Below are 143502 nucleotides of genomic sequence, written 5' to 3'. Positions count from 1 at the left end.
GAGCTGCCGTCAATCACTCCCTGGGCATTGTGACTGGAGCATGCGCAGTGCCGATGCTGGACTCGGCCGGGCGGTTTCACTGAAACCCGGTGGAGGCTTCAAACCCCAATAAGAAGTTTCCGGGCCCGGGTTTGCATCGAGCGGCGGGACAGCTGCGGCCTGCTCCCGGTGACAGGCCTGAGTTAACGGCCGCCGTCTTAATAGCAGCTCCAAACCCGCAGGGGGCAAAACATCAGAGATAGAGTTTGTTGTGAAACCAATGGGATGTAAAACAGGAGGTCAGGGTTACAGTCAACAACAACCTCTACTTATATAACACCTTTAACATCATAAATCATCCCAGTCAACCTCACAGGAACATTATAAAACAAAGTGAGACACCCAGACACAAAAGGAGGTCAAAGAGGTGAGTTTTACAAAGAGCCTGAAAGGAGGTAAGGGGAGGTGGAGATGGGGAGGTTTAGGGAGGGAATTCAGTGCTTGGGGCCGAGGGAACTTAAAACCATGGCGGAGTAATTAGAATCGGGGGTGTACAAGAGTCCAGGATCAGAGCTGTGCAGATATCTCAGGGGGTTGTGGAGCTGGAGGAGATGACAAGACACAGGGAGAGATGAGGCCATGGAGGGATTTGAAAACAGGCTGAGAATTGACTGGGAGCAAATGCAAGTTCGGAGCACAGGGATCATAGGGGAAAGGAACTTGCTGTGAATTAAGACATGTGTAGCAGACTTTTGGATGGCTTTACTTTTACAAAGGTAGAATGTGGGAGAGCAGCCAGGTGTGTAATGGAATTGTCGAATCGGGAGGTGACGAAGGCTTGGCCGAGGTTTCAGCCCCAGGCGCACAAACACAGGAGAGAGGCTGGATAATGTAACGCAGGTGGTAACGGGCAGTCTTAGTGATAGCACAGACAGGAGTCCAAAGATGTGCAGGTTCGGTGGATTGGCCAATCTAAATTGCCTCAGTGTCCAACAAGGTTAGGTGGGGTTACTGGGTTATGGGATAGGGTGGATGTGTGGGCTCAGGTAGGCAGCCTTCAGGACATGCGACAATGCAGTATCGCCAAGCAGAAACTGATAGCCAAGTTCCGCACGCATGGGTACAGCCTCAACCGGGATCTTGGATTCATTCACCCCCCCCCACCATCTGGCCTGGGCTTGCGAAATCCTACCAACTGTTCACGCTTGAGACAATTCACATATCTTTAATCTGTGATTATCCCTCTCTCCAGTTGCACCGTCTGAGCCTGTAAACATTTAATTACCTACAAAGACTCGCATTCAAAGTATCATCTTGCATCATTGAATTTGTCTATATATGTGTTTGCGGAACCCACCTCTTCATTCACCCGAGGAAGGAGCTGCGCTCTGAAAGCTAGTGATTCAACACAAACCTGTTGGACTTTAACCTGGTGTTGTAAGACTTCTTACTGTGCCCACCCCAGTCCAATGCCGGCATCTCCACATCTAGACTAGTAAAGCAGAGAATCAGGCTGAAGCTCTGTGGACCGGAGTTCCACATGGCAAATCAACTCAGCAACCCAATTCAAGGGCAATTCAGGATGGGTGTAAATGAATAATGAAAATGTCAATCATGTAACTTTTCCACACACGGAAATGAATGGGGTTTGATAATGTTTCTGTGCGGTTTTAAACCGAGGGCCTTTAAGCAAACATGATAATCACTACACTACAGAAACAGGGAACAGCGCTTAGTGCACTGAATAGTAAACAGTGCGTCCTTATTGCACTGAAGAACCTTCTATTGTGGGAGTACAATTTGACTGAAAATTAGGCAATTGGCGGAGAAATTGATCTGACATTAGAATCATAAAATGCCACAGCACATTAGAAAACCATTCACAACTAACACGTGTCAACGTTGACTGTGATTCCTGCCATTCTCCATCACAGTATTTTGCAGGGTATCATTTGGAACTTGGCGGGTGTAAGGTAATGCATTTGTTTAATTATTGAACAATAAATAACAATGATACAACTTATCTGCAAATTTAGATGAGTAACATCAATAATGTTTTGAATAATAATAATATGGGACATTTGGTGCGTGAGGGGAACGTGTTAACCAGTACACTAAAAAAACAGCTGATTGGCAATGAGCCTATTGTACTGGTGTTTTGACAATATGTTGTGTTATCTGTAAAAATGATAAAAGTCGAATAAAAATATAGATTGAAAAAGAGCAAATCGATTAGTCTCAATGTCCTCTCTTTCTGTGATCTTGAAGTTTTACCTATTCCAATTATTCTTCCAATTTGCTTTTGAAAAAGGAGTTTCTGCAGAATTCTTGCTCAGTTTGATTTAATGAGAACGTTCCCTTGGTCCAATGACCAGAAGATTTGGACATGAAGATGGAGTCGGTTATAAACAACAACAAAGACAAAGAAAATTACAGCACAGGAACAGGCCCTTCGTCCCTCCCAGCCTGCGCCGATCCAGATCCTTTATCTTAACCGGTCTTCTATTTTCCAAGGATCTACTTACCTCTGTTCCCCGCCCGTTCATAAAGCTGTCTAGATGCATCTTAAATGATACTATCGTGCCCGCCTCTACCACCTCCGCTGGCAAGGCATTCCAGGCACCAGGCACCCACCACCCTCTGCGTAAAAAACTTTCCACGCAAATCTCCCTTAAACTTTCCCCCTCTCACCTTGAAATCGTGACCCCTTGTAATTGACTCAATCAGGTCCCCCCTCAACCTCCATTTTCCAACAAAAACAATCCTAATCTACTCAACCTTTCTTCATAGCTAGCACCCTCCATACCAGACAACATCCTGGTGAACCTCCTCTGCACCCTCTCTAAAACATCCACACCCTTCTGGTAATGTGGCGACTATAACTGCACGCAGTATTCCAAATGTGGCCTAACCAAAGTCCTATACAACTGTAACATGACCTGCCGACTCTTGTACTCAATACCCCGTCCGATGAAGGCAAGCATGCTGTATGCCTTCTTGACCACTCTATCGACCTGTGTTGCCACCTTCAGGGTACAATGGATCTGAACTCCCAGATCTCTCTGTACATCAATTTTCCCCAGGACTCTTCCATTGACCGTATAGTCCGCTCTTGAATTAGATCTTCCAAAATGCATCACCTCACATTTGCCTGGATTGAACTCCATCTGCCATTTCTCTGCCCAACTCTCCAATCTATCTATATTTTGCTGTATTCTCTGACAGTCCTCCTTGCTTTCTGCAACTCCACCAATCTTAGTATCATCTGCAAACTTGCTAATCAGACCACTATACCTTTGTCCAGATAATTTATGTATGTCACAAACAACAGTGGTCCGAGCACGGATCCCTGTGGAACACCACTAGTCACCTTTCTCCATTTTGAGACACTCCCTTCCACCACTACTCTCTGACTCCTGTTGCCCAGCCAGTTCTTTATCCACCTAGCTAGTACACCCTGAATCCCATACGACTTCACTTTTTCCATCAACCTGCCATGGGAAACTTTATCAAACGCTTTACTGAAGTCCATGTATATGACATCGACAGCCCTTCCCTCATCAATTAACTTTGTCACTTCCTCAAAGAATTCTATTAGGTTTGTAAGACATGACCTTCCCTGCACAAAACCATGCTGCCTATCACCGAAAAGTCTATTTTCTTCCAAATGTGAACAGATCCTATCTCTCAGTATTTTCTCCAACAGTTTGCCTACCACTGACGTCAAGCTCACAGGTCTATAATTCCCTGGATTATCCCTGCTACCCTTCTTAAACAAAGGGACAACATTAGCAATTCTCCAGTCCTCCAGGACATCACCCATTCTCAAGGATGCTGCAGAGATATCTGTTAAGGCCCCAGCTATTTCGTCCCTCGCTTCCTTCAGTAACATGGGATAGATCCTATCTGGACCTGGGGACTTGTCCGCCTTAATGCCTTTTAGAATACCCCAAACTTCCCCCTTCCTTATGCTGACTTGATCTAGAGTATTTAAACATCCATCCCTAGCCTCAACATCCGCCATGTCCCTCTCCTTGGGAAATATCGATGCAAAGTACTCATTTAGAATCTCTCCCATTTCCTCTGACTCCACGCATAAATTCCCTCTTTTGTCTTTGAGTGGGCCAATCCTTTCTCTAGTTACCCTCTTGCTCCTTATATACAAATAAAAGGCTTTGGGATTTTCCTTAACCCTGTTAGCCAAAGATATTTCATGATCCTTTTAGCCCTCTTTATTGCGCGTTTGAGATTTGTCCTACTTTCCCGATATTCCTCCAAAGCTTCATCAGTTTTAAGTCACCTAGATCTTATGTATGCTTCCTTTTTCATCTTAGCTAGTCTCACAATTCCACCCATCATCCATGGTTCCCTAATCTTGCCATTTCTATCCCTCATTTTCACAGGGACATGTCTGTCCTGCACTCTAATCAACCTTTCCTTATAAGATCTCCCACATTTCAAATGTGGATTTACCCTTAAACAGCTGCTCCCAATCCACATTCCCTAGCTCCTGCCGAATTTTGTTATACTTGGCCTTTCCCCAATTTAGCACTCTTCCTTTAGGACCACTCTCGTCTTTCTCCATGAGTATTCTAAAACTTACGGAATTGTGATCGCTAATCCCAAAGTAATCACCGACTGAAACTTCAACCACCTGTCCGGGATCATTCCCCAATACCAGGTCCAGTATGGCCCCTTTCCGAGTTGGACTATTTACATACTGCTCTAAAAAACTCTCCTGGATGCTCCTTACAAAGTCTGCTCCATCTACGCCTCCAACACTACATGAGTCCCATTCAATGTTGGGGAAGTTAAAATCTCCCATCACGACCACCCTATTGCTCCTACATTTTTCTATAATCGGACTACATATTTGTACCTCTACTTCACGCTCGCTTTTGGGAGGCCTGTAGTAAAGTCCCAACAATGTTACTGCACCCTTCCTATTTCTTAGCTCTACCCATATTGCCTCAGTGCTCGAATCCTCCAACGTGCCCTCCTTAATCACAGCTGTGATATCATCTCTGACCAGTAATGCAACTCCACCCCTTTTACCTCCCTCTCTATCCCTCCTGAAGCATCTATACCCTGGGATATTTAGTTGCCAGTCTTGCCCTTCCCTCAACCAAGTCTCAGTAATACCAATAACATTTACGATATAAACATTATGTAATCATGCAATTGGTTTCATATTGCATTTACAAAAGTGGATTTTTCTGCTAAAGCATCTTGTTATTATTTCTGAGTTGATAACAGAATCTAATTACATTTCATCTACATCCTGTTTACAGAGTCTGTCTATTAGAGAGGGATTTGTGAAGCTTAGCAAAGCCCTCTCGAGATCACTTTGCTGAAGTAGTTTACTTTATTAGATTTCAAATGAATTATGAAATGTAGAAATGTCCGTCCAGCAAATATTTCCTCTCATTCTTATGTTCTTTCAAAAACATCAAACAATTTTACTCAGTATTTGTTCCATTACTCAAAACTTGATATTATTTGATATTTATGTCCTCATCTGAAATTGAGACTCTCTGAAATATACAACCTTGAATTGCAAACATGACTGACAAAGAAAATAAATCGAGTCACTGGGTAATATAAGTTCTGTTGAGTTCATTTGAGATTGGCCACGTCAGTTTTTAAACACAATCAAATATCTTCACAGGTAGGAGATTAAAGAATGATAAGTTTATGATATTTGACCCTCTTTGTTCTGGGTATGAAACATTCCGCAGCCTAAATCCCGTTCATGTTCATGAAAGGAGGGGTGACAGCAAATCCACACTGAGCCTGGATTTCCTCATTTCCCTGAGTGGCTTTTCCTGTTTCTCTACCACAAAGCCCGATTTTCAAAAAGGTGTTTTAGTTAAATCTCTATTTCCTCTAATTCAGTTAGAGTATCATTTGTCTCTGTCTGTATGAGTACACATTATTAGATATGTTTCAGATGGTGATTAAAAATGTTAATCTACATCCATAAATCCATTAAATTCTCTAGTGGACTGAACAAACTGAGAATATCCGAACTGTGTCAAAATGGGATCATCTTTTTCTGATCTTTGCTTCTTCAATATTCACTACCTCCGACATCTCTGAATGATGTTTTACGCCGAGGAGGCCAAATATATATCTAATATATGGGATTCAGATGACATGCAGAAACAAACACGTTATCCAAACTTCCTCAAACTAAGCGAGAAGTATTCAATGTTCCTGCCCAGTTTTGAACAGAGGACCTTTCACGAGTTAGACGAACATGATAACACTACACTACAGAAACAGGCAGCAGCGGAGCAGCCAATGGACCTGTGCTATGTTCAACTGCAGGGTCTTGCTGCAGCTTCTGATGGTTGGGCTGAGAGGCCATGTCACTTATTACTCTCCTCTACCTTCCCCACATGTTTATTTCTGGCAACTTATTTTCATTTCTTCCATCGATCTGTTTTTCCCCCACCATTGTCCCCCCTTCGACAATCTGCCCCCTGTTCCTAGTCTTCCTTTCACTCACTGCTTACTTTTATTCTGACGTTAAGATCCTAATCTCTTAACGTGCCACTATCAGCACTGTTCTTCGCCGTTATTACCCCCATTTACATTCCCTTTTTCTTTCTGTCCAAGTCATGTTAGTCATTCTCCACCTATCGCTGGCGCTCTATCCAGCCCCACATCTCCATGAACCCCCTGCCCTCCCGCCCCATCCACTGTCCACCCACAATAGTCTAAATCTGACCCTATTTGCAGTTCTCCAGCTTTGACAAAGAGTCATCCAGACTCAAAACGTCAGCTGCCATCAGACCTGCTGAGATTGTCCAGTATTTTCTGTTTTCGTTTCCGATTGAAGCATCCGCAGTAAGTTGCATTTGTTACAATTAGACATGATAGAGACAGTTATTATGTTCATCTGCATCTGTAAAGACATTAAATTCTGTTGTAGTTGAACAAACTGCTAATATTGGAACTGTGTCAAAGCAGGAAAATCTATCATCTCACTGCTTCTTGAAAATACAGCACTTCAGACTTTGCTGAAGCAACTTTTGTGGCTGATGTGAGACTAAATCTCCTATTCCTCTCACATACGAGATTCAGGTAATATTCAGGGACAAACGGATGTTGTGGAAAGTTTTCCTCAGACTAAATGAGAAGCATTTAATGCTTCTGCCAGTTTCAAACCGGGGATCTTTCACGTGTTAGGTGATTGTGATAACCCCTACTCTACAGAGCTGGCTGCACAGGACCCAATGGACCTGTGCAACGTTCAACTGCACAGTCTTGCTGCAGCTTTCAATGGGCAGCACATGTGGCTAGCACTGTGGCTTCACAGCACCAGAGTCCCAGGTTCGATTCCCTGCTGGGTCACTATCTGTGCGGAGTATGCACGTTTTCCCCGTGTGTGCGTGGGTTTGCTCCCGGTGCTCCGGATTCCTCCCACAGTCCAAAGATGTGCAGGTTAGGTGGATTGGCCATGATAAATTGCCCTTAATGTCCACAAAGGTTAGGAGGGGTTATTGGGTTATGGGATAGGGTGGAAGTGAGGGCTTAACTGGGTCGGTGCAGCCTCGATGGGTCGAATGGCCTCCTTCTGCACTGTATGTTCTATGTTCTAATGGTTCAGCTGAGAGGCCGTGTCACTGATTACATGAAGACAACTGTTTCTTTAACACAGATGTCTCAACTTGTAAGACCGTAAGATATAAAACTGATATTGAACTTCAGCATTTGTTCAGTAAATATCTAATGGAATAATGCTCTCTGTTCAATCATTAATGCATCATTCTTATGTTCCTACAGAAACGTTCCCCCAATTTTACTCAATATTTGTTTCATTATTCAATGTTGAACCTCAGATATTTATTTGTTATATGACTTCATTTTGAATTGAATAGCTCTCGAGTCTTCACCCTAAATAACTCTGAAATATACACCATTGAATTGAACACATTACTGACCAAGAAAAGAAAGTGCGTCACTGGGTAAAAGAAATCCCATGAATCTTTGTTAAGATTGACCCCAGGCAGCTTTTAAACAAAGTCAAATATCGTTAAATGGAAGAGAATTGAAAATTATGTGTTGCATATATTTGACCCCCCTGTGTTTTGCTGTGAAACATTCTGCAGCCTAAATACCGTTCATGTATAAGAAAGGAGGGGTGACAGCAAATCCGCACTGAGCCTGGATTTCCTCATCTCCCTGAGTGGCTTTTCCTGTCTATCATTAAAGGCCGAATTTTTCAAAAATGTGGTTCAGTTAAATCTCTGTCATTTCCTCGAATTAAGTTACAGTATCGTTTGTGTCTGTCTACATGAGCATACATTACAAGTAGATATGTTTTGTACAGTGATTAAAATATTAATCTACGTCTACAAAGCCGTTAAATTCTTTTGTGAACTGAACAAACTGCCAAGATCCGCACTTTGTTTTTTCATGTATGGAACGATCTGTCTGGACTGTACGCAGAACAATACTTTTCACTTTACCTCGGTACACGTGACAATAAATCAAACCAATCAAAGAGACAGTTTGTTACTCGTCTTCAAATTGAACAATGAGTCTTCTTAAAAATTATTAATTCATGGGAGGTGGGCGTCACTGGCTGGGCCAGCATTTACTGCTCATTCCAATTGCCCTTGAACTGCGTGTCTTGTGAGGCTATTTCAGAGGGCACTTACAAATCAACCACAACATTGCTGTGGATCTGGAGTCATGTGTAGGCCAGGCCACAAAAGGAGAGCAGATTTCTTGAAGGATATTAGTGAACCAGATGAGTTTTCACAACAATCAAGAGTGTTATCATTAGACTTTTGATTTGAGACTTTTAATCAATTTCAGCATCTGTCATAGGCAGATTCGATCCCAGAACCCTAGAGCATTAACCAGAGTCTCTGGATTATTCACCCAGTAACAATACCATTACTCCAATGCCTAGCCCACATATTCTTGGCAGAATATGATGTCTCGTGTTGTGTTCTGTGATCTTGTCTTGCAATGATTCTACAGAACTGCTGGTGAATTAGCCAGAACGATGATTTATTGATGTACACGTGGTAAGGTAACGATCAGAATGCTATACAGACTAAGTTATCACAGAGTTACATTAGACTCTCTTGGAACTACCCTGATGTGCGACTGGCCTCGTGTATGCCTGACAACCTTCTGCTGGTAGCCGGATGTCACCTGACTGATGCCCGACGCCAACTACTGGTGGGAGGTCACACTGCTGAGTACATGTAATATTATATACAGGCTTATCACCACACCTCGTAACTTCTCAAAATTATAGAGTAATTAATTTTTTCAAACAAATTCTGATAGCTCTGCAGTTTCTGGAAACATTTTGGTTGATCGTGTTATTTTTTAAAATAAAGATCTAGTCTTTGCAATATAATTACCTAATACACCAATTCACGAATCATAATCAATGTTCACTACTGAATAAACTTCAATTTAATTGTTGTTTTTTGCGATGAAATCAATACATAGTTAATATAGAAAAGGTACAGAAGGTGAAATGGCTGCAGAAAGGCATATGTTAGAGGTATAAAAGGGCTTCCTTGACCTTATTACTAAGACCAGTGAATACACAATGAAAATAACAATTTACGGGCAGCAAAGCTGCGCAATGGTTAGCACTGCTGCCTCATGGCGCAGATGTTCTAGGTTCGATCCCGACCTTGGGTCACTGCCATGTGGAGTTTGCACATTCTTCCCGTGGTTTTGTTGGTTTCACCCCCACAACCCAAAGATGTGCAGGGTAGGTGGATTGGCCACGCTAAATTGTTCCTTAATGTGAAAAAATCAATTGGGTACTCTTTAAAAAAAAAAATTAATAATGAAAATAACAATTTCAAAACTAAATGTGATTACACAAGTACGTGCTTAGTTTCCTACATTACAACAGTGAATATATTTCAAAAGTACTCCATTGGCTTTAAAACACTTTAGGAGGTCCAGTGGTAGTGAGAGGTTTTATAGAAATGTACTTTTGTTCTAATTGTCTGCAAACAAGGATATATTACACTTGGTGTCCTCACCAACTATTGATAAAGTCTTAATTTTATGCAATAACCACGTCATTGACACCATTTTGAATACTCTGTGAACCTCCAGATACACCATATGCATAATTATTAGTTGTAAAACACAGCGGGTTGTTGTGATTTGGAATGCACTGTCTATAAACGGTGCCAGAATTTCATTGGACCGTAACTTCCAAAAGGGAATTTGGTACATTCTGAAAAAGAAAACAAAACAGTTGAACTCTGGGATTAAATGGGTCGCTGTCCAAAGAGCTGGCACAGGAGAAATGGGCCAAATTGACTCCTCTGTGCTCCAGGAGCCTTGTGTACATGTAAAGGGAGTGGGAACAACCTGGAACCTACTGCCTATGAGGGTAGGAGATGCAGAAATGAGGGAAGGATTTCAATAGGAAATTGGACAGGCACTGAGAGAAATAAACCCACAGGGATTTAGGGAACGAACGGGGCAATGGACAGACTGGCTTCCTCCACAGGGAGCCGACAGGGTCCCAAAGGGCTGAATGGCCCCATTCCCCACCCTCCAGATGCTGTGATCTCAGGAGAGAAATTCAGCTGCTCCAGTCACTCCAACTCACTGGAGTCCCTCATCTCTGGTGCCATTCTCGTAAATGTTCTCGACACTGTCTCTAAGAACTTCACATCTTTCCTAAAGTGTGAGGCCCATATATAGGGTTCCATTCCAGAGGGATAGAATTGAAAAGTACGGAGGAAATGTTCAACTTGTTTAAAATGATGGTTCGACTACACTAGGAGCTCTGTCAACATTGATGATCTCCATTTAGAAAAAGGAAATAGAGGCACTGGATAAGGTGCAACAAAGATTCATAATATACAGAACTGAGAGCATTTAACACTCAGGAAAGGCTGGGGCTGCTTTTCTCTGGAAAAGAGAAGACTGATGGGTGACCTGATGGAAGTCTTTCAGATTATGAAGGGATTCAATAATCCAATAGGAATTTCAATAGACACCGCCTTACCCAGCGAGCGGTGAGAATGTGGAACTCACTCCCACAGCGAGTGGTTGAGATGAACAGCATGAATCCATTGAATGTGAAGCTAGATACATACATGAGGGAGAAAGGAACAGAAGGAGATGCTGATGGGTGGGGGGGGGGGGGGGGGGGGGGGAAAGAGAGAGAGAGAGAGAGAGAGAGAGAGAGAGAGAGAGAGAGAATTATAGAGGGGTGGGTGGAGGATCATGTGGAGCATAAATACTGACACAGACCATGGCTACCCTCAGCCGGTATGGGAATTTAACCTGTGCCGTTTGTGTCACTCAGCACGAACCAGCCATCCAGCCAACTGAGCTAACCGATCCCCGTATAAATCTGTAATAATTCCATAAATATTAATGACATTTCTGTCTCACACCATACTATTTAATGTAGTTTCCCAGTGCACCTCAGACAACTTGCCCCTCATACCCTAATAATTTTCTTCTGTGAGAAGCACCAAGATAAATTAAACAAAAGAACCATGTAAGCACCACAGCCCATCTTCATGGCAATGTGGCATGATTTTGGGGGTTTCCAAACAGAAATGGTAATGAAACATCTTCTAACCTCCAAACACCTTTTCACTCTTTGATCCTTGTGAAATGTGAAACCAGATATTCGCAAGAAGGCTCAGAGTGAATCAGACCACTGGAAACGAAGCCATGAGACCAGCCAGTTCAGCAGAAAGAAACTCTCTGACCATCCCCATTGACCAACAGAATGAACAAATGCAGTCCTGGATGTAATTGAGAACAGAAACAATAACAGCAGAATCCAATCCCTGTAATCAGACAGGGCGTTGGAGGGATACAAGATAGCCAGGAGGGAACTGAAGAAAGGGATTAGGAGAGCTAAGAGGGCATGAACAATCTTTGGCGGGTCGGATCAAGGAAAAACCCAAGGCCTTATACGCATATATGAGAAATATGAGAATGACTAGAGCGAGGGTATGTCCGATCAAGGACAGTAGCGGGAGATTGTGTATTGAATCTGAAGAGATAGGAGAGGTCTCGAACAAGTACTTTTCTTATGTATTTACAAATGAGAGGGGCCATTTTGTTGGAGAGGACAGTGTGAAACAGACTGGTAAGCTCGAGGAAATACTTGTTAGGAAGGAAGATGTGTTGGGCATTTTGAAAAACTTGAGGATAGACAAGTCCCCCTGGGGGGCCTGACGGGATATATCCAAGGATTCTATGGGAAGCAAGAGATGAAATTGCAGAGCCGTTGGCAATGATCTTTTCGTCCTCACTGTCAACAGGGGTGGTACCAGGGGATTGGAGAGTGGCGAATGTCGTGCCCCTGTTCAAAAAAGGGACTAGGGATAACCCTGGGAATTACAGGCCAGTTAGTCTTACTTCGGTGGTAGGCAAAGTAATGGAAAGGGTACTGAAGAACAGGATTTCTGAGCATCTGGAAAGACACTTCTTGATTAGGGATCGTCAGCACGGATTTGTGAGGGGTAAGTCTTGCCTTACTAGTCTTATTGAATTCTTTGAGGAGGTGACCAAGCATATGGATGAAGGTAAAGCAGTGGGTGTAGTGTACATGGATTTTAGTAAGGCATTTGATAAGGTTCCCTATGGTAAGCTTCTGCAGAAAGTAAGGAAGCATGGGATAGTGGGAAATTTGGCCAGTTGGACAACGAACTGGCTAACCGATAGAAGTCAGAGAGTGGTGGCGGATGGCAAATATTCAGCCTGGATCCCAGTTACCAGTGGCGTACCGCAGGGATCAGTTCTGGGTCCTCTGCTGTTTGTGATTTTCATTAATGACTTGGACGAGGGAGTTGAAGGGTGGGTCAGTAAATTTGCAGACGATACGAAGATTGGTGGAGTTGTGGATAGTGAGGAGGGCTGTTGTCGGCTGCAAAAGACATAGATAGGATGCAGAGCTGTGCTGAGAAGTGGCAGGTGAAGTTTAACCCTGAAAAGTGTGATTTTGGAAGGACAAATATGAATGCGGAATACAGGGTTAACGGTAGAGTTCTTGGCAATGTGGAGGAGCAGAGAGATCTTGGGGTCGATGTTCATACATCTTTGAAAGTTGCCACTCAAGTGGATAGAGCTGTGAAGAAGGCCTATGGGGTGCTCGCGTTCATTAACAGAGGGATTGAATTTAAGAGCCGTGAGGTGATGATGCAGCTGTACAAAACTTTGATAAGGCCACATTTGGAGTACGGTGTACAGTTCTGGTTGCCTCCTTTTAGGAAGGATGTGGAAGCTTTGGAAAAGGTGCAAAGGAGATTTACCAGGATGTTGCCTGGAATGGAGAGTAGGTCTTACGAGGAAAGGTTGAGGGTGCCAGGGCGTTTCTCATTAGAATGGAGAAGGATGAGGGGCGACTTGATTGAGGTTTATAAGATGATCAGGGGAATAGATAGAGTAGAGTCAGAGACTTTTTCCCCGGGTGGAACAAACCATTACAAAGGGACATAATTTAAGATGAATGGTGGAAAAATAGGAGGGATGTCAGAGGTAGGTTCTTTACCCAGAGAGTAGTGGGGGCATGGAATGCACTGCCTGTGGAAGTAGTTGAGTCGGAAACATTAGGGACCTTCAAGCAGCTATTGGATAGGTACATGGATTACGGTAAAATGATAGTGTAGATTTTTTTTGTTCTTAAGGGCAGCACGGTAGCATTGTGGATAGCACAATTGCTTCACAGCTCCAGGGTCCCAGGTTCGATTCCGGCTTGGGTCACTGTCTGTGTGAGTCTGCACATCCTCCCCGTGTGTGCGCGGGTTTCCTCCGGGTGCTCCGGTTTCCTCCCACAGTCCAAAGATGTGCAGGTTAGGTGGATTGGCCATGATAAATTACCCTTAGTGTCCAAAATCGCCCTTAGTGTTGGGTGGAGGTGTTGACCTTGGGTGCGGGCTCTTTCCAAGAGCCGGTGCAGACTCAATAGGCCGAGTGGCCTCCTTCTGCACTGTAAATTCAATGATAATCTAGGATTAATCTAGGACACAGGTTCGGCACAACATCGTGGGCCGAAGGGCCTGTTCGGTGCTGTATTTTTCTATGTTCTAATCAGTCGTGAACTTGCTGGTGTCTCAGGAAGTGCGATGAATTACAAAATCCCTTCGCACATTGAGAGCAGGTGAACGGCCTCTCCCCAGTATGAACTCCCTGGTGTGATTGCAGACGGCATAACCGAGTGAATCACGCAAATAGAGGTAAACATCTTTGAGTTATGGGGGTGACACCCACGCAGACACTTGGAGAACGTGTCTCCACACGGACAGTGACCTGGGGCCAGGATTGAACACTGGTCCTCAGCTCTGTGGGACCGCAGTGCTACCCACTGCGTCACCTTACGATTTAGATGAGGGAACAATATGCAATATCTCCAAATTTGCAGATGACACAAGTTGCTTGAGCTGTGAGGAGGTTGCAGAGATCCTTCAGTGTGATTTGCACAAGTTGAGTGAGTGGGAAAGTGAATGGCAGATACAGTATAATTTGGAGAAATGTGAGGTTATCCAGTTTTGTAGCAAAACGAGAAGGCAGGCTATTATCTGAATTGTCATAAATTAGGAGAGGGCAATGTGCAACGAGTCCTGGGTATGTTGGTACCCAGTCACTGAAGGACAGCGTGCAGCTACAGCAGGCGGTAAAGAAGGCAAATGATGTGTGAGCCTTCATTGCGAGCGGATTATCTTGCTGTCATTATACAGGGCCTTGGCGAGGCCATACCTTGAATATTGTATGCAGTTTTGATCTCCTTATCTTGAAGAAGGATGTTCTTGCTCTAGAGGGAGTGCAGCGAAGGTTTACCAGACTGATTCCTGGGATGGTGGGACTGACGTATGAGAGATTGACTCAGTTAGGATTGTATTCGCTGGAGTTCAGAATAACGGGGGGGACCTCATAGAAACCTATAATATTCTAACAGGACTTGACAGGGTAGCTGCAGGAAAGATTTTCCCGATGGTGGGAGTGTACAGAACCAGAGGTCGCAGTCTGAGGATACGGGGTAGACCATTTAGGCAGAGATGAGTAATTTCTTCATCAGAGAGTGGTGAGCCTGTGGAATTTGTTACCACAGAAAATAGTTGAGGCCAATACATTGTATGTTTTCAGGAATCAGGAAACAGTTAGATATGGCACTTAGAGCGAAGGGAATCAAAGGATATGGAGGGGAAAGCGGGATTAGGCTACTGAGTTGGATGATAAGCCATGATCATAATGAATGGCGGAGCAGGCGCGAAGGGCCAAATGGTCTCTTCCTGCTCCTATTTTCTATGTTTCTATGTAATCCCTTCCCACACTAAGAGCAGGTGAATGGCTTCTCCCCAGTGTGAACTCGCTGGTGTGTATGCAGGTTAAGTTGGCACCCCTGATGATGGAGATATTTGAGGTGGCGAGAGGGAAGGGGATGTTACCACAAACCTTGGGGCAGGCATCGGTTTCCCTGTTGCTTAAAAATGATAAGGATCCGATGGAATGTGGGTTGTTTAGGCCCATATCACTTTTAAACGTGAACGCAAAGGTATTAGCGAAGGTACTGGCAGGTAGGCAGGAGGAGTGCCTCCTGAAGGTGATAGGTGAAGATCAGACGGGGTTTGTGAGAGGGAAGCAGCTCTTTTCAAAAGTTAAGAGGGTATTCAACGTGGTTAGGGCACTGGTGGAGGGGAAGGAAACAGGTGGTTGTGGCAGTGGACGCCGAGAAAGCATTTGACCGAGTAGAACGGGGGCACTTGTTAGCAGTTCTGGAGCAGTTTGGGATTGGTCCACGATTTGTGGACTGGGTAAAGCTACTGTATAAGGAGCCGGAGCCAGTGTCCGCACAAAAAACATCAGCTCGAGAGATGTTTCTCTCCATTGTGGGACTAGGCAGGGATGTCCTATGTCCCCTCCTGCTGTTTGCACTTGCGATTGAAATGAAATGAAAATCGCTTGTCACAAGTAGACTTCAATGAAGTTACTGTGAAAAGCCCCTAGTCGCCACATTCCGGCGCCTGTTCGGGGAGGCTGGTACGGGCAAATCACCATTGGCCATCGCGTTAAGAGGTTTGGGGGTATGGAAAGGGATAGTGCGGGGGGAGTGAATAGAGCACAGGGTGCCCTTGTATGCTGATGACTTATTATATGTGTCGGAACCGAGTGTGTCAAGAGGGGGAATATAGGAGCTGCTTCAGTGTTTGGGTCTTTCTCGGGGTACAAATTAGATCTAGACAAGAGTGAGTATTTTGTGGTGTTTCGGCCAGGGGTGTGGGGCTGCCATTCCGTAGGGCAGGGGTTCACTATAGATATCAGGGTGTGTAGGTTGCTCGGGATTGGAGGGAGGGGGGGGGGGGGGTCACTGGAGGGTTGGTTAAAATGAACATGTTGCCGCGATTTCGGTTTATTTTCCAATGCCTGCTGATTTTCCTGCCAAAAGTGTTTTTGGAGAATTTTAAGGAATAATTTCCTACAAGTGGAAACATCTTCTCCATGTCCACTCTACCCAGGCCTCGCAGTATCCTGTAGGTTTTAATAAGATACCCCCATATCGTTCTAAACTCCAACGAGTACAGACCCAGAGTCCTCAACCGTTCCTCATACAACAAGCTCTTCATTCCAGGGATCATTCTTGTAAACCTCCTCTGGACCCTTTCCAAGGCCAACACATCCTTCCTTAGATACGGGGCCCAAAACTGCTCTCAATACTCCAAATGGGGTCTGATCAGAGCGTGATATAGCCTCAGAAGTACATCCCTGCTCTTGTATTCTAGCTCACTCGACCTGAATACATTGCATTTGCCTTCCTAACTGCCGACTGAACCTGCACATTAAACTTTTTTTAAAATTTGGAGTACCCAATTAATTTTTTCCAATTAAGGGGAAGTTTAGCGTGGCCAATCCACCTACCCTGCACATTTTTGGGTTGTGGGGGCGAAACCCACGCAAACACGGGCAGAATGTGCAAACTCCACACGGACAGTGACCCAGAGCCGGGATCGAACCTGGGACCTCGGCGCTGTGAGGCTACAGTGCACCTGCACGTTAACCTGAAGAAAGTCTTGAACAAGGACTCCCAAGTCCCTTTGTGCTTGTGATTTCCTCAGCATTTTCCCATTTAGAAAACAGTCTATGCCTCCATTTCGCCTTCCAAAGTCCATTACCTCACATTTTTCCACATTGTATTCCATCTGCCACTTCTTTGCCCACTCTCCTAGCCTTGCTCAGCATTGCCTCTTTTTCTAATCACATTAAATGAATGACCTCGGTTTATAATCTTGCCCTAAATATGACTTGCTAGATCAAACATTTATTGCAGATCCTTAGTTATAATGTGGTCAAGTGTCTTTCCATTTGAGAACTGCTCAATAAAGTTATTAGAATTATTTGTAGCTAGGGCAGCACGTGGAGCAGTGGTTAGCAGTGGGACTACAGTGCTGAGGACCCAGGTTGGAATCCTGCCCCTGGGTCACTGTCTGTGTGGAGTTTGCACATTCTCCCCATGTCTGCATGGGTTTCACCCCCACATCAAAGATGTGCAGGTTAGGTGGATTGGCCAGGCTAAATTGCCCCTTAATTGGAAAACATAATAATATTAATTGGGTATTCTGAATTTATTTTTTAAAAAAGGATTATTTGTAGCTTCCCCACCAATCAGTTTTTTCCATTATCCTGAAGTGACCGTATTTTTATCAGGAGTTAACTGAAGTGTGTTCCTAACCTCTCATTATCTAAATTTCCATTTACCATTTTTCTGTCCATCTGACCCAGTCGATGGCTTTCTCCCTCATTGTCTAAAACACATGAGAACATTTTGTATAATCGTGGTGCATACATTTAAGTCTAAATGATTGATATATACCGGAAACTGTGGAGCCCCACTGGAACAGACGTCCAGGCATCATTCAATCCTCGATGTGACTAACAGCAGCAACAACAGCTGAATTCAAACCCTGCTCTTGTCTGTGAACTTGCTGATGTCTGAGCAGGTTGTTTGACTGAGCGAATCTCCTCCCACGCACGGAGCTGTTAAAAAGCCTCTGCCCAGTATCGCTCCCATGTTTGGGCCACACGGTAGCAGTCATTAGCACTGTTGCTTAACAGCTCCAGGGTCCCAGGATTGATTCCCGGCTTGGTTCACTGTCTATGCGGAGTTTGCACATTCTCCCCGTGTCTGCGTGGGTTTCCTCCAGGTGCTCCGGTTTCCTCCCACAGGCCAAAAATGTGTAGATTAGGTGGATTGGCCATGCTAAATTGCCCTTAGTGTCCAAAAAGGTTAGGTGGGGTTATGGGTTAGGTTGGAGGTATGGGCTTAAGTAAGGTGCTCTTTCCAAGGGCCGGTGCACTCGATGGGCCGAATGCCCTCCTTCTGCACTGTAAATTCTATGATTCTGTTTCCGTGTGAACTTGCTGGTGTTTCAGCAGATTCGGTTTACTTTTAAATCTCTTTTCACAGTCGGAACATTTAAAAGGTCTCTGATCAGTGTGAACAACTTGGTGTCTAATAAGGTGGGATGACTGAGTGAATTTCACGTTACACACAGTACAAGTGTACGGTCTCTGTCCAGTGTGAACTCGCTGGTGGATCAGAAGGTTGGATGAACATGTGAATCTCTTCTCACACATGGAGCAGGTGAACGGCCTTTCCCCAGTGTGAGTGCGTTGATGTATCAGTAAATCCTTTCTGCTTTTAAAGCTCTTCTGACAGTCAGCACATTTAAAAGGTCTCTGGTCAGAGTGGACCTGATGGTGATACCGGAGGTTTGATAAAGCATTAAATCCCTTCCCACACATGGAACAGGTGAATGGCCTCTCCCCAGTGTGAGTGCGTTGATGTGTCAATAAATCCTTTCTGCTTTTAAAGCTCTTTTCACAGTCAGCACATTTAAACGGTCTCTGGTCAGTATGAACAAGTTGGTGTGCCAGGAGGTGTGATGACAGAGTGAATCCCTTCCCACACATGGAGCAGGTGAACGGCCTCTCCCCAGTGTGAATATGTCGATGTCTCAGTAAATCCTTTCTGCTTTTAAAGTTCTTCTCACAGTCAGAACATTTAAACGGTCTCTGATCAGAGTGGACCTGATGGTGAGTCCGGAGGTATGATAAAGCATTAAATCCCTTCCCACACACGGAGCAGGTGAACAGCCATTCCCCAGTGTGAGTGCGTTTGTGTGTCAGTAAATTACTTCTGCTTTTAAAGCTCTTCTCACAATCTGCACATTTAAACGGTCTCTGGTCACTGTGAACATGCTGGTGTGTGATGAGGTGTGATAACTGAGTGAATCCCTTCCGACACACGGAGCAGGTGAATGGCCTTTCCCCAGTGTGAATACGTCGATGAGTTTCCAATTCAGATGGGTAATTGAATCCCATCCCACAGTCCCCACATTTCCACGGTTTCTCCATGGTTATCGACAAGTTATCAGGTGCAGGTGGGATGCAGATTTGGGGTCACTATCTGATCAGCCGTGATGTTATTAAATGGCTAAATGTCCAATTGCTGCTTCTTGATTCCTTTGGTGCGAATGTTCTTATGTCTCTCCAAGTTGGATCATCAGTTGAAGCCCGAGTCCGGTGTCTCCCTCATGTAAATGCTGACATTTCTTTTCATGCTGTGTGATTGGTTGAAACTCAGTTCCAGCTAATTGTGGAAAATTACATAGATGTCTGTGTCTTGGTGCTTTTCCAATCAGTGATTTTTAAATTTTTTCCCGAAAGACAAAACAGACAAACATTTCTCCTTCCACGTTGAAAGGCCGGTCCTGGTGAATCAAGTGACTCTGTCAGATCTCAACATGATGTTTGCACCTGTATTATTCTGTAAAAGGAGGTTACGTTGAATTATTGTGAATATGTAAGACACAAACAGGCCATTCTGTCACAGATTCTGCTGCTGTCCATACTCTGCACACATCTGTCACACCTATCAAATCTCAGCCTTTCAGCTGATTTTCGATTCCATTTTCTCTCATGTGCTTGTCCCGTTTCCTTTTGAAAACATCTCAGCATTTTCCTCAACTCCTTTCCATGGTAATGAGTTGCACATTCTGAACTTGTGATAAATAATTTTGTCCGTATTGTCCCCTTGGATTTATTCGTAACTATCTTGTATTTATGACTTGTTGTGTATTGATGGTCCCTGGTTTTGGACTCTCTCACATCGCCCCTCTCTAAACTACTGATAATTGAAAAAATTTCTATCAGGTCACTGCTTAATTTGTTGTTTTTGATAGAAAAAATGCCCCACTCCATTTAATCTTTCCTGAGAGCTGCAATCTCTCATTTTACAAAAGTCATCACTGTCAATGCAGGATAGAAATTGCAAAGAAACAAACCTTTCTGTTGGGTTGAGTTTGTTGTGTGCATACTCTCCAATTCTAACCCCCTGTAAAAGTTTACAAAAGCCATCACTGCCAGTCAAGGATAGAACGGGCAGCACGGTAGCACAGTTGCTTCACAGCTACAGGGTCCCAGGTTCGATTCCCCACTGGGTCACTGTCTGTGCAGAGCTTGCACGTTCTCCCTGTGTCTGCATGGGTTTCCTCTGGGTGCTCCGGTTTCCTCCCACAGTCCAAAGATGTGTGGGTTAGGTGGATTGGCCATGATAAATTGCCCTTAGTGTCCAAGAAATGTTAAGTGGGGTTACTGGGATAGGGTAGATACGTGGGCTTCAGTAGGAAGCTCTGTGTAAGTGCCGGTGCAGACTTGATGGGCCGAATGGCCACCTTCTGCACTGTAAATGCTGTTAAATTCTGAAGAGACAATTCTAGTTTATTTGGTACATTTTTTCCTCAAAGCTGTCTTCCTCCCCATCCCACACATTCCCTCCTCCCTGGGCTGAAAACCAAACCCATCTCACCACTTCTTTCCTCCACTCCCAGTTTTCTCCCTCCCTCTCCTCTGCCTGGGTTCAGTTCTCCAGCTCCTGTCTGCAGACTGACAATAAAATCAATGGGTTCTTATTGGGGGTTTGGGGCCTCCAGCGGGTGTTTGTGAATCCTCCCCGCCCACCTGCCAGGGTTTCCTTCCTTGCCAGAGATCAGAGTCCTCATTGATTTGAGTGCGAAGTGGAAGCTCTTATTTATTATCCCCCCCTCCTCTGATGTGAGCCATCCTCCAGTGTCTGAAGCAGGATGGTGCCCGTTAACCTGGGCCTGTTCCCGGGAGGGAGGGAGAAGCCCCGCAACTGCAAACCAGGGAGCTGACAATGATTGTGAAGGAGTTGCTCCAGCTCACAATGCCCGGGGATTGACGGCAGGTTCGGGCCAATAGGAAGAAGGGGCGGGGCTGGAGGACGAACGAGAGCGGCTGGTCCTCCAACCAAACATAGTGAATGGGAGGCGGAGCAAACGCCGGGTCTCTCGCCCTCCGCATGCGTCCGGCCGCACACTTCGCCCACTCGGGCCTGTCTCCGGGAAAAGCCCGAGCAGCTTTCGCCGGCTGAACTGCCGTATCCGACCTTCGTATTTGGGGCCAACATGGAGTGTTTATGAAGTTTCCCCATCCGTTCATCGCCTCCATTCCTCCCTCATGACTTACCGGGCGCGATGTGAGGAGTTCCACCCAACCGCTTCAGTCCTGAGCTATAATCGGCACTGCGCATGCTCCAGATCACGTGGGAGACCGGGCTCAGCCCCGCCCCTCATTCACTCCGATTGGTTGGACCAGCTGCACCGATCGGTCCTTCAGACCCGCCCCCCTTGTCCTATTGGACCAGAGCTGCCGTCAATCATTCCCAGGGCCTGGTGAGTTGGAGCATGCGCAGTGCCGATGCTGGACTCGGTGGGAGGTTTCACTGAAACCCGGTGGAGGCTCCAAACCGCAATAAGAAGTTTCCGGGCCCGGGTTTGCATCGAGCGGGGGGGACAGCTGTGGCCGGCTCCCGGTGACAGGCCTGAGTTAACGGCCGCCGTCTTTATAGAGGCTGCAAACACACAGGGGGCAAAACATCAGAGATAGAGTTTGATGTGAAACCAATGGGATGTAAAACAGGAGGTCAGGGTTACAGTCAACAACAACAACTTCTATTTATATAACACCTTTAACATCATAAATCATCCCAGTCAACTTCACAGGAACATTATAAAACAAAGTGAGGCACCCAGACACAAAAGGAGATATTAGGGCAGGTGACCAAAAACTTGGTCAAAGAGATGAGTTTTAAAGAGTCTGAAAGGAGGTAAGTGAGGTGGAGACGGAGAGGTTTAGGGAGGGAATTCAGTGCTTGGGGCCGAGGGAACTTAAAACCATGGCGGAGTAATTAGAATCGGGGGGGGGGGGGGGGGGGTGCAAGAGTCCAGGATCAGAGCTGTGCAGATATCTCAGGGGGTTGTGGGGCTGGAGGAGATGACAGACACGGAGAGAGACAATGAAATGAAAAATGACATGAAAATCGCTTATTGTCGCAAGTAGGCTTCAAATGAAGTTACTGTGAAAAGCCCCTAGTCGCCACATTCCGGCGCCTGTTCGGGGAGGCTGTTACGGGAATCGAACCGTGCTGCTGGCCTGTCTTGGTCTGCTTTCAAAGCCAGCGATTTAGCCCTGTGCTAAACAGCCCCGATTTGAAAACAAGGGTGAGAATTGACTGGGAGCGAATGCAAGTCTCGGAGCACAGGGATCATAGGGGAAAGGAACTTGCTGTGAATTAAGACATGGTTAGCTGACTTTTGAATCGCTTGAAGTTTCCAGAGGCAGAATGTGGGAGAGCAGCCAGGTGTGTAATGGAATTGTCGAATCGGGAGGTGACGATGGTAAATAGGTGGAGGTGTGGGCTTAGTTAGGGTGCTCTTTCCAAGAGCCAGTGACGATTAGATGGGCCGAATGGCTTCCTTCTGCACTGTAAGTTCTATGAGGTCAGAAGCTCATATTGGATCAAGTATGAAACCAGATTTACAAAGAGACTGGCTAAGTCTCAGACTGTTGCCAGGGAGAGGGATAGAGTCGGTATGTCACGAATGGAGATTGGAACAGGGGCCGAACAGTGGATTCAGTCTTCTCCATATTTGATTGAAGTTATTTAGTCAGCAGGAAGAGAACCAGAATTGGCCCTGAGTCTGATATCCGGTATAACTTAGTTCGAGAGGGAGAGGAAGAACAAAGGAAACCCTGGAAGATTTGGAGAAACGACCTTCACAATTGCTCATCAAATCTTCACGTGGTCAGTTCTGGACACAAGGTTCACCTCTGTTATTTTGTCTGCTCAGTCAGGGTGATTCAGATTAATGTCTGTCACAAGTCATGGATGAAGTGATTTATAAAGCATATTCTTACCTCTAATTATATAACTTTGGTAAAAGGATACAGAAATAATGATCAAATACTTTATTTGGATTTCAGCCCCAGGGAGGAGGGAGAGTGTGTGGGACGGGGATTTACAGCTTTGGGGACAGAAGAGAGAAAAAAAATGTTCCGCAGAAACTGGAATTGTCTGTTCTGAATTTCTATCCTGTACTGACAGTGTGACCTTTGTAAACTCCTTTTCCAGGGCATGAGGGAGGATTTTCAGATAGGAAACACAAACCAAATATCACATTAAAATCCGACAGTGTCACTCGGTTGGTGTGGACCTGAATATCCTCAGACTATAAACTGGAATGAAAAATGTTTGACTGTTTATGGGAAAATATTTCAAACAGCAGTGTGACTGGAAAAGCAACGAGACACAAACGCACCAGAGTGAGTGTGTTCCAGTGAACTGACTGTGGAAAGAGCTTTAACCAGTTATAGCCTGAAAAAACACCACACTATTCACTAAGGGGAGAAACCAGACACGTGTTCTGCGTGAGGACCAAGCTTCACTTGATTATCTAAAGAGGAAACGGACAAAGACACTGACTCCATGGAGACACCATGGAAACCCTGGGGTATGATTTTCGCTTAGGGGGTTTCCAAAATGCGAGTTCATATCCCGGACGAGCTCTGCAAAGCGCTTGACTGGAGAGGTGATGGTGTACTGGTATTGTCACTGGATGAGTAATCCCGAGACCCAGCACAATTCTCTGAGAATGCGGGTTCAAACCCCACCACGGCAGATGCTTCATTGTGGCTTGTATTTGAACTTGAATCCAATAAATCAGGGGAAGCACAGTGGTTTCACAGCTCCACTGTCCCAGGTTCGATTCCCAGCTTGGGTCACTGTCTCTGCGGAGTCTGCACGTTCTCCTCGTGTCTGCGTGGGTTTATTCCGGGTGCTCCGGTTTTCTCCCACAGTCCAAAGATGTGCAGGTTTGGTGGAGTGGCCATGCTAAATTGCTCTTAGTGGCCAAAAGGGTTAAGTGGGGTTACAGGGTTATGGGGATAGGGTGGAGGTGTGGGCTTGAGAAGGGTGCTCTTTCCAAGGGCCAGTGCAGACTCGATGTGCCGAATGGCCTGTTCTGCACTGTAAATTCTATGATTGTGGACGTTGGATGTTAAACAGTTTAGTGAGAATCGGTGCAAAGGACCAAAGGGTAAGTCTCTCAGACAAGAGGAGCACCGATAGAGCATGATGGGAAACAGCAGGAAAAGAGGAGAAAGATGTGAGTTCAGAATTTGGACGAGAAAGGTCTTTGAGGCAATTTTACTGAGTGGGTTCGTGGAAGAGGAGCTGTAGAATCAGCTGATCAGATTGGTTCAATGGGTGGGGTTTTCCAGGCCTTCCTGCTGGCTGGATTTTCCAGTCCCACAGATCTCTCGGTCTGCTGTTCTGATTCATTGGTTGTCTCATTGGGTTCGCTGTATGCTTCCTGGTGTCTGTGGAAGAACTCCCGGAGCCTCATTCGCCTGATGAATTCCCTGGAGCGGAGAAACTACGACATCTTTGCAGCTTTCAACAAGTCATCGGTGAAGAAGAACATCTTGCCAAGGCCATCCCCACTACTTTCCTTCAAACAACCGCGCAACATCAAACAGACCATTGATTGCAGCAAACTACCCAGCGTTCAGGAGAACAGCGATCATGACACCAAACAACCCTGCCATGGCAACGTCTGCAAGACGTGTCAGATCATCACCATGGGTACCACCATTACAGGTGAGAACACCACCCAACCAAGTATGCGGTATATTCCTGCGCGACTCGGCCAACGTTATCTACCTCATACACTGCAGCAAAGGATGTTCCAAGGCGTGGTACATTGGCGAGGCCATGCAAACGCTGCGACAACAGACATCGCGCAACAATCGCCAGGCAGGAATGTTCCCTTCCAGTCGTGGAACACTTCAGCAGTCAAGGGCATTCAGCCTCTGATCTTCGGGTAAGCGTTCTCCAAGGCGGCCTTCAGGACTCGCGACAACGCAGAATCGCCAAGCAGAAACCGCTAGCCAGATTCCGCACACGAGTACGGCCTGGATTCATGTCACATTACATGCGCTTGCAAAACCCTACCAACTGTCCTGGCTTCAGACAATTCACACCCCTTTAACCTGTGATTATCCCTCTCTCCAGTCGCACCGTTTTGACCTGTGAAGACTTAATTACTTGCAAAGACTCGCATTCAAAGTACGATTTTGCATCATTGAATTCTTCTACATATAGGACATAGAACAGACAGTGCAGAAGGAGGCCATTCGATCCATCGAGTCTGATTCGAAATTGGCAGAAGCATTAAATGCTTCTAATTTATGATGTGGAGATGTCGGTGTTGGACTGGGATGGGCACAGTAAGAAGTCTTACATCACCAGGTTAAAGTCCAACAGGTTTGTTCAGAATCACTGGCTTCCAGAGCACCTTTCGCACGTTAGGTGAATGTGATAATCTCTATGCTACAGAAACAGCTGGCAGCACAGTACCCAATGGCCCTGTGCAACGTTCAACTGCACAGTCTTGCTGCAGCTTTCAATGGTTCAGCTGGGAGGCCAGGTCACTTATTACATGAAGACAGCTGTTCCTTTAAAACAGATGTCTCAACTTGTAAGGCCAGAAGATATAGAACTTACATTGAACTTCAGCATTTGTTCAGTAAATATCTAACGGCATAATGCTCTCTGTTCAATCATTAATGCATCATTCTTATCTTCCTACAGAAGATTTCCACCAATTTTACTCAATATTTGTTTCATTCTTCAATGTTGAACATCAGTATATTTATTTGTTATATATGACTTCATTTTGAATTGAATAGCTCTCGAGTCTTCACCCTGAATAACTCTGAAATATACACCATTGAATTGCAAACATGACTGACCAAGAAAAGAAAGTGTTTCACTGGGTAACAGAAATCCCATGAATCTTTGTTCAGTTTGACCACACTCAGCCTTTGAACAAAGTCAAATATAGTTAAATGGAAGTGAATTGAGAATTATGTGTTGCTTATATTTGACCCCTCTGTGTTTTGGTGTGAAACATTCTGCAGCCTAAATACAGTTCATGTATAAGAAAGGAGGGGTGACAGCAAATCCGCACTGAGCCTGGATTTCCTCATCTCCCTGAGTGGCTTTTCCTGTTTCTCTGTCATTCAGGCCGAATCTTTCAAAAAGATGGTTCAGTTAAATCTCTGCTATTTCCTTGAATTCAGTTACAGTATCGTTTGTGTCTGTCTATATGAGCATACATTACCATTCGGTATGTTTTGGATGGTGATTAAAATATTAATCTGCGTCTACAAAGCCATTAAATTCTTTTGTGAACTAAGCAAACTGCCAAGATCCGCACTTTGTTTTTTCATGTCTGGAACGATCTGTCTGGACTGTACGCAGAACAATACTTTTCACTGTACCTCGGTACACGTGACAATGAATCAAATCCAATCAAAGAGACAGTTTCTTACTCGTCTTCAGATTGAACAATGAGCCGCCTTAAAAATTATTCATTCATGGGAGGTGGGCGTCACTGGCTGGGCCAGCATTTACTGCTCATTCCAATTGCCCTTGAACTGCGTGTCTTGTGAGGCTATTTCAGGGGGCACTTACAAATCAACCACAACATTGCTGTGGATCTGGGGTCACGTGTAGGCCAGGCCACATAAGGAGAGCAGATTTCCTGAAGGACATTAGTGAACCAGATGAGTTTTTACAACAATCAAGAATGTTATCATCAGACTTTTAATTCGATACTGTTATTCAATTTCACCATCTGTCACAGGCAGATTCGATCCCAGATCCCCAGAGCATTAACCTGGGTCTCTGGATTACTCGCCCAGTAACAATACCATTCCTCCAATGCCTAGCTCACATAGTCTTGGCAGAATATGATGTTTAGTGTTGTGTTCTTTGATCTATTCTTTCAATGACACTACAGAATTGCTGGTGACTTAGCCAGAACGATGATTTATTAATGTACACGTGGTACGGTAATGATCAGAATGCTATACAGACCAAGTTATCACAGAGTTAGATTCAACACTCTTGGAACTACCCTTATGTGCAACTGGCCTCGTGCACGCTTTACAACCTTCTGCTGGTAGCTGGATGTCACCCGACTGATGCCTGACGCCATCTACTGGTGGGAGGTCACACTGCTGAGTACATGTAGTATTATATACACGCTTCTCACATCATCTTGTAACTTCTCAAAATTATTGAGCAATTTATTTTTTCAAACAAATTCTGATAGCTCTGCAGTTTCTGGAAACATTTTGGTTGATTGTTTATTTTTTAAAACAAAGATCTAGTCTTTGCAATATAATTACCCAATACACCAATTCACTAATGATGATCAATGTTCACTACTGAATAATCATGAATAGAATTGTGTTCTTTTGCTATGAAATGAATACATAGTTAATATAGAAAAGGTACAGAAGGTGAAATGGCTGCAGGAAGCCACATGCTAGAGGTATAAAAGGGCTTCCTTGACCTTGTGAATACACTGTGAAAATGACAATTTTATAACTAAATGTGATTACACATGGTACTTACAGCTTCCTACATTACAACAGTGAATATGTTTCAAAAGTACTCCATTGGCTTTAAAACACTTTAGGAGGTCCAGTGGTAGTGAGAGGTTTTATAGAAATGTTCATTTATTCTAATTGTCTGCAAACTAAGATTTTTTACACTCGATGTCCTCACCAGAATCATTGATGAAGACTGAGTCTTAATTTTGTGTAATAACCATGGCGTTGACACAGTTTGAATACTTTGAATACTCTGTGAACCTCTAGACACACCATAAGCACAATTATTTGTTGTAAAACACAGCTAGTTGTTGTGATTTGGAATACAGTTTGTAAATGGTGGTCAAGCCTCTTTAGACTGTCATTTGATATATTCCAAAAAAGAAAACAAAATAGTTGAACTCTGGGATTAAATGGGTCGCTGTACAGAGAGCTGGGATGGGAAAATGGGCCACATAGACTCCTCTGTGCTCTCAGAGCCTTATGTCCCATGTAAAATGAGCGGTAACAACCTCGAACCTACTGCCTATGAGTGTAGGAGATGCAGAGACGACGGAAGAATTTCAATCGGAAATTGGACAGGTACTGAGAGAAATAAACCTACAGGGATTCGGGGATAGAACAGGGCAATGGACAGCCTGGCTTCCTCCACAGGGAGCCGACACAGTCTCAGAGGGCTGAATGGCCCTATTCTCCACCCTCCAGATGCTGTGATCTCAGGAGAGAAATTCAGCTGCTCCAGCCACTCCAACTAACTGGAGTCCCTTCTCCCTGGTGCCATTCTAGCACAATGGTTAGCACTGTTGCTTCACAGCACAGATCCGCAGATTCGATTCCTGGTTTGGGTCACTGTCTGTGCGGAGACTGCACGTTTTCCCTGTGTTTGCATGGGTTTCCTCCGGGTGCTCCAGTTTCCTACTACAAGTCCCTAAGATGTGCTTGTTAGGTGAATTGGAGATTCTGAATTCTCCCTCGGTGTAACCGAACAGGCGCCGGAGTGCGGCGACTAGGGGATTTTCACAGTAACTTCATTGCAGTGTTAATGTAAGCCCACTTGTGACAATAATAAAGATTATTATTATTGTAAATGTCCTCTGCACCCTCTCTAAGAACTTCACATGTTAAAGTGTGGGGCCCTATCTAGGGTTCCAGTCCAGAGGGATAGAATTGAAAAGCACGGAGGAAATGTTCAACTTGTTTAGAACCAGGGTTAGACTACACTGGGAGCACTGACAACATTGGTGATCTCCATTTAGAAAAAGGAAATAGAGGCACTGGATAAGGTGCAACAAAGATTCATAATAGACAGAACTGAGAGCATTTAATACTCATGATGTGGAGATGCCGACCATCAGGAGCAGAGAGACGCAGAGAGATCTGGGCGTGCAGGTCCACAGGTACTTAAAAGTGGCAGCACAGGTGGAAATGGTGGTGAAGCATATGGCATGCTTGCCTTCATAGGACGGGGTATCGAGTATAAAAGCTCAAACATTATGTAACAATTACATAGAATGTTGGTTAGGCCACATTTGGAATACTGTGTCCCAATTCTGGTCACTGCGCTACCAGAAGGACGTGGAGGCTTTGGAGAGAGAGTACAGAAAAGGTTTACCAGGATGTTGCCTGGTATGGAGGGTATTAGCTATGAGGAGAGATTGAATAAACGGGATTGTTCTCCCGAGAGAGACGGAGGCTGAGGGACGACCTGATAGAAGTTTATAAAATTATTAAGGATACAGATAGGGTGAACAGTTGGAGGCTTTTTCCCAGGGCGGAAATGACAATTACAAGGGGGCACAAGTTCAAGGTGAGGGTGGAAAGGTTCAGTGGAGATGTGCGGGGGAAGTTTTTTTACACAGTGGGTGCTGGTGGAGTGGAATGCTCTGCCAAGTGAGGTGGTTGAGGCAGATATGTTAGCGACCTTTAAGACTTATCTGGATAGGCACATAGACAGACAGGGTATAGAAGGATACAGGTGGTTGGTCTAGATAGGACACGTGACTGGTAGGGGCTTGGAGGGCCGATGGACCTGTTCCTGTGCTGTATTGTTATTTGTTCTATACAGGGCCTTGGCAAGGCCGAACCAGGAATATTGTGTGCAGTTTTGGTCTCATTATCTAAGGAAGGATGTTCTTGCTCTAGAGGGAGTGCAGAGCAGGTTTACCAGACTGATTCCTGGGATGGTGCGACTGACGTATGAGAAATTGAATCAGTTAGGATTGTATTCGCTGGAGTTCAGAAGAATGGGGGATCTCAGAGAAACCTATAATATTCTAACAGGACTTGACAGGGTAGATGCAGGAAAGATTTTCCCAATGGTGGGAGTGTACAGAACCAGAGGTCGCAGTCTGAGGATACGGGCTAGACCATTTAGGACAGAGATTTCTTCAACCAGAGAGTGGTGAGTCAGTGGAATTTGTTACCACAGGAAATAGTTGAGGCCAATACATTGCATGTTTTCAAGAAGCAGTTAGATATAGCACTTTGGGCGAAGGGAATCAAAGGATATGGAGGGGAAAGCGGGATTAAGCTATTGAGTTGAATGACAAGCCATGATCATAATGAATGGCAGAGTGGGCGGGAAGGGGCAAATGGCCTCTTTCAGCTCCTATTTTCTATGTTTCTTTGTAATCCCTTCCCACACTAAGAGGAGGTGAATGGCTTCTCCCTAGTGTGAATTCGCTGATGTTTCCGCAGGACGGATGAATCACTGAATCCCTTCCCACACTGAGAGCAGGTGAACGGCCTCTCCCCAGTGTGAACTCGCTGATGTTTCCGCAGGACGGATGAATCAATGAATCCCTTCCCACACTGAGAGCAGGTGAATGGCCTTTCCCCAGTGTGAATTCGCTGATGTTTCTGCAAGGCGGGTGAATCAATGAATCCCTTTCCGCACTGAGAGCAGATGAATGGCCTCTCCCCAGTGTGAATTCGCTGATGTTTCAGCAGAGCGGATGAAGCTCTGAATCTGTGCCCACACTGAGAGCAGGTGAATGGCTTCTCCCCTGTGTGAACTCGCTGGTGTGTCTGCAGACTGGATGACTGAGTGAATCCCTGCCCACAGTGAGAGCAGGTGAAAGGACGCTCACCAGTGTGAACTCGCTGATGCTTCCGCAGGTTGGATAAATCATGGAATCCCTTCCCACACGGAGAGCAGGTGAATGGCTTCTCCCCAGTGTGAATTCGCTGGTGTTTCCGCAGGGCGGATGAAGAAAGGAATCCCTTCCCACACTGAGAGCAGATGAATGGCCTCTCCCCAGTGTGAATTCGCTGATGTTTCTGCAGGGCAGATGAATCAATGAATCCTTTCCCACACTGAGGGCAGGTGAATGGCCTCTCCCCAGTGTGACTGCGTTGATGAATCTTCAGCTCATATGGGGATCTGTATCCCTTCCCACAGTCCCCACATTTCCACGGTTTCTCCATGTTTTGGGTCTCCTCGTGTCTATCCAGATTGGACAGTCACTGGAAGCCTTGTCCATACACAGAACACGTGCAGTCTCTCCTCACTGAATGGTGTGATGTTTTTTCAGGCTGTGTAATAGTTGATGCTCTTTTCAGTAATTTCACTGGAAATCTCTCACTCGGGTGTGTTTTGTGTGGGTCTTGGTGCTTTTCCAGTCACACTAATGTTTCCTCAGTTAGTTCACTGGAACACTCTCACTCGGGTGTGTGTTGTTTGGGTCTCGGTGCTTTTCCAATCACATGCACGTTTAAAATCTTTTGAAGCCGACAGATCGGACAAACATTTCTCCTTCTTGCCGATGATATCCAGAGCCCGATGATATTCAAATCAGAAGGAATCGAGTGAGTTTGTCACATCGAGACGTGATGTTTGAGATTTCTGTCTATAATTCTTCCTCTTCCAATATCCTTCAAAAACAATTTACAAAAGTCATCATTGTTAGTACAGGATAGAAATTCAGATCGGACAATTCTATTTCAATGGACATTATTTACTCTATTGTTCTCAAAAAGCTATGAATCTCCATCCCACACAATCTCCCTCCATTCTCACTCTGCTGTGTCTAATATTCAGCCTCCCAATTCTCCTGAAGGTGCTGATTCATGTTGATTGATAGATCAGCTCATTGCTTCCTGTCCAAGACACAGAGATTATAACAGGAGCAAGAGTAGACCATTCGGCCCACTGAGTCTGCTCAACCATTCAATGAGATCCTTGGCCGATCTACCTCAGCACCATTTTCCCCACACGGTCCCCATATCCCTCGATATCTTCAATATCTAGAAACCTGTTAATATTTGTCTTGAACATACCTGATGACTGAGGCTCCACATTCCTCTGGGGTAGAGAATTCCAAAGCTTCACCACATCCACGAGTGAAGAAATCCCTCCTCATCTCAGCTTTCTCTCTATTTTCGCCTGTTCCCCATAACCCTTAACTCCATTGTCAATAAAATATCTGTCAAACTTGTGCTTCAATATATTCAATGACTCCCAGATACAACTGGTCCCTGTGGAAGAGAAATCCAAAGACTAACAACCCTCTGAGGGAAGAGATGACTGGAAATCTATAACGTAGCTACAGTCTTACATTACAAGACAAGAAATAATAATACATTTACTTTATTACAAACTAAATAATATATCTAATCTGGACCATGCAACAACACTCGCGATATCTCTGTCCATTATTAATTTAATTGCCCTGAAAAGTCAGCCATCTCCTGGGGAACCCACCCCTTTAATTGTGAACATTAGGAAAGAGACAATCTTTTTTGAAATAGATTTAGAGTAACCAATTATTTATTTTTTTTGCAATTAAGGTGCAATTTAGCGTGGCCAATCCACCTACTCTGCACATCTTTGGGTTGTGGAGCTGAGACCCATGCAGACACAGGGAGAATATGCAAACTCCACACGGACAGTGACCCAGGGCCGGGATCGAAGCCGGTAAGGCCCTGTGAGGCAGCAGTGCTCTGCTTTTAGTCAGTCAAATAAATGCGTCAACCGGTTAAGGCAATGTTTTTCAAACTTTTTTTCCGGGGACCCATTTTTGTCAACCGGCCAATCTTCGCCGGCCGACCTTCGCGACCCACCATTTTCTCTTACCTTGTTTGCTGCTGACAAAATGAAGGATTCGCAATCGTGTCCAAAGCCCGTGATGTCAATGTTCAGGGGGCAAGACCTGCTCTCTGCCTCCGTTCTAGAATACATCAAATTTTGTTTTCAATCTTCTGCGTCTCTGATTGTGCAAATTCGCTGGCAACAGCTGGCTCTTTGTTTTTTTTTGGGGGGGGAGGGGTTTATTTGATAAAGTTTAACAGGAGAAAAATGCAGAAACTGAAAATGTTTTCATCCTCTAGAAATTGGAGTTTCACCACATTGTTTTTTGAAGACTAAAGGGATTAAGGGTTATGGTGTTCGGGCCGGAAAGTGGAGCCGAGTCCACAAAAGATCAGCCATGATCTCATTGAATGGTGGAGCAGGCTCGAGGGGCCAGATGGCCTACTCCTGCTTCTAGTTCTTATGTTCTTATTTCACTTAAACATTACAATTAAAAAAGTTAAAAAATAAAAGATACTTAAAAATCAATCAATTAATTGATAAAACTTCCAAATATGACCTGCAGGCACTTTGTTTTGGAATGTTTAAAAATCAAGATTAAAAACGCTGACATTCTTTGTTGAAGTTACAGCTGCGGTGAAACCATCGTTGGATCACTCACCATTCTTGAGTAAGAGACTTCCACTTCATCAGCATCAAAGTTCAGAAAGCAACCAATCACATCATTCTCCCCAAACTTTTTGCAGCCGGCTTTTAACAATGCCGGCTGCGAACGGCCTTCAAAAAGGCTGCGACTAGACTTTTAAAAATGCGGCCGCACTGCGCCTGCGTGCCCCGCTCATCGGTGCGCATGCGCAAAACTCATGTGCAAGACGCTGAGCATGCGCACCGGTGAGCGAGCACGCATGCGCAGTGCGGCCACATGGTTTTTATATGTTTGTGGCCATTTTGAAGGCCGCTTGCAGCCGACATTATTAAAAGTCAGCTGCTGCGGCTGTTGCGCATGGATTTGCGCGTTCGGGAGCGCCGCGATGGACGGCTCCGCGACCCTCCCGATACCTGCCCACAACCCACCCGCGGGTCGCGCCCCCGACTTTGACAATGCCTGTGTTAAGGAGATGGGTGGGAGGAGTTGGAAACACTTTGTGGAGCCGTGAACCTTCACGTAAATATTTTTTCTCCCAATTAAGGGGCGATTTAGTGTGGCTCCAGTTTGGGCTCAAATCATCAATGAGGACTCTGATCTCTGGGAAGGAAGGAAACCCTGGCAGGTGGGCGGGGAGGATTCACAAACACCCGCTGGAGACCCCAAGCTCCCAATAAGACCCATTGATTTTATTGTCAGTCTGCAGATGGGGGCTGGAGAACTGCACCCAGGCAGAGGAGAGGGAGGGAGAAAACTGGAAGTGGAGGAAAGAAATGGTGCAGATGGTGAGATGGGTTTGCATTTCAGTCCAGGGAGGAGGGAGAGTGTGTGGGACTGGGATTTCCAGCTTTGGGGGAACAAGAGAGGAAAAAATGTTCCAGAGGAACTAGAATTGTCTGTTCAGAATTTCTATCCTGGACTGACAGTGATGACTTCATTTTTTTTTAAGATTTGAAAAAAATTACATTTAGAGGACCCAATTATTTTTTTCCCCAATTAAAGAGTAACTTTAGCGTGGCCAATTCACCTACCTGGCAGAAATTTTTGGATTGTGGGGGACAGACCCACGCAGACATGGGGAGAATGTGCAAACTCCATACGGACAGTGACCCAGAACCGGGATCAAACCCGGGTTCTCGGTTAACCACTGAGCCACCGTGCCTGCCCCTAATGAAAGCTTTTGTAAACTCCTTTTACAGGATATTACAAAGGGAGAAGTTACAGATGGAAACTCAAATCAAACTTCACAAAGGGCAGCACGGTAGCATTGTGGATAGCACAATTGCTTCACAGCTCCAGGGTCCCAGGTTCGATTCCGGCTCGGGTCACTGTCTGTGCGGAGTCCGCACATCCTCCCCGTGTGTGCGTGGGTTTCCTCCGGGTGCTCCGGTTTCCTCCCACAGTCCAAAGATGTGCAGGTTAGGTGGATTGGCAGTGTCCAAAATTGCCCTTAGTGTTGGGTTGGGTTACTGGGTTATGAGGATAGGGTGGAGGTGTTGACCTTGGGTAGGGTGCTCTTTCCAACAGCCGGTGCAGACTCGACGGGCCGAATGGCCTCCTTCTGCACTGTAAATTCTATGATAATCTATGATAATCAAGATTTAACAGAGTCACTCCATTCATCAGGACCTGAATATCATTGGCCCGTGAATGTGGAAGAAGAAATGTTTGTCTGTTCTGTCTGTAGGAAAAGGTATCAAGAACAGTGTGACTGAAAAAACCCCGAAACACACACGACTCGCATGAGAGTGATCCAGTGAACTGACTGTGGAAAGAGCTTTAACCAGTTACTCAGTCTGAAAAAATATCACACCATTCACAGCTGGGAGAGACCGTACACATGTTCTCTGTGGGGACAAGACATAAACTGATCGTCAAACGTGGAAAGGGACAAGGACACCAGCAGCTTGCTGAAACCATGGAAATGTGGGGACTGTGGGAAGGGATTCAGATCCCCATGTGAGCTGGAGATTCATCACCGTAGTCACACCGGCGACAGAGCACTCACCTGTTCTGAGTGTGGGAAGGGAGTCCCTCAGTGAGGATTTAACAGGATGTAGGAGCCGAGCTGGTGAGGAAGCGAGTGGCTTTTAATAAGGTTCAGACTGCTCTATGTGAGAAAGGAGTTTGATTCGGGGGGTATACCCGGCATAGCTGCGGCTACATAGGAGTCTAAAGACTTCCATTTTGAGACACTGGAGGAGGTGAATGCCTTCATTGTAAAGCATGAACTGGGGTCCAGTTATCTGTATTGGACAAGATCTACCTTTCCTGTGGGGTGGGATGGGTGTTGTGATATCCTCTATATAGTTTTTGGTATTTTCTGATAATATCTGTTTAAGGATGAAGTGAGATTTTCTTTATGAAGCACAATGTAGATATATAGGGGGTGAGGAGGGAGACGGGTGAGCTGACAGATGACTAAAGAACTGTTTTTGTTTTACTCTGAGTGTATGGATACGTCTGTGGCAGCCATCTTGGGTGGACTCTTGGCCTGTACATTTTGAAGATTCACTGGATAGTCCCTCATGGCGGATTCCGTGATGGGGGGATGGGGAGAACCCTGATTCAGCTGGTCACCTGGAACGTAAGGGGATTGGGTGGACCTGTGAAGAGGTGGAGGGTGTTCACACACCGAAAGAATCTAAATGCTGCTGTGGTGTTCTTTCAGGAGACTCACTTGCGGGTTGGAGATCAGACCAGACTGTGGAGGGGTGAGCCAAGTGTTTCACTCGGGCTTTGACGAAAGGCTCAAGGTGCTGCAATTATTTTGTTTCATAAATTTAGAGTACCCAATTCATTTTTTCAAATTAAGGGGCAATTTAGAGTGGCCAATTCACATACCCCTGCACATTTTTGGGTTGTGGGGGTGAAACCCACACAAACACGGGGAGAATGTGCAAACTCCACAGGCAGTGACCCAGGGCCTGGATCGAACCTGGGACCTCGGCTCCGTGATGCAGCAGTGCTAACCACTGCACCACCGTGCTGCCCGTGAGGTGCTGCAATTCTATTCGATAAACAGGTCCCATTTTCGGTCACTAAGATCATTGCGGACAGTAATGGGAGATACGTGGTGGTCAGTGGGTCATTGCCCCTAACTGGGACAATGTGTCATTTGCAAAATAATTGTTGGGACACATCCCAGACCTGGATACACATCAATTGATTCTTGGAGCAAATCTCCATTGCGTACTGGATCCTAAAATGGACTGGTCCAAGCCCATTCAACTGCTACAAAAACAGGAAAAGGGAATGAAACCAGACGGACCACCCGGCAGTGACCCAGGCACCGGAAACGACAACAGCGAACCCGGCAAAAGATAAAGGAAAGCTGTTCATTAGCAGATTGTAAAGGGATTATGGGACACAGATTTATGATTGTGAGCAAGATCTAAAGGGAAGATTTTACGCAGTGAGTGGTAATGACCTGAACTCAATGCTTACACACAAAGGTCGATAATCTCCAGGTCCTGGCAACTCGAACAGTGGTGCTAAAATTTCATGTGAGGATTGGTTGTGAGTTTTCTGTCTGCGAATCCCTTTCTAAGCCCCTGTGAAAGAAGTTTACAAAGGCATTACTGTCAGTCTAGAAATGAACTTCAGGAAAGATAAACATTTCTCCTGGTTTGAATTTGCTGTATGTAAATCCTCCCCTACTAATCCCCTGTAAAAGGAGTTTCCAAAATTAATCACCATCAGTCCAGGATAGAAATTCACCATATTCTCCCCTCCTGCTCCCTGGTCCAGGATGACCACTAATGCCCCCCCGCTGCACACTGACCCTCTTGTCATCAGCAGTCCCTCGATTTGAGGGTGTTGTCTACTCAGGGTTGGGAGTTTCTGCCCTGGGTCTTCATGTGACTGAACAGAGCTGCAGAGCTTTGGACACATGGGACAGGATGTCCAATGAATCATAGAATCTACAGTGCAGAAAGAAACCATTCGGACCATCGAGTCTGCACCGGCATTACCTGATCTGGCCAACTCACTGAAATGTGGTTTATTCTGAATTGCCCAGCAAGCCACTCAGTTTAAGAACAATTAGGAATGGGCAACCCAGCTGGTTTGCCCGTGACACTCACACCCCAGAAAGAATAGAGAAAATCAAAGGGCTGTTTCCAGTGCTGGTTTCCAAGGAATCAGTACTGGGCCCTTCACTCCTGGTGACATCATTGATTTGAAAGTAAATGTAGGAACATGAATAAGAAGTTTACCTGTGACACAAACATGATTAAACACTTGATAGTGAGGAAGAAAGCTGGAGGGATTACATGATAAATGGCAGGACAGGACTAGTTAGGCCAGAGCTAGTTTCCTGTGTACAGGAAGATTGCACTAGAGAAAGTACAGAGGGGATTTAACAACATCAGCCAGAAATTGACAATGTTTGCTCTGAGGAAAGTTTGGACAAACTGGGGCTGTTTTCTTTGGAACAGAAAAGACTGAACGGAAACCAAAATGAAATTTTGAAAAGCAGCCTGGCTAGCTCAGTCGGTAGAGCATGGGAGTCTTAATCCCAGGGCCGTGTGTTCAAGACCCACGTTGGGCGCTTCAGCTTCTTTAATCTGAGAACATTGAGCTGAACTGATTTATGGGCAGCACGGTAGCGCAGTGGTTAGCACTGTTGCTTCACAGCACCAGGGTCCCGGAATCAATTCCCACTTGGGACACAGTCTGTGCGGAGTGTGCACGTTCTCCAGTGTCTGCATGGGTTTCCTCCCACAAGTCCCGAAAGACATGCTTGTTAGGTGAATTGGACATTCTGAATACTCTCTCTGTGCCCAAATAGGTGCCAGAGTGTTACGACTGGGGGATTTTCACAGTAACTTCATTGCAGTTTTAATGTAAGCCTACTTGTGACAACGATAAAGATTATTCTAAATGTATACAATTCTGGGGGATCATGGTGGCACAGTGGTTGTGTGCCTGCGTGCTGGGGACCCGGGTTCGATCCTGGCCCCGGGTCACAGTCTGTAAGGAGTTTGCACATTCTCCCATTGTGTGGGTTTCAACCCCACAACCCAAATATGTGGAGGGTAGGTGGCTTGGCCAAATTAAATTGCCCCTTGATTGGAAAAATATATAACGTTACATTTTTTTAAATTTCTGAGGGATCTAAATAGATTGGATAGGAAGGTCCTATTCCCTTTGGTTGAGGGATGCATATAAAAGGGGGCAGAGATTTAAGGAAGGACTAGGAGGTTTAGAGGGTGGTGAGGATCTGTGACATGCTGTCTGAAATGATGGCAGAAACCCTCATAACATTTAAAAAGTATTTAGATAGACATTTGAATTGATGTAATTTAAAAAGCTACAGACCATGATCTGGAAATTGGGATGAGACTGAATACCTCCTTTGTAGCCACGGTGAGCTGAATGAAATGCAACAGGAACAACAAACTTTAATAAAATCCGGGATAGTAAATCTCACTACTAACAAGATCAGCAGTTTGCCCAGTTTAGCTGCCAAGTATGCTAATGTGGTAATTTTAAAATTTACCTGCATACATAAGAGTACAACAGCAAATTATTTAACTTCCCCAATGTGATCGGCGTAATTAGTCTCAAATTTAACCTGGAATGGTCATTTAAATTTTCCCAGTCACTCTGATATCTGAAATCTTTATCCACGGACAGAACAGACAAACCATTTTACCTCCCAATGATATTCAGGTCCTGGTGAATGGAGTAAGTCTGTCAGATGATGATGTGATGTTTGGTCTGAAATTCCCGTTAGTAAATCCTCCTCTTTCTAAAGGAGTTTCCAAAGGAATTTCACTCTCAGTCCAGGAGAGAAATTCACAAGAGTCTCTCTTCGGGCTTCCGGGTCGAGAACGGCCGCGCATGCGCCCTGCTGCACCTGAGAAAGATGGCGGCCGCGCATGCGACCTGCTGCACCTGAGAAAGATGGCGGCCGCGCAGGCGCCCTGCAGCATATCAACACCAAAACAGATGACAGCCGTTTACAGGGGCCGATCAGACAGAAAAACACCTATGCGGCCGCCCCATTCGGTACAAACACCGAACTGTATCAAAAGTGCTGGAACCAATTTATCACTCTAAGGAACGTAATGGAACAATGGCGGATTAGTCCACCCGGAATGCCGGGCGCGGATGAATACGCCCCATCTCCATCACAGGAGCCAGAACGAGTAGGAATGTCCCGCCCCCGGAAGTCGCCTCTCTGTGCGGAGCATGCGCGGTGCTGCTCCGGGCTGAGCGCAGCTGCAGTGATAGTGAGTCCAGCTCCCAAACGCTGAATGAGATCCGCCGCCAGCCCATGATGTGGAGATGCCGGCGTTGGACTGGGGTGAGCACAGTAAGAAGTCTTACAACACCAGGTTAAAGTCCAACAGGTTTGTTTTGATATCACTCCTTGGAAGGAGCAGCGCTCCGAAAGCTAGTGATATCGAAAAAACCTGTTGGACTTTAACCTGGTGTTGTAAGACTTCTTACCAACTCCCCCCCCCCCCCCCCCAATAAGACCCATTGGTTTTATTGTCAGTCTGCAGACAGGAGCTGGAGAACTGAACCCAGGCAGAGGAAAGGGAGGGAGAAAACTGGGAGTGGAGGAAAGAAATGATGCAGATGGTGAGATGGGTTTGGATTGCAGCCCAGGGAGGAAGGAGAGTGTGTGGGACGGGGATTTACAGCTTTGGGGGAACAAGAGAGGGAAAAATGTTCCAGCGAAACTAGAATTGTCTGTTCAGAATTTCTACTCTGGATTGACAGTGATGACTTTTGTAAACTCCTTTTACAGGATATTGGAAGTGGAGGATTGGATGACAGAAAACTCAAACCAAACATCACATCGAAATTTGACAGTCACTCAATTCATTAAGAGCTCAATATCTTCATTCTTTGAATTTGGAAGGAGAAGTGTTTGTTCTGTTTCAGCAAGGTGACTGCAAAAGCACCGAGACTCACCCCAATGAGAGTTTTCCAATCCACTGACTGTGGGGAGAGTTTTAACCAGTTACACAGCCTCAAAAAAATGTATCACATCATTCACTGCAGGGAGAAATTAAATGCTTGTTTGTGAAAAAATGAAATGAAAGTCGCTTATTGTCCCAAGTAGGCTTCAAATGAAGTTACTGTGAAACGCCCCTAGTCGCCACATTCCGGCGCCTGTTCGGGGAGGCTGGTACGGGAATTAAACTGTGCTGCTCGCCTGCCTTGGTCTGCTTTAAAAGCCAGCGATTTAGCCCAGTGTCCTAAACCAGCCCCAGGCTAAACCAGTGTGGACAAAGCTTCATCCGGGAGAGACATAAAGACCCCTCACCATGGAGAAACTGTGGAAATGTGTGGACTGTGGGAAGGGATTCAGTTACCCATCACAACTGGAAGTTCATCGTCGCAGTCACACTGGGGCGAGACCATTCACCTGCTCTGTGTGGGAAAGGATTCAGCTGTCCATCTGCCCTACTGAACCACCAGAGAATTCACACTGGGGAGAGGCCATTCACCTGCTCTGACTGTGGGAAAGGATTCATTAATTCATCCAACATTCTGATACACCAGCAACTTCATACAGGGGATAGACCGTTCACCTGCTCTGAATGTGGGAAGGGATTCACACGTTCATACAACCTTCTGACACATCAGCAGGTTCACAGTGAGGAGAAGCCGTTCACTTGCTCAGTATGTGGGAAGGGATTCACTCGTTCATCCAACCTATTGAATCACCAGCGAGTTCACACTGGGGAAAGGCCATTCAGCTGCTCTGTGTGTGGGAAGAGATTCAGTCAGTCATCCAACCTGCTCACACACCAGAGAGTTCACAGTGGGGAGAGGCCATTCACTTGCTCCATATGTGGGAAGGAATTTTCTCATTTATCTTATCTTCTGGAACATCATTGAGTTCACACTGGGAGCGGCCATTCAACTGCAATGTCTGAGGAAAGGGGTTTACTCACTCATCCCACCTGTTAACACACCAGCGAGTTCACAAGCGACTACAAGGTTTAGATTATACCTTCATTGATGTTGTTAATCATGTCCAGGACTGAATAATGTTCACTCTGGTATGTGGGCTGATGCCCTAAGCAGGGTAAATTCCTCTTCCTCATGCGCCAGGCTTAGCCTGATTCAATTTAAGGTGCTACATAGAGCACACATAACGGGAGCAAGATTGAGCAGGTTCTTTGGAGTGGAGGACAAATGTGGGAGGTGTGGCGGGAGCCCGGCAAACCACGCACATATGTTTTGGGCATGCCCGGCACTGGAAGGGTATTGGAAGGGAGTGACGGGAGTGATTTCGCGGGTGGTGAAGGCCCGGGTCAAACCAGGCTGGGGGTTAGCTCTATTTGGAGTTGCGGAAGAGCCGGGAGTGCAGGAGGCGAAAGAGGCCGACGTTGTGGCCTTTGCGTCCCTAGTAGCCCGGCGCAGGATCCTACTCATGTGGAAGGAGGCGAAACCCCCCGGACTGGAGGCCTGGGTAAATGATATGGCGGGGTTCATTAAACTGGAGCAGATAAAGTTTGCCCTGAGAGGATCGGCTCAAGGGTTCACCAGGCGGTGGCAGCCATTTCTCGACTACCTAGGGGAACGTTAGAGGGAAGACAGATGACCAGCAGCAGCAACCCAGGGGGAGGGGGGGGGGGGGAGGGGGGGTTTAGTTTAGGTCAAAGATAAAGGGGTTTTGTTACTTGTGTATTGTTTAAAATTTCTGTATTGTTATTGTTGCGTTTGCTTTGTAAGAGGGGAAAAATTGTTGTTTGGGAAAAAAATTTCAATAAAACATTTATAAAAAAAAAAAAAAAAAAAAAATGTTCACTCTGACTGCCTTAATCTACTGATGAGGTTTATTATTCTGAATAAATGTGAAATAATTCAGCTTTGTTTGAAACGTTGTTGCAGATTTTTGTCTTTCCCACCTGAGTGTTGAACATCACCTGTCTGGAGCTGAGAAATGACAATCTGGGGGAGGATCATATGGCAGGAACAGAACTTCAGCCTGGACACAGTCCTTCAGGGTCACACTGAGAGAGACAAATGACACTTTGGTCTTTCTCATCACTCTTCACTGTCAGCAAAGTCCCCGTGTGGGTTAATCCTGAGATGTGTAAGAAATATGTTCCACCCGCTCTCCGCCAAATCTCAGAACCCCTAGACATGGAACAGAAGTCTTCTTTACAACTGTGTTCAGAGTCGGGAAGAACAATGGTGAATGCTGGAAATGTAATAATAATAATTGCTTATACATGTAGGCTTCAATGAAGTTCCTGTGAAAAGCCCCTAGTCGCCACATTCCAGCACCTATTCGGGGAGGCCGGTACGGGAATTACACCCGCGCTGCTAGCCTTGATCTGCATTACACGCTTGCTGTTTAGCCCACTGTGCTGTCAAATCAGCAATTGGTGTAAAACTGTGATGTTCCTGATTGAATGTAAAGCAGCTGGTTTGTTTCCAGGCTGAAAATGCATCGGAATCCGTCTAAAACATTTTAATGTGTTTGTGTGACAGTCACAATGAATTCATTGAATTGAAACCTACTTAAAATAGATTGCTGGAAGTTTGCATTAAAAACCAGCAGGAGGTCATCACAGGAACCTGGTAACAGCAGGGAGAATTAGACAATAGTTTCATTCCCAGATAAAGAAGGAGCTGCAGCTTGTGTCCAAGAATTTCCAGTTTTATTGATGTGTGCTTCCCACATTCCGTCCTTTTAAATAAACCTCACCCCTACCAGCCTTTTACAATCATAAACATAACAGAGAAAAGGGCGAAGCTGTGCCTGCCCCTTTAACTGGGAGCTGAGCAGTGTCAGAGCCCCGACTGTCCCTTTAAGAATGAGTGATGTGTTCAGCTGAAGATTCCTATTGGCCGTTTTCTGGGTTGTCTCCTTATTCTGATCGTTCTCAGTGATCCTCGGGTGTGTGAACCTGCTCTCCTGTCTCTCATTCTCTTCTCTCTCAGCTTATCACAGGCAGGAAGTCTGTTCATGGTGATAACATGAAACTGACGCCTGCAATTTCATTCTCAGGTAACACAACTTCCTGTTTCTGTGCTGCCGGTTCCAAACCACACATCTGACATCTGAGCAGAAAATAAACCTATTGACCACAATCTGGTGATAACATCTGTCAGTGTGGCCTATATCTGTCCACAGAGTCAATGCAGAGTCACACAGATCACATTGTGGTGACATTTACAAATGAGCCGGTTATTTCTGTTCAGAGTCTCCATTCCCAGACAGAACCGGCTGTGTCTGTGGATCAGTCACTGAGTTATTTCTGTTCTCTGTAGCTAGGAACTGATAACCTGCTCCCTTATATTTTATATTATTCTTTCTGTGTTACTTGTTTCCTCTATTTCTCAGCTTTTATCTCTTGCCACCTCACCTTTCTGTTTTTTAAAATCTCTCAGTTCTTCTCTCAGTCTTTCTTTCTCCTTCCATCTATATTTCACTCCTATTCCTATTTAATTGAGGTGTTCAAAATCATGAAGTGTTTGTGATAGATTGAAGAAGGAAAAAGAGGGAGAAAAACAGAAATGTTGGAAAGTCAGCAGTTCTGGCAGCATCGGTACAGAGAGAAACAGAGTTAACGTTTCGAGTCCCTGTGACTCAGAGCAAGAGAAACCGGGATTGTCCCTCTGAGATCAGGGAAAGTGAAGGGGAGATTTAATAGAGGTGTTTAAAATGAGGAAAGATTTGTGATAGTGTCGATGGGGAGAAACTGTTTCCCAAGAGCAGGAGGGTTTATAACCAGAGGACACAGAGGTTTAAGATATTTTACAACAGAACCCAAGGAGGTGATGAGGAGAATTGTTTTTACACAGTGATGTGATGTGATCTAGAATTCACACTGACAGGCTGCAGGAAGCAGATTTAACAGTAAATTTCAAAGGGAATTGGATAAATTCTTGTGGACGGTAAATTGGCAGAGTTATGGTGAATGGGGTTAATTGGACAGTTCACTCATCTTTGTGACATTCTGAATTTTGCTCAAACTGATGTTTTAACATTTGACCTTTTCAATCACAGTGTGTCTCAAAGAGAAGATTAAAACTTTGGTTTTGATGAGCTGTCGGATACATTTCCTGTGTGACTATGTAACTTGGGACCACAAGAAGGATCTGAATATTTTCAGTTCCTCTAACAGATGTACCTCGAATATCAGAAATCTCTGGAGTTCCCCATGTCCTCATTGCTGTCCCCTTGAGTATAACAGCTCTCAGTCAGGTGGAGTCAGTCACACGTGGTTCTGTCATGTTTCCATTCCTATTTTATCACACACCTCCCAGTGACACTCACCACAACACAGACACCTCAAAATATCATTGCTTCCTTACACCTTGTCCTCCTATTACAATTGGATATTTACTGGGCCTTTTGTCTCCATTAATGTCAGCTTACCTGCAGGTCAAATGACCTCAGAGGCACTGGAACCAGACTCTGTTTATTGTACCAGCCTCATTAAGCCCAGGACCTGCAGTGGTAACATACACCAGAATTGGAATAAAAGGCAGGTTATTGTCTGATGAAGGGTAGCCGCCTAGTGCTTAGGGCTCGATCATAAATCATAGAATTTACAGTGCAGAAGGAGGCCATTCGGCCCATCGAGTCTGCACAGGCCCATGGAAAGATCACGCTATCTAAGCCCACACCTCCACTGTAACCCGGTAACCCAGTAACACCATCTAACCTTTTTGGACACTAAGGGCGATTTTGCATGGCCAATCCACCAAACCTGCACATCGTTGAAATGTGGGAGGAAACTGGAGCTCCCGGAGGAAACCCATGTGGACACGGGGAAAACGTGCAGACTCCGCACAGATACTGACCCAACATGGGAATCGAACCTGGAACCCTGGAGATGTGAAGCAACTGTGCTAACCACTGTGCTGCAGTGGCACTGCTGCCTCACAGTGCCATGGTCCCGGGTTCGATCCTGGCCCTGGGTCACTGTCCGTGTGGAGTTTGTAAATTCTCCCTGAGTCTGTGTGTGTCTCACCCCCACAACCTGAAGGTGTGCAGAGTAGGTGGATTGGCCACACTATATTTCCCCTTGGAAAAAAATTAATTGGGTACTCTAAAAAAAATTTTTTTAAGGTTAATGTCTAATGGGACAGAGTAACACACACCAGAAGCGGATTATATTATGTTGTCAACAAACCATGACTACTTCACTATTATTTGAAAACCAAATTTAGTTTTGGTTCTCTAGATGCTTACTGTATCATCATTACATTTGATCCAATGATGTTTTCACTCACATACTGCAGCCTGACTTAAGGGACCAGACAGTGTTAGTTGCTCTCAAAGTGAGTGAATCCTTTGCTGTTTCTCCTCTGGGCCCCATCTCCACTATTATTGTTACTGAGACTCTCACTGTTATTATTGGAGAATCAAGGAGCACAGTGGTTAGCACTGCTGCCTCACGGTGCTGAGGTCCCAGGTCCCATCCTGGCTCTGGGTCACTGTCCATGCGGAGTTTGCACATTCTCCCTGTGTTTGCGTGGGTTTTGCCCCACAACCCAAAGATGTGCAGGGTAGGGGGATTGGCCACGTAGTCTAAAGTTATTTTTAAAAACATTATTGGACAATCAGCGAGTCAGCCTGAGCCTGAGGCGGCTGTCACCATCGAGAACTGTCACAATGCCCGGGTGATTGACAGCGGCTCCGGACCAATAGGAAGAGGAGGGGCGGGACTGGAGGCCCGACCGAGAGCGGCTGATCCTCCAACCACTCGGAGTGAATGAGGGGCGGGACCAGCTGATATTGAAGCATGCGCAGTGTCAGTAATGGCGATGGAGAGCGGCTATTTCTTCTTTGTATCCATAATTTGTAAGAGGCGGTTAACAATATGTAGGGTGCGTGAGATCGCGGGGAAGGTCGGAAACGCTGCGTAAGCACATTGTGTGAGTCATTAAACTCTGAAAAGAGTTTACCGGACCCAGATTGTACCGAGTGGGGCTGCAGCCCCTCATTTTCGGCCTGGATTAACGGCCGCCATCTTTATTGGAATGAGTGTGCACCATGGCGCATGCGTGGTCGCCATCTTTGTCGGGGGCAACGTTTTGATGAGTGGGAGGAGCTTGTTACCCATTGTTCAGAATGCAGACAACCTGTCCATCAAACTGTTATCACCCTTTGAGTCCCAATGTCTGAATGATGGGGCGGTGGATTGATGGAAAGAAAGGGAAATACATCCTGCTCTCCTGATCCCAATACCTGATGGTCTCAAGATCTGTGGTTCTGTCCACCCATGGCAAAAACTCAAGACCCTGAGTAGACGTCATCCTCAAATGAAGGACTGCTGATGACGACGAGGGGCAAAGTATAAGCGGGGAGAGGGCAGTACAGTGGTTAGCACTGGGACTACGGCGCTGAGGACCCGGGTTTGAATCTTGGCCCTGGGTCACTGTCCGTGTGGAGTTTGCAAATTATCCCCGTGTCTGCGTGGGTTTTACCCCCATGTGCAAGGTAGGTGGATTGACCATGCTAAATTGTCCCTTAATTGGAAAAAATGAATTGGGTACTCTAAAGTTATTTTTAATAACTTTATTTTAAAAAAATTATTGGATAATCAGCCTGAGCCTGTGGCGGCTCTCACCATCTGGAACGGTCACAATGCCCGGGTGATTAACAGCGGCTCCGGACCAATAGGAAGAGGAGTGGCGGGACTGGAGGACCGACCGAGCGCAGCTGGTCCAACCAATCAGAGTGAATGAAGGGCGGGGCCGGGCTATGATGAAAGCATGCACAGTATCAGTAATTGCTCCATAAATTGCCTTAATTGGAAATAAATAAATACATAAATAAATAATTGGATACTCTTAAAAAAAAAAATTAAAGTGCAGAGGGGAGCATGAACATTCATACTGGATTAGGGAGCAGGAGAAGGGAATGTTGGGAATTTCTATCCTAGACTGGCAGTCATAGAATCCCGACAGTGCATAAGGAGGCCATTCAGCCCATCAAGTCTGCACAGATCCTCTGAAAGAACACCCTACCTAAGCCCCCGCCCTGTTCCCGTAACCCCACCTAACAAACATATCTTTGGACATAAGGTGCAATTTAACACAGCCAATCCACCTTTGGACTGTGGGAGGAAACTGGAGCACCCCGAAGAAATCAACACAAACACAGGCAGACAGTGACCCAGACAGACAGTGACCCAAAAGATCGAAATTGAATCCAAGTCCCTGGTGCTGTAAGGCAGCAGTGTCAATCGCTGTGCCACCGTGCTGCCCCACACAATGATGGATTTGGGAAACTCCTTTTACAGGAAGTTAGAAAGGGAGAATTTACACAAGACAAACCCAAACCACAAATTTATTTTCTGAATTCCATTTTTGGATTGACATTGATACCTTTTGTAAATTTCATTTTCAGGGTATTAGAAGAGGATTTACAGACAGGAACCTTGAGCAAACTCTTACGTCACAATGTGACAGCTTCACTTGATTCATCAGGAAGTGAACATTATCGTCCTTTGAACGCAAGTGTTTGCGTTTCAGGTCATTACCATTCGCTGTGTTTACACACTCACTCACACACACACACACACACACATACATACACTCCCTCGCTGTCTCTGCCTCTCTTTCCCAAATGCTCTCTGTCCCACACACACTCTGTCTCTCCCGCACCCTCTCTCTCTGTCTCTCGCACCCTCTCTCTCACTCACACCCTCTCTCTCGCACCATCTCTCTCACACACACTCTCCCTCTCTCCTCCCATAGAGGTGAACCAGTTGTTTTTTATGACAACCCAGCAGTTTTCATGGTCACTTTTTCCCAGTGCCGGCCCCACAAATGTCCAGATTCATTCAGCTCAATTTCACACCCTGCCTTTGTGTTTTTGTGGGTTCTCTCTCACTCCCTATTTTCTGTTTTGAATCAATTTTGCAGAGTATTAGAAGTGAAGGAACTTCAGTCAGGAAATTCAAACTGAACATCACATCAAGATCTACACTCACCAAAATGTTTGTAACATAAACATCATGGGAGTTTGAAGATGGAAGGAAGATGCACCGTTCACAGAGGGGAGAAACCGTACACGTGTTCTGTGTGTGGACAAGGCTTCAGTCGATCATCTGGCCTTTCGAAACATAAATGCAGTCACACCGGGGAAAAACCATGGGAATGTGGGGATTGTGGGAACGGATTTGATTGTCCATCCAAGTTGAAAATCCATCAGCGCATTCACACTGGGGAGAGACCATTCACCTGCTTCGAGTGCGGGAAAGGATTCATACACACATACCACTTGCAGACACACCAACACATTCATGCTGGGGAGAGGCCATTCACCTGTTCGCAGTGTGGGAAAGGATTTGCTCATTCCGCCAATCTGCTGAGACACCAGCGAATTCACACTGGGGAGAGACCATTTAAATGTCCAGACTGTGAGAAGTGTTATAAGAGTTCTGGGGAAGTGATATCTCATCAACGTGTTCACACCGAGGAGAGGCCGTTCAGGTGCTCTCACTGTGGGACTGGGTTCAGACGATCATCTGATCTCTCTGTACATCAGCGAGTTCACACTGGGGAGAGACCATTTAAATGTCCAGACTGTGAGAAGTGTTGTAAAAGTTCTGGGGAACTGATATCTCATCACCGTGTTCGCACTGACGAGAGACCGTTCAGGTGCTCTCACTGTGGAAGTGGATTCAGGCGATCATCTGACCTCACTGCACACCAGCGAGTTCACACTGCTCGGAGTGTGGGAGGGGATTCACTCAGTTATCCAATCTGCTGATGCACGAGCAAGTTCACAAGTAACTTCAGTGATTGGAGCTCGCTGTTAATCACATCCTGGACACTTCCGGGTGCGGCTATGCAGAGCTAGGTCGCACATTCGGCAGCTCCTGCTTGGAACGGACTTTTGGGCTCTTTTACAGGGCCCCCACGGCATTTGTTTGACATTTCCCGGTGTGGGAAGAAGGCGGCAATATTCCCCCGACAGTGTCCCCCAGGAAGGGTATGTCTCTTGGTTGCCAGACACACGCAGAAACAGTGAAAGATTTGGCTGCAACTACAGGATAAACAGGGCCTCTTCCAGCATGCAGGCGGGGGAAGGGCAAGCTTAAAGCTGCAAGCTGACCTGAGGGCCTGTATCAAAGGTGAATTCTAGCAGCAGAGGGAACAACTGTGAAAAGACCTCATCAAGGCCACTGAAGGGACTTCCGGTTGCGGTGATGCCTAGCTAGCCGCACGCTTCGGCGGCTCCAGCTCCGACGGACCTTCGGGCTCTTTTAAGAGCCCCAACGGGGAATTTTTCGACGACGCAACCCGGTGTGGGGCGTGTGAGAAGGGAGTCCCCCCCAAACGAAGGAGGAAAAAACCGGCGGCGGCGGCTGCAGCGCGAGGAATCGTCGACCAAAGGGTCAGAAAGAGAGAAGTACAAGATGGCGGCGGAGAAAGCGCAGGCGACATGGGGGCCTGAGCATGAAATTGTGAGACGGTGCGTGGAGCTGCTGAAGAGGGAGGTGCTGACCCCGTTGCTACAGGCAATTGAGGGGCTCAAGGAGACATTAAAGACCCAGGAGACAGAGCTCCGTGTGGTGGAGCAGAAGGTGACAGATATTGAGGACGAGATCCTGGGCCTGGCGCTTAAGACACAGACGCACGAGGCACTTCATAAAAAGTGTACTGAAAGGATCGAAGCCCTAGAAAATGGAGCGCGAAGGAAGAACCTTCGGATACTGGGTCTCCCTGAGGGTGTGGAAGGAGTGGACTGTGGAGCGTACGCAAGTACGATGCTGAGCTCACTGATGGGTGCTGAGGCCCCTACGGGCCCCTTGGAGGTGGAGTGGGCAAATCGGATTCCGGCGAGAAGACCAAAAGCGGGGGAACCACCCAGGGCGATAATCGTGCGATTTTACCGCCTTAAGGATAGAGAAGAGGTCCTGAGATGGGCTAAAAAGGTGCGGAGTAGCAGATGGGAGAATGCAGTGGTACGGGTATACCAGGATTGGAGTGCGGAGGTGGCGAGAAGGAGGGCGAGCTTCAACCGAGCCAAAGAGGTGTTGCATAAAAGGAAGGTGAAGTTCGGGATGCTGCAGCCGGCAAGACTATGGGTCACGTATCAGGAGAGACACCATTATTTCGAGACGGCGGAGGAAGCATGGACCTTCATCAAAGAAGAGAAATTGGATCGGAACTGAGGGACTGATGCTGCAGGAAATGTTATTGTTAATGTTACGGTGGAAGTTAATTGAGAAGTAAACAGGGAAGGGGGGAGACATTGGGGAAATGTGGGCGCCGGTGAGGGGGGAAAGACGGGACATAGTTGGAGAATGGGGAAGGGGAGGGGGAGGGGAAAGGGAGCTGCGCCATAAGAGGCGGGTCAGGTAAAGGGATGTTCCCGCACCAGAAAGAATAAGGCGGGAAGACAGGCGCAAGGCGGATGGGAGTTCCCCACATGGGGGGGGTCGAGGAGTGAGCAGGAGTAGCCGGGGTCAGTTGAAGTTAGCTGACTTACGGAAGTAATATGGGGGGAGCAATCAAGCTAGAAAGAGATCTAGCGGGGAGGGGAGGAGGGAGGGAGAAGGGGGGGGGGGACAACTGGGTTGCTGCTGCGGAAATCCAAAAGGAAATGGCTAAAGAGTGGGTGGGCGGGGATGGTGTGCGACGCTGGGGGAGCGAGCGGGAGCGCGGAGGCGGGATATGGGACTGGCCTAGAGAAGGTAATGGCTAGTCGACACGGGAGGGGGGCAGGTAGCCCCCTAGTGAGGCTGATCACGTGGAACGTGAGAGGCCTGAACGGACCGATAAAAAGGGCCCGAGTGCTCGCGCATTTGAAAGGACTAAGGGCAGACGTGGTTATGCTCCAAGAGACGCACCTAAAGGTGGCGGACCAAGTTAGGCTAAGGAAAGGATGGGTGGGACAGGTGTTCCACTCAGGACTGGACGCAAAGAATAGAGGGGTGGCCATTTTGGTGGGGAAACAGGTCGCATTTGAAGCAAAGAACAGCGTAGCAGATAGCGGAGGTAGATATGTAATGGTGAGTGGCAGGCTGGAGGGAATGGAGGTCGTGTTGGTTAACGTGTATGCCCCAAACTGGGACGATGCGGGATTTATGAGACGGATGCTGGGGCGTATACCGGACCTGGAGGTAGGAAACTTGATTTTAGGAGGGGACTTTAATACGGTGCTGGACCCGGGGCTAGATAGATCCAGCTCAAGGACCGGAAGAAGGCCGGCAGCGGCCAAGGTACTTAAGGGGTTTATGGACCAAATGGGGGGAGTGGATCCATGGCGATTTCTTAGACCTAGGGCTAGGGAGTATTCCTTCTTCTCCCATGTCCATAAAGTGTACTCCCGGATAGATTTTTTTGTTTTGGGAAGGTCGTTGATCTCTAGGGTGGAAGAAGCTGAGTACTCAGCCATAGCGGTTTCGGATCATGCCCCACATTGGGTGGACCTGGAATTAGGAGAGGAAAGGGAGCAGAGAACACTCTGGCGATTAGATGTGGGACTGATGGCGGATGAGGGAGTGTGTGCAAGAGTGCGGGGGTGTATTGAGAGATACCTGGAGGTCAATGACGACGGCGAGGTCCCGGTGGGAGTGGTATGGGAAGCACTAAAAGCGGTGGTCAGAGGAGAGCTGATCTCCATTGGGGCCCACAAAAGGAAAACAGAGGCCAAGGAAAGGGAAAGATGACTGGGGGAGATTTTAAGGGTGGATAGGGAATTTGCAGAGACCCCGGAGGAGGAATTGTACAGGGAGAGGAGACGACTCCAGACGGAATTTGACCTTCTGACCACCAGAAAGGCGGAGGTACTGTGGAGGAAGGCACAGGGGAGGAGGTATGAATATGGGGAAAAGGCGAGTCGCCTGTTGGCTCATCAATTGCGAAAGAGGGCAGCAGCGAGGGAAATAGGAGGAATTAGAGACGAAAGGGGAGACACGGTGCGAAGGGCAGGAAAGATAAATGAGGTGTTCAAGACCTTCTATGAGGAACTGTATAGGTCTCAACCCCCAGAGGGAGAGGAGGGGATGCGGCAGTTCCTGGACCAATTGAGGTTCCCGAAAGTGGAGGAGCGGGGGGTGGTAGGCCTGGGGGCACCGATTGGGGTGGACGAGGTTATTAAGGGACTGGGAAGCATGCAAGCAGGGAAGGCCCCAGGACCAGACGGGTTCCCGGTGGAGTATTACAGAAAATATGTGGACTTGTTGGCCCCGTTGATGGTGAGGACGTTCAATGAGGCCAGGAAAGGGGGGACTCTACCCCCGACGATGTCGGAGGCGACGATATCGTTAATTTTGAAGAGGGATAAAGATCCGTTGCAGTGCGGGTCCTATAGACCCATTTCATTGTTGAACGTGGACGCCAAATTGTTGGCAAAGGTACTGGCATCGAGGATAGAGGACTGTGTCCCGGGGGTGGTGCACGAAGACCAGACAGGGTTCGTAAAAGGGAGACAACTGAATGTTAACGTGCGACGACTATTAGGGGTGATAATGATGCCCCCAGTGGAGGGGGAGGCAGAGATAGTGGCGGCAATGGACGCAGAGAAGGCATTTGATAGGGTGGAGTGGGAGTATTTATGGGAAGTGTTAAGGAGGTTTGGGTTTGGGAACGGGTTTATTAGCTGGGTTAGACTTCTTTATGGGGCTCCAACGGCAAGCGTAGTTACAGGTCGACATAGATCGGAGTATTTCCGACTATATAGGGGAACAAGACAGGGATGCCCGCTGTCTCCATTGTTGTTCGCGTTGGCAATTGAACCTCTGGCCATGGCGTTGAGAGACTCCAGGAAATGGAGAGGGGTGATTAGAGGGGGAGAAGAACACCGAGTCTCGTTATATGCGGATGACCTATTGTTATACGTGTCGGACCCAGCGGGGGGAATGATAGAGGTTATGCGAATTTTGAGGGGGTTCGGGGATTTCTCGGGGTATAGGCTAAACATGGGGAAGAGTGAATTATTTGTGATACATCCAGGGGACCAGAGTAGAGAGATAGAAGGCTTGCCTCTAAGGAAAGTGGAAAGAAACGTCCGATACCTGGGGATTCAGATCGCTAGGAGCTGGGGAACCTTGCACAGACTTAATCTGACACGGTTGGTAGAACAAATGGAGGAGGACTTCAAGAGGTGGGACATGCAGCCTCTATCGCTGGCGGGCAGGGTGCAAGCAATTAAGATGATGGTCCTCCCGAGGTTCTTATTTGTATTTCAATGTCTCCCTATCCTAATCACTAAGACCTTTTTTAATAAAATAGACAGGAGCATCACGAGCTTCGTGTGGGCAGGGAAAGTTCCGAGAGTAAGGAGGGGGTTCCTTCAGTGTAGTAGGGACAGAGGAGGATTGGCACTACCGAACTTGGGCGATTACTATTGGGCCGCCAATGTGGCAATGATACGTAAATGGATGATGGAGGGTGAGGGAGCGGCGTGGGAAAGACTGGAGAGAAAGTCCTGTAAAGGGACGAGTTTAGAGGCGCTGGTGACGGCGCCGCTACCGATCTCACCTAAAAAGTTTACCACGAACCCGGTGGTGGCGGCAACATTAAATATCTGGGGACAGTGGAGGCGACAGAGAGGGGTGCGGGGAGCCCTGGTGGGGTCCCCAATCAGGAACAACCATAGGTTCGCCCCAGGAAGAATGGATGGAGGATTTCAGAGCTGGTTCCAGTTGGGAATTAGGAGGGTGGGAGATTTATTTATAGATGGGACTTTTGCGAGCTTGGGAGCATTGGAGGAAAAGTATAAGTTGCCCCGGGGAAATTTCTTGAGATATATGCAGGTGAGGGCATTTACTAGACAACAGGTGAGGGAATTTCCATTGCTCCCGACACAGGGGATACAGGACAGGGTGCTTTCAGGGGTGTGGGTCGGAGAGGGCAAGGTGTCAGAGATTTACCGAGAGATGAGGGAAGAGGGGGAGGAGTCGGTGGGCGAACTAAAAGGAAAGTGGGAAGAAGAACTAGGGGAGGAGATAGAGGAGGGTATGTGGGCTGATGCCCTAAGCAGGGTAAATTCCTCTTCCTCATGCGCCAGGCTTAGCCTGATTCAATTTAAGGTGCTACATAGAGCACACATAACGGGAGCAAGATTGAGCAGGTTCTTTGGAGTGGAGGACAAATGTGGGAGGTGTGGCGGGAGCCCGGCAAACCACGCACATATGTTTTGGGCATGCCCGGCACTGGAAGGGTATTGGAAGGGAGTGACGGGAGTGATTTCGCGGGTGGTGAAGGCCCGGGTCAAACCAGGCTGGGGGTTAGCTCTATTTGGAGTTGCGGAAGAGCCGGGAGTGCAGGAGGCGAAAGAGGCCGACGTTGTGGCCTTTGCGTCCCTAGTAGCCCGGCGCAGGATCCTACTCATGTGGAAGGAGGCGAAACCCCCCGGACTGGAGGCCTGGGTAAATGATATGGCGGGGTTCATTAAACTGGAGCAGATAAAGTTTGCCCTGAGAGGATCGGCTCAAGGGTTCACCAGGCGGTGGCAGCCATTTCTCGACTACCTAGGGGAACGTTAGAGGGAAGACAGATGACCAGCAGCAGCAACCCAGGGGGAGGGGGGGGGGGGAGGGGGGGTTTAGTTTAGGTCAAAGATAAAGGGGTTTTGTTACTTGTGTATTGTTTAAAATTTCTGTATTGTTATTGTTGCGTTTGCTTTGTAAGAGGGGAAAAATTGTTGTTTGGGAAAAAATTTTCAATAAAACATTTATAAAAAAAATAAAAAAAAATCACATCCTGGACTGGAACATGTTCATTGGGGGGTCAGTTGCTGCTGATGTTCATAAACTCTAATACAGTTACAAAGAATTAAATTCTGAATAAAAATAAAGTCAAATCAGTTTGTGTTAAACAAAGCGTGTGGTGTCTTTTTAATATCGCTAACACAAGTTAGTTCCTTTTGAAGGTCTCTTTCTCCCCGTGTCCTCCATCCTCACCTCCAATAACAAGTGTGAGGAGCTCTCACAGCTTCTTTGTCACTAAGATTGAGACAATCTGATCAGCTACCTCTGCTGCTTTCCTCCACTAACCTACCGGACGAAACTGTCTCTAAAGCCGATTTTTGTCGAAGTTCTGAACTTACATCTTTCTCTATTTTCTCTCCCGTCAGAACTCCCCTTGTCCATGAGACCCCCCTTCTGCTCCATTGATAATTCCCATAAACCGCTGACATCCCAACTTCTCCATGTGAGCCGATATAGTGAAGAGCTCTCTATCTCTGCTGGTACTGTCTCTCTCAGTGTTAAATCCACTGTCATCACGCATCCCAAAAAAACACTTGTCCCTCCCAGCTTTGCAAACTACTTCTCCATCTCCAAACTCCCTTTCCTCTCCACAGTCCTTGTACTCAGTTTCTCCGAAGGATCTATCCTTAGCCCCTCCTATTTCTCTACAAGCTGCCACGAGGTGACATGAAATAAAAATCACTTATTGTCACAAGTAGGCTTCAATTGAAGTTACTGTGAAAAGCCCCTAGTCGCCACATTCCAGCGCCTGTTCGGGGAGGCTGGTACAGGAATTGAACCGTGCTGCTGGCCTGCCTTGGTCTGCTTTAAAAGCCAGCTATTTAGCCCTGTGCTAAACCAGCCCTAAAACATCATCCAAAAGCACTGTGTTAGTTTTCACATGCACACTGACAACACCCAGCTCTACCTCCCCGCCATCCCTCTCCATTCCTCAAACCCCATTTATCCAGGCGAATCACTGAACAACGCAAACACCACATTCACTCTATGCTAATTTACTCATGGTGCAGGTATTCATTTGGAACACATTTGTGATCATTTTTAAATTGAGGTCAGGGCTGCTCGTGCGCCATCAGCAGAATCTATTAAAGGAGATGATTACGATTAAAATGCAGATGGAGAGAAAGACCTGGCGGGGGGAAACAGCTAAATCTAAGAGAAAAGAAAAGTGAACCACAGGAGAAGGGAGGAGAGTGAAGGGACAGGGAATAATAGAGGGGAATCAGAGAGGGTGGGGGATGGGGGGAGGCGAGGGAATGAAAGCCGGAAGGAGAGCATGGGAAACGACAACAAGCTCAGCAAATACAGTAACAGAGAGCAAGAGAATACTGGAGAAAGACTGGCCGAATGGCGGAAACAGAGGTGAACGCGCAACAACAGCGGCAGTGAAAACCGTCCAGGAGAAGCAAGCAAAAACACCAACACCAGATCAATTCTTGTATTGCTTCTCTGTATTGGACAGAACTACTGTAATTGTTTCTCCGGCACCCAAATGTATATGCACCTCCCCAGTTTCCCAGTTTCCCAGTCCCCCCCCCCCCCCCCCCCCCCCCACAATCAGGTGCCTACTTATTTGTCAAACGTAAGATTGCGAACTGTACAGAGTTGCTGTTCTTGTGCCAGTGTACAATATCCTACCAGTTTTTTCCTTTTTAAAAAAATATATATATTTCAATCTGTGTACATGACTGTAAATATACTATGTTCAAAAACCCAATAAAAAACATTTATTAAAAAAAAGATTAAAATGGGAATTTCGAACCCAGAGATAGAGAAACTTTTCAGGGAATCAAAAGATTTGGGGAGGATGGTGGGAAGTTGGAGATTAAACCAAGATCAGCCATGATCACAGTGAATGTTGAAGCAGCTCAATGGGCTTTATGGTATACTCCTGCTCCTATTTCATATATTTGTATAGAGGCCAGGATCCTGTGTAGGCCCAGACCGGATGGTAGGTTCCCATCCGTGAAGGAAATTCCTGACCAGGTAGATTTTTATGACAATCCAGCAATTTTCATGGTCACTTTTTCCCAGTGCCGGCCCCACAAATGACCAGATTCATTCAGCTCAATTTCACAACCTGCCTTTGTGTTTTTGTGGGTTCTCTCTCACTCCCTATTTTCTGCTTTCAATCCGTTTCACAGGGTGTGCGAAGGGGAGGATTTGCAGTTGGGAAACTGAAACCAGACATCACATCAGGATCTGAATATCATCGGATTTTTAACATGCAAGAAAATAGCAATGCTGGCAGTGCGGAGAAATGTGGGGACTGTGAGGAGGGATTCAGATCCCTGTCGGAGCTGGAAGCCCATCCGCCCAGTCACACTGGGGAGAGACTGGTCACCTGTCCAGAGTCTGGGAAGGGATTCACCTGATCATCCAACCTGCTGAGACACCAGCGAGTTCATAGTGGGGAGACGCCATTCACCTGCCCAGAGTGTGGGAAGGGATTCACTCGATCATCAGGGCTGCAACACCAGCGGGTTCACACTAGGGAGAGGCCATTCACCTGCTCCACGTGTGGAAAGGGATTTACTGATTCTTCCACTCTGTTGAAACACCAGCAGGTTCACACGGACGAGAGACCTTTTAAATGTGTAGACTGTGAGAGGTGCTATAAAAGTTCCCTCAACCTAAAGCGTCATCAGCGAGCTCACACTGATGAGAGACCATTCAGGTGCTCAGACTGTGGAACTGGGATCAGGCAGTCATCTGAACTCATTGTACACCAGCGAATTCACACTGGAGAGAGGCCGTTCACCTGCACCGAATGTGGGAAGGGATTCACTCGATCATCAGGGCTGCTACACCAGCGAGTTCACACCGGGGAGAGGCCATTCACCTGCTCCAAGTGTGGAAAGGGAGTCAGCGATTCTTCCACCCTGCTGAAACACCTGCAGGTTCACACTGAAGCGAGACCATTCCAATGCACTGACTGTGGGAAGTGCTATTAAAGTCCTGTGGACCTGATGCGCTAATGTCTCAAATTTCCTTTTTGGCTGTGCCCTTAACAGTAAATAAACTCCAGCTCAGTTATAGGGGTTAATATTCCAGGTAAAAGTTAAATAAATCAGCATTGCGTGAAACAATGTGCATCAAGTATTTCGAAATATTTCGAACAAAAGTTCTTCCTTTTGAAATGTTCTCCCCCCTCTCCCTGTTTCATCCATCCTCACCTCCGGCAACAAGTGTGTGGAGTTCATGGGGTTCCTTTGTCACTGAGATTGAGACAATCTGATCAGCTGCCTCTGCTGCTTCCCTCCCTCCCACTAACCCGCCAGGCCAAACTGTCTAAAGTTCTTCCTCATCTGAGTCCTGAACCCGGATCTTTCTCCAGTTTCTCTCCAATCTTCTGTCTCCCTCCGAGCTTATATTGTCCACAAGCCCCAACTTCTGTTCCCTTGACTCCATTCTCACAAAACAGTTGACCATCCAACCTCGCTATGTTAGTTGATATGTTTCCAGTTCTCTCTCATTTGGTCCTGTCCTTCTCATTTTAATGCAACATCATCACCCATCCTAAACAGAACACTTGACCCCACCAGCTTTACAAATTTCCAAGACATTTAGGGCAGCACGGCAGCATAGTGGTTAGTACAATTGCTTCACAGCTCTAGGGTCCCAGGTTCGATTCCCGGCTTGGGTCAATGTCTGTGCGGAGTCTTCACGTTCTCCCCATGTGTGCGTGTGTTTCCTCCGGGTGCTCCGGTTTCCTTCCACAGTCCAAAGATGTGCAGGTTAGGTGGATTGGCTATGCTAAATTGCCCTTAGTGTCCAAAATTGCCCTTAGTGTTGGGTGGGGTTACTGGGTTATGGGGATAGGGTGGGGGTGTTGGCTTGGGTAGGGTGCTCTTTCCAAGAGCCGGTGCAGACTCGATGGGCCGAATGGCCTCCTTCTGCACTATAAATTCTATGATCCCCAATCTCCCTTTCCTCTCCAAATCCCTTGTACTTGGTGTTCCCGAAGGATCTATCCTCAGCCCCTCATATTTCTCGTGAGGTGACATCATCCGTGACAACACAAAACAACTGTGTTAGTTTTCACATGTACACTGACAACACACAGCTCTACCTCACCCCCATCCCTCTCCATTCCTCCACTGTTACTAAATTATCAAACTGCTTATCCCACATCCAGTACTGGATGAGCAGGAATTTCCTCCAATTAAAAATTGGGAAGACCAAAGCCATTGACTTCAATCACCACTACAAATTCCGTTCCCTAACCCCCGAGTCCATCCCTCTCCCTGAGAACTGCCTGAGGCTGAACCACGCTCTGCACAATCTCCGTGTCAGATCTGACCCCAAGATGAGTTTCGGACCCCATATCCACACCATCACTGATACCAGATATTTCAATCTCCATAATGTTACCAGGGTCCTCCTCACCCCAGCTCATTCGCTGCTCTTATTTTGTGTAATAACCTTTGATGTGGCACCTTGGGAAATACCTTCTGGAAATCCAGATAAAGCACATCTACAGGTTCCCCTTTATTGACATCCCTTGTTACTTCCTCAGAGAACCTTGATAAATTAGTCAGTCACGATTGATTCCCTGAACCCCATTTTCAAACACTGTCAAAAGAAAAATCAAATCTCCTCTACCCCTCTAGCTCCTTTGCCAATTACCTTAGAGGGACTCACTTTCTGTTAAAGAGCTTGTCAACCCATTTCACCCATTTTTCCTAAAGTGAATAAATTTAATCAAGACAAGTTCAACCAATTCAAATATTTTCCTGTTAAAAGTTTATTGATGAAACAGAACATGGTTAAAAAAACTAACAGAAAATTACTTGAGGGTCAAAGACAACCAGAGTAACAGGATGTTCACAATGTTCTTGTCCCAAATGGTTTCCCTTCGGCTCCTCTGTACCCTGTTCCCATGACTCCCTGCTTTGGACACGGGGGCCACTGAACGCTGGTGGTCACATCACCGTCAGCCCCGGTCACCCCCCCACCCGATTGGTTGGAGGTGCAGTTCCCAGTCAGTCCTCCAGCACCTTCCTGTCTCTATTAGCGACGCCCATGGCAGTTCCCCAACTGGGGCACAGGCCCCGTTATTCTCAGCTAAATTCAGCCCTCAGCTCCATCACCTGGCTGTCACTGACACGAGCAATAGAGACAGAAAGGTGGCCGAGGGTCAAATAGGAAGACATAACTTGTGGATTAGGACCCCCATAAAGGTCAGCAACTTCTTAGAAAAAATCAAATTCCCAGTCAACAAATTAAAGGATCACACGACGGGACTTCAAGTTTTATGACTTTTAATGCAACAAAAAAACAAACTAGAAGCTACTTTAACTCGGAAACCTACACATGAAACTATAAACTAGAACTTTGCCCTTTATACAATCTAAAATCACACTCCACGATTATAGTTAATCTGTCCTGGAAGTTGAAACTTAATTGTCTCAGAACCTGTCCAAAGTGATGATTCATTCCCGAGGATTTACTTCAGTTCTTCAAACAAAACACTGAGAAACAAAGGGAGAATAGAATAGAATGTGAACTGGCAAAATACATAAAAATGGACTGTAAAAGCTTCTATGGCTACGTAAAAAGGAAATGTTTGGCTCAGACAAAGTTTTGTCCGTTCCGGATAGAGTCAGGAGAATTTAGAATGAGGAATAGAGATCTCTACAGCCACCTCGTTCAACACTCTGGGATGTAGGTCATCAGCTTTGGGGGATTTATTGACTTTCAACCCCATTAATTTTTCCAGTGCTACTTTTTCACCAATACTAATCTCTGTCAGTCCCTTGGTTCTCTGGTGTTTTGGGGACAATTTCTGTATCTTCCTCGGTGAAGACAGACACACATTGTTCAGTTTCTCTGCCTTTTCTCATTACCTTACTCCCCATTGTAAACTCTCCTGTCTCTGCCTGGAATGGACCCACATTGGTCTTTGCTAATCTTTTCCTTTTCACATTCCTGGAGCAGCTTTCCCAGTCGGTTTTTATGTTTCTCGCCAGTTTGCTCCCATCAATTTCTTGGTCCTCCTTTGCTGAATTCTAATGGATCTCATGGAATCTTTAACTTTTCTTATCAGCCACGGTTCCATCACTTTTCCTTTGGATTTTTGTTCCTGAAAGGAACCTATATTTGTTGTATATATGTGAAATTAAAGTTGTTCAACCACAGAGGACCATAGGCTGCTCTCCCCTTTGACAGAGAGAGAGCTGACTGGAGGTGATTTAACCTGAGGGTCAGCACACCTCAGGCGAGGGGCCTGGTTGAGAAGGCGGGGCCTTCATGAATAAACGCAGCCTGTACAGGAGTCGAATCCACTCTGTTGGCCTTGGTCTGCATCACAAACCAGTCGTCCAGTCAACTGAGCTAACCGACCCCTGATAAATATGTAATAATTCCTTAAATATTAGGTATTCCCTGTACCAATCAGTTTCCCACTCCACCTCAGACAACTTGCCCCTCATACCCTGATAGTTTTCTTCTGTGAGGAACGCCCAGGTAAATTAAACAAAAGAACCATGTAACCACCAGGGCCCATTTCCATGGCAACATGGCACACTTTTGTGGGGGTTGCAAACAGAAATGGGAACAAGTATCTTCAAACTTCCAAACACCCTTTCACTCTGTGATCCTTGTGTAATTTGAAGCCAGGTATTAGTAACAAGGGTCAAAGAGCATCAGCCCACTGGAGGCAAAGTGGTGAGACCGGTCAGTCCAGCAGAAAGAAACCCTCCGACCATCCCCACTGACCACCTGTCAGAATGAACAAAATGCAGTCCTGGGTGTAGAGCAGAAACAATAACAGCAGAATCCAACCCCTGTAATCGATTGTGAAATTGTTGGCGTCACAGCAGGTGTGGTAAAACATGCAATCCCTTCTCACATTGAGAGGTGGACGGCGTCTCCCCAGTGTGACCTCGCTGGTGTGTCCGCAGGTGAGATAACTGAGTAAATCCTTTCCCACACTGAGAGCAGGTGAATGGCCTCTCCCCAGTGTGAACTCGCTGGTGCCTCCGCAGGTTGGATACTTCAGCAAATCCTTTCCCACATTGTGAGCAGATGAACGGCCTCTCTCCAGTGTGAACTCGCTGGTGTGACTGCAGGGTGGATAATCGAATAAATCCTTTCCCACACTCCGAGCAGGTGAATGGTCTCTCCCCAGTGTGAACTCGCTGGTGTCTCCGTAGGTGAAATAATTGAGTAAATCCCTTCGCACATTGGGAGCAGGTGAATGACCTCACCCCAGTGTGAACTCGCTGATGTGTCTGCAGGGTGGATAACCGAGTAAATCCCTTCCCACACTGAGAGCAGGGGAACGGCCTCTCCCCAGTGTGAACTCGCTGATGTGTCTGCAGACTGGAGAACTGAGTAAATCCTTTCCCACACTTTGAGCAGGTGAACGGCCTCTCTCCAGTGTGACTGCGTTGATGAATCTCCAGCTGAGATGGGACTCTGAATCCCTTCCCACAGTCCCCACATTTCCACGGTTTCTCCATGTTTTGGGTCTCCTCACATCTCTCCAGATTGGATGATCAGTTGAAGCCTTGTCCACAACACGGGTATGGTCTCTCCCCACTCTGAATGTTGTGATGTTTTTCAGGCTGTGTAACTGGTTAAAGCTCTTTCCACAGTCAGTTCACTGGAAAACTCTCACCCGGGTGTGTGTTGTGTGGGTCTCGGTGCTTTTCCAGTCAGACTGATGGTTGAAATGTTTAGCTGACAGTTCGGGGAAACATTTTTCCTTCTAGATTGAAAGGCCGATGATATTCAGGTTCCAAGGAAGGGAGTGACTGTAAGATCGAGACGTGACGTTTGAGATTTCTGTCTGTAATTCCTCCTTGTCCAATATCCTGTAAAAACAATTTACAAAATTCATCACTGTCAGTACAGGATAGAAACTCAGAACAGACAATGCCAGTTTCTATGTCACATTTTTTCCTCTCTCTTATTCCCTGAGAGCTGTAAATCTCCATCCCACACACTGCCTCCATTCTTACTCTGCTGTATCTAATATTGACCCTCCTAATTCTCCTGAAGGTGCGGATGCAGGCTGATTGACAGATCGAAGCTCCCAGCTTCCTGTCCAGGAGATCATAACAAATATGAGCTGCAGTTGGCCATTCGGCCCATCGAACCTGAACCATTCAATGGGATCATTGGCCGATCTACCTCAGCACCGTTTTCCCCACACTATCCCCCATATCCCCCGACGTCTTCAATATCTAGAAACCTATCAATCTGTGTCTTGAAAATACTTGACGACTGAAGCTCCAGAATCCTCTGGGGTAGAGAATTCCAAAGCTTCACCACATCCTCGAATAAAGAAATCCCTTTCATCTCAGCTTTCTCCCCATTTTCCTGCCAGTTCCCCATAACCCTGGGAAGGGGGGGGGTGGAATGTGACACTGGCATGGGAGTAGCTGGTTTGCTGCAGGTCCTGGTGCCACTCACCTATAATCTGTCACTTATCCTGATCGCCCAGCACTCATCTACCTAATCCTTGAATTCATATTTGTTAACCACTGGCGGGTGAAAGCAGAACTAGGGGGCATAGCCTCAAAATAAGGGGAAGTAGATTTAGGACTGAGTTTAGGAGGAACTTCCTCACCCAAAGGGTTGTGAATCTATGGAATTCCTTGCCCAGTGAAGCAGTAGAGGCTCCTTCATTAAATGTTTTTAAGATAAAGATAGATAGTTTTTTTGAAGAATAAAGGGATTAAGGGTTATGGTTTTCGGGCCGGAAAGTGGAGCTGATTCCACAAAAGATCAGCCATGGTCTCATTGATTGGTGGAGCAGGCTCGAGGGGCCAGATGGCCTACTCCTGCTCCTAGTTCTTATGTTCTTAACATGTCCTGGAAGACTTCAGGGTTCGGTCTGGTAGGATTATGCCAGAAAAAGTGAAGAAATGCACCAATAAAACAGCGGAGGTGGATTCAGCGGAAATGGAGTCGCCTTTTCAACATGGCGGCCTGACACTCGGGAGGTCTCTCGACCCCGCGCTCTCCGGGGCTCTCTGGGAGGCGGCGAAAATAATGACTGCCGATATTATCCGTGTTATTGACCAGGGGCGGAGTGTGCTGACTCAATATCTATGAGCTCATGAGGCCCAGCTGCAAAACGCCATGAGAGGCTCGATGATCCGGAGGAGAGGATCTGGAATGTTCAGCAAGATGCCTCCACAACGGGGGCAAGAATTCAATCCTTTGAAAACCAGCCGAGTGGCTGGCGGATGTCCTGGAGGTCTTGGAGAACTGAGGGTCGGAGAAAGAACATCCGAGTCGTCGGCCTGTCAGAAGATGTGGAGGGTAAGGCTCCTGTTAATTTTTCAAGGACCGGAAGCCATGTTTTCTCAAGCTGGATGTGAAGCCTGGGTGTTCCAAATTAGAAAGGGTGCATTGTATCTCTGAGGCTGAGGGACAGTTTTCATCCCAGGCCTGTAATCATTCACTTCCACAACTGGAAAGATCGCCAGAAGGTCCTGGAGATGGGTACGGTGAGGTGGCATCTGGCCCCAGGAGGGAGGGCGGATTCAGGACTTTCGAAAGCAACACAAACAAAGCGCTGAGGCTTTGATGAAGTTCAAAGGCAGGTCAAGCCTGTGGGGAGTGAATTACGTCAGGCTTTATCCTGAGACCCGAAAAATGGTATCCAACAACTCCGTCAAGCCTTTCAATAATCCAACTATTGCCTTGGCCTTCATTAAATCCATGAAGAGCCAGGATCTGAAGGGATGGTTTGCAGCTCGGATTAACTCAGGTTCTAATCCGGACTCTTTCCCTGTCATGGTATTCTTTTTTTTTTTTTAATTTAGTGGACCCATTTCATTTTTTTTCCAATTAAGGAGCAATTTAGTGTGGCCAATCCACCTAGCCTGCACATTTTTGGGTTGTGGAGGCGAAACCCACGCAAACACGGGGAGAATGTGCAAACTCCACACGGACAATGACCCAGAGCAGGATCGAACCTGGGACCTCGGCGCCGTGAGGCTGCAGGGCTAACCCACTGCGTCACCGTGCTGCCCCTGTCTAGGTATTATTGTCTGAATTTCAGAATCACAGAAATACCCATAGGGACAGGAGTAGGCCATTCAGCCCCTCGAGTCTGTCCTGCCATTTAGTGAGATCATGGCCTATCTGTGACCTAACTCCATATCTCTGAATATCTTTGCTTAACAAAATACCTCAGATTTAATCTTAACAACTGATCCAGCTTCACGTGCTGTTTGTGGGAGAGAGTTCCAAACCTCTATCACCCTGTTTGAAGAAGTTCTTCCCAACATCTCTACTGAACTGTCTAGCCCTAAATTTTAGACAGTGATCCCTCCTTTTAGAACCTCCAACCAGTGGAAATAGTTAATCTTTATCTACCCTGTCTTTCTCTGTTAATATCTTAAATACTTCAATCAGATCACACCTTAACCTTCTAAATTCTAGCAAAAACAGGCCTAATTTGAGATTAAAACTTTGGGTCAGAGCCGCTGCAATCTCTCCCTCGCCTCCCACAGCATCCTGGGACACAATTCATCCAGACCTAGTAATCTAATAATCTTATGGGTGGCATGGTAGCACAGTGGTTAGCACTGTTGCTTCACAGCACCAAGGACCTGGGTTTGATTCCCGGCTTCGGAGTCTGCACGTTCTCCCCGTGCCTGCATGGGTTTCCTACAGGTGTTCCGGTTTCCTCCCACAAGTCCCGAAAGTTGAGCTTGTTAGGCGAATTGGACATTCTGAATTCTTTCTCTGTGTACCCGAACATGCTCTGGAGTGTGGCGACTAGGGGATTTTCACAGTAACTTCATTGCAGTGTTAATGTAAGCCTACTTGTGACAATAATAAAGATTATTATGAATGGGTCAAAGGGCCTCTATTTGTGCTGTAAAGAGAGGGAATGAATGAGAAGGAATTGACAGAGAAAGTGCCAAAGCCACAACATTCACCAGCTCTGAGGACACACCTTAGCTCCCTTTCCAATCTGAAAGCAGCCTGAGCTGGATTTACATTCCCCTTAATTGATCATTGCTGGGTGATAATCCTGTACTTCCTCACCTCACACCACTGTGACAGCACCTTCACCACACAGACTGCAGCAACTGACCAAACATCACCTTCCCAGTTATTCCTGAAGGCACCGCCTTCCCAACCTGGCCCCTTGCCTGAGGTGCGGGGATCCTCAGGTCACATCACCGCCGGTCAGCTCTCTCCCGGGACCAGGCCCTGGTTCACAGCCGCCATCTTGGGGAACCAGAGCGCATGCGCTGGCGTCTTGGTGATGCAACAGCGAGTGGGCGGGACCTGAAGGTTTCTGTTCCCAGCCGGGTCCTAGTGCCCGGCGAAGATACATAAAGTGAACAGTTTTTCACCCACTCCGGATGAAGCTGATATTTGTCGCCTGGAGGTATCTCTGAATTACGGAGAAATTCAGTGTGAGAGGCTGCAGCCTCTGTATAGCTACCTGAAGGGGGTTATACAGCGTTTGATTACATTTCGTGGTCCTTTCCAGTCCATTATCAGGATGTGTGTGTGATATTTCCTTGCCCTCAGTGTGATTTTTCTTTATTTAAAATACATTTCAGCAGCAGGCTTACTGGTAATTTTTAAAGGAATAAAGGTTATTTATTATCACACTATTTCTCTGGATGTTTGAACATTGGGGGGGTTTAAACTAATGCAGCAATGGCATGGGAACCTGGATTGTAGTTTTAGGGTAAGGGAGAATGAGAGTATAGAGGTCAGGAGCACAGATTTGACGTCGCAGGAGGGGGCCAGTGTTCAGGTAGGTGGTTTGAAGTGTGTCTACTTCAATGCCAGGAGTATACGAAATAAGGTAGGGGAACTGGCAGCATGGGTTGGTACCTGGGACTTCGATGTTGTGGCCATTTCAGAGATATGGATAAGATTTTCTCTCTCAGTCTCATCCGATGTGTCTGTGTGGTGTTATTTCCCTGATGGTAGCACAGTGGTTAGCACTGTTGCTTCACAGCACCAGGGTCCCAAGTTCAATTCCCGCTTGGGTCACTACCTGTGCAGAGTCTGTACATTCTCCCAGTGTCTGCGTGGGTTTCCTCCGGGTGCTCCGGTTTCCTCCAAGTCAAGAAAGAGGTGCTTGTTAGGTGAATTTCACATTCTGAATTCTCCCTCTGTGTACCCGAACAGGCACCAGAGTGTGGCAATGAGGGAATTTTCACAGTGACTTCATTGCTGTGTTAATGTAAGCCTATTTGTGACAATAATAAAGATTATTATGTGTTTGGGTATTTTAACTTCCTTGGTACTACCTGTTGTCCCCTCAGATATTCCATCTGTTTTTTGGTTAATGTGTCTGGAATCTCCTTCTTATCTCGGGTATATGGGTCGAGGTAGCTTGGTGTTGTGATTTGTGTTATTCTATTGTCTTGTCTGTCTCCAGCAGATATTGTTGGCTCTCGATAATGACTGTGCTGTTGTCCTTGTCTTCTGGTCTGATGAACATATCAGTGTTGGATCCAACCTCCCGGATTGTCTCTTTCTCTCCGGGTAAGATTCTGTTTGTCTCTTGTATTTCACTGTGACAGGGCAGAGACCTGATTGAAGGGATTCAAACATGGGAGTTCTGGGAAAGATGGGCAAGGATTTGGGGGGTGACAACATGTTCAAAGAGTTTGGAGAGGAGAGGGAGGTTGAAGAAGGAACAGTAATTTGTAAGGACGGCAGGGTCAAGGATTTGTTTTATTGAGGAGGGGGTGATGATGGCAGATTTGAAGGACAGTGGGACAGAAATGTTGACAATATCCATGGAAACAGGGAAGTTGGCTGATCAGTAGCTCAGTGGGAATAGGGTCGATGGAGCAGGAGCTGGGTCTCATGGACAAGATGAGCTCAGAGAGGGCATGAGGGGAGATGGGAGAGAAACTAGAGAAAGATGTGGGTTCAGGGCTCGGGAAAGGATGAAATTTAGAGACACTTTGGTCCGGTGGGCTCGTGGAAGGGAGGGAAGCAGCAGAGGCAGCTGATCGGATTTACTCAATCTCAGTCACAAAGAAGCTCCTCACACTTCTTGTTGGAGGTGAGATGGAAGAGACAGGAGAGTGAGAGTACTTCAAAAGGAATTAAATTGTGTCAGAGATATTAAAAAGTTTCAACACACTACATATTTCACACAAATCTAATTTATTTGACTTTTAGACAGAATATTAGCCCCTGTATTGTTATCAGCAGAAAGTGATCTAAATGAACATGGTTCAGTTCTGAATGTGAGTCAACAGCAAAATCTAATCACTGTGGTTACTTGTGGCCTTGTTCGTGTCTCACCAGGTGGGATAACTGAGTGAATCCCTTCCCACACTCGGAGCAGGTGAATGGCCTCTCCCCAGTGTGAATTCGCTGATGTACAATGAGCTGAGATGATAGTCTGAACACAGTGCCGCAGTGAGAGCACCTGAACGGTCTCTCGTCAGTGTGAACACGTTGATGGCTCATCATATCTCCAGAACTTTTATAGCATTTCCCGCAGTCTGGACATTGGAACGGTCTCTCATCAGTGTGAACTTGCTGGTGTCTCAGCAAGTGGGCTGACATAGTAAATCCCTTCCCACACTCTGAGCAGGTGAAAGGCCTCTCCCCAGTGTGAACTCGCTGGTGTCTCAGCAGGTGAGATGAACAAGTGAATCCCTTCCCACACTGTGAGCAGGTGAATGCTCTCTCCCCAGTGTGAATTTGCTGGTGTGTGGACAGAGTGGACAACTCAGTGAATCCCTTCCCACACTGTGAGCAAGTGAATGGTCTCTCCCCAGTGTGACTGCGTCGATGAGTTTCCAGCTTGGATGGGGCAGTGAATCCTTTCCCACAGTCCGCACATTTCCACGGTTTCTCCTCAGTGTGACTACATTTGTGGCTTGTGAGGTCTGATGATTGAGTGAATTCTCGTCCACACACACAACACGTGTACGGTTTCGCCCCACTGTGAACGATGCTTTTTCCGTCCATGTTCAAAGTACGATGATATTCAGGATATGATAAATTGAGGACTCTCAGATCCTGATGTGATGCTTGGCTTGAGTTTCCAAACTTTGAAGCCTCCCCTTCGAACACCCTGTGAAACTGATTGAAAAGGGAGTGAGAGAGAACCCACAAAAACACAAAGGCAGGTTGTGAAATTGAGCTGAATGAATCTGGTCATTTGTGGGGCCGGCACTGGGAAAAAGTGACCATGAAAACTGCTGCATTGTTATAAAAACCCAACTGGCCTCTTTGGGAGGAGAGAGAAAGAGGTGAAGAGGGATTTTGTATATCTACAAGACATATTTGTTGGCAAAACAAATTCGATCTTGAGCTTCATAAATGGTAATATTGATACCGAAACAATGTTTCTGGTGGCACGGTGGTTAGCACTGCTGCGTAACAGCGCCAGGGACACGGGTTCAATTCCGACCTTGGTGACTGTGTGGAGTTTGCACTTTCTCCCCGTGTCTGCGTGGGTTTCCACCCAGTGCTCAGGTTTTCTCCAACAGTCCATGAAGGGAAACTTAGGTGGATTGGCCTTGATAAACTGCCCCTTAGTATCCTTGGAATGGCAGGATAGGTGGGGCTATGGGGTTACAGTGACAGGGGTGTGGGCCTAGGCAGGGTGCCCTTTCAGAGAATCAGCGCAGACGCGATGGGCCGAATGGCCTTCTGCACTGTAGAAATTCTATGGTTCTAATTCTATTCTATAAATCTTTATAAAGCTCTGGCCACCACTCTTCAGGAAGGATGTGAAGGTTCGTGAGAAGGTGCAGAGGAGATTTACCAGAATGGTTCCAGCAAAGGAGGTTGAGGGGACATTTGATTCAGGGACACAAGATTATGCCAGATTTCCATCAGGTGGACAAAGAAACTCTTGTTTCCATTCACTGGTCGTACAAGCAGTTGGGACACAGATTTAAAGTTTGGGGTAAAACCTGGATTGAACTATATAAGATCCTGAGGGGTTTTGACAGGGTGGATGTGGAGAGGTTGTTTCCTCTTGTGGGAGAATCTAGAACAAGGGGGTCACTATTGCAAAATAAGCGGTCACCTATTTCAGATGCGGACAAGGATATTTTTTTCTCCTGAGGGTTGTAAGATAGGGAGTGGCACAGTGGTTAGCACTGATGCCTCACCGCACCAGGGACCCAGGTTCAATTCCGACCCTGGGTGACTGTGTGGAGTTTGCAAGTTCTCCCCATGTCTACGTGGGTTTCCTCCGGGTACTCTGTTTTTTTCTCACAGTTCAAAGATGAGCAGGTTAGATGGATTGGCCAGGTTAGGTGGATTGGCCATGCTAAATTGCTCTTTCGTCTCCAAGGATGTGGACGTTGCGTGGGGTTATGAGGATGAAGTGGGTGGGATGGGGTGGGCTTTGGTGGGGTGCTCTTTCAGAGGGTTGGTGCAGATCTGATGGGCCGAATGGGCTCCTTCTGCACTGTAGGGATTCTATGACTTTGGAACGTCCGTCCTTAAAAGGCAGCGGAAGTAGAGTCCGTCAATATTTTTGAGGCAGAATTGGATAGATTCTCGATAAGAAAGGTCATCAGGGTCGGCAGGAATGTGGAGTTGAGGTTAAAATTATTGAATAATGGAGCAGTATTGAGGGGCCGACTCCTAGTTTGTGTGTAAGGAGCAGGCTCGAGAGGCCGACTCCTAGTTTGTGTGTAAGGAGCAGACTCGAGGGGCTGACTCCTAGTTTGTGTGAAAGGAGCAGGCTCGAGACGCCAACTCCTAGTTTGTGTGTAAGGACCCGGCTCGAGGGGCCGACTCCTAGTTTGTATATAAGGAGCAGGCTCGAGGGGCCGACTCCTAGTTTGTGTGAAAGGAGCAGGCTCGAGATGCCGACTCCTAGTTTGTATGTAAGGAGCAGGCGTGAGGGGCCGGCTCCTAGTTTGTACGTAAGGAGAGGCCCTAGGAGGCAACTACTTTTTTCAGAGACACAAAAATCTTTTTTACTGTGATAATGATTTTCAAGAGACCCAGGCATGAATCTCACCAAGGCAGAAGGTAAAATTTGAATTGATTGAAGGTCTACTGATGACCATGAAACAATTGTCGATTGTTGCAAAGACCCATCTGGTTCACTCATGTCCTTCAGTGAAGAAAATCTTCTATCCTTACCTGGTCTGGCCTACATGTGACTCCAGATCCACAGTTAACTGGCTGACTCTTAAAATGCCCTGAGATGCCCTCAGTTCAAGGGCAATTAGGGATGGGCAGTGAATGCTGGCCCAGCCAGCGACACCCACATCCCGTGAATGAATAGAAAACAAAATTTGACAATAAAACCAATTATTCACCATTTTCTCTCCTGGTGACTGGAACCCTGAAGCCCCGCCCACTCCGGGCTGTTCCACCATGAAGGTCGCGTGTGAAGCAAACAAGCTCCGCAGCTGCAAACCAGGGAGTGGAGATTTATTCTGAAGGGTTTACTCCAACTCACAATGCCCGGGACTGATTGACGGCAGGTAGCGACCAATTGGAAGAGGGGGCAAAGCTGGATGACCGAACGCAAGCGGCTGATCCTCCAACCAATCAGAATGAATGGATGGGGCAGAGCCTTGGGCTCAATGTATGCGCATGCGCCAGGCCAAACACAGTCTCCCGAGAAAATGGCGTCCGTTAACTCGGGCCTGTTTCCGGGAAAAGCCCGAGCAGCTTTCGCCGGTTCAAATGCCGCATCTCAGTTTCGTATTGGGGGTTTCAGGCCTGTGCGGGGGGGGGGGTGGTTATGAAGCCTCCCGCCCCATTCCTCCCTCAGGACTCACCCGGTGGTACCTCACAGCCAAAACTTTCAACACAACCTCCTCAATCCTGAGCCATGAATGGCACTGCGCATGCTCCAGTTTGTAACAAGGGACATCCGGGCTCAGCCACGCCCCTCATTCACTCCGATTGGTTGGAAGACCAGCCGCGACCTTTCGGGCCCCCAAACCCACCCATTGCCTCCTATTGGTCCAGAGCCCCCGTCAATCATTCCCAAGGCATTGTGAGCTGGAGCATGCGCAGTGCCGATGCTGGACTCAGCCGGGAGGTTTCACTGAAACCCGGTGAAGGCTCCAAACCCCAATAAGAAGTTTCCGGGCCCGGGTTTGCATCGAGCGGGGGGACAGCTGCGGCCTGCTCCCGGTGACAGGCCTGAGTTAACGGCCGCCGTCTCTAGAAAGGCTCCAAATCCACAGGGGAATATAATCAGAGATAGGGTTTGTTGTGAAACCAATGGGATATTGTAAAACAAGAGGTCAGGGTTACAGTCAACAACAACAACAACTTATATTTATATAACACCTTTAACATCATAAATCATTCCAGTCAACTTCACAGGAACATTATAAAACAAAGTGAGACACACAGACAATGAAAAAGATATTCGGCAGGGGACCAAAAACCTGATTAAAGAGGTAAGTTTTAAATTGAGTCTTAAAGGGGGAAAGTGAGGTGGAGACGGGGAGGTTCAGGGAGGGAATCCAGTGCTCGGGGCCGAGGGAACTGAAAAATGGCCGCAAATGGCAGAGCAATTATAATAGGGAGTGCGCAAGAGACCAGGATTAGAGGAGCGCAGATATCTCGGAGGGTTATGGGGCTGTAGGAGATTCCAGAGACGGAGATATGAGACCATGAAGGGATTTGAAAACAAGGGTGAGAATTGACTGGGAGCCAATGCAAGTCAGAGAGCACAGGGGTGATAGAGGAAAGAAACTGGCTGTGAATTAAGACAGCAGACGTTTAGATGGTGTCAAGTCCGGGGCTGGTTTAGCACAGGGCTAAAGAGCTGGCTTTTAAAGCAGACCAAGGCAGGCCAGCAGCATGGTTCAATTCCCATACCAGCCTCCTCGAACAGGTGCCGGAATGTGGCGACTAGGGGCTTTTCACAGTAACTTCATTTGAAGCCTACTTGTGACAATAAGCGAATTTCATTTCAGGTTTCTGGGGTAGAATGTGGGCAAGCAGCCAGGAATGTATTGGAACAGCCGAGTCTGGAGCTTACGAAGGCATGATTTTGGGTTTCAGCACCAGAGGCATTGAGTCAGAAGCGAGATCAGGTGCTGTAATGTAAGTGGAAACAGGCAGTCTTAGTGATAGGAGAACAGAAACTCATCTTGGGATCAAATGTGACACTGAGGTTGCAGTGGGACTGTTACCAGGGAGAGGGATGGATTCGGTATCTTGGGATCGGAGATTGGTGTACGGACTGAAAACAGTGGCTTCAGTTTCCTCAATATTTAATTTGAGTTAATTAGGCAACAGGAAGACAACCAGAAATCAGAATAGGCCCTGAGAACGGTATCAGGTTTAACTTAGTTGGAGATGGAGAGAAAGAAGGACGGAAACCCTGGGAGGTTTGGAGAAACCACCTTCACGATTGCTCATTAAATCTCCACACAGTCAAGGGCAGCACGGTAGCATTGTGGATAGCACAATTGATTCACAGCTCCAGGGTCCCAGGTTCGATCCCAGCTTGGGTCACTGTCTGTGTGGAGTCTGCACATCCTCCCCGTGTGTGCGTGGGTTTCCTCCGGGTGCTCCGGTTTCCTCCCACAGTCCAAAGATGTGCAGGTTAGGTGGATTGGCTATGCTAAATTGCCCTTAGTGTCCAAAATTGCCCTTAGTGTTGGGTGGGGTTACTGGGTTGTGGGGATAGGGTGGAGGTGTGGACCTTGGGTAGGGTGCTCTTTCCAAGAACCGGTGCAGACTCGATGGGCCGAATGGCCTCCTTCTGCACTGTAAATTCTATGACAAGAGTGAGATTCTATGACAATCTGACACTTTATTTGGATTTCAGACCAGGGAGGAGGGTGTATGGGATGGGGATTTACAGCTTTGGGGGAACAAGACAGAAAAATGTTCCATAGAAACTTAAACTTAATTCTGAATTTCTTCCAGGACTGACAATTGTGACCTTTGTAAATTCCTTTTACAGGATATTAGGAGAGGATTTGTGGACAGGAAAGAGAAAACAAACTTCAAGATCTTCAGAGTCAACAGGACCTGGGTATCTTCGGACTCTGAATATGGAAAGAGAAATATTTATCTGTTCTGTCTGTGGTTAAATATTTCAAACATCAGTGTGACTGGAAAAGCATCGAGACCCAGACACACATTGAGCGAGAGTGTTCTCGTAAACTGACTGTGGAAAGAGGTTTAACCAGTTGCACAGCCTGAGAAAACATCACACCATTCACAGCAGGAAGAGACCATGCTCATGTCCAACATGGAGAGACAAGATGACACCGACACCTCAGAAAAACCATGGATATGTGGGGACTGTGGGAAGGCATTCACTTGCCCATCCAAGTTGGAAACTCATCGACGTGTCCACACAGGGGAGAGGCCCTTCAGCTGCTCTTTATGTGGGAAAGATTTCAGTCAGTCATCCAACCTAGCGTTACACCAGCGAGTTCACACTGGAGAGAGGCCGTACACCTGCTCTGTCTGTGGGAAAGGATTCATTCAGTCATACAATCTAGCATTACACCGGCGAGTTCACACCGGGGAGAGACCATTCACCTGCTCTGTATGTGCGAAGGGATTCATTAATTCATCTAACCTAGTGGCACACCAGCGAGTTCACACTGGGGAGAAACCATTCAGCTGCACCTCCTGTGGAATGAGCTTTAGGCTTTCATCCACTCTGCTGAAACATCAGCGAGTTCACACGAAGGAGAAACCATTCAACTGCCCTGACTGTGGAAGGAGCTTCAGGCACTCAGGCAGTCTCATTGTACACCAGCGCGCTCACACTGGGGAGAGGCCATTCACCTGCTCCATGTGTGGGAAGGGATTCACAGATTCATGCCAACTGCTGAGACATGAACGGGTTCACACTGGGGAGAGGCCGTTCACCTGCTGCGATTGTGGGAAGGGATTCATTGATTCATCCCAGCTACTGAAACACCAGCGACGTCACAAGTGACTCAGGGATTGGATTCTGCTGTTATTGCTGCTGTTAATGACAAGCAGGCCCGAATCACATTAGTTCTGACAGTTGGGGTTTCTGCTAATGTTAATCCACTGTTTAACTGGGCTGGAGTTTATTATTCTGGATCTATAGCTGATTGTGTTCTCGGGGCTGCAGTGTCCCTTCTGGAACTGCTGTCTGTGATCTTTCCCCATAATCCAGGAACTCTCATCAGAAATTAGTTCGCAACAAGATTCTGGACTTTTACTTCAATCTCAAATTGAGATTTTGTGTGAAACTCTACAATTGAATGTCTGAACATTCCGCTGATTAACATCGCCAATTAGAAATTGCTGATTAATCCTTGCTGACAATTCTTACTGACCTGTACATTACACACACAGACACCTCTGTTATCGGCCAGCGAGACTGGAACTGGGAATTGGTGGAGAATCGAGCTTTCCCAAATGCTATCCTCCAATCTGATTCAGAAATCCTTCGGCATGGGAATAGAGACAAGTTGAATCCAAGTAACAACTATAAGAAATGGCTATCTAATAACTGCATAATATCTTTTGCAATTTATGGAATATTACAGAAATAGCTCACTCTCATAAAGAAAGCTTCCCTAGCAGCTTGCTGGGTGACAAACACAGGACAGACCTGTTCCCTCTGCCAAGGACATATCTCTAGCACGGGCCCTGAAACAAGTAACCCTGATACGATTACGGGGCAGCAAGGTAGCATTGTGGATAGCACAATTGCTTCACAGCTCCAGGGTCCCAGGTTCGATTCCGGCTTGGGTCACTGTCTGTGCGGAGTCTGCACATCCTCCATGTGTGTGAGTGGGTTTCCTCCGGGTGCTCCGGTTTCCTCCCACAGCCCAAAGATGTGCAGGTTAGGTGGATTGGCCATGATAAATTGCCCTTAGTGTCCAAAATTGCCCTTAGAGTTGGGTGGGGTTGCTGGGTTATGGGGATAGGGTGGAGGTGTTGGCCTTGGGTGGGATGGTCTTTCCAAGAGCCGGTGCAGACTCGATGGGCCGAATGGCCTCCTTCTGCACTGTAAATTCTATGAAATTCTATGTAAAAAAAAATTCTAGGATTGGATCTCAGGACACATAGCCTAAAGCAGTTGTCTGTGTGAATGTTAAAACAGGCTCTCGAGAGCAATAGATTTTGAAGTGATCAATACTGGCTTTAGCCCAACACCACACTCTGGCTCACACCAGTTAACCGTTCAGAGGAGAATGCCGTCACCAGCTGCAGAGACCAGAACTCACTCATCTGTCCGTTTGTCCTCCAGGTTGGTTAATAGGCTGGTGAAAAAGGCAGATGGAACACTTGCCTTTATCAATTGAGGCATAGATTACAAAAGCAGGGAGGCCATATTGGAGCTGTACAGAACTTTGGTGAGGCCGTAGCTGGAGTACTGCCATTCTGGTTGTCATATTATAGGAAGGATGTAATTGCACTGGAGCGAGTGCAGAGGTGATTCACCAGAATGTTGCCTGGGGTGGAACATTTAAGTTATGAAGTGAGGGTGGCTAGGCCTGGGTTGTTTTCGCTGGGGCAGAGAAGACAGGGGTGACCTGATGGAGGTGTACAAGATTGAGGACCGTGGACAGAGTGGATACGGAACAGCTGTTCCAGTTGAAGGGTTAGTTACGAGAGGACACAGGTTCAAGGTGAGAGGCAGGAGGCTTAATGGGGATTTGAGGAAAAACATTTTTACCCAGAGGATGGTGACGGTCTGGAATGCACTGCCTGGGAGGGTGGTAGATGCGGGTTGCCTCATATCCTTTCAAAAGTACCTGGATGAAGACTGGCACAACATAACATTCAAGGCTATGGGCCAAGTGCTGGTAAATGGGATTAGGTCGGCAGGTCAGATGTTTCTCATGCGATGGGGCAGACTCGATGGACTGAAGGGCCTCTTCTGCACCGTTATTCTGTGTTTCTGAGACGGGTTTACTATTATCACCTGTCTTGGGTCATGTGTTTTCCTGACCATTTAACTGCTGAATCATATTTAAACTGTTATTTCTCAATAAACTACTTTAAAATCGCTTCTGAGCTCAACCCCCTTTTAGAATATTCTGTGACTTGTGGACCTGAATGCTACAAGTGGTGTTAGGAGTGGTATCACAGGCACAGTTAAACGTGAATGGAGACATTCCTGAGTGAAGCCTGGGGTAGACAATGCCATTGATATATTACCGGAAACGACTGATAGATAGTCTGACAGAGAAAACAGACGATCCGGGGCTTATAGATAACCCCACACGAAGGGGCAATTTAGCATGACCAATTCACCTAACCTGCACATCTTGGGCTGTGGAAGGAAACTGAAGCACCCGGAGGAAACCCACGCGCACACGGGGAGAAAGTGCAAACTCCTCAGAGACAGCTTCCCGAGGTCGGAATCGAATCTGGGTCCCTGCTGCTATGAGGCAGCAGTGCTAACCACTGTGCTGCCATGCTGCCCCAACAGACAGCTGGAGAATCTTTAAAGTCTGTGTATGAAGTTTGTTTGAACCAGATATATTTACAACGTGCCAGTAATTTGGAATTGTGTGAGATGACCTGCAGGTGGGGAGGATGAATCTAAGTTGATACTTATCATATTTTTCTATCAAAAGGTTTTACATTTATTATTGGTCGCAGCTGAAGCGATTGTGTTGCTGATTCTGATCATTCTCGTGGCATTACTAAGTTATCTATGGTATGTAATCAAGAAAACATGCATTGAAATAGCTTAAAATTGCGACGCCAGAAATTAGTTGTGAGAAGTTAATAAGGATATTCTCTCTCGGGTTGGGGAGATCTGTAAAAAAATTAGTGTCGAATAACACAATAAATTCTTCTGAAATGTGTTGACTATTATAGGACTATTTCAGTCTCTCTTCCTCCCATTGGGAACATTTTCAGGATTGACAAATACAGGGCAGTGTTAGCCTGTTGTCTCTGCCAAGGACATGTGGCTTGCACAGGGCCTGAAACAAGACAATCTTGGTGTATTTGTGATCTCAAGTCCAACATGTAAACCAGCTGCCTGTGTAAAGATTAAACAGGACGTCCGAGCAAGCGATGAGCCACAACCTGGCTTCATGGACATCCGATGGAAAATGAGGTTTTCATTTGAATATCTATTCCTGACTAATGGACAGTTGAATAAGTGATTGATGTAAGACCCTAGAAATAATGGTTATAAATGGGCTTTTGAGAGGGATAATCATATCAGGCAGTGGGCGGTGCACAGTGGTTAGCACTGCTGCCTCATAGCGCGAGGGACCCGGGTTCAATTCCAGCCTCACGTGACTGTGTGGAGTTCTCACTTTCTCCCGGTCTCTGCGTGGGTTTCCTCTGGTGCTCCGGTTTCTTCCCACAGTTCAAAGGTGTGAAGGTCAGGCGGGTTGGCTCTGCAAAATTGCCCCTTTGTGTCCTGGGATGTGTACGTCAGGTTAAGGGGTTACAGGGAAGTGGGTTTGGGTGGCACGCACTTTCAGAGGGTCACTGAAGTCTCGATGGGCCGAATAGCCTCTTTCTGCACTGTCGGGATTCTGTGACCTCAGATATCAGAAATCTCTGGAATTCCACATGTCCTCATTGCTCTCAGTCAGGTAGAGTCAGTCACACGTGGCTCTGTCATGACGTTTCCATTCCTATTTTATCTCACACCTCCCAGTGACACCACAACACAACATTTTTGCTCCTTTCCACCTTCTCTTCCTTTCCACCTTGTCCTCCTTTTATTGTCTAATAATAATAGTAACAGAGTAACACACACCAGAATAGGAATAACAGGCAGCTTATTGTCTAATAACTGTGACAAAGTAACAGGGGTGGCATAGTGGATAGCACTGTTACCTCACAGCGCCTGGGTTCAATCCTGACCTTGGGTCACTGTGTGGAGTTTGTACATTCTTGCTGTGTCTGCACAGATTTCCTGTTGGTGCTCTTCTTTCCTCCCACACAGTACAAAGATGTGCAGGTTAGGTGGATTGGCTATGCTAAATTGTCCCTGGGAGGGGTTATGAGGATAGGGTGGGACTTTGGATTCAATGATCATAGAATTGCTACAGTGCAGGAGGCCATTTGGCCCATCGAGTCTGCACCGCCCCTCTGAAAGATCACCCAATCTGGGCCAATCTCCCACCCTATCCTCATAACCGCTCCCAGGGACAATTTAGCATAACAGTCCACCTCACCTGCACATCTTTGGACTGTGAGGGAGGAAACAAGAGCAGCGGCAGGAAATCTGTGCAGACACAGATGTGTTCACTCACACACACTGCAGCCTGACTTTTATTATGGGAACACTGTGTTTGTTACTCTCAAAGTGAATGAATCCTTTGTTGTTTCTCCTCTGGGCCACATCTCCACTATTATTGTCTGATTGTCCCACTGAGACTCCCACTGTTATTATTGGACAATCAGCGAGTCAACCTGAGCCTGTGGCCACTCTCACCACCTGTAACCGTCACAATGCCCGGGTGATTGACGGCAGCTCCCGACCAATAGGAAAAGGAGGGGCGGAACGGAATTTCCCGACCGAAAGCGGCTGGTCCTCCAACCAATCGGAGTGAATGAGGGGCGGGGCCCGCTGTGATTGAAGCATGCGCAGTGTGGGTAATGGCGAAGGAGAAGCAACTTTTCTTCAGATCCGAAATTGGTAAGAGGCGTTTAACAGTATAGAGGCAGCGAGAGAAAGCGGGAGTGGGCGGAAACGTTGTGTAAAGCTGTTGCAATGGCAAACCTCGCAAAAGTTTACGGGACCCAATTTGTACCGAGCGGGGCTGCAGCTCTTCACGTTCGGCTCGGGTTAACGGCCGCCATCTTTAATGTGTATCAGGGCGCATGCGCGTTTGTCATTTCTGTCGCGGGCGATGTTTCAATGAGTGGGAGGAGCTTGTTGCCCATTGTTCAGAATGGAGACAACTTGTCCATCAAACTGGATTAGTCTTTGACTCCCAATGTCTTATTGATGCGAAGCGGTGGGCGAGATGGAAAGAAAAGGAAGCCAATCCTGTCCTCCAGATATTACTGTCTTATTAGATATCCTGTTCCATGTGTCCAAAGCACTGCGGCTCTGTTGAGCAGCAAAGTAGCATAGTGGTTGCACAATTGCTTCACAGCTCCAGAGTCCCAGGTTTGATTCCTGGCTGGGACACTCTGTGCGGAGTCTGCACGTTCTCCCCATGTCTGCGTGGGTTTCCTCCGGGTGCTCTGGTTTCCTCCCACAGTCCAAAGATGTGCAGGTTAGGTGGATTGGCCATGCTAAATTGCCCTTAGTGTCCAAAATTGCCCTGAAGGTTGGTTGAGTGGGGTTACTGGGTTATGGGGATAGGGTGGTGTGGGCTTAAACATAGAACATAGAAAATACAGCACAGAACAGGTCCTTCGGCCCACGATGTTGTGCCGAACCTTTGTCAAAGAACAAACAAAGAACAAAGAAATGTACAGCACAGGAACAGGCCCTTCGGCCCTCCAAGCCCGTGCCGACCATACTGCCCGACTAAACTACAATCTTCTACACTTCCTGGGTCCGTATCCTTCTATTCCCATCCTATTCATATATTTGTCAAGATGCCCCTTAAATGTCCCTATCGTCCCTGCCTCCACTACCTCCTCCGGTAGTGAGTTCCAGGCACCCACTACCCTCTGCGTAAAAAACTTGCCTCGTACATCTACTCTAAACTTTGCCCCTCTCACCTTAAACCTATGCCCCCTAGTAATTGACCCCTCTACCCTGGGGAAAAGCCTCTGACTATGCCCCTCATAATTTTGTATACCTCTATCAGGTCGCCCCTCAACCTCCTTCGTTCCAGTGAGAACAAACCGAGTTTATTCAATCGCTCCTCATAGCTAATGCCCTCCATACCAGGCAACATTCTGGTAAATCTCTTCTGCACCCTCTCTAAAGCCTCCACATCCTTCTGGTAGTGTGGCGACCAGAATTGAACACTATACTCCAAGTGTGGCCTAACTAAGGTTCTATACAGCTGCAACATGACTTGCCAATTCTTATACTCAATGCCCCGGCCAATGAAGGCAAGCATGCCGTATGCCTTCTTGACTACCTTCTCCACCTGTGTAGCCCCTTTCAGTGATCTGTGGACCTGTACTCCTAGATCTCTTTGACTTTCAATACTCTTGAGGGTTCTACCATTCACTGTATATTCCCTACCTGCATTAGCCCTTCCAAAATGCATTACCTCACATTTGTCCAGGTTAAACTCCATCTGCCATCTCTCCGCCCAAGTCTCCAGACAATCTAAATCCTGCTGTATCCTCAGACAGTCCTCATCGCTATCCGCAATTCCACCAACCTTTGTGTCGTCTGCAAACTTACTAATCAGACCAGTTACATTTTCCTCCAAATCATTTATATATACTACAAAGAGCAAAGGTCCCAGCACTGATCCCTGTGGAACACCACTGGTCACAGCCCTCCAATTAGAAAAGCATCCCTCCATTGCTACCCTCTGCCTTCTATGGCCTAGCCAGTTCTGTATCCACCTTGCCAGTTCACCCCTGATCCCGTGTGACTTCACCTTTTGTACTAGTCTACCATGAGGGACCTTGTCAAAGGCCTTACTGAAGTCCATATAGACAACATCTACTGCCCTACCTGCATCAATCATCTTAGTGACCTCCTCGAAAAACTCTATCAAGTTAGTGAGACACGACCTCCCCTTCACAAAACCGTGCTGCCTCTCACTAATACGTCCATTTGCTTCCAAATGGGAGTAGATCCTGTCTCGAAGAATTCTCTCCAGTAATTTCCCTACCACTGAAGTAAGGCTCACCGGCCTGTAGTTCCCGGGATTATCCCTGCCACCCTTCTTAAACAGAGGAACAACATTGGCTATTCTCCAGTCCTCCGGGACATCCCCTGAAGACAGCGAGGATCCAAAGATTTCTGTCAAGGCCTCAGCAATTTCCTCTCCAGCCTCCTTCAGTATTCTGGGGTAGATCCCATCAGGCCCTGGGGACTTATCTACCTTAATATTTTTTAAGACACCCAACACCTCGTCTTTTTGGATCACAATGTGACCCAGGCTATCTACACCCCCTTCTCCAGACTCAACATCTACCAATTCCTTCTCTTTGGTGAATACTGATGCAAAGTATTCATTTAGTACCTCGCCCATTTCCTCTGGCTCCACACATAGATTCCCTTGCCTATCCTTCAGTGGGCCAACCCTTTCCCTGGCTACCCTCTTGCTTTTTATGTAAGTGTAAAAAGCCTTGGGATTTTCCTTAACCCTATTTGCCAATGACTTTTCATGACCCCTTCTAGCCCTCCTGACTCCCTGCTTAAGTTCCTTCCTACTTTCCTTATATGCCACACAGGCTTCGTCTGTTCCCAGCCTTTTAGCCCTGACAAATGCCTCCTTTTTCTTTTTGACGAGGCCTACAATATCATTCGTCATCCAAGGTTCCCGAAAATTGCCGTATTTGTCTTTCTTCCTCACAGGAACATGCCTGTCCTGTATTCCTATCAACTGACACTTGAAAGCCTCCCACATGTCAGATGTTGATTTGCCCTCAAACATCCGCCCCCAATCTATGCTCTTCAGTTCCCGCCTAATATTGTTATAATTAGCCTTCCCCCAATTTAGCACATTCATCCTCGGACCACTCTTATCCTTGTCCACCAGTACTTTAAAACTTACTGAATTGTGGTCACTGTTACCGAAATGCTCCCCTACTGAAACATCTACCACCTGGCCGGGCTCATTCCCCAATACCAGGTCCAGTACCGCCTCTTCCCTAGTTGGACTGTTTACATATTGTTTTAAGAAGCCCTCCTGGATGCTCCTTACAAACTCTGCCCCGTCTAAGCCCCTGGCACTAAGTGAGTCCCAGTCAATATTGGGGAAGTTGAAGTCTCCCATCACCACAACCCTGTTGTTTTTACTCTTTTCCAAAATCTGTCTACCTATCTGCTCCTCTATCTCCCGCTGGCTGTTGGGAGGCCTGTAGTATACCCCCAACATTGTGACTGCACCCTTCTTATTCCTGATCTCTACCCATATAGCCTCACTGCCCTCTGAGGTGTCCTCTCGCTGTATAGCTGTGATACTCTCCTGAACAAGTAGCGCAACTCCGCCTCCCCTTTTACATCCCCCTCTATCCCGCCTGAAACATCTAAAACCTGGAACGTTTAGCTGCCAATCCTGCCCTTCCCTCAACCAGGTCTCTGTAATGGCAACAACATCATAGTTCCAAGTAGTAATCCAAGCTCTAAGTTCATCTGCCTTACCCGTAATGCTCCTTGCATTAAAACATATGCACTTCAGGCCACCAGACCCGCTGTGTTCAGCAACGTCTCCCCGTCTGCTCTGCCTCAGAGCCACACTGTCCATATTCCCTAGTTCTCCCTCAACGCTCTCACCTTCTGACCTATTGCTCCCGTGCCCACCCCCCTGCCATACTAGTTTAAACCCTCCCGTGTGACACTAGCAAATCTCGCGGCCAGGATATTTATGCCTCTCCGGTTTAGATGCAACCCGTCCATCTTATACAGGTCACACCTGCCCCGGAAGAGCTCCCAGTGGTCCAGATAACCGAAACCCTCCCTCCTACACCAGCTGTTTAGCCACGTGTTTGTCTGCTCTATCTTCCTATTTCTAGCCTCTATTCCTAGATTAATCATAGATTATCATTGAATTTACAGTGCAGAAGGAGGCCATTCGGCCCTTTGAGTCTGCACCGGCTCTTGGAAAGAGCACCCTACCCAAACTCAACACCTCCACCCAACACCAAGGGCAATTTTGGACACTTAAGGGCAATTTATCATGGCCAATCCACCTTTGGACTGTGGGAGGAAACCGGAGCACCCGGAGGAAACCCACGCAGACACGGGGAGGATGTGCAGACTCTGCACAGACAGTGATCCGAGCCGGAATCGAACCTGGGAACCTGGAGCTGTGAAGCAATTGTGCTATCCACAATGCTACCGTGCTGCCCTTGAGAACAAATAAACCTACACTGTATCATTTTACCGTAATCCATGCAGCTTGAAGGTCCCTAATGTTTCTGACTCAACTACTTCCACAGGCAGTGCATTCCATGCCCCCACTACTCTCTGGGTAAAGAACCTACCTCTGATATCTCTCCTATATCTTCCACCTTTCACCTTAAATTTATGTCCCCTTGTCATGGTTTGTTCCACCCGGGGAAAAAGTCTCTGACTCTCTATCTATTCCCCTGATCATCTTATAAACCTCTATCAAGTCGCCCCTGATCCTTCTCCGTTCTAATGAGAAAAGGCCTAGCACCCTCAACCTTTCCTCGTAAGACCTACTCTCCATTCCAGGCAACATCCTGGTAAATCTTCTTTGCACCTTTTCCAAAGCTTCCACATCCTTCCTAAAATGAGGCGACCAGAACTGTACACAGTACTCCAAATGTGGGCTTACCAAAGTTTTGTACAGCTGCATCTTCACCTCACGGCTCTTAAATTCAATCCCTCTGTTAATGAACGCGAGCACACCATAGGCCTTCTTCACAGCTCTATCCACTTGAGTGGCAACTTTCAAACATGTATGAACAGAGATCCCAAGATCTCTCTGCTCCTCCACATTGCCAAGAACTCTACCGTTAACCCTGTATTCCGCATTCATATTTGTCCTTCCAAAATGGACAACCTCACACTTTTCAGGGTTAAACTCCATCTGCCACTTCTCAGCCCAGCTCTGCATCCTATCTTTGTCTCTTTGCAGCCGACAACAGCCCTCCTCACTATCCACAACTCCACCAATCTTCGTATCGTCTGCAAATTTACGGACCCACCCTTCAAGTCCCTCATCCAAGTCATTAATGAAAATCACAAACAGCAGAGGACCCAGAACTGATCCCTGCGGTACGCCACTGGTAACTGGGATCCAGGCTGAATATTTGCCATCCACCACCACTCTCTGACTTCTATCGGTTAGCCAGTTTGTTATCCAACTGGCCAAATTTCCCACTATCCCATGCCTTCTTACTTTCTGCAGAAGCCTACCATGGGGAACCTTATCAAATGCCTTACGAAAATCCATGTACACTACATCCACTGCTTTACCTTCATCCACATGCTTGGTCACCTCCTCAAAGAATTCAATAAGACTTGTAAGGCAAGACCTACCCCTCACAAATCCGTGCTGACTATCCCTAATCAAGCAGTGTCTTTCCAGATGCTCAGAAATCCTATCCTTCAGTACCCTTTCCATTACTTTGCCTACCACCGAAGTAAGACTAACTGACCTGTAATTCCCAGGGTTATCCCTAGTCCCTTTTTTGAACAGGGGCACGACATTCGCCACTCTCCAATCCCCTGGTACCACCCCTGTTGACAGTGAGGACGAAAAGATCATTGCCAACGGCTCTGCAATTTCATCTCTTGCTTCCCATAGAATCCTTGGATATATCCCGTCAGGCCCGGGGGACTTGTCTATCCTCAGGTTTTTCAAAATGCCCAACACATCTTCCTAACAAGTATTTCCTCAAGCTTCCCAATCTGTTTCACACTGTCCTCTCCAACAATATGGCCCCTCTCATTTGTAAATACAGAAGAAAAGTACTCGTTCAAACCTCTCCTATCTCTTCAGACTCAATACACAATCTCCCGCTACTGTCCTCGATCGGACCTACACTCGCTCTAGTCATTCTCATATTTCTCACATGTGTAAAAGGCCTTGGGGTTTTCCTTGATCCTACCCGCCAAAGATTGTTCATGCCCTCTCTTAGCTCTCCTAATCCCTTTCTTCAGTTCCCTCCTGGCTATCTTGTATCCCTCCAATGCCCTGTCTGAACCTTGTTTCCTCAGCCTTACATAAGTCTCCTTTTTCCTCTTAACAAGACATTCAACCTCTCTTGTCAACCATGGTTCCCTCACTCGACCATCTCTTCCCTGCCTGACAGGGACATACATTGGGTAGGATGCTCTTTCCAAGAGCCGGTGCAGACTCGATGGGCCAAATGGCCTCCTTCTGCACTGAAAATTCTATGATTCTATGAGTCACATGAAGACCCAAGGCAGAAGCTCACAACACGTGAGTAGACATTGCCCTCAAATCAAGGGACTGCTGATGACAACGAGGGTCAGTGTGCAGCGGCGTGTATGAGCGGTCATCCTGGACCAGGGAGCAGGAGGAGGACTGACTGCGATGGATTTTGGAAACTCCTTTTACAGGAGATTAGACCATAAGACATAGGAGCAGAATTAGGCCACTCGGGATCATTCTTGTGAACCTCCACTGGACCCTTTCCAAGACCAGCACATCCTTCCTTAGATACGGGGCCCAAAACTGCTCACAATACTCCAGATGGGGTTTGACCAGAGCTTTATACAGCCTCAGAAGCACATCCCTCATCTTGTATTCTAGCCCTCTTGACACGAATGCTAACATTGCATTTGCCTTCTTAACTGCCGACTGAACCTGTACGTTAATCTTAAGAGAATCATGAACAAGGACTTCCAATTACCTTTGTGCTTCTGATTTCCGAAACATTTTCCCATTTAGAAAATAGTCTATGCCTAAATTCCTTCTTCCAAAGTGCATAACCTCACACTTTTCCGCATTGTATTTCATTTGCCACTTCATTGCCCACTCTCCTAGCTTGTCCAAGTCCTTCTGTAGCCCTCGTGCTTCCTCAATACTAACTGTCCCCCTTTAGATCTTTGTATCATGTGCAAACTTAGCAACAGTGCTTTCAGTTCCTTCTTCCAAATCATGAATGTATATTGGAAAAAGTTGTGGTCCCAGCACAGACCACTGAGGCACACCACTAGTCACCGGCTGCCATCCTGAAAAAGACCCTTTTATCCCCACTCTCTGCCTTCTGCCGGCCAGCCAATCCTCTATCTATGCCAGGATCTTACCCTTAACACCATGGGCTCTTAACATATTTAACAGTCTACTGTGCGGCACCTTGTCAAAGACCTTCTGGAAATCTAAATAAATCACGTCCACTGGTTCTCCTTTGTCTATCTTCCATGCTACCTCCTCAAACGGACTTGTTCGACATGACCTCCCTTTGACAAAGCTGTGCTGACTCAGTCCTATTTTACCATGTACTTCCCAATACTCCGCGATCTCAGCTTTAATAACGGACTCCAAAATCTTAGCAATGACCGAAGTCAGGCTAACCGGCCTCGAAGTTCCCATCTTCTGCCTTCCTCCCTTCTTAAACAGCGGTGTTACATTAGCCACTTTCCAGTCCTCTGGGACCCTTCCTGCCTCCAGTGATTTCTGAAAGATCACCACCAATGCCTCAACAGTTTCCTCAGCTATCTCTTTTAGAACCCTGGGGTTCTAAACCCATCCGGTCCAGGTGGTTTATCTACCTTCAGACCTTTCCCCAGAACCTTCTCCTTAGTGATGGCCACTGCACCCACCTCGGCCCCCTGATTCTCCTGGATCCCTGGCATCCCACGTGTCTTCCACCATGAAGACTGATGAAAAGTAACTGTTCAGTTGCTCTGCCATTTCTTTGTTTCCTATTATTACTTCTCCAGCCACATTTTCCAGTGGTCCAATGTCTATTTTTGCCTCTCTCTTACCTTTTATATATTGAAAAAAACTCTTCATATCTTCACTTATTACTAGCTAGCTTGCACTTCTATTTCATCTTCCTTTATTGCTTTTATAGTTGTCCTCTGATCGCTTTTAAAGGCTTCCCAATCCTCTGGCTTCCCACTAATCCTCGCCAAATTGTATGCTGTTTCATTTGCTGTCCTTGACTTCCCTCTTCAACCATGGATGCCTTGCCCTCCATTAGCATGTTTCCTCCTCCTTGGGATGACTTTCTGTTGTGAATTGGACATTTTGAAATCTCTCTCAGTGTACCTGAACAGGGGCAGGAATGTGGCGACTAGGGGATTTTCACAGTAACTTGATTGCAGTGCTAATTACTCGTGACAATAAAGATTATTATATTATAATTGGGGGGGGGATAAAATTCATGCAGATTTGCAGCTCCACAAAGTGTTTCCAACTCCTCCCACACATCTCCTTAACAGGTTGACGCATTTATTTGTCTTGACTAAAAGGGTGGTCACTGGTGGCATGGTGGTGCAGTGGTTAACATTGCCGTCTCACTGTGCCGAGGACCAGGTTCGATCCCAGCCCCGGGTCACTATACGTGGGGTGTTTGCACATCTCTGCACATTCTCCCCATGTCTAAGTGGATTGGCCACGCTAAATTGCCCCTTAATTGGAAAAAAAAAATTGACGTTGAATGGGCAACTTGACAAATACATGAAGAGGATGGGAATAGAGGGATACGGACCCCGGAAGTGTAGAAGATTTTAGTTTAGACGGGCAGCATGGTCGGCACGGGCTTGGAGGGCCGAAGGGCCTGTTCCTATGCTGCACTGTTCTTTGTTGTTCTAAATTTATTTTAAAAAAGGATTGTCTCTTTCCTGATGTTCACAATTAAAGGGGTGGGTTCCCCAGGAGATGGCTGACATTTCAGGGGACAGTAAATTAATAATGGACCGAGATATGTCTCGTGTTGTTACATGGCACAGATTAGATATATTATTTGCAGTTTGTAATAAAGTAAATTCATTATTATTTCTCGTCTTCTGATATATATATGGTTAGGTGGATTGGCCATGATAAATTGCCCTTAGTGTCCAAAATTGTCCTTAGTGTTGGGTGGGGTTACTGGGCTATGGGGATAGGGTGGAGGTGTGGACCTTGGGTAGGGTGCTCTTTCCAAGAGCCGGTGCAGACTCGATGGGTCGAATGGCCTCCTTCTGCACTGTAAATTCTATGATAATCTATGATAAGACTGCAGCTATGTCATAGATTTCCAGTCATCTCTTCCCTCAGAGGGTTGTTAGTCTTTGGATTTCTCTTTCATAGGGACCAGTTGTATCTGAAAAATGAAAATCGCTTCTTGTCACTAGTAGGCTTCAATTAAGTTACTGTGAAAAGCCCCTAGTCGCCACATTCTGGGCCTGTTCGGGGAGGCTGGTACGGGAATTGAACCGTGCTACCGGCCTGCCTTGGTCTGCTTTCAAAGCCAGTGATTTAGCCCTGTGCTAAACAGCCCCTATCTGGGGGTCATTGACTATATCAAAGCACAAGTTTGACAGATATTTTATTGACAATGGAGTTAAGGGTTATGGACAACAGGTAGGAAAATAGAGAGAAAGCTGAGATGAGGATGTGGTGAAGCTTTGGAATTCTCTACCCCAGAGGAATGTGGAGCCTCAGTCATCAGGGATGTTCAAGACAAATATTGGTAGGTTTCTAGATATTGAAGATATCGAGGGATATGGGGATTGTGTGGGAAAATGGTGCTGAGGTAGATCGGCCAAGGATCGCATTGAATGGTTGAGCAGACTCAGTGGGCCGAATGGCCTACTCTTGCTCCTATTCAAATCGAACATAGGAACTAGGAGCAGGAGTAGGCCATCTGGCCCCTCGAGCCTGCTCCACCATTCAATGAGATCATGGCTGATCTTTTGTGGACTCAGCTCCACTTTCCTGCCCGAACACCATAACCCTTAATCCCTTTATTCTTCAAAAAACTATCTATCTTTATCTTAAAAACATTTAATGAAGGAGCCTCTACTGCTTCACTGGGCAAGGAATTCCATAGATTCACAACCCTTTGGGTGAAGAAGTTCCTCCTAAACTCAGTCCTAAATCTGCTTCCCCTTATTTTGAGGCTATGCCCCCTAGTTCTGCTTTCACCCGCCAGTGGAAACAACCTGCCCGCATCTATCCTGTCTATTCCCTTATTAATCTTATATGTTTCTATAAGATCCCCCCTCACCCTTCTAAATTCCAATGAGTACAGTCCCAGTCTACTCAGCCTCTCCTCGTAATCCAACCCCTTCAGGTCTGGGATTAACCTAGTGAATCTCCTCTGCACACCCTCCAGTGCCAGTACGTCCTTTCTCAAGTAAGGAGACCAAAACTGAACACAATACTCCAGGTGTGGCCTCACTAACACCTTATACAATTGCAGCAGAACCTCCCTAGTCTTAAACTCCATCCCTCTAGCAATGAAGGACAAAATTCCATTTGCCTTCTTAATCACCTGTTGCACCTGTAAACCAACTTTTTGCGACTCATGCACTAGCACACCCAGGTCTCTCTGCACAGCAGCATGTTTTAATGTTTTATCATTTAAATAATAATCCCTTTTGCTGTTATTCCTACCAAAATGGATAACCTCACATTTGTCAACATTGTATTCCATCTGCCAGACCCTAGCCCATTCACTTAGCCTATCCAAATCCCTCTGCAGACTTCCAGTATCCTCTGCACTTTTTGCTTTACCACTTATCTTAGTGTCGTCTGCAAACATGGACACATTGCCCTTGGTCCCCAACTCCAAATCATCTATGTAAATTGTGAACAGTTGTGGGCCCAACACTGATCCCTGAGGGACACCACTAGCTACTGATTGCCAACCAGAGAAACACTCATTAATCCCCACTCTTTGCTTTCTATTAATTAACCAATCCTCTATCCATGCTACTACTTTCCCCTTAATGCCATGCATCTTTATCTTATGCAGTAACCTTTTGTGTGGCACCTTGTCAAAGGCTTTATGGAAATCCAGATATACCACATCCATTGGCTCCCCGTTATCTACCGCACTGTTAATGTCCTCAAAAAATTCCACTAAATTAGTTAGGCAAGATCTGCCCTTTATTAACCCATGCTGCGTCTGCCCAATGGGACAATTTCCATCCAGATGCCTCGCTATTTCTTCCTTGATGATAGATTCCAGCATCTTCCCTACTACCGAAGTTAAGCTCACTGGCCAATAATTACCCGCTTTCTGCCTACCTCCTTTTTTAAACAATGGTGTCACGTAATCTCTGTGTCCTGGTCAGGAAGCAGTGAGCTGAGCTTGGATCTGTCAATCAACATGAATCAGTACCTTCAGGAGAATTGGGAGGGTGAATATTAGATACAGCAGAGTGAGAATGGAGGGAGATTGTGTGGGATGGAGATTTACAGCTTTTGGAGAGCGAGAGAGGAAATAATGTTCCATAGGAACTAGAATTGTCTGTTCTGAATTTCTATCCCGTACTAACAATGATGACTTTTGTAAATTGTATTTAAAGGATATTGGAAGAGGAGGAATTATAGACAGAAATCTCAAACATCACATCTTGATGTGACAAACTCACTCGATTCCTTCTGATCTGAATATCATCGGGCTCTGAATATCATCGGTGAGAAGGAGAAATGTTTGTCTGATCTATCAGCTTCAAAACATTTTAAATGTGAGTGTGATGGGAAAAGCACCAAGACCCACACAACACACACCCGAGTGAGGGTGTCCCAGTGAACTGACTGGAAACATCAGTGTGACTGGAAAAGCACCGAGACCCACAAAACACACACCCGAGTGAGAATGTTCCAGTGAACTGACTATGGAAAGAGCTTCAAGGTGTTACACAGCCTGAAAAAATATCACACTATTCACAGTGAGGAGAGACAGTGCACATGGTCTGCGTGCGGACAAGGCTTCCGCTGACTGTCCAATCTGGAGAGACACGAGACCCAAAACATGGAGAAACCGTGGAAATGTGGGGACTGTGGGAAGGGATACAGAGTCCCAACTCTGCTGGAGATTCATCGCCGCAATCACACTGGGGAGAGGCCGTTCACCTGCTCTCAGTGTGAGAAGGGATTTACTCAGTTATCCACCCTGCAGTCACACCAGCGAGTTCACACAGGGGAGAGGCCATTCACCTGCTCTCGGTGTGGGAAGGGATTCACTCGGTTATCCACCCTGCAGGCACACCAGCGAATTCACACTGGGGAGAGGCCGTTCACCTGCTCTCAGTGTGAGAAGGGATTCGCTCAGTTATCCACCCTGCAGACACACCAGCGAGTTCACACTGGGGAGAGGCCATTCACCTGCTCTCAGTGTGGGAACGGATTTATTGATTCATCCACCCTGCAGAGACACCAGCGAGTTCACACTGGAGAGAGGCCGTTCATCTGCTCTAAGTGTGGGAAGGGATTTATTGATTCATCCACCCTGCGGAAACATCAGCAAGTTCACACTGGGGAGAGGCCTTTCACCTGCTCCCTCTGTGGGAAAGGATTCACACTGTTATCCAACCTGCAGAGACATCAGCGAGTTCACACTGGGGAGAAGCCATTCAGCTGCTCTTAGTGTGGGAAGGGATTACATAGAAAATAGGAGCAGGATGAGACTATTTGGCCCTTTGCACCTGCTCCGCCATTCATTATGATCATGGCTTACCATCCAACTCCATAGCCTAATCCCGCTTTCCCCTCTATATCCTTTGATCCCCTTCGCCCTCAGTGCTATATCCATCTGCTTCTTGAAAACATACAATGTATTGGCCTCAACTATTTCCTGTGGTCACAAATTCCACAGGCTCACCACTCTCTGGTTGAAGAAATTACTCATCTCTGTCCTAAATGGTTTACCCCCTATCCTCAGACTGCGACCTCTGGTTCTGTACACTCCCACCATCGGGAAAATCTTTCCTGCATCTACCCTGTCAAGTCCTGTTAGAATATTATAGGTTTCTATGAGACCCCCCATTCTTCTGAACTCCAGCGAATACAATCCTAACTGATTCAATCTCTCGTCCGTCAGTCCCACCATCCCAGGAATCAGTCTGGTAAACCTTTGCTGCACTCCCTCTGGAGCAAGAACATCCTTCCTAAGGAGACCGAAACTGCACCCAATATTCCAGGTACTGCCTCACTAAGGCCCTATATAATTGCAGCAAGATATCCCTGCTCCCGTATTCAAATCCGCTCGCAATGAAGACCAGCATACCATTTGCCTTCTTTACCGCCTGCTACAGCTGCATGCTTTCCTTCAGTGACCAGTGTACGAGGACACCCAGGTCTCAATGCACATTCCCCTCGTAATTTATGGCCATTCAGCTAATAGTCTGCCTTCTCATTTTTTTTTAATGAACAATTTTATTGAGGTATTTTTGGCATTGTAAACAGCCACAGTGTACAGTAATGTGCCATTATCACTAGAAACATAGTGCAAAAAAACAAGTCATCTCTCACAAACACCCGCCTATTTATCCCCCTACTCTACTCTACTCACCACACACCCCATCCCCCCCGCCCGCTGACGTTTAATTCTCCGCAAAGAAGTCGATAAATGGTTGCCACCTTCGGGCGAACCTTGTCATTGATCCTCTTAAGGCAAACTTAATTTTTTCCAAACCGAGAAAGCTTGCCATGTCCGAAAGTTATATTTCGGCCTTTGGGTGCTTTGAGTCCCTCCATGCCAGCAGTATTCGTCGCCTGGCTACCAGGGAAGCAAAGGCCAAGGCGTCGGCCTCTTTCTCCTCCTGGACTCCGGGTCTTCCAAAACCCCCAAAATTGCCACCTCTGGACTCATCGCCACCCTTGTTTTCAAAACCTGGGACATGAAGTCCGCAAAACCCTCCCAGTATCTCCTAAATTTTGGACATGCCCAGAACATGTGGACAGGGTTCGCTGGTCCTCCTGCGCATCTAGCACACTTGTCCTCCAGTCCAAAGAATTTACTCATCCGGGCCACCGCCATGTGTGCCCGGTGGACGACCTTGAATTGAATCAGGCCGAGCCTTGCGCATGTTGGAGTTGAGTTTACCCTACTCAGGGCTTCCGCCCATAGCCCGTCTTCCATCTCCTCGCTGAGTTCCTCCTCCCACTTAAGTTTCAGTTCCTGTGTCTGAGACTCCTCCGCTCTCATGAGCTCTTTATAGACGTCCAAGACTCTCCCTTCTCCCATTTCTCCCTTGGAAACTACCCTGTCCTGGATCCCGTTTGGTGGGAGGCGTGGGAAGGATGGGACCTATCTGCAAACGAAATCAGGTACTTGCAAGTACCTGAAATCCTTTCCCCTTGCCAGTCCAAATCTCTGCTCCAGCTCCCTTATGCTCAAAAAACTCCCTTCTAGGAACAAATCGCCCCCACCCTTCGCCATGCTCGGAACCCGCCATCCATGTTCCTCGGGGTAAAACGGTGGTTGTCACAGATTGGGGATGAGACCGATGCTCTCACCTCCCCCACATGTTTCCTCCACTGGCCCCAGATCCACAGGGCCGCCACCACTACAGGGCTGGTGGAGTACCTGGCCGGCGGGAGCAGCAGAGGAGCCGTGACCAGGGCTGCCAGACTGGTGCCCCTGCATGAAGCCGCCTCCAGCCGCCCCCAAATAGACCCCGTACCCACCATCCATTTCCTTATCATGGCTATATTGGCTGCCCAGTAGTAGTTGCTAAGATTCGGCAGCGTCAGTCCCCCCTCGCTGCGATTCCTCTCTAGCATCACTTTCTTCACCCGCGGGGACTTCCCCGCCCAAACAAAGCCCATAATAATTTTATCAACCCGTTTAAAGAAGGATGAAAATTGGGAGGCACTGGAAAATAAATAGGAATCTCGGGAGGATCGTCATCTTCACCGTCTGCACTCTCCCCGCAAGTGATAGCGGGGGTGCATCCCATCTCCGGAACTCACTCTTCATTTGCGCCACCACCATGGTCAAATTTAACTTGTGTAGCCTGCCCCAGTCTCGCGCCACCTGTATCCCCAAGTATCGGAAGCTCTTCCCGACCAGCCTAAATGGAAGCCCCTTCAACCTATTCTCCTGGCCCCTCGCCTGTACCACAAACATCTCACTCTTTGTCATATTTAGCTTGTACCCAGAGAATCAGCCAAATTCTCTCAGTGTTTCCATTATACCGTCCATCCCGGTCAGTGGGTCCGATACGTATCGAAGCAAGTCTTCTGCGTAGAGCGAGACCCTATGCTCAATCCCCCCGACTATTCCTTTCCAACCCCTGGCTGCTCTCAGAGCAATCGCCAGCAAACAGCAATGGAGAGAGTGGGCATCCCTGTCTGGTCCCGCGGTGTAGTCTAAAATAATCGGATGTTGTCCTATTCATCCTTACGCTAGCTTCCGGGGCCTGATATAGCAATCTGACCCAGTCAACGAAGCCCTCCCCGAACCCGAACTGTCCCAATATCTCCCACAAATAGTCCCACTCCACCCGGTCAAAGGCCTTCTCGGCATTCATTGCCACCACTAATTCCACCTCGCTGCCCTCTGGGGGCATCATGATCACGTTAAGTAGTCTTCTTAAGTTGGCTGTCAGCTGTCTACCTTTAATGAACCCAGTTTGGTCTTCCCCTATTACCTCCGGTACCCAGTCCTCAATTCTAAACGCCAAGACCTTAGCCAGTGGCTTAGCGTTAATATTGATCAGGGAGATTGGCCTATATGACCCAGACGCTTCCAGGTTCTAGTCCCGTTTTAGTATCAGTGAGACGGTGGCCTGTGACATCGTCGGGGATAGAGTCACTCTGTCCCTCGCCTCATTAAACACCCTGATCAGAACCGGCCCCACTATCTCCGGGAACCTTTTGTAGAACTCTACCGGGTATCCATTCGGTTGCCCTACTGCATGTCCTTCAAGCCACCCAGTATTTCCTCCGCCCTGATCGGGGCCCCCAACCCGTCTACTAGCCCCCTTCCCACTTTAGGGAAGGTCAGTCCATCCAAGAAGCGCCTCATCCCTTCCGGCCCCTCAGGGGGTTCCGAGGTATAGAGCTTGCTATAGAAATCCCGAAACACCTTGTTCAGTCCTGTTGGGTGATCCACTTTGTTTCCCTCACCATCCGCTACCCAACCTATTTCTCTGGCTACTTCCTTCTTCCGGAGTTGTTGCGCGAGCATTCTACTGGCTTTCTCCCCATGTTCATAGACCGCGCCCCTTGCCTTCCTGAGCTGTTCCACAGCACTCCCACTTCCATCTGTCTCTGAGTAGGTCCTCCCTCGGGGACTCCGCATGTTCCTTGTCCGTCTGGTGAATCTCCCTGACCAGTCTGTCCATTTCCGCTCTGAACTGTTCTATCCCTATGGGCTTGTATAGAGATCAATTCCCCTCTCACCACCGCCTTCAGCGCCTCCCACAGGACCGCTGCTGAGACTTCCTCTGTGTCATTGACCTGCATATAGTTCTGCATACACTTCCTCAGATCTCTCACACACCCCCTCATCCACTAGTAATCCGACATCCAGTCTCCATTGCGGGCGCAGTTAACTCTCTTTGCAGACCTGCAAGTCAACCCAGTGTGGGGCATGGTCCGAAATAGTGATCGCCGAGTATTCCGTGTCCTTTATCCCACCTAAACAATCCCTACTCATGATGAAAAAGTCGATTCTAGAATAGACTTTATGGACATGTGAGTAAAACGAAAACTCCTTTCCCATCGGCCGACTGGCTCTCCATGTATCTACATCCCCCATTTGCTCCATGAACCGATCAGTTCCCTTGCCATTGCTGGGACCCTACCCATTCTGGAGCATGACCGGTCTAGGCCGGGGTCGAGAACGGTGTTAAAATCTCCACCCATAATCAGCTTGCGTGAGTCCAAGTCGGGAATTTTCCCCAACAGCCTTTTAATGAAGTCTGCATCGTCCCAGTTTGGGGTATATACATTCACCAGGACTACCCTCATTCCCTCAAGCTTGCCGCAGACCATAAGGAATCTGCCACCCCATCAGCAATTGTGTCCTCCGCCTTAAATAGAACCCGTTTATTGATCATAATTGCCACCCCCCTGGATTTGGAGTCTAAACCCGAGTGGAAGACCTGGGTAATCAAGCCCTTCCTGAATCTAGTGTGATCACTCACTTCCAAGTGTGTCTCCTGCAGCATGATTCCGTCCGCCTTTAAAGCTCGCAGATGTGCAAACAGACGCGTCCTCTTGACTGGCCCGTTTAACCCTCTGACATTCCAGGTGATCAGCCTGGTTGGAGGACATCCGGCCCTCCCCCTACGCCAATCAGCCATAACCTTTCCTGGGCCCGCCTCCAGCCCATGTGCCGCGCCTCTTCCGGTTCGCCACCTGGCGGCTCCCACCCCCAACCTCCTGTCTGTTACCTGATTCAAATCCCTCCCATGTCAGAATAGCTCCCCCTCCCCCACCCCCAGCAACAACCCACTGTAACCCAACCCCTGCCATATACTGGCTGTATGCACACCCCCCACCTGGCTTCCGTTGACCAGCTTTCTCAGCTAGCCCGATGACTCATCACTCCGGCACCCACTTGTCTTGCTCCCATTATTCCCCCGCTCCCATCCCCCCGCCCATCAACACATAACCTCGCATGTCTCCAAATAATACTGCATCTCCTTTCATTTGCCCACTCACTCAACTTGTGCAAATCACACTGAAGGATCTCTGCATCCTCCTCACAGCTCACCCTCCCATGCAATTTGGTGTCATCTGCAAATTTGGAAATATTGCATTTTGTTCTCTCCAAATCATTAATATATAGTGTGGCACAATGGTTAGCACTGCTGCCTCACAGCACTGAGGACCAGGGTTCAATCCTGGCCCCGGGGCACTGACCGTGTGGAGACAACTTCTCCCCGTGTCTGCATGGGTCTCACCCCAGAACCCAAAGATGTGCAGGCTAGATGGATTGGCCCTAATAAATTGCCTCTTAATTGGCAAAAAAGAATTGGGTACTTTAAATTTTTAAAAAATCAATTAATATATCTTGTGAATATCTGGGGACCTAGCACCGACCCCTGTGGTACCCCACCCGTCACTGCCTGCCAATTGGAAAAACATCCATTCATTCCTACTTTTGTTTCCTGTCTACCAACCTGTTTTCTATCTATCTCAATACACTACCCCTAATCCCATGTTCCTTAATTTTACACATTTAATCTCTTATGTGGGACTTTGTCAAAAGCCATCTGAAAGTCCAAATATACCACATCCACTGACTCCCCATCATCAACTCTACCAGTTACACCCTCGAAGAATTCCAGTAGATTTGTCAAGCATGATTTCCCCTTCATAAATCCATGCTGATTCTGTCCAATCCTGTCACTGTTTTCTAAGTACTTTGCTGAAACATTTTTGATAATGGTTTTCTCGAATTTTCCCCACTGCTGATGGTCTATAATTCCCTGATTTCTCTCTATCTCACTTTTTAAATAGTGGAGTTGCATAAATCACCCTCCAATCTTCAGGAACTGTTCCAGAGTCTGTAGAATCCTGGAAGATGACCATCAATGCATCCACTATTTCTAGAGCCACTTCCTTAAGTACTTTGGGAAGCAGATTATTAGGCCCTGGGGATTCATCAGCCGTCAATCCCATCAATTTCTCCAACACCATTTCTCGAATATTGATCTCCTTCAGTTCCTCCCTCTCACTAAATCCTGCAATCCCCAACATTTCTAGTATCTGCTATGTGAAGACAGAACCGAAGTATGTATTTATTTGCTCACCCATTCCTTTGTCCCCTATTATACATTCCCCTGTTTCTGACTGTAAGGAACCTACATTTGGCTTCACCAATCTTTTTCTCTTCACATTCCTATAGAAACTTTTACAATCAGCCTAATTTCCTGTTTTATGCCATTCCCAACATCACCACTGCAGTTTGGGAGTCTATATACGATGCCCACTAATTATTTTGCCCCAGCTCTACCCATACAGATTGCACATTGTCGGAGCTAATATCCTTCCTCACTATTGCATTAATTTCCTCTTTAACCAGCACTGCCACTCCACTGCCTTTTCCTTTTTGTCTGTCCTTCCTAAATACTGAATATATTCAATTCCCATCCCTGGTCATCCTGCAGCCATGTCTCCATAATCCCGATTATCTCACTCCCGTTTGTGCGTCGATTTGGGAGATTCACTCGATTATGCCGTCTGCAGTCACACCAGGGATTTCATACTGGGGAGAGGCCATTCACCTGCTCTCAATGTGCAAAGGGACTTTGTAATTCATCGCACTTTCTGAGACACCAACAACTTCACAACCAATTACAGGGATTGGATTCTGCTGTTATTGTTTCTGTTCTCAACTACATCAAAGACTGCATTTTATTCATTATGTTGGTCAATGGGGATGGTCAGAGGGTTTCTTTCTGCTGGACTGGCCGGTCTCACGACTTCGCCTCCAGTGGGCTGATTCTCTCTGAGCCTTCTTGCGAATATCTGGTTTCATATTTCACAATGAATGAAAGGGGGTTTGGAGGTTAGAAGATGTTTCATTACCATTTCTGTTTGGATACCCCAAAACTCATGCCATATTGCCATGAAGATGGGCTATGGTGGTTACATGGTTCTTTTGTTTAATTTATCTTGGTGCTTCTCACAGAAGAAAACTATCAGGGTATGAGGGGCAAGTTGTCTGAGGTGCACTGGGAAACTACATTAAGTAGTATGGTGGGAGACAGGCAATCACTAATATTTAAGGAATTATTACAAATTGACACGGGGACCGGTTAGCTCAGTTGGCTGGATGGCTGGTTTGTGCGGAGTGACACCAACAGCACAGGTTAAATTCCCATACCGGCTGAGGTTAGCCATGGTCTGTGTCAGTATTTATGCTCCACATGATCCTCCACCTACCCCACTACATCCCCCCCATCAGCATCTCCTTCTATTCCTTTCTCCATCATTTGTGTATCTAGCTTTACGTCCAATGGATTCATGCTGTTCACCTCAACCACTCGCTGTGGTAACGAGTTCCACATTCTCACAACTCGCTCGGTAAAGCGGTTTCTACTGAAATTCCTATTGGATTATTGAATCCATTCATAATCTTAAAGATTTTCTACAGGTCATCATTCAGTCTTCTCTTTTCCCGAAAAAAGCAGCCCCAGGCTTTCCTGGGTGTTAAATGCTCTCAGTTCTGAATATTTTGAATCTTTGTTGCACCTTCTCCAGTGCCTCTATTTCCTTTTCCTAAATGGAGATCATAAATGTTGACAGTGCTCCCAGTGTAGTCTAACCCTGGGTCTCAACAAGTTGAACATTTCCTCCGTGCTTTTCAATTCTATCCCTCTACAATGGAACCCTATATATGGGCCCCACACTTTAGGAAAGATGTGAAGTTCTTAGAGACAGTGTAGCGGACATTAACAAGAATGGCACCAGAGATGAGGGACTCCAGTTAGTTGGAGTGACTGGAGCAGCTGAATTTCTCTCCTGAGATCACAGCATCTGGAGGGTGGGGAATGGGGCCATTCAGCCCTTTGGGACCGTGTCGGCTCCCTGTGGAGGAAGCCAGTCTGTCCATTGCCCCGTTCTATCCCCGAATCCCCATGGTTTATTTCTGTCAGTGCCCACCCAATTTCCTATTGAAATCATTCCTTCATCTCCTATCCTCTTGAGCAGTAGGTTCCAGGTTGTTACCACTCCCTTTACATCTACACAAGGCTCATGGGGCATCGAGGAGTCTATTTGGCCCATTTTTCCCATGCCAGCTCTTTGTACAGTGACCCATTTAAGCTCATAGTTCGACTATTTTGTTTTCTTTTTCAGAATGCACTAAATTTCCTTTTGGAAGTTACAGTCCAATGAGATTCCAGCACCATTTATGGACAGTGCATTCCAAATCACAACAACTCACTGTGTTTTACAACAGACAATTGTGCCTATGGTGTGTCTGGAGTTTCACAGAGTATTCAAAACGGTGTCAACGACGTGCTTATTACACAAAATTAAGACTCTACCTTTATCAATAAATTGGTGAGGACACCAAGTGTAATATATCCTAGTTTGCGGACAGTTAGAACAAATGTACATTTCTATAAAACCTCTCATGACCACTGGACCTCCGAAAGTGTTTTAAAGCCAATGGAGTACTTTTGAAATATATTCACTGTTGTAATGTAGGAAGCTGTAAGTACGCATGTGGAATCATATTTAGTTATAAAATTGTTATTTTCATAGTGTAATCACTATCATTAGTAACAAGGTCAAGGAAGCCCTTTTATACCTCGAACATGTGGCTTCCTGCAGCCATTTCACCTTCTGTACCTTTTCTATATTAACTATGTATTGATTTCACAGCAAAAAACAACAATTAAATTCATGATTATTCAGTAGTGAACATTGATTATCATTAGTGAATTGGTGTATTGGGTAATTATGTTGTAAAGACTAGATCTTTATTTTAAAAAATAACACTATCAACCAAAATGTTTCCAGAAACTGCAGAGTTATCAGAATTTGGTTGAAAAAATAAATTACTTTATAATTTTGAGAAGTTACTAGACATCATATTCAGCGAGGTCTATGTGGGCTAGGCAGTGGTGTAATGGTATCGTTACTGGGCTAGTAATCCAGAGACCCAGGTTAATGTTCTGGGGATCTGGGATCGAATCTGGCAAGATAGATGGTGAAATTGAATAAAAGTTTGCAATTAGAAGTCCAATGATGACATTGTTGATTGTTGTAAAACCCACCTCGTTCACTAAAGACCTTAATGAAATCTGCTCTCCTTATGTGGCCTAGCCTAAACGTGACACCAGATCCACAGCAATGTTGCGGTTAATTTGTAAGTGTCCCCTGAAATAGCCTCACGCAGTTCAAGGGCAATTGGAATGCGCAGTAAATGCTGGCCCAGCCAGTGACTCCCACGAATGAATAATTTTTAAGAAGACTCTTTGTTCAATCTGAAACTAGTAAGAAATTCTCTTTGATTGGATTTTTAATTTTTTTTTTAAACTTAGAGTACCCAATTTTTTTTTTTCCAATTAAGGGATAATTTAGTATGGCCAATCCACCTAACCTGTACATCTTTGGGTTGTGGGGACATGGGGAGAATGTGCAAACTCCACACGGACAGTGATCCAGGGCCGGGATTCAAACCCGGGTTCTCCGCGCCGCAGTCCCAGTGCTAACCGCTGCGCCACATGCCACCCTCTTTTTGATTGGATTTGATTTGTTGTCACATGTACCGAGGTACTGAAAAGTATTGTTCCATCCATGAAAAAACATAGGACATGCGATAAATATACAATGTAAATACACAGACACCAGGTGAAGCATATGGACTTTAGTACGACTCAGTAGAGAACAGTGCATCTTGTATTAACCAAATGTATTAATTACAAATTACTGTATTAATTATTTTGTAACATGATTAAATGTGTAGTGATCCTTAATTGAGTTACAGTTAATGAAACAATTTGTTTTTATTCATTGGACGTGGACGTCGCAGGCTGTGCCAGCATTTATTACCCATCCCTCATTGCCCTTGAGGGGGCTGATAAGAGTCAACCACATTGCTATGGGTCTGGAGTCACATGTAGGCCAGACTGGGTAAGGACGGCAGATTTCCCTCCCTAAAGGACATTAGTAAACCAGCTGGTTTCATAGATTTTTAATTCCAGATATTTTATTGAGTTTAAATTCCATCACCTGCAGTAGTTGGATTCAAACCCGGGTCCCCAGATCATTATCCTGGGTCTCTGGATTACTTGTCCAGCGACGATACCACTACACCACCGCCTCCCCACTGTGTAACTGGTTAAATCTCTTTCCACTGTCAGTTCACTGGAACACTCTCACTCGGCTGCATGTGTATTTCGGTGCTTTTCCAGTCTCACTGATGTTTGAAATCTTTTCTCACAGGCAGAACAGAGAAACATTTCTCCTTCCACATTCGAAGGATGATATTCAGTTGCTGATGAATCAACTGACTTCTGTCCGAACTTGATGCAATATTTAATTCGAATTTCCCGAATGTAAACTTCTATTGTCCTGTGAAAGGAGTTTACAAAAGTCATCACTGTCAGGACAGGATAGATATTCACAACACCTAGTGCTCGTTTCTATGGAATATTCCTTCCTCTCCCATCCCCAAAACCTGTATATCTCCATCTCACACACTCCCTCCATTCTCTCTGCTGTGCCTAATATACACCGTCCCAATTCTTATGAATGACAATTCATGCTGATGAACATATCCATGTTCACTAATTCCTGTGCAGGGCAGAGACCTGAAAAGGATCATATAGGTAGGATATATGTATATATTACTGGATTAAAAATGTGTGTAATGTACACTGCATCACTTGGTGAGGCGATGACATATTGTTAATATCACATGACTAGTATGGGCAGCATGGTGGTTAGCACTGCTATCTCATGGTGCTGAGGTCCCAGGTTGATCCGACTCTGGGTTACTGTCCGTGTGGAGTTTGCACATTCTCCCCCTGTTTGCGTGGGTTCCATACCCACAACCCAAAGATGTGCAGGCGAGGTGGATTGGCCACGCTAAATTGACACTAAATTGGAAAAAATAAATTGCGTACTCTAAATTTACTTTTCAAAAGTAGAAGTCCAACACATTATCCATTGCCCATAGAGCCATACATATCCTTTGATCACTTTAGCCCTAAGAGCTATATCTCACTCCTTCAACGATTTTAGTATTGACGGGCAGCATGGTCAGCGCAGGCTTGGAGGGCCGAAGGGCCTGTTCCTGTGCTGTACTTTTCTTTGTTCTTTGTTCTTGAAATTGCACAATGTTTCGGCCTCAGTGACTTTCTGTGGTAATGAATTCCACAGGCTCATCACTCGCTGGGTGAAGGATTTCTCCTCACCTCAGTTTTATTCCTTATCCTCAAACTATGGGCCCCTAGTTCTGGACTCCCCACCAGCGGGAGCATTATTTCTGAATCTACTCTGTCCACTCCTGTTAGAAATTTATATGTTTCTATGAGATCCCCTCTCAGACCCACAACAATGTGGTTGATCTCAAATGCCCGAACAAATCAACCCAGTTCAAGGGCAATTAGGCAATAAAGGCTGACCCAGCCAGCGAGGTCTAGATATCATGAATGAATGAAAAAAAATTACAACAAAGAAGATCTTTATTTATGAGTGAATGCACATGACCAGGAACTTGTTACCTATGAGATGAATGAGTTCTAAATGAAATTGGATCAGCACTTGAAGAAATAAACTTGCTGGGGAAGGGGATACAGGCAGGGGATATAGACCGGGGAATGGACTGACTGGATTGATCTAAAGAGAGTCAACATGGACACAAGTTGTTAAATTTGACTTTGTGTGCTTTAGTGACACTATAACTGGAAAAATATAACACAACTAGAGTAATATATTACAAGACTAGAAATAATTATGAATGAAATTTATTACAGGCCAATAAATATCTAAAACATACCATATAACATCACGAGACATATCTCTATCCTCTCTTAATTTACTGCCCCCTTAAATGTCAATCGCCTCCTGAGGAAACCAGCCCTTTAATTGCGAACATTAGGAAAGAGACCATCCTTTTAGCCAGACAAATAAATGTCATGCTGAGAGTGCAAAGGATGTTAATGTCTTTAAGAGAGAGAGAGTGAGAGGAAGGCATGGTGGCTAGCATTGCTGCCTCACAGCTCCAGGGTCCCGGGAGATAGGATGGAGGTGTGGGCTTAAGTACTTACCTACCCTTAAGTAGGGTGCAGACTCGATGTGGCCGAATAGCCTCCTTCTTTACTGTAGGGATTCTATGACCTGGACCAACCTTTCCAGAGTGTCCAACCTCCCTGGATTCACTTCCTTTCCCTTCAGTTTCAGCAAATCAACAATTGAAATCCAGAATTAGAAAATAAATTGAAAGGGGAAAGAAAGTAAAGTGATTTTCTCACAGATGTTTGAAACAGGAGGAAGTTTCAGTCTCCGTGAAGCTCAATCTTCATTCACACAAAGCCCGCCCTCTGATTGCCTGGAGGTGCAGAGTCCTTCCGGTCCTCCAGAGCTCCTCGTTGGCCGGTTACCGGGAAACCTTGGCTGGTAGGGGTCTTGGGGAGGGGCAGGGTCACAATGACGTCACTGTGAAGCAGTGATTCTTATTGGCTGATTCAGGCAGGACTCCGTTGTGGCGTCACAATGGCTCAGAGGGTTCACCCAGCACACAATTGGAGTCCCATTGGGAGAATATCACTGGTTCCTGCAGTAAAACACTGCGGATTGGACAACAGTTCAGCGCATCAAAGTGTCTCCCAGCCCCACGTGGGGTCGGAATCCGCTCCGCGCGAGTTGACCAATGGGAAGAGTCAGCGCACCGGAAGCACTATGATCATCCCGCGTCTGAATACGGAAGTTGGACAATGGGTCTGTGAACCTGTCCATTGCTGTGCAGCAAAGCGGCTGCTGCTCCATCGCTGAATGAAGATTCAGATTCACACAGACTAAACCTCCTCCCGTGTCCAATATCTGTGAGTAACACACTTCTTTTTCTCCACATTTCTAATTTTGAACTAAATTGTTGACTTGCAGGTGGGACAGGAGGTGAATTTAGGAAGGGTGCAGACTCTGGAAAGATTGTCCTAGGTCTTTCTCAGAGACATTGACATAATTTGCTCCCTCAGCTTGAAACATTTATTTCTAAGACAAAAGCAAACTACTGTGGATGCTGGAATCTGAAACAAAAACAGAAAATGCTGGAAAATGTCACGTCTCGAGCCTGGATGGCTTTGTCAAAGAGTCGTCCAGACTCGAAACATTAGCTCTGTTCTCTCTCCACAGATGCTGTCAGACCTGCTGAGGTTTTCCAGCATTTTCTGTTTTTGTGACATGTATTGTCTGGCTAAAAGGATGGTGCTTTCTAATGTTCATAATTATAGGGATGGTTTCCCCAGTAGATGGTTGACATTTAAGGAGACAGTAAATTAATATAGGATAGAATGTATCTAGTGTTGTTATATGGTACTTATTTTATCTAAATTATTTTGATTGTGAAAAACTGCATTTATTATTATTTCTATTTTAAAAAATATATTACTAAATATATTCCCAGCCATAGAATCATTAAGGCACAAAAAGAGTCCATTCGGTAACTTGAGTCCATGCCGAGACACTCTAAAGCAATCCAGTCAATCCCTTCCCCCTCTATAATCCAGTTTCTGTGTCGGTTTGTTTTCTCCAATTGCCTATGGAATTTAATTTTGAAATTATTTGTCTCCACTTCCACCATCCTCAGAGATTGGGGATTTCCACATTATGACCACTGGCTGTTTAAATAAAGCTCTTCCACACTTCCCCTTCCAATTGTATGTCCCTCCAATTAAGAAATACATTACTGTATGTCACACACACACATACATACAAGCAGTCTCTATAAAGATTTTTAATCCACTGTCCTGGACAGAAAGCAGTGACCGTGGATCTGTCAATCAGCATGAATCGCTCCTTCAGAAGAATTGGGGGTGTGAATATTAAGTACAGCAAAGTGCAAAAGGGAGTCTGTCTGGGATGACTTTAGGCAAAAGAGCGATGAAAGAATAATCCATTGAAACTAGATTTGTCTGTTGTATTTCTGTACTGTACTGACAGTGATGACATTTGTAAACTCTCACAGGATATTCAAAGGGGAGGATTTGCAGTAAAATCTCAAACCAAACTTCACATTAAGATCTGACAGAGTCACTCAATTCGTTTAGGACGGGGAAAACCGTTGGCTGTTTTACTGTCAGTGTGACTGGAAAAGCATTGTGTCACGGACACCCGCACCATGGGGAAACCGTGGAAATGTGGAGATTGTGGGAAGGGATTCGGATCCCCATCTGAGCTGGAAACTCATCGACGCACTCACACCGGGGAGAGACCGTTGATCGGCTCTCAATGCGAGAAGGGATTTAGTACGTTATCCAACCTGCGGACACACCAGCGAGCTCACAGCGATGTGCCACTGTTCATCTGCTCTGAGTGTGGGAAAGGATTTACTACTTCATTCAACCTATGCACACACCAGCAAGTTCACACTGGGGAGAAGCCGTTTACCTGCTCCGTACGTTTGAAGGCATTCGGATGTCAATACAACCTACAGAGACACCAGCGAGTTCACACTGAGGAGAGACCATTCACCTGCTCAGTGTGTGGGAAGGGATTTACTGATTCGTCCAACCTGCTAGCACACCAGCGAGTTCACACTGATGAGAAACCGTTTATCTGTTCCGTGTGTGGGAAAGGATTCAGAAGTGCAGCCCACCTGCAGAAACACCAGCGAGTTCACAAGTCATTACAGGGGTTGGATTCTGCTGTTGTTGCTGCTGTTAATCACATCCAGGACTGAACCATGTTCATTCTGACAGTTGAAGTGGGAGGGTCAGAGAGTTTGTTTCTGTTGCACTGGCTGGTCTCCCAATTTACAATCCAGTGACTGAATTTCCTTGAACGAGGGCACATTTCCACTGAAACGATTCACAGAAGCAGATGTAATGTATTAATTTTATCTTGTACAGTTATGATGAATGTTTATTATATTAAATATATTGTATTGTAGGAACCAGAGTAGGCCATTCAGCCCCTCGATTCAATGAGATCATGGCTGATCTGTGGCTTATCCCCATATACCTGCCTTTGGCCCATGTCCCTTAATATCTTTGCTTCACAAAAATCTATCCATCTCTGATTTAAAATGAACAACTGTTCTAGCTTCAACTGCTGTGTGTGGGAGAGAGTTCCAAACCTCTCCCACCCTGTGTGTGAAGACGTTTTTCCCATCTCTTCTGAATGGTCTGGCCCTAATTTCCAGATTATGCCCCTAGGTTTAGAGGCTCCAACCAAGGAAAATAGTTTACCTTTATCGACCTTATCTTCTCCTGTTAATATCTCCTTTTTCACATTTTCTCCCAAATTTACACCCACCGAATACAATGTCAATCCCCATCTCAACAACAACAATCCCATCCTCCCACCAAACCCCCAAACAACTGCTCGCATGTTAAAATAAACAAATAACAAAAAGGAATCGGGAATCACCCACCATCACCATTAACATATACCAACCCCCCCTCCCTAATGTTCGATGTTATCCAATTCTTGAAAGTGCATAATGAATTACGCCCATGAATTGTAGAACTCCTCCATCCTTCCCCTCTGTTCAAACTTAACCTTCTCAAGAGTTAAGAATTCCAACAGGTCCTCCCACCATGCCAGGGCACAGGGTGGAGAGGTTGCTCTCCATCCCAACAGGATCCGCCTTTGGGCTATCAACGAGGTGAAGGCTACAACATCTGCCTCCACACCCGTTTCCAACCCCGGCTGGTCCGACACCCCGAATATGGCCTCCCGGGGATCCGGGTCCTGTTTCACGTGCACCACTTTAGTGATTACCCTAAAAACCTCCTTCCAGTAATCCTCCAGCTTTGGATGGGACCAGAACATATGAACATGATTCGCTGTAAAGTAAAATGGGAAAGATGTCAATTGAAACAAGTAGGTATGACAAAACCCAAAGGTCTGAGAAAAAGCAAGCAAAAATCCCACAAAGGGTTAACAGCATTCAGAAAAGAGGGTTTGAAATGCAAATAGCCTTTACCAGCTTGAAAACCAGCTTGAGACTGCTTAATCTGACGCTGTCCTTTCAAGTTAAAGAAAAACTAGTCATTTAAGTTTTTAGTTACATCGAGGGAAAACTACCTCACACTTTCATAGAAGTTAATTATTTTAGCAAGCAGTTGATACGAATTGCCAGAGTCTAATAAAGCAGAAATTAACACCAAGAAGGAGTCTGTTTAAACATGACTAGAACCAGAGGTATCACTCCACTAAGATTAAGAGACAAATATCAAAGCATTTTTACCAATGCTTATCATTGAAGCATCTTCTTGTTCGACATGATGGAAACTAGGAGTGTGCAACAGACAAATAAAATTACATAAATGAGCAGAAGATATTACTTGAAGATAATAAAATTTAACCAGCACTGCTTTGAGAAGGAAATAAATATCCTGAATCGCTATAGTCATTCACTTCCAGCTCTCAGAGCTGTTTCGGTAGATGGGAATGATTGAATGCACGAACCTAACAAGGGATCGAAGCTACTGAGAACACCCACAGATAAGAAGAGAGATTGTCAAGGATGCCACGAAGGTCTGATCAACTCGAACGGAAAATCCAGAAGCAAGATCTTTTTTACTTGTTGTCAAGTCAGTGATGTTATGTTTTGAAGTAAAATAAAGTGATTAAAAAATTAACCGTAACCTGAAACAGAGGTTATTACAAAATATCGATGAGTCTACTATACTTTCTTAGCAAGGCGGGACCCAGGATCAAAGCTATTAAGTGGTAAGTAGATAAAACCTTCTTTGAAGATATAGATTATATCTTCTAACTTGAAACACTAGTTTGGCCTGAATAGCACCTACTTAAATCTGTGAAGGAATCGAGGAGTGAAAATCCTTGTTCACCATTTAGAACATCTTTTTTGACCCTTTTTGGTTCAGGGGGAGATTTCTAAGAATAGTGGTGATTTTAACTTGAAGGCATGCACTCTCCGGGGCACCTCACAACAGAACCCCTCCTCCATACCCTCTCCCAACTCTTCCTCCCACTTTGCTTTGATCCCTTCCAGTGGTGCCTTCTCCTCTTCCAAATTAGCCCGGTAAACCGCCGACACTACGCCCTATGTGTAGGTTAAGTTAAGGAGTTATTGGGACAGAGCAGAGGAGTGAACTTGGATGCAGTGCTCTTTCAAAGGGTTGGTGCAAACTCAATGGACTGAATGGCCTCCTTCTGTACTGTAGGAATTCTCTGATTCTATCATTTATTGGTCCAAAATGAACAACCTCACATTTGCTAACTTTGAATTCCATCTGCCACAATTTTGCCCATTCTAGTCTGTCACTATCTTCTTACAATTTTTTTGTTTTTTTAAAATAAATTTAGAGTACCAAATTATTATTTTTTTCCAATTAAGGGGCAATTTAGCCTGGCCAATCCACCTAACCTGCACATCATTGGGTTGTGGGGGTGAAACCCACGCAGACACAGGGTGAATGTGCAAACTCCACACGGACGGTGACCCAGGGCCGGGCTTCAAACCCGGGTCCTCAGCGCCTCAGTCCCACTGTTAACTGCGCCATATGCCACCCTATCTTGTAATTTAATGCTATCATCTAGCCTGTCTACAATATCACCTAACTTTGTGTCATCTGCAGATTTGGATATATGACTTTCTATGTCATCATCCATAGGGCAGCACGGTAGCCTTGTGGATAGCACAATTGCTTCACAGCTCCAGGGTCCCAGGTTCGATTCTGGCTTGGGTCACTGTCTGTGCGGAGTTTGCACATCCTCCCCGTGTGTGCGTGGGTTTCCTCCGGGTGCTCCGGTTTCCTCCCACAGTCCAAAGATGTGCGGGTTAGGTGGATTGGCCATGATAAATTACCCTTAGTGTCCAAAATTGCCCTTAGTGTTGGGTGGGGTTACTGGGTTATGGGGATAGGGTGGTGGTGTGGACCTTGGGTAGGGTGCTCTTTCCAAGAGCCAGTGCAGACTCGATGGGCTGAATGGCCTCCTTCTGCACTGTAAATTCTATGATAATCTATGATCCAAGTCATTAATGAATAATTGCGGTCCCAACACAAATCCCTGTGGTACACCACTAGTCACATCCTGTCAATTAGAGTACTTCCCATTATCCCCACTCTGTCACCTGCCACTCAACCAATTTCTAACTATCCTGGCCGCGAGGTTTGCTAGTGTCACACGGGAGGGTTTAAACTAGTATGGCAGGGGTGTGGGCATGGGAGCAATAGGTCAGAAGGTGAGAGCATTGAGGGAGAACTAGGGAATAGGGACAGTACGGCTCTGAGGCAGAGCAGACAGGGAGAAGTTGCTGAACACAGCGGGTCTGGTGGCCTGAAGTGCATATGTTTTAATGCAAGAAGTATTACGGGTAAGGCAGATGAACTTAGAGCTTGGATTAGTACTTGGAACTATGATGTTGTTGCCATTACAGAGACCTGGTTGAGGGAAGGGCAGGATTGGCAGCTAAACGTTCCAGGATTTAGATGTTTCAGGTGGGATAGAGGGGGATGTAAAAGGGGAGGCGGAGTTGCGCTACTGGTTAGGGAGAATATCACAGCTGTCCTGCGGGAGGACACCTCAGAGGGCAGTGAGGCTATATGGGTAGAGATCAGGAATAAAAAGGGTGCAGTCACAATGTTGGGGGTTTACTACAGGCCTCCCAACAGCCAGCGGGAGATAGAGGAGCAGATAGGTAGACAGATTTTGGAAAAGAGTAAAAACAACAGGGTTGTGGTGATGGGAGACTTCAACTTCCCCAATATTGACTGGGACTCACTTAGTGCCTGGGGTTTAGACGGGGCGGAGTTTGTAAGGCGCATCCAGGAGGGCTTCTTAAAACAATATGTGGACAGTCCAACTAGGGAAGGGGCGGTACTGGACCTGGTATTGGGGAATGAGCCCGGCCAGGTGGTAGAAGTTTCAGTAGGGGAGCATTTCGGGAACAGTGACCACAATTCAGTAAGTTTTAAAGTGCTGGTGGACAAGGATAAGAGTGGTTCTAGGATGAATGTGCTAAATTGGGGGAAGGCTAATTATAACAATATTAGGCGGGAACTGAAGAACATAGATTGGGGGCGGATGTTTGAGGGCAAATCAACATCTGACATGTGGGAGGCTTTCAAGTGTCAGTTGAAAGGAATTCAGGACCGGCATGTTCCTGTGAGGAAGAAGGATAAATACGTCAATTTTCGGGAACCTTGGATAACGAGAGATATTGTAGGCCTCATCAAAAAGAAAAAGGAGGCATTTGTCAGGGCTAAAAGGCTGGGAACAGACGAAGCCTGTGTGGAATATAAGGAAAGAAGGAAGGAACTTAAGCAAGGAGTCAGGAGGGCTAGAAGAGGTCACGAAAAGTCATTGGCAAATAGGGTTAAGGAAAATCCCAAGGCTTTTTACACGGACATAAAAAGCAAGAGCGTAGCCAGGGAAAGGGTTGGCCCACTGAAGGATAGGCAAGGGAATCTATGTGTGGAGCCAGAGGAAATGGGCGAGGTACTAAATGAATACTTTGCACCAGTATTCACCAAAGAGAAGAAATTGGTAGATGCTGAGTCTGGAGAAGGGTGTGTAGATAGCCTGGGTCACGTTGAGATCCAAAAAGACGAGGTGTTGGGTGTCTTAAAAAATATTAAGGTAGATAAGTCCCAAGGGCCTGATGGGATCTACCCCAGAATACTGAAGGAGGCTGGAGAGGAAATTGCTGAGACTTTGACAGAAATCTATGGATCCTCACTGTCTTCAGGTGATGTCCCGTAGGACTGGAGAATAGCCAATGTTGTTCCTCTGTTTAGGAAGGGGAGCAAGGATAATCCCGGGAACTACAGGCCGGTGAGCCTTACTTCAGTGGTAGGGAAATTACTGGAGAGAATTCTTCGAGACAGGATCTACTCCCATTTGGAAGCAAATGGACGTATTAGTGAGAGGCAGCAGGGTTTTGTGAAGGGGAGGTTGTGTCTCACTAACTTGATAGACTTTTTCGAGGAGGTCACTAAGATGATAGATGCAGGTAGGGCAGTGGATGTTGTCTATATGGACTTCAGTAAGGCCTTTGACAAGGTCCCTCATGGTAGACTAGTACAAAAGATGAAGTCACACGGGATCAGGGGTGAGCTGGCAAGGTGGATACAGAACTGGCTAGATCATAGAAGGCAGAGAGTAGCAATGGAAGGATGCTTTTCTAATTGGAGGGCTGAGACCAGTGGTGTTCCACAGGGATCAGTGCTGGGACCTTTGCTGTTTGTAGTATATATAAATGATTTGGAGGAAAATGTAACTGGTCTGATTAGTAAGTTTGCAGACGACACAAAGATTGGTGGAATTGCGGATAGCGATGAGGACTGTCAGAGGATACAGCAGGATTTAGATTGTTTGGAGACTTGGGTGGAGGGATGGCAGATGGAGTTTAATTCGGACAAATGTGAGGTAATGCATTTTGGAAGGTCTAATGCAGGTAGGGAATATACAGTGAATGGTAGAACCCTCAAGAGTATTGAAAGTCAAAGAGATCTAGGAGTACAGGTCCACAGGTCACTGAAAGGGGCAACACAGGTGGAGACAGTAGTCAAGAAGGCATACGGCATGCTGGCCTTCATTGGCCGGGGCATTGAGTATAAGAATTGGCAAGTCATGTTGCAGCTGTATAGAACCTTAGTTAGGCCACACTTGGAGTATAGTGTTCAATTCTGGTCGCCACACTACCAGAAGGATGTGGAGGCTTTAGAGAGGGTGCAGAAGAGATTTACCAGAATGTTGCCTGGTATGGAGGGCATTAGCTATGAGGAGCGGTTGAATAAACTTGGTTTGTTCTCACTGGAACGAAGAAGGTTGAGGGGCGACCTGATAGAGGTCGACCAAATTATGAGGGGCATAGACAGAGTGGATAGTCAGAGGCTTTTCCCCGGGGTAGAGGGGTCAATTACTAGGGGGCATAGGTTTAAGGTGAGAGGGGCAAGGTTTAGAGTAAATGTACGAGGCAAGTTTTTTACGCAGAGGGTAGTGGGTGCCTGGAACTCGCTACCGGAGGAGGTGGTGGAAGCAGGGACGATAGTGACATTTAAGGGGCATCTTGACAAATACATGAATAGGATGGGAATAGAGGGATACGGACCCAGGAAGTGTAGAAGATTGTAGTTTAGTCGGGCAGCATGGTTGGCACGGGCTTGGAGGGCCGAAGGGCCTGTTCCTGTGCTGTACATATCTTTGTTCTTTGTTTGTTCTAACCAAGTTAATAATTTTCCCTCAACTCCATGGGCTTTCACTTCCGTTAACGGACTCTTATGTGGGACTTGGTCAAATGCCCCTGGAAGTCCAAGTTAATAACATCAATAGACATTCTCCTGTCCACTAGCTCAGTCACCTCTTCAAAATATTCACTGAGATTTGTCAGGTATACCCTTCCCTTCACCAATCCATGCTGGCTCTCCCTGATCGATCAAAATCTTTCAAGCTGTTCAGTTACCCTTTCCCTAAGTATAGAATCCAGCAATTTCCCCACCACAGATGTTAGGCTAACTGGTCTGTAATTCCCTGGTTTCCCCTTTCACTCTTCTTAAAAGGTGGAGTGACATGTCCAATTTTCCAATCCAGGGAGAGTACTCCTGAATCTCGTGAACTCTGAAAGTTTATAGTTTGGGCATCTACAATGTGCTCCCCTCCTTCCTTTAACACGCTCGCTTGGAAACCATTAGATCCTGGTGATTTGTCACTCTTCAGTGTCATTAATTTCCTAATTACTGATGCTATACTTACGTTAATTGTATTAAGTTCCTGTCCTCTATCAACATTACATTTTCAGGACTACCGGCAAGTTATCCTCCTTTTCAACTATAAACACTGAGGCAAAGTAATTGTTCAACACGTCTGCCATTTTCCCATTATCACTGACAATCTCTCCATTTTCAGCTTTTAGTGGCCGACACTACTTTTGTCCACCTGCTTTCCCTTTATATAACTGCAACATTTCTTCTTATATACTTGCGCTGTATCTCATTAAATGTTTCTTAAATATTCTCCACAGATCTTCAGTTGTTTGACCCGTTAACAGATGCTCCCAGTTTACCGTGGACGGTCTCTGCCTCATCCCGTTAACATCAGCCTTACCCAAGTCTGAAACTCCAGTATCTGAATCGTGCTTTTCACTTTCAAACGCTACATTGAGTTCAATCATGTTGTGATCACTATTTGATAAATGTTTGTGCACACTTAGGCCATTAATAGAATTTGGTTCATAACTAAATCTATTACTGATCCCCTTGTTACATCTCGAACATGTTGCTGCAGGAAACTACATGTTCCAGAAATTCACTACCTTTCTGATAGCTGCTTGTCTGCCTCTCCCAATCTTGTGTAAGTTAAAATCCCCCATTAATACTACACTGCCTTTGTCACACATGTGCCTAATTTCTGGATTAAGCATTCTCCTGCCCACTACCTCAGTCACCTCTTCAAAAAATTCAATGAGATTTGTCAGACATCACTGTCCCTTCACCAATCCATGCTGGCTCTCCCTGTTTGATCAAAATGTTGATATATGCTGTACACCTCAGAGCCCCCAATGGGGAAGTCTGGGATGAAACGGTTCCTTGATGGACTGGACATTCCAGTCGTGGGGGAGGGCAAAATACGGGGCTTGGAAGCACCACTAGCACTGGGAGAGATCATGGACAGCATTAGCTCCATGCAGGCGGGGAATTCTGCAAAAAATTTGGGACAGCACTGGCCCCGCATCTGCGGGAGATGTTCACAGACTCGCTAGCGAGGGGCACACTGCCACCCACGCTCGCACAGGCCTCAATCTCGCTGGTACCTAAGAAAGACAAAGACCCAATGGAATGTGGGTCATACAGACCCATCTCACTGCTGAATGCAGACGCCAAAATACTGACCAAAATCCTAGCCAAAAGGTTAGAAGACTGTGTACCTGAGGTGGTCGCAGAGGACCAGACGGGATTTGTCAAAGGTAGACAGCTTACCTCGAACATCAGGTGCCTGTTGAACGTGATAATGACCCCCTCCGGGGAGAGAACACCAGAGGTGATGGTCTCCCTAGATGCAGAAAAGGCCTTCGGCAGAGTCGAATGGAAAAACCTCAGAGGTAGTGGAGCGGTTCGGACTTGGAACAGGGTTCACCTCCTGGGTAAAGCTCCTATACAACACTCCCATGGCGAGCGTATGGACCAACAATACCAACTGCCAATACTTCCAGCTGCACAGGGGCACCAGACAAGGATGCCCACTGACCCCGCTGCTGTTCGCTCTAGCGATCGAGCCACTAGCAATCACGCTCAGAGCAGCAAATAGCTGGAGGGGGAACCGAAGGGGAGGCAGAGAGCACAGAGTCTCACTCTATGCAGATGACCTGCTGCTCTACATTTCAGATCCACAGAGCAGCATGGACGGAATCATCGCGCTCCTGAAAGAGTTGGCACCTTCTCGGGCTACAAACTCAACATGAGCAAAAGCAAGATCTTCCTGGTACACCCACAAGTAGGTGGGGCAGCCCTAACGGGACTGCCTTTTAAACAAGCCCGACTCAAATTCCTCTACCTGGGAATCCAAATAGCCCATGACTGGAAAGGGATCCACAAATGGAACCTCAGCAGTCTGACAGAGGAAGTAAAAAAGGACCTGCAAAGATTGAACACACTCCCACTCTCCCTCGCGGGGAGAGTCCAGATGATCAAAATGAATGTGCTGCCCAGGTACCTCTTTCTATTCAGATCCATCCCGATCTACATCCCCAAGGCCTTTTTCAAAGCACTAGACAAACTAATCGTGGCGTTCGTATTGGGGGTGGGGGGGGGGAAGAATGCTAGGATCCCAAAGAAGGTCTTACAAAAAACAAAATCCAGTGGGGGGGGCTTGCCCTCCCAAACCTACAACTTTACCACTGGGCGTCGACGGCCGAGCGAATAAGGGGATGGATCAAGGAGCCAGAAGCCGAGTGGGTGCGCGTGGAGGAGGCCTCCTGCAGGGGGACCTCCCTCCGGGCCCTGGCCACGGTGGCGCTCCCATCCCCACCCAAAAAACACTACAGCAGGAGGGAAGGACAGAAGGACACTGACAGTCAGGGGCCTATACACGGATGGAAGGATCGCAACACTGGGCGAACTGACAGAGAAATTCCAGCTAGCCAGGGGGAATGAGCTAAGGTACCTGCAATTAAAAAAACCTCCTACGAAAGGAGACAGGGACATACCCACAACCACCACGAGAGACGTTACTGGAAGAGTTACTGGACGCAAACATACTAGATAAAGGAAACTGTAGTGAAATGTATGACCGACTGGTAGAAGGGGCCGACATCTTACTGGACGCAACAAGAATGAAGTGAGAGGAGGACCGGGGGATCGAAATAGGGTGGGGACTCTGGAGCGAAGCACTGCATAGGGTCAACTCCACCTCCACGTGCGCAAGGCTCAGCCTGACGCAACTAAAAATGGTACATAGAGCCCACTTAACAAGAACCCGTATGAGTAGGTTCTTCCCGGAGGTGGAGGATAGATGTGAGCGGTGCCAAGGAGGCCCAGCCAACCACGGCCACATGTTCTGGTTCTGCCCCAGACGTGTGGAGTACTGGACAGCCTTCTTCGAGGCAATGTCCAAAGTGGTGGGGATGAGGGTAGAGCCATGCCCGAAAGTGGCGGTCTTCGGGGTTTCAGACCAGCCAGATCTATTCCTGGGGAGGAGGGCGGACGCCCTTGCCTTTGCCTCCCTGATCGCCCGCCGTAGAATCCTGTTCGGCTGGCGGTCAGCAGCACCACCCAAAGCTGCAGACTGGCTGTCCAACCTCTCGGAATCTCTCCAAATGGAGAAAATCAAATTCGCCATCCGAGGGTCAGACGACGGCTTCCACAGAACGTGGGAGCCATTCACCCAAATGTTCCGAGACCTGTTTGTGGCCAACAAACAAGCAGAAGAATAGCCAGATAGCCAAGAAACAGGGGAGAGTAGCCAAAACGTGAGAGGGAGAGATAGACCGGGAGGGAGTGGGGGTGGGGGGTGGGCAGAGACAGCTAAATCTAAGAGGAAGGAAAGGCGAGCCACAGGGGGAGGTGGGGGGCAGGAGTGGGGAGAGGGGGGGGGGTAGAGGGAAGAGACAGGGAACAATAGAGGATAGCCAGGGAGGGGGGAGGCAGGGAAGCGTTAACAAACTTAACGTCCAAAGGAACAGAGAAAACGGGGAAGACGGGAGGACCGCAGAAGTGGAACGAGACGACAGCGGCAGCGAACTCCGTCTGGGAGAAGCAAGGGACAACACCATCACAAACAGATGCCTACTTATGTGTGTAAATAATTTTGCCAAGTGTACAGAGCTGCTGCTGTTGAGCACCGGGGGCGTAATACCGTCCGATGGCTTCTCAGGGAAAATTAAAACATCAGCAGCAGTAGGGGAGTGGGGGTGAGTGCTCCATTGGGAGGGTGTGGGAAGACTGAGGCGCGTGCGGTCACGTCTCATCAATTGCTATTGTATATTCTCTTTTTGCACTATGTTAATTTTCACTCTATTTTGCTGTGTTAGGATTATTACTATTTATTATGAAAAATTTTGCAAAATTTTAATTTAAAAAAATATTTTTTTTGAAAAAATGTTGATATATTACCCAAGCCACGTCCAAATTGGCATAGAGATGAGAAAATTAGGGAAGTTAACACGTGGCTAAAGGAGTGGTGTGGGAAGGAGGGGTTCCATTTCATGGAATACGATCTAAAACCTCAGAACTGCCACCAGGGGGTGATATACAACACCCATTATAGTTTTAGATCATTTCCTGTTCCTCAGTTCCACCCATATGGTCTCCACTGGATGCTTTCCCCTCATTATATCCTCCCTCATCATTGAGGTTATAGTATTTCTAATCAGTAAGGCCACTCCACTCCCTTGACCAACTTCCCTGCCCCTCCTGTAAACTTTATAACCAGGAATATTTAGTTCCCAGTCCCGACCATCCCACAGCCATGTAATAGCAGCTGCATCATAATCTTTAATTTGAATTGCATCTGCAGCTCATCTTGTTTATTCCTTACACTCCGTGCATTAGTTTATAGAACTCTGACTTGGGCCCCCCCCCCCCCCCCCCCCCACTCCTCTTTAACCTGTCCCACAGCATTGATGCTTTATTCGCTGTTTATTATTTTTCTCTTCCGGTTTAACCAGTATACTTCTCGTAGTTTTGCCATTAACTACAGTTCCTGAAGTTGGTTCCTAACTACTCTCTGCCCTGCTAATTGATTTTGTAACTATATTGACCCCCCCCCCATGAACTAGTTTAAAGTCCTTCTGATCACCAATTTATCTTTTCCGCTCGGACACTGGTCCCAGATCATTTCAGGTGGAGACCATCCCAACAATACAGTTCCCGCTTGTCCCAATATTGATCCCAGTGACCCACCAAATGGAACCCCTCTTTCCCACACCACTCCTTTAGCCACGTATTTGCTTCCCTAATTTTCTCATCTCTATGCCATCTTAACTAATGGATAATCAGCGATTCCATCCATTTACTTGTCTACCTATATAGGGCTAATGGAATTTTGTTTGTAGCTAGAAGTTTCCCTGAGGTTTAGATAATTGAGGGTTTTTAGCCTTCGTAAGATGGTCATAAGATAGTTAGTTGGCTGAAGATGATGTAATTAATGGGAGGAGCCAGGTCTGTCAGAAGTAGTTTAGCTTTTTGCCTGCCAAAGACAGAAGGACCTACAGTAGGTCTGAAAGGGTATCTCGGACTTCTGGTGGCTATGAAGGAATAAGTCACATTTTTGGTGGCTCCCACTTTGGTTGGACTTTTGGGCCTTTTCCCCCGACTTTTTAACCGACTTGAATTGCAGAACGGATGTTAGTGGCAATTCTCTACTGATTTCCCACTTCAGTGCAAGGAGAAAAGGACTGGAAGTGTTTGTAAGGGCAGAAACAAGAAGACAGAGATAACTTGGGCTGTGTTGCAACAGGGGACAGCATGGCGGAGGGGCGAACCTCTGGCTTGTCGACCCAGCAGTCTATGGAGCAGCTATGCAAGTCATCCAGGAGGGCTTTGCTACGCAGAAACGGGTCTGCTTGGACCCGATAAAAGCATTGATTGAGTGATTGGAGCTCAGTTTGGACACCCAGGATCGGGCGATCCAGAAGGTGGAGAACGCGCTGGCTGAGCAGGAGGAGCATCAGACTGCGGTGGAGTTGGAGGTGGGGATGCTGAGGGATCAGCAAAAGAAGCTTCTGGATCCCGCCGGCAGAACCTAAGAATTGTTGGGCTCCCAGAGGGGTCCGTAGGAACGGACACTGGGGCATACGTCGCAGGCATGTTTGAGAAGCTGCTGGATGGGGCATTCTCCGGCCCTTGGAGGTGGATAGGGCTCACAGAGCACCTGTGAAGAAGCCACGAATGGGACCCCCCCCCCACAACCCCCCCAACCCCCCGAGGGCTATGGTGGTGAGATTCCACAGGTTGTCGATAAGGAGCGTATTCTGCAGTGGGCCAAGCAGACACGGAGCGGCAAGTGGGACAAAAGGATCCTGCGGGTTTACCAAGACCTGAGTGTGCAGGTGGCCAGGAGGAGAGCAGGTTTCAATCAGATCAGGGCGATCCTGTTCAAGAAAAAGGTGAAGTTTGGACTGTTATACCCAGCCCGTCTCTGGGTCACGCATGAGGATCAGCACCTTTATTTTGAGTCGCCTGAGGACGCGTTGGACTTTGCAAGAAAGAAAGGGCTGACGAAGGACTGAGAACTTTTGAATTTGGCTGCAACGTTCGTGTTTTGTTTTCTCTGTTTTGTGTCTGTTTTCGTAAAAAGTTTCTCGTTTTTCTTGGACAATGAGCCCACCAACTAGGCTGATCACCTGGAATGTTCGAGGGTTAAATGGGCCAGTCAAAAGGGCACGTGTGTTCGCGCATCTTAGGGGATTGAAGACGGTTGTGGTAATGTAGCAGGAGAAGCACCTTAAGGTAACGGACCAGGTTAGACTGAGGAAAGGCTGGGTCAGCCAGGTGATTCATTCGGAACTAGATTCAAAGATTAGGGGGGTCGCGATCCTGATCAATAAGCGGGTGGTTGAGGCGCCTAGAATAGTCTTGGATGTGGGAGGTCGGTACATTATGGTCAGTGGGAAACTGGAGGGGGTGCAGGTGGTATTAGTGAATGTATATGCACCAAATTGGGATGATGTGGAGTTTATAAAGAGGATGCTGGGGAAGATACCGGACCTGGACTCGCACAGGTTGGTCATGGGAGGGGACTTCAACACCGTTATGGACCCTGGCTTGGACCGTCAAGCTCGAAAACGGGCTGGGTGCCAGCAATGGCAAAGGAACTAAGAGGGTTCATGGAGCTGATTGGGGGGGGTGGGGTGGAGGAGTGGATCCATGGAGGTTCGGGCAGCCGGGGGTGAAGGAGTGCTTCACACATGCATAAAGTGTACTCCCGGATTGATTTCTTTATTTTGAGCAGGGTCTTTCTGGCTGGGGTGGTGGACACGGGGTATTCGGCGATTACAATCTCAGACCATGCACCGCACAGGGTTGAGCTGCAGGTTAGGAAAGGCAGTAATCAGCGCCCGCGCTGGAGGTTGGATGTGGGACTCTTGGCGGATGAAGGGGTGTGCGAGAGGCTGAGGAAATGCAGTGGGAGTCTCGTCACCATCCAACCATCACAGAGCTTTCCCCGTTCTGCTGAGCAAGAATCAACTATATTTATATATCCCAGGAGGTGGGGTGCACAGCCCAGGAGTTTGAGTAACCAGGCATTGTGAACTTACTCACCAATCACATCAGTCCAATTAGAAGTTGAGATGCATTCATCCAGGTTTCATTCTTCACTGCTGTTATTTGCAGTTGAACGCTCAGACAACATACAGAACCCCCGGTCTGAGCTGATCTCAGTGGGTGTAGTGAGGTTATCGATGGGTTTCGAATGTAAATCTACACAATGAAGATCAGAATTGGGTGAGTTTTTTCCTGCTCCACCGGCTGATCCAATAAACACTTGGCACCCCTTCAATTACCTTGTGTCAAATAGTTCAAATTCTCATTTTGGAAATGGAGTAAGGGGGTTTCCTTTTTAAATAAATTAACAGAAACATCCTATTTATAGATTCCAATTTAAAAGACTTAATATGTACTCAGTCTTTGGTATTTGTGCTACCTTACCTACGAAAATAAGTAAACTAAAAAAATATTCAACACAAATACTGATGATGATGTGATTACTTGACTACATCACTTAATAAAGGAGTTAGTGAGAGTGGAAAAGGTGACCATGGAAACCAAACATTAACTCCTGAAAATCAAAGAGCATCTCTCGAGAAAATCTCAAGAAGAGCCATTGAAAAAATATATTTTGAGCCCTGGAGTCGGATCTTTCAGACACTGAATTGTAGATTTTACGCCAAAGATTGATTTAGAATTGAAGCAAAAGTTCATAAATTTATTCAAAACAGGTTTCTGCTGAGAGGTCTTGAATTAAGAAGAAAGATCACAGATGGTGCTTTTAAAAATAGACACTGTCGCCCCCACAATAAATGCCATTTTCAGCAGATTAAATTCCAGCAGTTTTGGGGTTAACATCAGCAGAAAATATTGTCAGACTGTCAATACGAAACAACAGCAGAATCCAACCCCTGCTGTCATTTATGAACTTGCTGATGTCTCTGGAGGCATCGTGACTGAGTGAATCCCTTCCCCCACACAGCGGTTGAATTGTCTCTTAGTGTGAGTGCGTTGGTGTGTCAGCAAGTTGAAAGACTTTGCGAATCCCTTCCCACACACTGAGCAGGTAAACGGTTTCTCCCCAGTGTGAGTGCGCTGGTGAGCAGTGAGGTTGGACGACCGATTGAATCCCTTCCCACACACACAGCATGTGAATGGTCTCTCCGCAGTGTGAGTGTGTTGGTGAACAGTGAGGTTGGATGATTGCCTGAAACTCTTTCCACAGGAGGTGCAGCCGAATGGTTTCTCTTCAGTGTGAATTCGCTGGTGTCTCAGAAGGGTGGGTAAAACTGTGAATCCCTTCCCACACACAAAGCAAGTAAACGGTCTCTCCCCAGTATGGAGCCGCTGGTGTACAATGAGGGAGGATGCCTGTCTGAAACTCTTTCCACAGGAAGTACAGCTGAATGGTTTCTCCTTAATGTGAACTCGCTGGTGTGACAGCAAGTGGGATGATCCGGTGAATCCCTTCCCACACACAGAGCAGGTGAATGGCCGCTCACCTCTATGAACACGCTGGTGTGACAGCAGGTGGAATGACTGAGTGAATCCCTTCCCACAGTCGGAGCAGGCGAACGGCCTCTCCCCAGTGTGAGTGCGTTGGTGTACAGTGAGTGCTGAAGAATGCCTGAACCTCTTTCCACAGGAGGTGCAGATGAATAGCTTTTCCTCAGTGTGAATCCGCTGGTGAGACCAAAGGCCAGATGACTGAATGAATCCCTCCCCACACACAGAGCAGGTGAATGGCCTCTCCCCAGTGTGACTGCGCCGATGGTTTTCCAGCAGGGAAGGGTAACTGAATCCCTTCCCACAGTCCTCACATTTCCATGGTTTCTCCATGGTGCCAGTGTCCTTGTGTCTCTCCAAGGTGGATGATTGGTTGAAGTCTTGTCTACACACAGAACATGTGCACTGTCTCTCCTCACTGTGAAGGTCGTGATGTTTCTTCAGGCTGTGTAACTGGTTAGAGCTTTCCTTGGTCAGTTCACTGGAACACTCTCACTCGGGTGTGTTTGTCTTGATATCTTTCCAGTCACACTGATGTTTAAAATTGTTTCTCACAGACAGAAGAGACAAAAGTTTCTCCTTCAACATTCAAAGTCTGAGGATTTTCAGGTCCTGATGAATTGAGTGACTGTCAGATGATGTTTGGTTTCTGTCTCACATCTGTAAATCCTCCTTTCCAATATCCTGTAAAAGGAATTTACAAACGTCATCACTGTCAGTGGAGCATATAAATTCAGAATAGACAATTCTAGTTCAATATACCATTATTTCCTCTCTCATTCTCCCAAAGCTGTAAATCCCCGTCCCACACACTCTCCCTCCTCCCCGGGCTGAAATCCAAACCCATCTCACCATCTGCACCATTTCTTTCCTCCACTCCCAGTTTTCTCCCTCCCTCTCCTCTGCCTGGGTTCAGTTCTCCAGCTCCTGTCTGCAGACTGACAATAAAACCAATTATTTTCTTTGTCAATTATTCTTTTTGTCTACTGTGTACGTACTGTGTATGTTCCTTGGCCACAGAAAAAATACTTTTCACTGTATTTCGGTACATGTGACAATCAATCAATCAGCCGTGTGCACCATCTACAAGATGCACTGCAGTAACTCACCAAGGTTCCTGAGACAGCACCTTCCAAACCCACAACCACTACCATCTAGAAGGACATGAGCAACAGACACCGGGAACCCCATCACCTGGAGGTTCACCAAGTCATTCAGCACCCTGACATTGAAATATATCACCGCTCCTTCACTGTCGCTGGGGCAACATCCTGGAACTACGTCCCTGACAGCACAGTGGGTGTACCTACACCTCAAGGACAGCAGCGGTTCAAGAAGGCAACTCACCATCACCTTCTGATGGGAAACTAGGAATGGGTAATAAAAGCTGGCCGAGCCAGCGACGCCCACATCCCGTAAAAAATTGAATAAAGAAATATATATCTGCTGCTCCTGTCCTAGATGGTAGTGGCTGCATGCCTGAGTGTGTGTGTCTGTTTGTGTGGGTGTGTCAGTCAGTGTGTACGGGGAGTGTCTGGTGTGTTCTTGATGTAAGGGTACCTGCTGATTATGTCCTTCTATATGGGAGTGGTTGTTGGTTTGGAAGGTGCTGCCCAAGGAGCCTTGGTGATTTCCCGCAGTGCATCTTGTAGATGGTACACCCACTGCTACTACTGTGCGTCAGTGGTGGAGGGAGTGAATGTTTGTGGAAGGCGGGCCAATCAAGTGTGCTGCCTTATCCTGGATGGTGTTGAGCTTCTTGAGTGTTGTTGGAGCTGCACTCATCCAGGTAAGTGGTGAGCATTCCATCACACTCCTGACTTGTACCTTGTAGATGGTGGACAGGCTTTTGGGGAGTCAGGAGGTGAGTTACTCGCCACAGAATTCCTATCTTCTTTTTTTTTTCTAATTTAGAGTACCCAATTATTTTTTCCAATTAAGGGGCTATTTAGCGTGGCCAATTCACCTACCCTGCACATTTTTGGGTTGTGGGGACGAAACCCACGCAGACACGGGGACAATGTGCAAACTCCACATGGACAGTGACCCAGAGCCGGGATCGAACCTGGGACCTCAGTGCCGTGAGGCAGCTGTGTTAACCACAAGGCCACCGTGCTGCCCGAATTCCTATCTTCTGACCTGCTCTTGTAGCCACAGTATTTATATGGCTAGTCCAGTTCAGTTTCAGGTCAATGGTAACCCACCCCCCGTGGGGGATTCAGTGATGGTAATGCCATTGCATGTCAAGGGGTGATGGTTAGTATGTCTCTTATTGGAGATGGCACTTGTGTGGCACACATGTTACTTGGCACTAGTTAGCCCAAGCCTGGGTATTTTGTCTGACATCCCAAAACATTTCATGGGAGAGGCTATCAATCATCATTTAACACCGGAAGGATTTTATCGAGCAGATGTGACCAAAACAACTGGTCAAAGAAGTAGGAATTAAGGAGTATCCAAAGGAGGAAAATGAGGTGGAGATATTTAGGGAAGGAATTCCAGAGTTTACTGACTCTCCTAACAGTGGAAACATTTTCTTCCGATCTACCTGCAGAAACCTCTCATCATTTTGATCACCAGCAATAAATTTCCCTCGAACCTTCTCTGTGTAAGGGAGGAAATCCCAACTTCTCCAGTCTGTCCATAAAACTGAAATCCCTCAACCTTGATACCGTTCTGGTAAATCTCCCCTGCTCCCTGTCTGAGACATTGGCCTCCTTTCTAAATTGTGCTGCCCACAACTGGTCACGAGAACTGTCAACTTAAGAAAACTGTCATTATTCTGAATGTTGCTTTATTAATTTAAAGAAATTAACATATCTTGTTAGCTGTGTTTCCTTTAACAGAATCGACAAATTCATCGACAGAAAATCAAGATACAGCACAAGATTGGTTCAGTTATATATTTAATAAGTTATTGTATTTGATATTTTAAAATAAATGTTTAAAATTAGCCTGGAAATTAAAACTTCAAACAATGTGGAAGCTGGTTTTTTAAAAAAAACAACAATCTTTGATTAAAAGCCAAAAGAACATATCGTTCAAAGAAATTTGATAACGGGAATTTGGCAGCAATCCAACTTTTACTCCCAGTCCATTTGAGTGACAAAAAAAAAGTTTAAAGATGCGAATGGCATCCTTCCAAGCTATACGCCTCTTTTTGTCTCTGTAAGAAAATTAACCCTTTCAACAAGCTTTTGTGCATAATCCAGAGGATGTCCATTTTGATAATCATTTTACCATTTATTACTAGATCATATGTTCAACTTTTATTGTATAATAATTTTACATGAAGTTATTATTAATTATCAATGTGATCAAATTTGATTAACTTATTAATTATAATAATTATTTTGAAATGCCTGTTGCAATGTTAATTCCATTTTATTGTTTAAAACTGCAATGATTCTTTGCGCTTTTACCTATCCTATCGCATTAATGATGTATTTTAATCTTTTCTGATATATCTCAATTTTTCGATTTATCAAAGGGCCGACTGTAGAAGCCAGGTATTTCAAATACAACTAGTATAGGTAAAAGATAGCTGTTTAAGCATAAATGTTGAGCCCCAGTTTTAAATACCCATTTATACAGCATAATTCACTTTTACTGAATTCCGTTGTTCTGGCAAATGCATATTTTCTTTTTTTTTTTTTTTTTTTTTTTTTTATAAATGTTTTATTGAAAATTTTTTCCCAAACAACAATTTTTCCCCTCTTACAAAGCAAACGCAACAATAACAATACAGAAATTTTAAACAATACACAAGTAACAAAACCCCTTTATCTTTGACCTAAACTAAACCCCCCCCTCCCCCCCCCCCCCCCTCCCCCTGGGTTGCTGCTGCTGGTCATCTGTCTTCCCTCTAACGTTCCCCTAGGTAGTCGAGAAATGGCTGCCACCGCCTGGTGAACCCTTGAGCCGATCCTCTCAGGGCAAACTTTATCTGCTCCAGTTTAATGAACCCCGCCATATCATTTACCCAGGCCTCCAGTCCGGGGGGTTTCGCCTCCTTCCACATGAGTAGGATCCTGCGCCGGGCTACTAGGGACGCAAAGGCCACAACGTCGGCCTCTTTCGCCTCCTGCACTCCCGGCTCTTCCGCAACTCCAAATAGAGCTAACCCCCAGCCTGGTTTGACCCGGGCCTTCACCACCCGCGAAATCACTCCCGTCACTCCCTTCCAATACCCTTCCAGTGCCGGGCATGCCCAAAACATATGTGCGTGGTTTGCCGGGCTCCCGCCACACCTCCCACATTTGTCCTCCACTCCAAAGAACCTGCTCAATCTTGCTCCCGTTATGTGTGCTCTATGTAGCACCTTAAATTGAATCAGGCTAAGCCTGGCGCATGAGGAAGAGGAATTTACCCTGCTTAGGGCATCAGCCCACATACCCTCCTCTATCTCCTCCCCTAGTTCTTCTTCCCACTTTCCTTTTAGTTCGCCCACCGACTCCTCCCCCTCTTCCCTCATCTCTCGGTAAATCTCTGACACCTTGCCCTCTCCGACCCACACCCCTGAAAGCACCCTGTCCTGTATCCCCTGTGTCGGGAGCAATGGAAATTCCCTCACCTGTTGTCTAGTAAATGCCCTCACCTGCATATATCTCAAGAAATTTCCCCGGGGCAACTTATACTTTTCCTCCAATGCTCCCAAGCTCGCAAAAGTCCCATCTATAAATAAATCTCCCACCCTCCTAATTCCCAACTGGAACCAGCTCTGAAATCCTCCATCCATTCTTCCTGGGGCGAACCTATGGTTGTTCCTGATTGGGGACCCCACCAGGGCTCCCCGCACCCCTCTCTGTCGCCTCCACTGTCCCCAGATATTCAATGTTGCCGCCACCACCGGGTTCGTGGTAAACTTTTTAGGTGAGATCGGTAGCGGCGCCGTCACCAGCGCCTCTAAACTCGTCCCTTTACAGGACTTTCTCTCCAGTCTTTCCCACGCCGCTCCCTCACCCTCCATCATCCATTTACGTATCATTGCCACATTGGCGGCCCAATAGTAATCGCCCAAGTTCGGTAGTGCCAATCCTCCTCTGTCCCTACTACGCTGAAGGAACCCCCTCCTTACTCTCGGAACTTTCCCTGCCCACACGAAGCTCGTGATGCTCCTGTCTATTTTATTAAAAAAGGTCTTAGTGATTAGTATAGGGAGACATTGAAATACAAATAAGAACCTCGGGAGGACCATCATCTTAATTGCTTGCACCCTGCCCGCCAGCGATAGAGGCTGCATGTCCCACCTCTTGAAGTCCTCCTCCATTTGTTCTACCAACCGTGTCAGATTAAGTCTGTGCAAGGTTCCCCAGCTCCTAGCGATCTGAATCCCCAGGTATCGGAAGTTTCTTTCCACTTTCCTTAGAGGCAAGCCTTCTATCTCTCTACTCTGGTCCCCTGGATGTATCACAAATAATTCACTCTTTCCCATGTTTAGCCTATACCCCGAGAAATCCCCGAACCCCCTCAAAATTCGCATAACCTCTATCATTCCCCCCGCTGGGTCCGACACGTATAACAATAGGTCATCCGCATATAACGAGACTCGGTGTTCTTCTCCCCCTCTAATCACCCCTCTCCATTTCCTGGAGTCTCTCAACGCCATGGCCAGAGGTTCAATTGCCAACGCGAACAACAATGGAGACAGCGGGCATCCCTGTCTTGTTCCCCTATATAGTCGGAAATACTCCGATCTATGTCGACCTGTAACTACGCTTGCCGTTGGAGCCCCATAAAGAAGTCTAACCCAGCTAATAAACCCGTTCCCAAACCCAAACCTCCTTAACACTTCCCATAAATACTCCCACTCCACCCTATCAAATGCCTTCTCTGCGTCCATTGCCGCCACTATCTCTGCCTCCCCCTCCACTGGGGGCATCATTATCACCCCTAATAGTCGTCGCACGTTAACATTCAGTTGTCTCCCTTTTACGAACCCTGTCTGATCTTCGTGCACCACCCCCGGGACACAGTCCTCTATCCTCGATGCCAGTACCTTTGCCAACAATTTGGCGTCCACGTTCAACAATGAAATGGGTCTATAGGACCCGCACTGCAACGGATCTTTATCCCTCTTCAAAATTAACGATATCGTCGCCTCCGACATCGTCGGGGGTAGAGTCCCCCCTTTCCTGGCCTCATTGAACGTCCTCACCATCAACGGGGCCAACAAGTCCACATATTTTCTGTAATACTCCACCGGGAACCCGTCTGGTCCTGGGGCTTTCCCTGCTTGCATGCTTCCCAGTCCCTTAATAACCTCGTCCACCCCAATCGGTGCCCCCAGGCCTACCACCCCCCGCTCCTCCACTTTCGGGAACCTCAATTGGTCCAGGAACTGCCGCATCCCCTCCTCTCCCTCTGGGGGTTGAGACCTATACAGTTCCTCATAGAAGGTCTTGAACACCTCATTTATCTTTCCTGCCCTTCGCACCGTGTCTCCCCTTTCGTCTCTAATTCCTCCTATTTCCCTCGCTGCTGCCCTCTTTCGCAATTGATGAGCCAACAGGCGACTCGCCTTTTCCCCATATTCATACCTCCTCCCCTGTGCCTTCCTCCACAGTACCTCCGCCTTTCTGGTGGTCAGAAGGTCAAATTCCGTCTGGAGTCGTCTCCTCTCCCTGTACAATTCCTCCTCCGGGGTCTCTGCAAATTCCCTATCCACCCTTAAAATCTCCCCCAGTAATCTTTCCCTTTCCTTGGCCTCTGTTTTCCTTTTGTGGGCCCCAATGGAGATCAGCTCTCCTCTGACCACCGCTTTTAGTGCTTCCCATACCACTCCCACAGGGACCTCGCCGTCGTCATTGACCTCCAGGTATCTCTCAATACACCCCCGCACTCTTGCACACACTCCCTCATCCGCCATCAGTCCCACATCTAATCGCCAGAGTGTTCTCTGCTCCCTTTCCTCTCCTAATTCCAGGTCCACCCAATGTGGGGCATGATCCGAAACCGCTATGGCTGAGTACTCAGCTTCTTCCACCCTAGAGATCAACGACCTTCCCAAAACAAAAAAATCTATCCGGGAGTACACTTTATGGACATGGGAGAAGAAGGAATACTCCCTAGCCCTAGGTCTAAGAAATCGCCATGGATCCACTCCCCCCATTTGGTCCATAAACCCCTTAAGTACCTTGGCCGCTGCCGGCCTTCTTCCGGTCCTTGAGCTGGATCTATCTAGCCCCGGGTCCAGCACTGTATTAAAGTCCCCTCCTAAAATCAAGTTTCCTACCTCCAGGTCCGGTATACGCCCCAGCATCCGTCTCATAAATCCCGCATCGTCCCAGTTTGGGGCATACACGTTAACCAACACGACCTCCATTCCCTCCAGCCTGCCACTCACCATTACATATCTACCTCCGCTATCTGCTACGATGTTCTTTGCTTCAAATGCGACCTGTTTCCCCACCAAAATGGCCACCCCTCTATTCTTTGCGTCCAGTCCTGAGTGGAACACCTGTCCCACCCATCCTTTCCTTAGCCTAACTTGGTCCGCCACCTTTAGGTGCGTCTCTTGGAGCATAACCACGTCTGCCCTTAGTCCTTTCAAATGCGCGAGCACTCGGGCCCTTTTTATCGGTCCGTTCAGGCCTCTCACGTTCCACGTGATCAGCCTCACTGGGGGGCTACCTGCCCCCCTCCCGTGTCGACTAGCCATTACCTTCTCTAGGCCAGTCCCATATCCCGCCTCCGCGCTCCCGCTCGCTCCCCCAGCGTCGCACACCATCCCCGCCCACCCACTCTTTAGCCATTTCCTTTTGGATTTCCGCAGCAGCAACCCAGTTGTCCCCCCCCCCCCTTCTCCCTCCCTCCTCCCCTCCCCGCTAGATCTCTTTCTAGCTTGATTGCTCCCCCCATATTACTTCCGTAAGTCAGCTGACTTCAACTGACCCCGGCTACTCCTGCTCACTCCTCGACCTCCCCATGTGGGGAACTCCCATCCGCCTTGCGCCTGTCTTCCCGCCTTATTCTTTCTGGTGCGGGAACATCCCTTTACCTGACCCGCCTCTTATGGCGCAGCTCCCTTTCCCCTCCCCCTCCCCTTCCCCATTCTCCAACTATGTCCCGTCTTTCCCCCCTCACCGGCGCCCACATTTCCCCAATGTCTCCCCCCTTCCCTGTTTACTTCTCAATTAACTTCCACCGTAACATTAACAATAACATTTCCTGCAGCATCAGTCCCTCAGTTCCGATCCAATTTCTCTTCTTTGATGAAGGTCCATGCTTCCTCCGCCGTCTCGAAATAATGGTGTCTCTCCTGATACGTGACCCATAGTCTTGCCGGCTGCAGCATCCCGAACTTCACCTTCCTTTTATGCAACACCTCTTTGGCTCGGTTGAAGCTCGCCCTCCTTCTCGCCACCTCCGCACTCCAATCCTGGTATACCCGTACCACTGCATTCTCCCATCTGCTACTCCGCACCTTTTTAGCCCATCTCAGGACCTCTTCTCTATCCTTAAGGCGGTAAAATCGCACGATTATCGCCCTGGGTGGTTCTCCCGCTTTTGGTCTTCTCGCCGGAATCCGATTTGCCCACTCCACCTCCAAGGGGCCCGTAGGGGCCTCAGCACCCATCAGTGAGCTCAGCATCGTACTTGCGTACGCTCCACAGTCCACTCCTTCCACACCCTCAGGGAGACCCAGTATCCGAAGGTTTTTCCTTCGCGCTCCATTTTCTAGGGCTTCGATCCTTTCAGTACACTTTTTATGAAGTGCCTCGTGCGTCTGTGTCTTAACCGCCAGGCCCAGGATCTCGTCCTCAATATCTGTCACCTTCTGCTCCACCACACGGAGCTCTGTCTCCTGGGTCTTTAATGTCTCCTTGAGCCCCTCAATTGCCTGTAGCAACGGGGTCAGCACCTCCCTCTTCAGCAGCTCCACGCACCGTCTCACAATTTCATGCTCAGGCCCCCATGTCGCCTGCGCTTTCTCTGCCGCCATCTTGTACTTCTCTCTTTCTGACCCTTTGGTCGACGATTCCTCGCGCTGCAGCCGCCGCCGCCGTTTTTTTCCTCCTTCGTTTGGGGGGGACTCCCTTCTCACACGCCCCACACCGGGTTGCGTCGTCGAAAAATTCCCCGTTGATGCTCTTAAAAGAGCCCGAAGGTCCGTCGGAGCTGGAGCCGCCGAAGCGTGCGGCTAGCTAGGCATCACCGCAACCGGAAGTCCCTTCAGTGGCCTTGATGAGGTCTTTTCACAGTTGTTCCCTCTGCTGCTAGAATTCACCTTTGATACAGGCCCTCAGGTCAGCTTGCAGCTTTAAGCTTGCCCTTCCCCCGCCTGCATGCTGGAAGAGGCCCTGTTTATCCTGTAGTTGCAGCCAAATCTTTCACTGTTTCTGCGTGTGTCTGGCAACCAAGAGACATACCCTTCCTGGGGGACACTGTCGGGGGAATATTGCCGCCTTCTTCCCACACCGGGAAATGTCAAACAAATGCCGTGGGGGCCCTGTAAAAGAGCCCAAAAGTCCGTTCCAAGCAGGAGCTGCCGAATATGCGACCTAGCTCTGCATAGCCGCACCCGGAAGTCCTCGCAAATGCATATTTTCAAAGACAGTGTGACATTAAAACAGCACAGTTGCAAGATAATTTGACACTGCTTGTGCTAATTGTCAAGGCCAAGGGATTGAATACACAGTAACATGAAGGCACCATTGTTCACAATGCAGATAACAGCTAGGTCAGAAAAGCTGATGTTGCACATTGAAGATGGACGGCTTGCCATCAAATCAAATGTGTTTGAGTCTAACCCAAACCAATTAGGATTATATTGGGGTGTAATTAGACGACTTAAGACAGATATGAAAGTGTATAACTGAAAAGTTTCTCCCCGCCATTTTAGGTTTTGTTTTAGTGTTTAGTTTTTAGGTAATTGTCTTTGGGGGTTCTGTCAGTCTACCAGTCTGTGTCAGTGATGTTAGTCCACTTTTGACTTTGAGTTTGAGTTTAGCTGAAGATTAGCTTTCTCTCTCTCTTCATGTTTCATTGCCAGACTTTGACCTTTTAAAAGTTACTTTCGAGCTGTCTGCCTAAGCAAAGAAAGATAATGTCTGTAATTCTCTGAAAGCTTCGAAATGTCTACGAATTGCCTTTTAAATGACTTTCAAATTGTAATCAAGCGACTACAAATAAAACAATTCTTTTTGGCACCTGAGGAGTTTATACTGCAAATTTCTGCTGAGTTCCAGTATTCGCAAAGTGCTACTGATAACCGAATAGCAGAGATGATATAAATTCCTTCAACTATACACAGTCGAATAATACAAGGAATCAAACAACTTAACACAGTCTACAAATAGTACAAATCTTACAACTTGTCGTATTGCGCCAGGACTTGATTCATCAACTAAGCTTCCCCCAAACTTGGCGTAGTTCGACAGGTTAAGATCCCTATAAATTAAAGATTCCTTCAGTGTGAAAGGTTCTACATCAGCACAACAGAATCTCAGACTGTTACAGCGCAGGAGGCCATTCGGCCCCTTGTGTCTGCACTGTCTCTCTGAATGAGCCTTTCACCCAGTGCCGTTCTCCTGCTTTCTCCCTGTAACACTGCACATTGTTTAAAAAGGTATAGATTTTGAACCAAATATTAAATTGGGATTGATATTCAAAGTTAAAATTTTTACTGCAGAAACAGCTTCAGCTGGGAGTCTGAATGAAGAGGAAAGATCCCAGGCAGCGGTTCTTCAAGGTTCACTGCAGGCCCAGCCGTTCAGGAACCTTGCATCATATTCAGTCGGGGCAGGGGGGGCTCAATTGGGATTGGCGGCACTGGGGGGGGGGGGGGGGGGGGGGGTGCGGTCCAGTCCAGGATGCGCGAGCGCCCAAAGGGGATACTACTTTTGCGGTCCGGGTCCGCGGGCGTAGTCTGCCATGAAGCACGGTGAGGCCGCTGCTGGCCTCACCCTGCGCATGCGCGGCCACGGACCCAGCAATGCTCCGTGACATATCAGAAGCTGGAGATGAGAGCTATATGCTGCCTCCCTGCTCGCCCCCGCATCCGCCTCCCCCGGAGCAGGGAATCGGTGGCTGTTTTGTGCCAGTTTTCGTGGGGTAAAACACCCCCGTTTTCACGCCTGAGTGGGGACTTGGTCCAGCCCAATACTTTTCATTGTACATCAATGAAAATTAATTTGTACTCCCCTTTGTTCTGGTTTATAATTGAGGGCCTGCTCACTTGCATTTATATATAATTTTTATCCTACCCACCCAATCTTCACAACATAGCAAACAAAAATCACTATTCACGAATTGGGATGATCAATGGCGTGTTCATTACCCGGCATTCCCCGCGGTGGTGAATGTCCCCTCTCGACACTGCAGGACAGCAGTGCGCAGGCGTATTGCCTGGGAGTAGTTGGAGCATGCGCGGTGTGTGATGGCGCCTGTGAAAGAGACGCTTCTTTGTCTCAAGGGCAGCGGGTAAGGATGGGGAATCCGGAGCAAGCGATAGAGCCGGCTCTGGAGGGATAAAATGTTTAAATAGCGTGTGAAGACCCTAAACCAGGAATACGTACCTGTAAGTCCTGCGCTTGCAGCTTCGGATCTTTTTCCCCATAACAGGCCCAGTTTAACAGCCGCCATCTTGATTCAAATGGAGCGGTGCGCATGCGCGGGTGTACGGTGACGTCAAATGGGCAGGGCTTCATAGTCTGTTCCAGGCCAAGTCCTAGTGCCCGAAAAAACGTTCTTCACGGGCTGCAGTCTCTCTGAGCTTGATTAATTTGTCAAGTGAAAAGGATGGTCTCATTCCTAATGTTCTCAATTAAAGGGCTGGTTTCCCCAGGAGATGGCTGACATTTCAGGGTCAGTAAATTAATATTGGGCAGTGATATCTAATGCAGCGGCACGGTCGCACAGTGGTTAGCACTATTGCTTCACATCGCCAGGGACCTGGTTCGATTCCCACTTGGGTCACTGTCTGAGCGAAGTCTGCACGTTCTCCCTGTGTCTGCATGGTTTCCTCCGGGTGCTCCGGTTTCCTCCCACAAGTCCCGAAGGACTTGCTGTTAGGTAATCTGGAGATTCAGAATTCTCCCTGTGTTCCCGAACAGGCGCCGGAATGTGGCAACTAGGGGCTTTTCACAGTAACTTCATTGCAGTGTTAATGTCAGCCTACTTGTGACAATAATAAAGAATATGATGTTCTGATGGTTAGTCTTTGGATTTCTCTACCACAGGGAGCAGCAAAGTCTGGGGGGGTCATTGAATATGTTCAAACATGGTATCGACAGATATTTGATGGACAATGGAGTTCAGGCAGGAAAATAGAGAGAAATCTGAAGCTGAGGAGGGATTTTTTCACTCGAGGATGTGGTGACGCTTTGGAATTCTCTACCCCAGAGGAATGTGGAGCCTCAGTCATTAAGTATGTTCAAGACAAATATTGACAGGTTTCTAGATATTGAAGATATCGAGGGATATGGGGACCGTGTGGGGAAAATGGTGCTGAGGTCGATCGGCCAAGGATCTCATTGAATGGTTGAGCATACTCGGTGGGCCGAATGGCCAACTCTTACTCCTATTATAATCTCTGTGTCCTGGTCAGGAAGCAGTGAGCTGAGCTTGGATCTATCAATCAACATGAATCCGCACCTTCAGGAGAATTGGGAGGGTAAATATAAGATACAGCAGAGTGAGAATGGAGGGAGATTGTGTGGGATGGAGATTTACAGATTTTGGAGAACGAGAGAGGAAATAAGATTCCAAAGGAACTAGAATTGTCTGTTCTGAATTTCTATCCTGTATTAACAATGATGACTTTTGTTAATTGTTTTTAAAGAATATTGGAAGAGGAGGAATTATAGACCGAAATCTCAAACATCACGTCTCGATGTGACAAACTCACTCCATTCCTTCTGATCTGAATATCATCGGGCTCTGGATTTCATCGGCGAGAAGGAGAAATGTTTGTCCGATCTGTCAGCTTCAAAAGATTTTAAACGTGAGTGTGACTGGAAAAACACCAAGACCCACAAAATACACACCCGAGTGAGAGAGTTCCAGTGAACTGTGAAACGAGCTTCAACCAGATAGACAGCCTGAAAAAACATCACACCATTCAGAGTGAGGAGAGACTGTGCACATGTTCTGTGTGTAGACAAGGCTTCCACTGATTGTCCAATCTGGAGAGACACGAGGAGACCCAAAACATGGAGAAACCGTGGAAATGTGGGGACTGTGGGAAGGGATTCAGAGTCCCATCTAAGCTGGAGATTCATCAACGCATTCACACTGGGGAGAGACCGTTCCCCTGCTCTAAGTGTGGGAAAGGATTCACTCAGTTATCTAACCTTCAGGCACACCAGCGAGTTCACACTGGGGAGAGGCCATTCACCTGCTCTCAGTGTGGGAAGGGATTTACACAGTTATCAAGTCTGCAGTCACACCAGCGAGTTCACACTGGGGAGAGGCCATTCACCTGCTCTCAGTGTGGGAAGGGATTCACACAATTATTCAATTTGCAGACGCACCAGCGAACTCACACTGGGGAGAAGCCATTCACCTGCTCTCAGTGTGGGAAGGGATTCATTGATTCATCCAACCTGCGGACACACCAGCGGGTTCACACTGGGGAGAGGCCATTAACCTGCTCTCAGTGTGGGAAGGGATTCAGTGATTTATCCAGTCTGCGGAGACATCAGCAAGTTCACACTGGGGAGAGGCCATTCACCTGCTCTCAGTGTGGGAAGGGATTCAGTGATTTATCCAATCTGCTGAGACACCAGCGAGTTCACACTGGGGAGAGGCCATTCATCTGCTCTCAGTGTGGGCAGGGATTCACTTGGTTATCCAGTCTGCAGACACACCAGCGAGGTCACAGTGGGGAGAGGCCATTCACGTGCTCTCAGTGTGGGAAGGGATTCAGTGATTTATCCAGTCTGCGGAGACATCAGCGAGTTCACACTGGGGAGAGGCCGTTCATCTGCTTTCAGTGTGGGAAGGGATTCACACAGTTATTCAATCTGCAGACACACCAGCGAGTTCACCTGCTCTAAGTGTGGGAAACGATTTATTGATTCATCCCCCCTGCTGAAACATCAGCGAGTTCACACTGGGGAGAGGCCATTCACCTGCTTTCAGTGTGGGAAGGGATTCCGTGCTTTATCCAGTCTGCAGAAACATCAGCGAGTTCACACTGGGGAGAGACCATTACCTGCTCCCTCTGTGGGAAGGGATTACATAGAAACATAGAAAATAGGAGCAGGAAGAGACAATGTGGCCCTTTGCGCCTGCTCTGCCATTCATTATGATCATGGCTTATCATCCAACTCAATAGCTTAATCCCGCTTTCCCCTCCATATCCTTTGATCCCGGCCGCCCGAAGTGCTATTTCTAACTGCTTCTTGAAAACATATTGGCCTCAACTATTTCCTGGTGATAAGAATTTCCACAGACTAACTACTCTCTGGTTGAAGAAATGTCTCCTCATCTCTGTCAAAGTGGTCTACTCCGTATCCTCAGATTGCGACCTCTGGTTCCCACCATCAGGAAAATCTTTCCTGCATCTACCCTGTCAAGTCCTGTTAGAATATTATAGGTTTCTATGTGATCCCCCATTCTTCTGAACTCCAGCGAATACAATTCTAACTGATTCAATCTCTCATACGTCAGTCCCATCATCCCAGGAATCAGTCTGGTAAACCTTCGCTGCACTCCCTCTAGAGCAAGAACATCCTTCCTCAGATAAGGAGACCAAAACTGCACACAATATTCCAGGTATGGCCTCAACAAGGCCCTGTAAATTGAAGCAAGATATTCCTGCTCCTGGACTCGAGTTCACTCGTAATGAAGGCTAGCATACCATTTGCCATCTTTATCGCCTGCTGTAGCTGCATGTTTACCTTCAGTGACTGGTACTTTACATTTTATTAAAAATCATTAGTATATCTTGTGAATATCTGGGGTCCTAGCACCGATCTCTGCGGTACCCCACTAGTCACTGCCTGCCAATTTGAAAAAGACCCATTAATTCCTACTCTTTGTTTCCTGTCTGCCAACCAGCTTTTTATCCATCTCAATACACTACCCCTAATCCGATGTGCTTTAATTTTACACGCTAATATCTTATGCGAGACTTTGGTCAAAAGCCATCTGAAAGTCCAAATATACCACATCCACTGGCTCCCCCTCATCAACTCTACCAGTTATACCCTCGAAGAATTCCAGTAAATTTGTCAAGCATGATTTCCCCTTCATAAATCCATGCTTTGACTCTGTCCGATCCTGCCACTGGTTTCTAAGTTTTCTTGGGCTGCACGGTAGCACAGTGGTTAACACTGTTGCTTCACGGTGCCAGGGTCCCAGGTTTGGTTCCCAGCTTGGGTCACTGTCTGTGCGTAGTCTGCTTGCTCTCCCCGTGTCTGTGTGGGTTTCCTCTGGACGTTCCGGTTTCCTCCCACAAGTCCCAAAAGATGTGCTGTTAGTTGAATTGGACATTCTGAATTCTCCCTCTATTTACCCGAACAGGCGCCGGAATGTGGAGACTCGGGGCTTTTCACAGTAACTTTATTGCAGTGTTACAAAGAACAAAGAAATGTACAGCACAGGAACAGGCCCTTCGGCCCTCCAAGCCCGTGCCGACCATGCTGCCCGACTAAACTACAATCTTCTACACTTCCTGGGTCCGTATCCTTCTATTCCCATCCTATTCATGTATTTGTCAAGATGCCCCTTAAATGTCCCTATCGTCCCTGCTTCCACCACCTCCTCCGGTAGCGAGTTCCAGGCACCCGCCACCCTCTGCGTAAAAAAACTTGCCTCGTACATCTACTCTAAACCTTGCCCCTCTCACCTTAAACCTATGCCCCCTAGTAATTGACCCCTCTACCCTGGGGAAAAGCCTCTGACTATCCACTCTGTCTATGCCCCTCATAATTTTGTATACCTCTATCAGGTCTCGCCTCAACCTCCTTCGTTCCAGTGAGAACAAACCGAGTTTATTCAACCGCTCCTCATAGCTAATGCCCTCCATACCAGGCAACATTCTGGTAAATCTCTTCTGCACCCTCTCTAAAGCCTCCACATCCTTCTGGTAGTGTGGCGACCAGAATTGAACACTATACTCCAAGTGTGGCCTAACTAAGGTTCTATACAATGTAAGCCGACTTGTGGCAGTAAAGATTATTATTATAAGGGCTTTGCAATACAATCTTTGATAATGGATTCTAGAATTTTCCCCACGGCCTATAATTCCCTGTTTTGTCTCGAGCTCCCTTTTTAAATAGTGGAGTTACAGAAGCCACCCTCCAATCTGCAGTGTTCCAGAGTCTAGAGAATCCTGGAAATTGACCACCAATGCATCCACTATTTCTAGAGCCACTTCTTTAAGTATTTTGGGTTGCACATTATCAGGCCTTGGAGATTTGTCAGCCTTCAATCCCATCAATTTCCCCAACATCATTTCTCTCCTAATATTGATCTCCTTCAGTTCCTCCCTCTCACTAAATCCTGCATTCCCCAACATTTCTGGTATTTGATTTGTGTCCTCATTTGTGAAGACAGAACCAAAGTATGTATTTATTTGCCCAGCCATTTCTTTGTCTCCTGTTATACATTCCCCTGTTTCTGACTAAGGAACCTACATTTGTGTTCACCAATCTTTTTCTCTTCACATTCCTATAGAAACTTTTTCAATCAGCCTAATTTCCTGTTTTATGCCATTCCCAACATCACCACTGCAGTTTGAATGAAATGAAAATTGCTTATTGTCACAAGTAGACTTCAAATGAAGTTACTGTGAAAAGCCCCTAGTCACCACATTCCGGCACCTGTTCGGGGAAGCTGGTATGGGAATTGAACCCGCCCTGCCTTGGTCTGCTTTAAAAGCCAGCTATTTAGCCCTGCGCTAAACCAGCCCCAATTTGGGAGTCTATATATGATGCCACTAACTATTTTACCCCTTGGGTGTTTCTGAGCTCTACCCCTACAGATTCCACATTGTTGGAGCTAATATCCTTCCTCACTATTGCAGTAATTTCCTCTTTAACCAGCACTACACTTCCTGGGTCCGTATCTCCTATTCTTTCTCCCTCATGTATGTATCTAGCTTTACGTTCAATGTATTCATGCTGTTCACCTCAACCACTCGCTGTGGTAACGAGTTCCACATTCTCGCCACTCGCTGGGTAAAGAGGTTTCTACTGAAATTCCTATTGGATTATTGAATCCCTTCATAATCTGAAAGATTTCCATCAGGTCACCCATCAGTCCTCTCTTTTCCAGAAAAAAGCAGCCTGAGCCTTTCCTGGGTGTTAAATGCTCTCAGTTCTGTATATTATGGATCTTTGTTGCACCTTATCCCATGCCTCTCTATTTCCTTGTTGAAAATGTAGATCACCATTGATTTTTTTTCTTTGAAAAAAAAAAATTTTTTTTAGAGTACCCAATAAATTTTTTCCAATTAAGGGGAAATTTAGCGTGGCCAATCCACCTAACCTGCACATCTTTGGGTTGTGGGGGCGAAACCCACGCAAACATGGGGGGAATGTGCAAATTCCACACAGACAGTAACCCAGAGCTGGGATTGAACCTGGGACCTCAGCGCCGTGAGGCTGCAGGACTAACCCACTGCGCCCTAAGATCACCAATGTTGTCAGTGCTCCCAGTGTAATCTAACCATCGTTCTAAACAAGTTGGACATTTCCTCCGTGCTTTTCAATTCTATCCCTCTAGAATGGAACCCTAGACATGGGCCCCACACTATAAGAAAGCTGCGAAGTTCTTCGAGAGGCTGGACAGGACATTTACAATAATAATCTTTATTAGTGTCACAAGTAGTCTTCCATTAACACTGCAATGAAGTTACTGTGAAAACCCCCTCATCGCCACACTCTGGCACCTTTTCGGGTACACGGAGGGAGAATTCAGAATGTCCAATTCACCTAACCTGCACATCATTCGGGACTTTTGGGAGGAAAGCCACGCAGACACGAGGAGAACGTGCAGACTCCCAAAACAGGAATTGAGCCTGGGCCCCTGCTGCTGTGAAGCAACAGTGCTAACCATTGTGTCAGAATGGCACCAGGGATTAGGGACTCCTGTTAGTTGGAGTGACTGGAGCAGCTGAATTTTTCTCCTGAGATCACAGCACCTGGAGGGTGGGGAATGAGGTCATCCATGTTGGATCTCTGTGGAGCAAACCAGTCTGTCCATTGCCCCGTTCTATCCCCGAATCCCTGTTGGTTTCTTTCTCTCAGTACCTGTCCAATTTCCTATTGAAATCTTCCATCATCTCTGAATCTCCTACCCTCAGGCAGTAGGTTCCAAGTCGTTTTCACTTGCTTTACAGGTACACAATGCTCCTGGAGCACAGAGGAGTCCATTTGGCCCATTTTTCCCGTGTCAGCTCTTTGGACAGCGACCCATTTAATCCCATAGTTCGACAATTTTGTTTTCTTTTTCAAAATGTATCAAATTCCCTTTTGGAAGTTACAGTCCAACATATCCACATAAGGGTCGTTCCAAGAGAGTCTAATGTAACTCTGTGATAACATGGTCTGTATAGCATTCTGATCATTACCGTACCACGTGTACATTAATAAATCATCATTCTGGCTAAGTCACCAGCAGATCTGTAGAAGCATTGCAAGAATAGATGACAGAACACAACACTAAACATCATATTCTGTCAAGAATATGTGGGTTAGGCATTGGTGTAATGGCATTGTTACTGGGCGAGTAATCCAGAGATCCAGGTTAATGCTCTACTGATCTGGGATCGAATCTGCCTATGACAGATGGTGAAATTGAAATTGAAATGAGGCTCGAGCACCATTTGTAGACCGTGTATTCCAAATCTTAACAACTCGTTTTGTGTTTTGCAACAAATAATTGTGCATATGGTGTGTCTGGGGTTTCACAGAGTGTCAAAATGGTGTCAACGATGTGCTAATTACACAAAATTAAGAGTCCATTTTTATCAATGATTCTGTTGAGGACACCAAGTGTAATATATCCTAGTTTGCGGACAAATGTCCATTTCTATAAAACCTCTCACTACCACTGTACCTCCAAAAGTATTTTACAGCCAATGGAGTACTTTTGAAACATATTCAATGTTGTAATGTAGGAAACTGTAAGGACAGATGTGTGATCACATTTAGTTTTAAAGTTGTTATTTTCATAGTGTATTCACTGTCATTAGTAACAAGGTCAAGGAAGCCCTTTTACATCTCTAACATGTGGCTTCCAGCAGCCAGATCACCTTCTGTACCTTTTTTATATTAACTATGTATTGATTTCACAGCAAAAAACAATAATTAAATACATGATTATTCAGTAGTGAACATTGATTATCATTAATGAATTGGTGTATTGGGTAATTATATTGCAAAGACTAGATCTATATTTTAAAAAATAACACTATCAACCAAAATGTTTCCAGAAACTGCAGAGCAATCAGAATTTGTTTGAAAAAATAAATTACTCAATAATTTTGAGATGCTACGAGATGTGGTGATAAGCATGTATATATTACATGTGCTCAGCAATGTGACCTCCCACCAGCAGGTGGCGTCAGGCATCAGTCAGGTGACAGCAGAAGGTTGTAAAGCATACACGAGGTCAGTCGCACATAAGGATCGTTCCAAGAGAGTCTAATGTAACTCTGTGATAACTTGGTCTGTATTGCATTCTGATCATTACCTTACCATGTGTACATTAATAAATCATCGTTCTGGCTAAATCACCGGCAGATCTGTAGAATCATTTCAAGAATAGAATCATAGAATTTCCAGTGCAGATGGAGGCCATTTGGCCCATCGAGTCTGCACCGGCTCTTGGAAAGAGCACCCTACCCAGCCCGCACCCCCACCCTATCCCCATAACCCAGTAACCCTACCCAACACTAAGGGACATTTTGGACACTAAGGGCAATTTAGCATGGCCAATCCACCTAACCTGCACATCTTTGGACTGTGGGAGGAAACCAGAGCACCCGGAGGAAACCCACGCACACACGGGGAGAACGTGCAGACTCCGCACAGATAGTGACCCAAGCCGGGAATCGAACCTGGGACCCTGGAGCTGTGAAGCAATTGTGCTAACCACTATGCTGCCCTTAAATAGATCACAGAACACAACATTAGACATCATATTCTGTCAAGAATATGTGGGATAGGCATTGGAGAATTGGTATTGTTACTGGGTGAGTAATCCAGAGACCCAGGTTAATGCTCTGGGGATCTGGAATTGAATCTGCCTATGACAGATGGTGAAATTGAAATTGAATAAAATTCTCGAATTAAAAGTTTAATGATAACACTGTTGATTGTTGTAAAACCCTGTCTGGTTCACTAATGTCCTTCAGGAAATCTGCCCCCCTTACGTGGTCTGGCCCACACGTGACACCAGATCCACAGCAATGTTGTGGTTGATTTGTAAGTGCCCTCTGAAATAGCCTCACAAGACACGCAGTTCAAGGGCAATTGGAATGAGCAGTAAATGCTGGCCCAACCAGTGATGCCCACCTCCCATGAATGAATAATTTTTAAGAAGACTGTTCAATTTGAAGATGAGTAAGAAACTGTCTCTTGGTTTGGATTTGACTTATTATCGAGGTACAGTGAAAAGTATTGTTCTGCGTACAGTCCAGATCGTTCCATACATGAAAAAACAAAGTGCGGATCTTGGCAGTTTGCTCAGTTCGCAAAAGAATTTAATGGCTTTGTAGAAGCAGATAAATATTTTAATCACCATTCAGAACACATTTAATGGTAATGTGTGCTCATATAGACAGACACAAACAATTTTGTAACTGAATTAGAGGAAATGAAAGAGATTTCACTGAACCACATTTTTGAAAAATTCGGCCTTCCTGATGGAGAAACAGCAAAAGCCACTCAGGGAGATGAGGAAATCCAGGCTCAGTGTGGATTTGCTGTCACCCCTGAACGGGATTTAGGCTGCGGAATGTTTCATACCCAGAACAAAGAGGGTCAAATATAATAAACTTATCATTCTTTAATCTCCTACCTGTGAAGATATTTGATTGTGTTTAAAAACTGACATGGCCAATCTCAAATGAACTCAACAGAACTTGTATTACCCAATGATTCGATTTATTTTCTTTGTCAGTCATGTTTGCAATTCAATATTGTATATTTCAGAGAGTCTCAATTTCAGATGAGGACATAAATATCAAATAATATCAAGTTTTGAGTAATGCAATAAATACTGAGTAAAATTGTTTGATGTTTTTCGAAGGAAAGTAAGA

General features: G+C 46.6%; 5 protein-coding genes, 2 long non-coding RNA genes and 1 other non-coding gene across 22 annotated transcripts in view; 3 read left to right on the top strand and 5 right to left on the bottom strand.

Moving 5' to 3' along the window:
* LOC140421413 (uncharacterized) overlaps positions 1 to 21566 on the bottom strand; it is a 122613-nt gene extending 101047 nt beyond the window's left edge. The window contains exons 1-3 of one of the 6 annotated variants that reach the window (XR_011946747.1): positions 21493 to 21537; positions 17816 to 19771; positions 8986 to 9759 (exon numbers count right to left, since the gene is read on the bottom strand). The gene's annotated coding sequence lies outside the window, so the exon portion shown is untranslated. Of the gene's footprint in view, positions 1 to 8985; positions 9760 to 17815; positions 19772 to 21492 lie in introns of those variants that run through there. The other 5 variants (XR_011946746.1, XR_011946752.1, XR_011946749.1 and 2 more) reach the window with 5 other exon arrangements.
* Positions 21567 to 27179: 5613 nt separating this feature from the next.
* On the bottom strand, positions 27180 to 39279 carry LOC140421437 (uncharacterized). Of its 4 annotated transcripts, XM_072506153.1 has the most exons (5): positions 39103 to 39279; positions 36891 to 36997; positions 32843 to 32936; positions 32047 to 32244; positions 27180 to 31641 (listed from the first exon to the last, which is right to left on the bottom strand). In XM_072506153.1, exon 5 carries the CDS (start codon positions 31192 to 31194, stop codon positions 30412 to 30414), a length of 783 nt encoding a protein of 260 aa, XP_072362254.1. In that variant the 5' UTR covers positions 31195 to 31641; positions 32047 to 32244; positions 32843 to 32936; positions 36891 to 36997; positions 39103 to 39279; the 3' UTR covers positions 27180 to 30411. The 4 variants fall into 4 exon arrangements, with proteins under 4 accessions (XP_072362254.1, XP_072362252.1, XP_072362255.1 ...); XM_072506151.1 differs by lacking the exon at positions 32047 to 32244; XM_072506154.1 differs by lacking the exons at positions 32047 to 32244; positions 32843 to 32936.
* On the top strand, positions 37923 to 37995 carry trnak-cuu (transfer RNA lysine (anticodon CUU)). Its single transcript has one exon. It is a non-coding gene; the product is annotated as a tRNA-Lys (tRNA).
* A 399-nt stretch (positions 39280 to 39678) lies between the features above and the next one.
* LOC140421464 (uncharacterized) lies at positions 39679 to 41093 on the top strand. Its single transcript, XR_011946798.1, has 2 exons — positions 39679 to 39756; positions 40207 to 41093. It is a non-coding gene; the product is annotated as an uncharacterized lncRNA (long non-coding RNA).
* Positions 41094 to 59837: 18744 nt separating this feature from the next.
* Positions 59838 to 66310, bottom strand: LOC140421456 (uncharacterized). The gene is made up of 2 exons (XR_011946790.1): positions 66125 to 66310; positions 59838 to 62928 (listed from the first exon to the last, which is right to left on the bottom strand). It is a non-coding gene; the product is annotated as an uncharacterized lncRNA (long non-coding RNA).
* A 1897-nt stretch (positions 66311 to 68207) lies between these two features.
* Positions 68208 to 71919, bottom strand: LOC140421431 (uncharacterized). 4 transcript variants are annotated; one of them, XR_011946767.1, is made up of 2 exons: positions 71830 to 71919; positions 68208 to 69154 (listed from the first exon to the last, which is right to left on the bottom strand). XR_011946767.1 is itself a non-coding variant. In XM_072506135.1 (2 exons), exons 1-2 carry the CDS (start codon positions 71148 to 71150, stop codon positions 68339 to 68341), a joined length of 909 nt encoding a protein of 302 aa, XP_072362236.1. In that variant the 5' UTR covers positions 71151 to 71152; the 3' UTR covers positions 68208 to 68338. The 4 variants fall into 4 exon arrangements, 1 of the variants encoding a protein (XP_072362236.1); XR_011946765.1 differs by having other exon boundaries at positions 71183 to 71912; XR_011946766.1 differs by having other exon boundaries at positions 71362 to 71912.
* A 178-nt stretch (positions 71920 to 72097) lies between these two features.
* Positions 72098 to 141972, top strand: LOC140421435 (uncharacterized). 3 transcript variants are annotated; one of them, XM_072506144.1, is made up of 4 exons: positions 72098 to 72462; positions 73983 to 74930; positions 89010 to 89024; positions 135497 to 141972. In XM_072506144.1, the coding sequence occupies exons 2-4, from the start codon at positions 74259 to 74261 to the stop codon at positions 136283 to 136285; spliced, it is 1476 nt and encodes a 491-aa protein (XP_072362245.1). In that variant the 5' UTR covers positions 72098 to 72462; positions 73983 to 74258; the 3' UTR covers positions 136286 to 141972. The 3 variants fall into 3 exon arrangements, with proteins under 3 accessions (XP_072362245.1, XP_072362243.1, XP_072362244.1); XM_072506142.1 differs by lacking the exons at positions 72098 to 72462; positions 73983 to 74930; positions 89010 to 89024 and adding an exon at positions 133656 to 133806 and having other exon boundaries at positions 135070 to 141972; XM_072506143.1 differs by lacking the exons at positions 72098 to 72462; positions 73983 to 74930; positions 89010 to 89024 and adding an exon at positions 133669 to 133709 and having other exon boundaries at positions 135070 to 141972.
* On the bottom strand, positions 121477 to 133887 carry LOC140421430 (uncharacterized). 2 transcript variants are annotated; one of them, XM_072506133.1, is made up of 3 exons: positions 133805 to 133828; positions 132599 to 132677; positions 121477 to 122969 (listed from the first exon to the last, which is right to left on the bottom strand). In XM_072506133.1, exon 3 carries the CDS (start codon positions 122616 to 122618, stop codon positions 121701 to 121703), a length of 918 nt encoding a protein of 305 aa, XP_072362234.1. In that variant the 5' UTR covers positions 122619 to 122969; positions 132599 to 132677; positions 133805 to 133828; the 3' UTR covers positions 121477 to 121700. The 2 variants fall into 2 exon arrangements, with proteins under 2 accessions (XP_072362234.1, XP_072362233.1); XM_072506132.1 differs by lacking the exon at positions 132599 to 132677 and having other exon boundaries at positions 133805 to 133887.
* Positions 141973 to 143502: the final 1530 nt, after the last annotated feature.

This window comes from Scyliorhinus torazame, chromosome 5 (assembly GCF_047496885.1).
Source record: "Scyliorhinus torazame isolate Kashiwa2021f chromosome 5, sScyTor2.1, whole genome shotgun sequence".
Lineage (NCBI taxonomy): Eukaryota > Metazoa > Chordata > Chondrichthyes > Carcharhiniformes > Scyliorhinidae > Scyliorhinus > Scyliorhinus torazame.
This window is presented reverse-complemented; position numbering and strand designations above follow the sequence as displayed.

Coding starts and splice junctions, on each gene's coding strand:
- LOC140421431 (XM_072506135.1), bottom strand. CDS start 71,150: ATGAGTGAACCAGATGGGTCTTTGCAACAATCGACAATTGTTTCATGG. Junction 69,155..71,057: donor AAATTTTACCTTCTGCCTTG/GTGAGATTCATG, acceptor CTTTTCAATCAG/TTTCACAGGGTGTTCGAAGG.
- LOC140421435 (XM_072506144.1), top strand. CDS start 74,259: ATGCTCATGTCCAACATGGAGAGACAAGATGACACCGACACCTCAGAA.
- LOC140421430 (XM_072506132.1), bottom strand. CDS start 122,618: ATGGAGAAACCATGGAAATGTGAGGACTGTGGGAAGGGATTCAGTTAC.
- LOC140421437 (XM_072506153.1), bottom strand. CDS start 31,194: ATGGAGAAACCGTGGAAATGTGGGGACTGTGGGAAGGGATACAGATCC.